Raw genomic sequence first — 144,179 nt, forward strand, 5'->3', positions numbered from 1 at the left:
CCTACCCCGGCGAAGTAGTGACAAGGCTAAGACCAGACACTCACATAAACCTGTGCAGTTTATAGCGTACAAAATAATATGAAGCAAATAATAATAATGGCAACGATGATCAACCAATGATATAAATAGCTGGCAACAAGAACACCAAAATTGCTTCTCAACAAATAACAAATACAAGTGCAATCAATTAATCAAGTCCTTCAAATATAAATCTTTCGCTTATAAATCCTTCAAGTAATAATCTCTAAGATAATATGTTTTTCAATAAATATATTTTGAATATATTTCCTTCAAATAGATATCTTTCATATAAGCATCTTTCGAATATAATTCTTTCGAGTAAAGGTCACCTTGTGGCACCTCATATCATAATCATAAATAATATAGGTCTCAGCCCACATTCGAAATTTGACAGCACCTCGTGCCCACATTTATGTCACAACCGCACGGACAGCTCACATGCCATTAAATAAAACCATAATATTTTCCTCGGCACCTTGTAATGCTGTATTTTGTCCCGGGCCTTAGTGGGCCTAACGGGCCGGGCCTCGCGGTCCCGGGCTTCGTGGTCCCGGGCTCTGGCGGTCCCGGGCCTGGCGGTCCCGGGCTTCGTGGGCCTAATGGGTGGAACCGGCCCGTGACGGGCCTAAGCCCACATGGTCCTGTGCTTAACGGGCCGGGCTCGTGGGCTTCGCGGGCCTAGCGGGCTTTTTTTTTTTTTTTAGACAATTTCTTGTAGTATCATGGCTATATTAAAAATATATATGTAGTATATATGTATATCTAATTATTAAAGTGCTTGATGAAAAAGAAAATAACAAAACAATAGTAAAACACTAAATTGTCATGCATAAATATCACTTCTTGAAGTATATATATTGTATCTTATGTATATATATTCTCTTATATATTTTCTTTTAGTATATATATTGTATCTTATGTATATATGTTCGCATAATATATTTTCTTGTAGTATATATATTGTATATTATGTATATATTGTAGCATAATATATTTTCTTTTAGTATATTATATTTTATCTTATGTATATATATTCTCTTATATATTTTCTTATAGTATATATATTGTATCTTATGTATATATATTCGCATAATATATTTTCTTGTAGTATATATATTGTATATTATGTATATATTGTAGCATAATATATTTTCTTTTAGTATATTATATTGTATCTTATGTATATATATTCTCTTATATATTTTCTTGTAGTATATATATTGTATCTTATGTATATATATTCGCATAATATATTTTCTTGTAGTATATATATTGTATATTATGTATATACGTGCCATTAAATAAAACCATAATATTTTCCCCGGCACCTTGTGCCCACATATTTCTGTCTCACATTGCACAACAATATTCTCATGTTACTCAGCTCATAGGTTCCATAACCCAATACAATTAAAAATGTTCAAGGAGCTTCATTCACTTAACATAAAGTAGAGTACATCTCCCAACGCAATTAGGAAATCAACAAGAAAAGATGACGTTATTATTTATTTATTTCTGAAATCATTTGATAAAGAAAATACCCTTTTCAATTACTGTACAATATCGAATGAATTAGTACCTTTAATACGAGAAATCAATTGAGTTAAAAATGTGACAATTTTTTTTGAAATTTGGAGTTTTGAACACAAACAAATAAATAAGGCGAGGCATCGTAAACACTATGGATTCGAACACAATGGGTCACAACAGTAAAGGGACCTACCTTTGTGCATTAACATTTATATCATGGCACGGAATGACCCTTCGTGCTTTACACTCTTTCCTCACAAACAACAATACACGGCATCACCCTTCGTGCTTTATCACTCTTCCTCACCCAAGCAACAATTACAAACAATGGGGCGAGGGAATAGACAAGGCTAAAATAGGAATCCCGGCAAGGGAACAATAAGTAAACAATTTAGATCCCGCCAAGGGGACAACATTAATAATATAAATTTCCCGGCAATAGAACAATTGAGGCCTCTTTCTCTTTCTTTCACTTTCATTTCATAACTCACTCTAACACTTGAGCCAATGCTCCAAAGTATGCAATTATCTCGTAAACTTTCACAATTCGTATTATAACTTGAGTCATTGCTCCTCGAAGTTCAAGAACCACAATTACTTCATTAACTTTCCCGGCAAGGGAACAATACTATCAAAACAACCATCCCAACAAGGGAACAATACTTATAAAAACAAACATCCCAACAAGGGAACAATACTATCAAAACAAACATTCCAACAAGAGAACAATAATAATAATAACACATGAAGCGCAATAAACTAAAATGGAGTCACAACAATTATAATACAAGACTCACGGACATTTTCGACCCCCAACGTATAGATACTCGTCACCATGTCTATATGTCGGACACATCACATAACAAGTAGCAAATATACTCAACTCCTATTCCCTCCAGCTAGGATAGACCAAACACTTACCTCGAACTTCCACGGCCAACTCAAGCCTTTGCCTCGCGAATTCGTGCCCGAAATTCTCAAATCTAGTCATAAACAATTCGATTCAGTCAATAAAAATTATAAGAATTAATTACATATGAATTTCTACATTTTCCATTAAAATCCGAAATTTAACTCAAAATTGCCCGTGGGGCCCACGTCTCAGAATCCGACGAAAGTAGCAAAATATGAACACCCATTCAACCACGAGTCCAACCATACCAAAGTTATCCAATTCCGATACCATTTGGTCCTTCAAATCATCATTTTACATTTTTGAAAGGTTCCACAATTTTCTTCCCAAATTCCATCTCAAATTACGAATTAAATGATGAATTCAGTGATAGATTCATGTACTCTAACCAAATCTAAGTTAGAATCACTTACCCCGACCAATTTCTTGAAAAACCTTCGAAAAATCGCTAAAATCCGAGCTCTCTAGGTCAAAATATCAAATAAAAACCCAAAACCTCGTATTTATAGAGTACCCCTCGGATTCCGACACCGCTGACCGCACAAAAATGACCGCGGTCTGCGCAAACTCAGCGGGGTCCGCGCAGAAACGTCCGCGGTCGCGCAGGCCTTGCTCTGCAGGGACAAGCTTTAGTATTTTGGCCATAACTTTCTCTAAATACATCCAAATTGCGATATCTTTACCTTTCTGAAAACTAGACACGAAGGGCTACAACTTTCATTTTTGAATCACCTCAAAATTTCTTACGGATCAAACGATATGAGCTTTCGAATAGGACCAGTGACCTGCAGATTCTTCCCCTGCGCGGCCGCGCGCCCAGCGCGAGAAGGAGCGCGGTCCGCGCCGCCACTGCTGCCCTCTCCATTTTTCTAAGTTCCGGGGTGTCCGTACTCGCTCAAAACTCACCCGAAACACCCCCGAGGCCCCCGGGACCTCAACCAAAAGCACTAACAAGTCTGAAAACACATCACAGACTTAGTCGAGGCCTCAAATCACATCACATATCATCAAAATCACAAATTATGCATGGATTCAAGCCTAAGAACTTGTTTAATTTTCAAATTTCACAACCGATGCCGAAACACATGAAAACTAGTCCGAATGACCTCAAGTTTTGTAGACAAGTCCAAAATGACATAACGAAGCTACAGAAACTCTCGGAATTCCATTCCGACCCTCGGATCAAAATCTTACCTATCAACCAGAATTCGCCAAAATACTAATTTCGCCAATTCAAGCCTAATTCTATACCGTACCTCCAAAACCACTTCCGATCACTCTCCTAAGTCACAAATCACCTCTCGAAGCTAATAGAACCATCAAAACTCACATCCAAACCCTCTAACACATAAGTCAACATCCGATTGACTTTTTCCAACTTAAGCCTCAAAATATTCTTTATATTTAACTCCGAATCTTCCGAAAACCAAACTCGACCTCACATGCGAGTCATAATACATATTACGAAGCTGGTCGAGATCTTAAGTCGTTGAACGAGGCGTTAATTCTTAAAACGACAAGTCGGGTCGTTACATTCTCCCCCTCTTCCTGTATTTATTAATATTAAATATTTTCTTTGGTCCATTATTCCTGTTATATAATAATGATGTGGGTTTATTTCTTCTATTTTTTGTTCTATTAATTTTTGTGGAGTTATGTAATCTATTCTTCTTGATGTACTTATTCTTGATGATGTCTCCGGTATCTCATTACTTGTTCGTTTTGACGTGCTCAACCTTTCTTTTACTATTTCTAAGTCTTCTTCTATATCCATTTCTTTATAACTATAATCATTGTTGTCTATAACTGATACTATTCTTTCGAACGGATTTTCTATTTTAATTTTATTTATTTTATTTTTAGCTGTTATCTTATGTTTTGTTGTTAAAACATATAGATTTTTACATCTTGCTGTGAATATCTTACTTCCTGGTGCTAGTTCTATTCCAGACATTTTCCAGTATAGCACTAATGATTTATCTATATTTTTATCATCTATTGCCACTGAATAGTTGGCACTTATTATGAATTTAAATTTTTGGTATATTAAGTTACCTCTTACTGCACTTATTATACTTCTTTTCTATAGGTTGTACAATTCTATCGTCTGCCAAGTATATTTCTATAGGGGTATCTATTCCCTCTCTAAAACATGCTTTTATTAGTATCTCTGTTCCTCCTAAATGTACGTATTTTATTGGGTTTTTTGCTTTTATATCTTGTATTTCTTTATTTAATAGTTTTTTTATTTAAAATTGGTATTCTTGCTTTACCTTTAATGTACTTACAGTCTATTATATGTTCTCTTTGGCTTACTACATAGTATTCTTCTTTTTGTCTTTTAAACCAATTCTTTATTGTTGATACTTCTAGTATTTTGTCTATGCTTAGATCCAATTCTTTTCCTTTTATTTGTTCAAATATGGTGGTGTCAAATATTATTTTTTTGTTTTGAAGATTGTTCATCTTGGTGTTCTTCTTGTTGTATGATTTGTATATTTTTTTCAGTCATAATTATCTTCGTCTGATTCTTCTATTATATTATTATTTTTATCCTTTTCATTTTCTGATATCTCATATATGCTGTCTTCACTTCCTAATTCATAATCTATATACTCTATTTGTGTATATTTATCATTTTCTATCATTATTTCGGTAATTTATTTCTTCTTTGGGTTTTTTGATAATTTGCAATCTTTAGCTAAGTGTCCTAGCTTTCCACAATTGTAACAAGTACGTTCTGTTAGTTTTTCTTTTTTCTATATGGTTTTTTATGTTTGTAATTTTTTACATAATATCTTCCTCTTGGTTTCTTATACTTATTTTTGGATTTATATCTTTTTCTCTTTCCTTCTTTTTTGTAATATTTATCTGTGCAGCCAAATTGGGGTGCTATTCTATTTTTGCAGCATGCCAAATTTTTTACTAATATTTTATCCATTTTGATATTTTCTTTATATTTTTCACATAATTCTATAAACCAGTTTTGTAGAAATTTTATTCGAGCTCCTAGAGTATGTGCTAGTTCTGCTTCATTCCAATTTTTTATTATTTTTGAGCTAAAAGGTTCTGGTAATTTGGTAAAATATAATTTTCTTATTTCCTTACTTTCATCCGGACTATATGTTTGTGACGACCCGAAGGGTCATCACCGTAGTTCTTCCTTGTTCTGCGCTTTCGAGGTCTTGAAAACCTCGCTTTTAGTTACCTCGATTGGCGTGCGCAGTTCGGGCGCTTAGTCGGAAAGTTTTTATGTTAGAATATGTGAATTATGTGAAACATTTGATGAATTTTGGTATAAATATGCATAATGTTGACTTCGATCAACATTTTGGGTAAACGGACCCGGACCTGTGATTCGACGGTCCCATAGGGTCCGTAGAAAAATATGGGACTTGGGCGTGTGCCCGGAATCAAATTCTGAGGTCCCAAGCCCGAGAAATGAATTTTTGAAAGAAATTGTTTTTCTGAAATTTGATATGAAAATTTGAAATGAAAAAGGGGTTAGAAAATATAGGTATCGGGCTCGTATTTTGGTTCCGACGCCCGGTACAAGTCTTAAATATGTGTTAAGCACTATCTGTAAAGTTTGGCTAAAAACGGACGTCATATGACGTGTTTCGGACTAAAAATGGAGAATTTGAGTTATGAAAGTTGAAGAAAGAAAATCATGTGTTTGAGGCTTGATCCTATGTATATGATGTTATTTTGGCGATTTGATCGCACGAGTAAGTCCGTAAGATGTTTTTAAGGTTGTGTGCATGTTTGGTTTGGAGCCCCGAGGGCTCGGGTGAGTTTTGAATGGGGCCCGGGAGGTCTTGGACTTAAGAAAATGCAGGTTCAGGTGTTGCAGACACCAGCGCGGCCGCGGTCATTTCCGCGCGGTCCGTGCTGGAGCCGCGCGGCCGCGATGCCTTTCTGTGCGGTCCGCGTGGCTGAGTCTGAGGGCTAGGGTTTCAGGTCAACCAGCGCGGCCGCACACCAAAACAGTGCGGTCCGCGCTGGAAGGGTTCAGAGAAGCCCCAATTTTTCTCCCACTCGGCGCGACCGCAACACATTTTTGTGCGGTCCGCGCCAGGTCCTCAGAAAGGTATACAAGTTCGGAAAATCTCAGTCATTTTTCACTTTTCAAAAACCCAAAATCTAAGAGGCGATTTTCCAAACAACTTTTTTTCTCCAAAACGATTGGTAAGTGATTTCTAACTTAATTTCTTTATTCCTTAACATCTTTTAACATAATTTCAACTTCAAATCAAAGATTTTCATGGGGAAAATTGGGTGTTTTGGGTAGAACCTAGGTTTTCTACAAATTGAGAAGTTACCTCAATTTGGGGTCCGATTTAAAAACAAATCATATATTTTTGACCACGTGGGTTCGGGGGTATTTTTGACCTTTTTGGGAAAAACCTTGAAAAATCTATTTTCATGCATTGGGGATGATTCATTTAGTAATTATTAATGTGATTAAGTAACTTATGACTAGATTCGAGCGGATTGGTGGTAGAATCAAGAGGTAAAGCTATACTAGAAGCGTGAGTTTAGTTTGGAGCATTCAAGGCAAGTGTTTGTTCTAACTTTGGCTTGAGGGAATAGGATTAGGATGATATTTGCTACTTGCTAATGTGGAGTACGGTGTATAGGCATGGTGACGGTTATCTATGCATCGGAGTCTAGTATGACGGTGAGTCTTGATTGCTTTTAATTTGAATAATGCGACACAAGCTCCTTGTTTATTTGATGAGTTTCATATAATGTGAACGGTTGAAGTAAAATTGTGATTGGTGTACTTTTGGAGCGTTAGCTCGAACATGAATGTGTTAGTTGAGGAAGAATGGATTTAAAAAGGAGAAGGTGTTGTGAATACTTCCTTGCCGGGATATGTAGACTGATATATATATTCTCCCTTGTCGGGATATTTTGGGCTGTTAGCTGTACCCTTGTCGGGTTAAAGGTATTGAGTTTTTATTCTCCCATGAAGGGGTCTACTATATGAAGTCAGATATTATGAACTATATTATGGGATCGTGTGGCACGCCGTCCACTTAAATATGATATTATGGGATCGTGTGGCATGCCGTCATATATGATATTATGGGATCGTGTGGCACGTCGTCCACTTATATATGATATTATGGGATCGTGTGGAACGCCGTCCACTTATATATGATATTATGGGATCGTGTGGCACGCCGTCCACTTATATATGATATTATGGGATCGTGTGGCACGCCGTCCACTTATATATGATATTATGGGATCGTGTGGCATGCCGTCCACTTATATATGATATTATATATATATATATATATATATCATGGGAACCGGAGTCTCTTCTGCTTATTTCCGATATTTCATTTTTATCTGTTACTCCCCGATAGCATGTCCCCTCCCAGTTTTACTTTGTATTATCTTGTTATTGTTTTCTTGCACTTGTTGTATATATATCTGTACAGGTTAATTGTGGTAGGTACTGTCTAGCCTCGTCACTACTTCACCGGGGTTAGGCCAGGCACTTACCAGCACATGGGGTCGGTTGTGCTGATGCTACACTCTGTGCATTTTTGGTGCACAGATCAGGGAGCAGCTTAGGGACCGCAGTAGTAGGACTTCTGGGAGCTATCTTTAGTCCAGGGACTCTCGAGGTAGCCTAGCTGGCGTTCGCAGGCCGAAGTCCCTTTCCATGTTTTTCGTTTGTTCATCTTGTATCAGACAAACATAATGTATTTCCTTTCAGACATTGTTTGTAGTATTCTGTAGTAGTCCGTGAGCTAGTGACACCAGACCTTGGGTAGTGATGTGTATTTAACTTCCGCACTTTTGGTTTACAGTTGCTTTAGATTTAAAGTCTTCCGCTTAAATTTTGTCTCGTTTATTATATTGTTTGAAATAAAGCAGGAAAGGTGTTTTAAATATTTGGCTTGCCTAGCTCCGATAGTAGGCGCCATCAGGACACCCGATGGTGGGAAATCCGGGTCGTGACAAGTTGGTATCAGAGCACTAGGTTACTTAGGTCTCACAACTCACAGACAAGCTCAGTAGAGTCTGAGGGATCGGTACGGAGACGTCTGTATTTATCCCGCAGAGGCTACTGAGTTAGGAAAACTTCACCTTGTTCATTCTTGTCGTGCGATTCTGTTTCTCAAGTACTGATTGTCTTTCCACTCTGTTCTTTTGCAAATGACGAGGACACGTGCTTCCTCTTCTACCGCGCAATAGCCTGAGCCCCCAGCAGCAGCCCCTATTAGGGGCAGAGGGTGAGGCCGAGGCCATGCCAGAGGCCGAGGCCGGGGTAGAGCTCAGCCTCGAGTAGCATTTCCAGTGATGGAGCCTCAGGTCGATTTTGAGGAGGAGGTTCCGGCCCCAGCTGTTTCAGTGGGCCCAGATCAGGTCCCAGAGGGTTTCATAGCCACTCCAGTGCTTCAAGACGCTTTGGTCCGACTGGTAGGCTTTATGGAGGGCATTTATAGAGCGGGTTTGCTTCCCGTAGCTCCAGCCACATCTCAGGCTGGGGGAGGAGTTCAGACTCCCGATACTCGTACTCCAGAGCCGGTAGCTTCTCAGGCTCAGGTTCCAGCAGTTCAGCCAATCGTGGCAGTTCAGCCAGTTGTGGCAGCCCAGCCAGGTATTGCGGCTCAGTCCAGCAATGGTGCGGCTATGCCCGCGGATGCTTGATCGTTTCACCAAGCTCTTGAAAACCATATATAGTGGCACCCCCTCAGAGGATGCTCAGGATTTCATATTCAGCTGTCATGAGGTTCTACGGACTATGGGCATTATAGAGACCAATGGGGTCGACTTCGCCACTTTTCGCCTGGCAGGATCCGCCAAGACTTGGTGGAGGGATTTCTGTTTAGCCAGGCCAACAGGGTCGCCATCATTGACTTGGGATCAGTTTTCAGAGTTATTTCTGGGGAAGTTTCTTCCAGTTACTCAGCGAGATGCTCTTCGCAGGCAGTTTGAGCGTCTCCAGCAGGGTTTTATGACGGTCACCCAGTATGAGACCCGGTTCATTGATCTTGCTCGTCATGCCATTGTGATACTCCCCACCGATAGAGAGAGGGTGCAGAGGTTTATTGATGGGTTGGCCCAGCCGATCCGTGTTCAGATGGTCATGAGTGCCGGTAGTGAGATTTCATTTCAGGAGGCGGCAGATGGTGCCCGCCAGATAGAGATGGCACTTGCTCAGGGAGGTGGTCATGGGTCTGATAAGAGGCCCCGTCATTCTGGTAGATTCAGTGGTACCTCGTCTGGAGGTAGGGATTCTTATGGTAGAGGCCATCCTTCGAGGCCCTTTCAGTCAGCTCTCCAGGCTTCTCATGGTACACCAGGTGGTCGTGGTTCTCAGCCGCAGTACTCTGACTAGCAGCTCTTTAGTTCACCATCAGCACCTATCAGTGCACCACCACTTCGTTTTTCTCAGCAGCCGAGGGCTTGTTCTATTTGCGGCGATGTGAGTCACATTGCCAGATATTGCCCTCGAGCTTCCAGCAGATCGCAGCAGTAGGGTTCTCGCCCGATGATCCAGGCACCAGTTGCCCCACCGCCTGCCTAGCCAGCTAGAGGCGGGGGTAGAGGACATAGAGGTAGAGGTAAAGGTCTTAGAGGTGGAGCTCAGACCGCTAGAGGTAGGGGTCAGCCAGCAACAGATCGTCCCAGGGATATGATTCAGGGAGGTGGGTCCCAGCCCCGTTGTTATGCTTTGCCAGCCAGGCCAGAGGCTAAGTCATCAGATGCTATAATTACAGGTACCATTCTGGTCGGTGATAGGGATGCTTCTGTGCTATTTGATCCTAGATCTACGTACTCATATATGTCGTCCTATTTTGCACCCTATTTGGTTATGCCTAGTGACTCGTTGAGTATTCCTGTTTATGTGTCAACACCAGTGGGTGATTCTATTGTGGTCGACCAAGTTCATTGTTTTTGTATCGTAGTGTTTGGGGGTCTTGAGACCCGTGTTGATTTGTTGCTTTTGGACATGGTCGACTTTGATGTTATATTGGGGATGGATTGGTTATCCCCATACCGTGCTATCTTGGATTGCCATGCCAAGACCGTAACCTTAGCCTTACTGGATTTACCCCGTTTAGAGTGGGGAGGGACTTCTAGTCATTGCACCCGCAGTGTTATCTCGTATGTGAAAGCTCGGCGTATGGTCGAGAAGGGATGTTTGGCCTACTTGGCGTATGTTCGCGATTCTAGTGCGGAGGCCCCTTCTATTGATTTTGTGCCCATTGTTCGGGAGTTTCCTGAGGTTTTCCCTTCAGACTTGCTGGGTATGCCGCCTGACAGGGATATCGACTTTTGTATTGATTTGGCCCCGGGCACTCAACCCATTTCTATCCCGCCATATTGTATGGCCCCGCCGGAGTTGAAAGAGTTAAAGAAACAGCTGCAAGATTTGCTTGAGAAAGGTTCCATTAGACCCAGTGTTTCACCTTGGGGTGCGCCGGTGTTGTTTGTTTAGAAAAAGGATGGTTCGATGAGAATGTGCATCGATTACCGGCAATTGAACAAGGTTACAATTAAGAATAAGTATCCACTACCGAGGATTGATGATTTATTCGACCAGCTTCAGGGTGCGAGGGTGTTCTTGAAAATAGATTTGAGATCTGGTTATCATCAACTGAGCATTAGGGCGTCTGATGTCCCCAAGACAACATTTCGCACTCGGTATGGGCACTATGAGTTTTTGGTCATGTCATTTGGATTGAAATGCCCCAGCAGTGTTCATGGAGTTGATGAACCGAGTGTTCAGACCTTATTTGGACTTGTTCGTGATAGTCTTCATTGACGATATTATTATATACTCCCACAGTCAGGAGGAGCATGAGCAACGCCTCAGAGTGGTCCTTCAGACCCTAAAGGATAGTCAGTGGTATGCTAAGTTCTCAAAGTGCGAGTTTTGGTTGAGTTCGGTCGCATTCCTGGGTCATGTCATATTAGCAACAGGTATTCAGGTAGACCCGAAAAAGATAGAGGCAGTCAAGAACTGGCCTCGACCAGCTTCAGCTACAGATATTCAGAGTTTCCTGGGGTTAGCAGGTTACTACCGTCGGTTCGTGGAGGGGTTTTCATCCAATGCAGCCCCTATGACCAGATTGACCCAGAAGGGTGTCCAGTTCAGGTGGTCGGACGAGTGTGAGGTGAGCTTTCAGCAGCTCAAGACGGCTCTGACTACGACACCAGTATTGGTTTTGCCCACAGGTTCAGGGCCGTATACGGTCTATTGTGATGCGTCTCGTATTGGGCTTGGTGCAGTGTTGATGCAGGTAGGCAAAGTCATTGCTTATGCTTCAAGGCAGTTGAAGATCGACGAGAAGAATTATCCGGTTCATGATCTCGAGTTGGCAGCCATTGTTCATGCCTTGAAGATCTGGAGGCATTACTTATATGGCATGACGTGTGAGGTTTACACTGATCACAAGAGTCTTCGGTATCTGTTCAAGCAGAAAGAGTTGAATTTGAGGCAGAGGAGGTGGTTAGAGTTGCTAAAGGATTATGATGTTACTATCTTATACCACCCGGGGAATGCCAATGTGGTGGCCGATGCATTGAGTAGGAAGTCCGCCAGCATGGGTAGTCTTGCTTATATTCCAGTCAGCCAGAGATCGCTTGCTTTGGATGTTTAGGCCTTGGCCAATCGTCTTGTGAGGTTGGATATTTCTGAGCCTAGCAGAGTGTTAGCTTGCACGGTTGCTCGTTCCTCACTATTAGAGCGTATCCGCGAGCGGTAGTTTGAGGATCCCCATTTGTGTGTCTTGAGAGACACGGTGCAGCGTGGAGGTGCCAAGAAAGTAACCTTAGATGATTATGGTGTATTGAGATAGCAGGGGCGAGTTTGTGTGCCCAATGTTGATGGGATTCGAGAGTTGATCTTAGCGGAGGCCCACAGTTCTTGGTATTCTATTCACCCGGGCACCGCGAAGATGTATCAAGATCTGAGGCAGCACTATTGGTGGCGTAAGATGAATAAAGACATCGTTGCGCACGTGGCTCAGTGTTTGAATTGTCATCAGGTTAAGTACGAGCATCAAAGACCCGGTGGTTTATTTCAGAGGATTGCACTTCCCGAGTGGAAGTGGGAGAGGATTACGATGGATTTCGTTACTGGACTCCCGATGACTCGGAAAAAGTTTGATGCAGTTTGGCTCATTGTTGATAGGCTGACCAAGTCAGCGCATTTTGTTCCTGTTGCAGCCACCTATTCGTCTAAAAGGTTAGCCGAGATTTATATTAGGGAGATTGTTCGCCTTCATGGGGTGACGCTATCTATCATTTTGGATCGGGGTACGCAGTTTACCTCGCATTTCTGGAGAGCGATTCAGCGAGAGTTGGGCACCCAGGTTGAGTTGAGTACAACATTTCATCCCCAGACGGACGGTCAGTCCGAGAGGACTATTCAGATTCTTGAGGACATGCTCCGAGCCTGTGTCATTGATTTTGGAGGCTCGTGGGACCAGTTTTTGCCTTTAGCAGAGTTCGCCTACAACAACAGCTACCAGTCCAGCATTCAGATGGCTCCGTATGAGGCGTTGTATGGTAGGCGATGTCGGTCTCCAGTTGGATGGATTGAGCCGGGAGAGGCTCGATTATTGGGTACGGATCTGGTTCTGGAGGCCGTGGACAAGGTCAGGATTATTCAGGATAGACTTCGTACAGCTCAGTCCAGACAGAAGAGTTATGCAGACCGCAAGGTCAGAGATGTTGCTTTCATGGTCGGTGAGCGGGTATTGCTCCGTGTATCGCCTATGAAGGGCGTGATGAGATTTGGGAAGAAGGGCAAGCTCATCCCTAGGTTCATCAGTCCATTTGAGATTCTTGATCGTGTGGGAGAGGTGGTTTATAGACTTGCATTTCCACCTAGCTTGTCAGCTGTGCATCCCGTGTTTCATGTATCTATGCTCCGGAAGTATCGCGGAGATCCATCGCACGTGTTGAATTTCAGCACTGTCCAATTGGACAAGGATCTATCATATGAGGAGGAGCCGGTGGCTATTCTAGACCGGCAGGTTCGACAGTTGAGGTCGAAGAGTTTTCCTTCGGTGCGTGTTTAGTGGAGAGGTCAGCCTCCTGAGGCATCGACCTGGGAGTCCGAGTCCGATATGTGGAGCCGTTATCCTCATTTATTTCCCGACTCAGGTACTTCTTTCTTTTGTCCGTTCGAGGATGAACAGTTGTTTTTGAGGTGGAGAATGTGACGACCCGAAGGGTCATCACCGTAGTTCTTCCTTGTTCCGCGCTTTCGAGGCCTTGAAAACCTCGCTTTTAGTTGCCTCGATTGGCTTGCGCAGTTTGGGCGCGTAGCCGGAAAGTTTTTATGTTAGAATATGTGAATTATGTGAAACATTTGATGAATTTTGGTATTAATATGCATAATGTTGACTTCGGTCAATATTTTGGGTAAACGGACCCGGACCTGTGATTCGACGGTCCCGGAGGGTCCGTAGAAAAATATGGGACTTGGGCGTGTGCCCGGAATCAAATTCTGAGGTCCCAAGCCCGAGAAATGAATTTTTGAAAGAAATTGTTTTTCTGAAATTTGATATGAAAATTTGAAATGAAAAAGGGGTTAGAAAATATAGGTATCGGGCTCGTATTTTGGTTCCGACGCCCGGTACAAGTCTTAAATATGTGTTAAGCACTATCTGTAAAGTTTGGCTAAAAACGGACGTCATATGACGTGTTTCGGACTAAAAATGGAGAATTTGAGTTATGAAAGTTGAAGAAAGAAAATCATGTGTTTGAGGCTTGATCCTATGTATATGATGTTATTTTGGCGATTTGATCGCACGAGTAAGTCCGTAAGATGTTTTTAAGGTTGTGTGCATGTTTGGTTTGGAGCCCCGAGGGCTCGGGTGAGTTTTGAATGGGGCCCGGGAGGTCTTGGATTTAAGAAAATGCAGGTTCAGGTGTTGCAGACACCAGCGCGGCCGCGGTCATTTCCGCGCGGTCCGCGCTGGAGCCGTGCGGCCGTGATGCCTTTCTGTGCGGTCCGCGTGGCTGAGTCTGAGGGCTAGGGTTTCAGGTCAACCAGCGCGGCCGCGCACCAAAACAGTGCGGTCCGTGCTGGAAGGGTTCAGAGAAGCCCCAATTTTTCTCCCACTCGGCGCGGCCGCAACACATTTTTGTGCGGTCCGCGCCAGGTCCTCAGAAAGGTATACAAGTTCGGAAAATCTCAGTCATTTTTCACTTTTCAAAAACCCAAAACCTAAGAGGCGATTTTCCAAACAACTGTTTTTCTCCAAAACGATTGGTAAGTGATTTCTAACTTAATTTCTTTATTCCTTAACATCTTTTAACATAATTTCAACTTCAAATCAAAGATTTTCATGGGGAAAATTGGGTGTTTTGGGTAGAACCTAGGTTTTCTACAAATTGAGAAGTTGGACCTCAATTTGGGGTCCGATTTAAAAACAAATCATATATTTGGATTCATGGGGGAATGGGTAACCGGGTTTTGGTCCGAACCTCGAGTTTCGACCACGTGGGTCCGGGGGTATTTTTGACCTTTTTGGGAAAAACCTTGAAAAATCTAGCGGATTGGTGGTGGAATCAAGAGGTAAAGCTATACTAGAAGCGTGAGTTTAGTTTGGAGCATTCGAGGTAAGTGTTTATTCTAACTTTGGCTTGAAGGAATAGGATTAGGATGATATTTGCTACTTGCTAATGTGGAGTACGGTGTATAGGCATGATGACTGTTATCTATGCACCGGAGTCTAGCATGACCGTGAGTCTTGATTGCTTTTAATTCGAATAATGTGACACAAGCTCCTTGTTTATTTGATGAGTTTCATATAATGTGAACGGTTGAAGTAAAATTGTGATTGGTGTACTTTTTGAGCGTTAGCTCGAACATGAATGTGTTAGTTGAGGAAGAATGGATTTAAAAAGGAGAAGGTGTTGTGAATACTCCCTTGCCGGGATGTGTAGACTGATATATATATTCTCCCTTGTCGGGATATTTTGGGTTGTTAGCTGTACCCTTGCCGGGTTAAAGGTATTGAGTTGTTATTCTCCCCTGAAGGGGTCTACTATATGAAGTCAGATATTATGAACTATATTATGGGATCGTGTGGCACGCCGTCCACTTAAATATGATATTATGGGATCGTGTGGCATGCCGTCCACTTATATATGATATTATGGGATCGTGTGGCACGTCGTCCACTTATATATGATATTATGGGATCGTGTGGCACGCCGTCCACTTATATATGATATTATGGGATCGTGTGGCACGCCGTCCACTTATATATGATATTATGGGATCGTGTGGCACGCCGTCCACTTATATATGATATTATGGGATCGTGTGGCACGCCGTCCACTTATATATGATATTATGGGATCGTGTGGCACGCCGTCCACTTATATATAATATTATGGGATCGTGTGGCACGCCGTCCACTTATATATATATATATATATATATATATATATATATATATATATATATATATATATATATATATATATATATATATATATATATATATATATATCATGGGAACCGGAGTCTCTTCTGCTTATTTCCGATATTTCATTTTTATCTGTTACTCCCCGATAGCATGTCCCCTCCCAGTTTTACTTTGTATTATCTTGTTATTGTTTTCTTGCACTTGTTGTATATATATCTGTACAGGTTAATTGTGGTAGGTACTGTCTAGCCTCGTCACTACTTCGCCGGGGTTAGGCCAGGCACTTACCAGCACATGGGGTCGGTTGTGCTGATGCTACACTCTGTGCATTTTTGGTGCACAGATCAGGGAGCAGCTTACGGACCGCAGCAGTAGGACTTCTGGGAGCTATCTTCAGTCCAGGGACTCTCGAGGTAGCCTAGCTGGCGTTCGCAGGCCGAAGTCCCTTTCCATGTTTTTCGTTTGTTCATCTTGTATCAGACAAACATGATGTATTTCCTTTCAGACATTGTTTGTAGTATTCTGTAGTAGTCCGTGAGCTAGTGACACCAGACCTTGGGTAGTGATGTGTATTAAACTTCCGCACTTTTGGTTTTCAGTTGCTTTAGATTTAAAGTCTTCCGCTTAAATTTTGTCTCGTTTATTATATTGTTTGAAAGAAAGCAGGAAAGGTGTTTTAAATATTTGGCTTGCCTAGCTCCGATAGTAGGCGCCATCACGACACCCGATGGTGGGAAATCCGGTTCGTGACAATGTTCTTTTATAATAATAGTTTCTAAATGCACAAGTATATTCGTCTATATAACACATATTACATATTGCTAATTTTGTCACTAAATTTCTATTTATAGTCTTTTCTTTATTTTGTTCTTCTACTTCTGTTGTCATACTACTAAATTCATTTCTTATTGCTATTTTATATTTATTCAATATATCTGTAACTGTTGTTGCAGTTGTACCATCAAGTTTTTTATTACTTCTTAATATATCTAAGCTTTCACTTGTTAAATTTTGTAACCATAGTTTTACTGTTCCTATGAGTGTTCTTTCTATATATCCTGGTGTTTCAGCTATTACTATTTTATTATCTATTAGTTGTTTTGAGATATATCCTATCCACAATTAGATTGTTTTATTTTTATCCCATAATGTTTTGTTCCTATCATATGAATCATAACTTACTCTGTAATAGGTTGGGTTTAGTTGTCTTGGATTTTTTACCCCTGATGTGCTTGGTTTATCCTCGGTCATATCTCCTGTATTTCTTTCTGGATTTGTTTTTATCTTTTCTGTTTTTTCTATAAGTTCTGTGTACGTCTCACTTGTTTCTGAATAGTCTTCTCCTAGATCTTTGTCGTTATCACTTTGGTCATTTATTTCGTTTATGCTTATATTTGGTGGATTATTCTGTACCTCTTACAACTGTAATTTAAATTTTTCTATCTCATTTGTCAGTCTTAGCTCTTGTTCTTCTTCTTTACGTTTTTCTTTTTCTTTTAGTTTATTTGTATATAACTGTTTTAGCATTTCTAATTCTTTTTTTAATTCTGTTATTTTAGTGTTCTTTACTTCCTCTATCTATTGTATTTTTTCTTTAGCTTGTTGTTGTATTTCTTTAATTTCTCGTTTTCTATCTATTTCTTCGTTTTCTTTTGTTATTTTAACCATTGCGGTTAAACTATCTTCTAGTTTTACCGTTTCTTTTCCTAACATTATGTTTAGGTTATTTCCTATTTTCTTGTATCTTCTTCCTAAGTTGGAAAATATTATTGTTATTTTTAATCCTTCTAGATTTTAATATGTTTTTTCTTCTAGTGCGAACTCTTCTTTATTCGTCTTTTATTCTTAAGATAGCAAATATATTTATATTCTGTTTTAGATATTGTATCAATTAATCCAGATAGCTTAGTTTTGTCTATTTTTGTAATACTTAGATATTCATATTCTAGGTATAGTTTCTTTAATTTCTTTCTTATTTTCCTTGATTTTTTAGTTATTTTAATCTGCATATTTTCTTCCTCTGATTTACAAACTATATATAGAAAACTTTAAATGACTCTTTACATACTTAAATGACTCTTACTATTCACAATCATCTTTTCATGAACGACCTTTACTGTTCATGAATATGACTCGTACTATATGAATGACTCTTACTATTCACAAATGACTCTTCATGAACGACCTTTACTGTTCATGGATATGACTTGTACTATTTACTTTATGACTTTTTACATTGTCTATTTGCAATAGCTGTCTTCTTCTTTTGTCTTTAGGCTGATATCTTCATTCCAGTTGTACTTCTGGTACATGATTATCTTCTCCGTTGCATTTTGAACATATATGATCGGGGTATTTGTGCCCTACTAATTTGCAGTATCTTGTCAATAATTCATTGGAAATAAATTCTTTCTTTAGTGCTCTTGTAGTTGGTTGTATCTCTGGTTTTAGTAATGATAAAATCCATTTTTGGACTTCATCCATATCTCCTTGTCGTAGTTCTCTTGAATTCGCATATATCATTAGTTGATCTCTTGAGTAGTAGCTCCAGATAGCATTTTCTTGTAAATAATTGTTGGCTAGCTCTTGGATGATAGTTTCTATTCCAATTATTCTTTTGTTGGCGTAAAAACCTGGTATCTCGATTTTTGGTATTTCTGGTTGTTATTCTATTTCTTCTGGTATTATCATATCTCGTGTCAATCCTATTTTTACAACTTGTATAATAGGTTTTATTTCATCGTATAGTATCTCAGCTGGTGCTGTATAGAATTTTATAAAAAATAGGTTTCCTTTTGTAATTCTTTTAAATGTAATAAATGCTTTATATAGCTTTGGTATTCCATTTATCTCTTCCCCATCATAGGTATATACCGTGCTAAGTAATCCGTAATTGTAACATGTTTTTATTAAACTGGCTCTAGTTTTTGGCTGTGCAATAAGCCTATTATATCCTTGGAGTTTTTGGGTTATATAGTCCTGTGTTGGATCTGTCGTAGTAGTTGCTCTGGGGTTAAGGTTAAGAAATATTTGAATTTTGTATAAATTTTCAATATAGGTCTAGGTAATATGGTTGTATATTTTTTTATTTTGGTGTAGGCTGTTGGCATAGGTTGAGGTTTGTGGTGTCGTAACTATTGTTTCTTTTGGCCTTTTCGGAGTAATTGGTTTATCAAATATATTATTTAAATTGACATTGGTATGTGGCTTCTTGTTAACTTGTTTACTTGTACCTGCAACTGTATATAAACAAACTTTGTTATGGATTTTTTGGAGTTTCCCAACGTCTCCTTCTAACTCTGGAAGTTTTGAGTCTTCCGATCGACTTAACTCCGCATCTTTATAGTCATGCTGATGACTTGGCTGGTTTTTCTCTAGCTGTTGTAATATTTTTCCCATACCATCCATCTGTAAAGATAGAGTAGTAAGGATTGCAAATAAAACTTTTGTTTCTTGGCTTTCATCAGTTTGGGTACCTTTGTCTTGATAGGTAGTCTGCAATAACATTTTTGTCAGTCCTTATTACTTCAATTGTAAATGTAAAATTTTGTATATTTAATACAAGCCTTCTTATTTCCTTTGTAGTTACTGAATCTTGTACTTTCCGTGTTATCCACCATTTTACTTGTGTATTATCTGTTCTTACAATAAACTTGTAATAAACGATATATGGCTCAAATGCTAACAAACATTTATATAATCCAAATAATTCTTTCCTATTTATCTCCCATTTTAATTTGTGGTTCCGTGTATGATCCTGAATAATATCTACAATGGTGTTCAATTTTTTAATTATCATATTTATATTTTAGAACTCCTCCATAGCTGTGGTCACTAGAATCAGTTTCTACTATGTATATGAACTGTCTTTTTTCATCTGGAAAATATAGTTTTGGTAATTTTTTACACATATTTTTTATCTTCTTTATATGTATTTTATCTTTTTCATCAAAATGGTATTCTACATCCTTTTTTTAATTTTTTCTGTAGTGGTTTTAAGTTTTCTGCTAATTTAGGGATATATTCCCTTACTTGGTTAACTAATCCTAAAAATGATTGTAACTTCTTTTTCGTATCAAGTGTTTCGTTTAAGTTAATTATTTTTTGTACTATATGAGTTTGCATTTTTATTCCATTTTTATCTATTTGTATACCTAAGAATTCTATTTGATTTTTCATTACTTCTGCTTTCTTTTTACTTAAACTTATTCCTGATATTTCTACAATGTGTATGAATTTTTCTAGTAGTTTTATATGTTCGTTCTCTGTTCTAGAATATAACAGTATATCATCTATATATATTATACAATTTTCTAATTGGTTAAAGTAGTTATCCATAAAATGTTGGTATCTACCTGGTGCATTTTCATATCCAAATGGTAATACGTTCCATTCGTAAAATCCTTGTGGTACTGTGAATATAAAAGTTTAGTTAGACATGATTATGAATAAACTTACCTAATCTTGTAACTCATTTGAATGTTCCATAGTTGTTAAAGAGACTTGTTTATCACTCAGATATTTCTTATATCTGAGTTATAAGAAATTTCTACAATGTGTATGAATTTTTAAAAATATCAAAACGGAGTAAATATGCCGGAGTTATGAAAATAGTAAAATACAGCATGACTGAGTACAAATATGAAGTCAAAACAGTGAGGAATAGTAGTAAAAATCACATAAGGGTCCAAAACAGTTGGCACGAGTCCCAAATATGGCATTCAACCCAAAACATGATAATACTTTCCAAAACACAATGATATCAAACAATTATCAATCAAATACGAGGTTTAACAGTCATACGAGACGGACTAAGTCACAATCCCCAATGGTGCACGACCCCACACTCATCATCTAGCGTGTGCTTCACCTCAAAGTAGCACAACAATGTGAAATTCGGGGTTTCATACCGTCACGACAAATATTTACAATCATTACTTACCTCAAACCGGTCCAAACTCTAGCCCGCGATGCTTTTGCCTCTCGAATCGGCCACCAAATGCCTAAATCTAACCAAAATTAGTATATTATCATCAATATACGCTAAAGGAAGAAAGCCTAGGCAAAAATAATTAAATTACCTCAAGAATCTCGAAATTGCTCAAACCCAACCCCCGTGCCCAGGTCTCGAAATCCTACCAAAGTCTTAAAATCCGATAACCCATTCAATTACGAGAGTATCCATACTAGTTTCACTTAATTCCGACTTCGAATCGGCTTTCAAATCCCAAAAATTCAGTTTATGAAGTTCCACAATTTTTCCCAAATTTACATCCCAAATCTCTACTCAAATGATGAATCCAACGTTATAATCATATCTTTTAGCCAAAGTTGAGTTATAATCACTTACCCCGATGGTTTTCTTGAAAATCCCTCAAACAATCACCAAAGCCCGAGCTCTCTAGGTCAAAATATGAAATAAAACCCTAAATCTCGTACTTATAGTGCACCTTTCGGATCCCCATCCCGCTGACCGCAGTAAATCCACTACTACAGTGGAAAATGTTGACTGCAGTGACATGCTTTGGTATTTTGGCCATAACATTCTCTAAAGATGTCCAAATTGTGATTTCTTTAGCTTTCTGAAAACTAGAAACGAATGGCTGCAACGTTTGTTTTTAAATAATCTCAAAATTCCTTGTAGATCGAAAGATATAGTCTTCCGAAGTCAGACCAGTAAACCTGCGGATTCTTCCTCACTGCGGAACGCGGACCATTTTCTGTCCCAGTGGTAAAACCACCGCCCCACCTATAAATTTAAGCACCAGAACCAATGCCTGAGTCTCGGTAATGCCCAAACTCGCTTAAAACTCACCCGAAACACACCCAAGGCCCTCGAGACCTCAACCAAACATACCAACACCTCCCATAACATCATTAAAACTTAGTCGAGCCTTCGAATCACTCAAAACAACACCAAAAAATCAAATCAACTTCGGATTCAAGCTTAAGAACTTATGAACTTTTAAATTCCACAAACGATGACGAAACTGGCCAATTCAACTCCGAATGACCTGAAATTTTGCACATACATCACAAATGACACTACAGACCTACTCCTATTTCCGGAATTTTTCCGACCCAGATATCAAAATTTTCACTACCAACCGAAAAGCGCCAAAATTCCAATTTCGCCAATTCAAGCCTAAATCTACCTCGTGCCTCCAAATTACATTCCAAACATGCTTCTAAGTCCCAAATCATCCAAAGGAGCTAATCTAATCATAAAAATTCAAATCTGAGATCGAGTACTAAAAGTCAAAGGCTTGGTCAAACCTCTCAAATTTAAGCCTTAAGCTGAAAACCATTCTTCCATATCTGTTCTGTTCCACCTGCAAACCAAAACCGACGATTTACATAAGCCATAATATGTCATACGAGGCTAGTCATGCCTGAGAATTGACGAGCGAAATGCATGCTCAAAACGACCGGTCGGGTTGTTACATCCTCTCCCACTTAAGCATACGTTCGTCCTCGAACGTGTCCAAAGTTGTTCCAAAAATTATCAAATCACTGTGTAACCTTACCATGCACATACCCGGGGGTGATCCCACATCACCCAATATCACATAGGTTTGATAACAAATGCAATTGAAATTTCACAATCCAACCTAGCCCATAAACCTTAGAACCACATTTCCACTTCTGAAATCTTCTACAAGATCAGAATTTCACATCTATACTCTGAATAAGCCCAAACATGCTGTAACAAACCATACCTGCAACCTTAGATGCAATTACATGATATACCGCATAGCTCAAACTCTCGTAGCGATAACTTCTGATCATATCAGTTGCTCAGAACAACCGAATATCGATAATAAACCCCTTATCAAATAAAGCCTCATTCCAACACTTCTGTATACTACCACTGATAAATGAAACACGTAGAAAGTCATGACCATTCCTCAGATCACCATTCGTGAAGTCACTTCTCCTTTGGCAAGGACCATAGAAATATTTTGAGCCGAACATCGATATTATCCTTCCAACACGCTGAAACCGAATCTGTTTGTATTCATTCTAGATCCCAATGATCTCATCTAATCCAACACAACTACTCTGGTGACATGGCACATCAGCACAATCTAAAGTCACAACTCTTGCAATCCGCGCTCCAATAAGCAACAATCCGAATGTACTCAAATCATGAAAAATGACTCAAATGAGAGAGTAGTACCATAATCTCTCCAGTACCACTACACACAGTGTTGAGAACTCGACACACGTGGTAGAACCAGAACACATGAATCTAACCCGCAGGATCATACCTCTGCATAGCTTCTTTCCAATGCGTGACCTCATCCAAACGCTGGTCCACATGAAACACCTCAAGTTACTATGCTCAAATCGACAACCACGCGCAATTTGATATCTAGAACCAAAAGCAAATCATCATAACCACGGCGAAGCAATTGACATAACATTACACAAACCGAGAGGAAACAACCGATACGTCATCTGCCAAGCAATACCCAATACTCTTCCTGCTCGAATTCCACTAAGAGACCCCAACAAAACAACAACACATGTGCCTATAACCAACAAATCTCAATGCCTCACAACACGGGAAGGTAACTCATAGATCTCCCTAGATCACTAATAAGCTCAATAAAAATCGAATCAACACATCCCTCAACAATACAACCTGGAGTCAACCAAGCCGACTCGAGTTAGAATACACATCCAGATTGGCCTACCACTGAACCCATTATTAAGGAGTCCCTAAAACTGTTCCTTCATCTCCTTTAACTCTGCCGGTGCCATACGATACAGTGCCCGGTACCAAATCAATACTGAAATCAATAACCCTGTCCGGTGACATGACCGGCAGTACGAAACACATCAGGAGAATCCCTCACCACCAAAACTGAATCAATGGTGGGAGTCTTTGCACTGACATCCATCACGAAGGCCAAATAAGAAAGGCAACCCTTCCCAGCCATCCACTGGGTCTTCAAAATTGACACCACCCTACTAGGAACATAATCCGTCGAACCTCGCCACTCAATCCGTGTTATTCCCGGCATAGCCAACGTCACCATCCTAGAGCAACAACCCAGAATAGCACGACATGGAGACAACTAGTCTATGCCCAATATCACATCAAAATCTATTATACTAAGCAACAAGGATCCACTCGGGTCTCCAACCTCCAATAGTTACCACACAAGACCGATATACACGGCCCATAACAATGACCTAACCTGTTTATGAGAACTCCCAGCCTCCAAATCCATATAGCACATAAATTACCATATCCGATCCCAACTCCACATTCCGAATATACACACACCTCTAATACCCAATCATCCCATGAAAGGTACTCCTATAATTCTTCTGTGCCACCAAGCAAACTTGAATATTAGCAGTCGATCAAACAAGAGAGTACAACAATACTAATGAAGTATCCTCAACTCAAACACATTGCCCTTTCTAAAACTTATACTCTCATCAAGCCATACCTGTTAGTAATATTATTTACATAGTCATCAAAAACTATCCATGCTACCTAAGAATTTATGCCCCCTTCCTTTCAGAATTGAACCGTGACCTTACACATGCAAATTTCAACCCTACACAACATACCGCATATACCATACCATCCTATGATAAATATGAAAACTTCATAATCCACTCCGAGCCACAATACCTACGTACTCAACTAGCCAAGAACTTTCCATTGATTCCATCTACAAGGAAATCACTATACATTCTATGATCCTCACGCTTGTAGAAAATATAAATCTCTAACTATGGTAGAAACCATCAATAACTATCCGAATTTCATTTACACAAAACTAAACCGTCAGGATTAGATCTTCTCACACCAACCAAGCTACGCAGGCCACTAAAACCCAAGAGCATTGCCGCGAAACACCTGTAGAATCTCATTACCTCGTAAGCACCCAAAAAACTAGTCATATCCTTACCATGCCAATCCGGCCTACTACCAAACCATCCCATCTATCCAAGTTCCTTCTGATTTACCTTCAACTTGATGCTTCTTCTTGCTATAACACCACAATTCCTCAACCCAGACTCACCATAAGAGACCCAAGCATAAAGCCACACCGTCTAAGGCTCATAAGCCGCCGGATACTCTCTTAAATATTACCAAACGCACTACATTCAAAATACCTACCCTGAAGTGACTCCCTGCGAACCCCAAAGCCATTACCTTGACCTTCATAATACTGATATATAGAATCCCATAATGATATAGAAACACCACGAGTCTTGACACCCTCCAATGCAAAGCTCAGTTTCTAGCCAAATATACAACTTGAAGATCTCCAATTATTACTTGTAAGATCTTGAACCCACTAGAACCATTCTTGAGAGTCATCCACTCTACTCAAACTGCCATTAGATTGATCAAACGGACCGAATGACCTGTGCTCCAATAGCATTTCGACACCGCAGAATGTAACCTCACCTTAATGCAACCAAGAAACACCATGTTCTATGCACCGTACATCCTTTACCAATAATGACTCAAGCCATTCCGTGGTTTATATACACCCATAAAGCATAACATAACCTATATTGAAATTTCCTTTACTCGAGCCATCCTCGGTCTCAACCTCCGAAAGCCATAACTAATTCACCAGTATGCCTTCAACTGGAACCAACATAGCACATAACTGTGCAATCAACTAATCAATAGCAGACTCCCCCACTTGGCGCAAAGCCATAGACCAAAACACACAATAACTCATAATGCATATGCTCTAATACTCCCATAATACCATAGTGAGATTAAACTTAATCCTTTATAAAGCTCGTGCAACACAGACCATCTAGTACTTCAAATCTTCTGCAAATCTCGCATTCACCCTCGTAATAGTCAAGTCCACTTTCTTAAGCGACCCCAAATTCAATTTGCATACATATATTTCACTGGTAAAAGAGATCTTCCAGCAAACAACATAAGGCTCATACGAACTTCAGAACACTCAGAAGGAGATAACACACCTGCTTCGCCTCAAACTAATAGCTCTTCAAACCCTTCCACTGTCATAAAAATTACACAATTACTTAATCTTCCTGAGTCTGAACTCATATCATAACATGAAATCTACTCCACTCCCCAACTAGAAAACATGAAAATATTCTTCACACTCCCACAACTCGGGGCTATACATCAAATCAAGATGGAAATCAAGTATCAAATAGTTCTTTCTTCCCCCAAGCAGACCCTTCTCGTCTCATTCAAATCATATGAACATATCTCGCAGTCACATCGACCGTTGACTTCGCGGTATCAGAATTATCGGAGATTACGAAGGTTCGAGGTATCACATAAGCATCATCTTCGAGAGTTTCCTGTTGTTTCGATCCGATCAAGGCCGGCGACTGTGGTTGCAATTTCCTTTGATTTTGGTCCCTTTGTTGATGTTAGTGCCGATACAGGTATCACCTCATCAATTGGAAACATCTCTTTGGCTGCTGGTTGTTTGCCATACACCGTTTTGATTCCTTCTGGTGTTGGGAATTTCAAGACTTGATGAAGCGTCGAAGGTACCACCCTCACATTATGGATCCAAGGTCTCTCGAGCAGCGCGTTGTATCTCATATCACCTTTGATTACAAGGAAATTTGTTTCCTAGATAGTTTCGACCACATTTACTGGCAACATGATTTCCATTTTGGTGGTTTCACTTGCCATGTTGAAACCGTTAAGCACTCGAGTTACATGCACGATTTGATCCTGAAGGCCGAGCTGCTCTACGACCCTCAATCAAATAATGTTTGTCGAGCTACCTGGATCAACCAACACACATTTAACTTGAATTTTATTCATAAGGATAGATATTACTAGTGCGTCGTTGTGAGGCTGTTCGATTCCTTCTGCATCCTCATCGTTGAAAGATAAGGTATCCTCTAGTAAGTAATACCGAGTATGTTTCTCCCTTGTGATTGTCACTTTGACGTGTTTGAATATCGGGCCTTGAGGAACATTGACCCCACCAACGATCATATGAATCACGTGTTGTGGTTCTTCCTGTTCATTTTTCCTATTTGTGTCCCTGTCTGTGAAGTGATTTTTAGCTCGGTCACTCAAGAACTCTCGAAGGTGACCCTCATTGAATAAATGAGCTACCTCCCCCTAACTATTTGCAGTCTTTGGTCCTGTGACCATGGGTTCTATGGTACTTACACATTTGATTTTGATTCCTTTGAGCTGGATCGGTCTATAGGAGTCTGGGCCACCTAGTATTCTTAATTCGTCCAATGGCTGACACAATACCTAAAGCAACGATACTGAAGTTGTATTCCGACAACTGTGGCGCTACTTTAGGTTCAACATGTTTATCGAAGCCACTCTTACTCATGATCCCTCAGAAATTTTGACCTCGATCATTTCTTCGATCATTTCGAACGAGATTACATCCCAGTTCATTGTTTCTATGATCTACGCTATATGGTTGGTACCGATCTCTGTTCGATCGGGACTCTCTATCGATGTCTCATTGAATCCTGCTTTTGCATCTATTTGGGTAAACAGAACCAGAAGGGGCTCCCAACTGATCATCCTCGACTCTAATCTTTGGCTGGTATCGATTATGCATATCGGCCTAGGTCACCGCTGGATATTCAATCAAATGCTACTTTAGTTGACGTGATGCTACCGAACTTCGCTCGTTAAAATCCTGAATAAAGGTTGCGACAACCCAATCATCGGTAAGCGGGGGTAGGTCCATGCGTTCCATCTGAAATCGAGATACGAATTCCCTTAACATTTCATTGTCCTTTTGTCTTACTTTGAAGAGGTCCGACTTTCTAGTCACGACCTTTATTGCTCTGGCGTGTGCCTTTATGACCGAATCGGCAAGCATGGCGAAAGAATCGATGGAATTGGGCGGCAAATTGTGGTACCATATCATTTCCCCCTTCGATAAAGTTTCTTCATATTTTTCCAACAGAACAGATTCAATTTCATCGTCTTCTAAGTCATTTCCTTTTATTGTGCATGTATAAGAAGTGACATGCTCATTAGGATCAGTGGTTCCATTGTACTTGGGAATTTTTGGCATGCAGAATTTCTTCGGAATGGGCTTCAGATCCGCATTTGGTGGGAAAGGCTTCTGTACGAACTTTTTTGAATCCAAACCCTTCAGAATCGGGCGTGCCCTCGGTATTTGATCAACCCGTGAGTTGTACGTTTCTACCTTTTTATCATTAGCCTCAATTTTCTTTTCTCCTGATTCAATCCGTTTAGTGAGCTCCTCGAGTGTCTTCATGATAGCGAGGTCAGTTCCCGATCTATTATCGTTAAATTTCTCTTGTACATGTTCGACCCTACGAACAACTTCCTGTGATGTATCGAGTTTGATTTTTCTTGGTGTAACATGTCAAATATCATTCGAAGGCTAATCCCGCCTTCTTCACCACTCTGTGCGTTCTGATCGACTGCTCGGGCATATCTTCGGATGCTATTTTCAGGGTCGGCGCCTAAATCTCCACGAATGGAGACTCAAGAACTGACATCGACTTGATCTACATCCTTTGGTACATCAGGATTCATTGGAGGTACTCCGTTTACCGGGGAGACCATGTGCTCATTCTCGCCATGAAGACCAAGGCCGATATCTGTGTGAGCGGGTACTGCTTGAGAGTTCGACATCCTAATTCCTGAAATCAAAAGTACTTATGAGAACAAGCGTAAAAGCAGTGTTATGAAGGTTAATATTAAGCAATCACTATTATCCTTTGCCCCACGATGAGCACCAAACTGTTTACCCTAAAAATTGGGTAACATCTAAACTTATAATGTGGTTCTAAGGATACGTGATTTCACTTAATACTAATGAACAAATATAAAGCTGAACAATGGGAATTGACAATAAAATAAAGCAAACCGGCTTTAGAATGTAGTTAAGCTCTCGAGCTCATATTCCCTCGAACAAATTAATGCCGGAATAGTAAAAGATACAATAAGCTGATGAACAAGAATATAAGCTGAGAAATGTTATATTGCTTTGATATTCGTGAATGTAAGGTCTCTACAAATGAAGGGGACTCCTCTTTATATAGTAGATGATTCCTAATTATGGTATAACTCTAATTACAAAACTAAATCCAATGATTAGCCTAAACAACCGCCCTTGATCTGATCTGTTCTGGAATTTTTGCCGTGATCTTCGACCGATTATGGATATCTCGCCTTTCCGTTATTGCGCTTTTCTCGAAGTTTGTCATATACGGTCTCGATCACTGTCGGCTTCGATCTCGACGAGCTCCTCGATTCTGGAGCTTGATACTTTATATTCGTGTTTTGACTTGATCCATCACAAGACTGATCCTCGACGTGATTCCCTGGACTTCGATTAAATGGCAGAATCAGAGCAGTCCTATTTTATCCGTATAAAAATTTAATCTCCTTTGGAGAAGATTTTGTGTTTATTAGACACATTTGCTTCAATATGGTTAAATCTCGATTCATGCGGACCTTACGAGAGTACCATGTACTGCATTAAAAGTCAGAGGAGGAAGACTAGTATTGCATTTAATCCCCTTTGGAAAAGATATTGTGTTTATTAGACACATTTGTTTCAATATAGTGAAATCTCGATTCATGTGGACCTTACGAAAGTACCATGTACTGCATTAAAAGTCAGAGGAGGAAGACTAGTATTGCCCCTTGTCGCAGCCACATTTAACATCGACTCCTCCGCGTGTATTACTTTTCCACATTTACTTGGTAAACTTAATTATCATCATCTGCGTATATCAAAAATCTATTTTTTTTAATCCGCCATAGAGTATAGAAGGATAAATATTCATTCTTAATCAGAGGTTTCAGGTCTAAATCCTAAAATGAAGAAACTTGCGGCTAAGAGTGTTTCCCCTTTTTATGGGCCATATACAATGCGAATCTGGATTAATAGACTTCGCTAATAGCCGCTTCAAGATACTAGCTAGATGGTAATATACAAAAAGGTTGTTTTGTATTTATACCCGCTTTTTGGGTCACGTTTTAACTTATACTCGCTTTGCAAAAAAAAAAATTGCAAGCGTATCCACTTTTCGCGTAACTTCAGGCATATAGGCCTGAAGTAGCAAAATTTTTGGCCTGAAGTGGAGCACAACTTCATATATTTTTGCATGAAGTTTGGCCTGACTTGCAAAGGCAATCACACAAACTTCAGTTTATAGTACAAATGACAAACTTTAGTTCAATAAAACAACAACATGTGTCGGCTGAAGTTTTTGTTTGTAATTGCTGAATTTCAGCATTCTAGTAGCTGGAGCTTTGTTTGTAATTTCTGAAGTTTAGCATTCTAGTAGCTAAAGCTTTGTTTATAATTGCTGAACTTCAGCATTTTAGCTGAAACTTTGTTCTGTATTCGCTAAATTTCAGTATGTTTTAGCTGAAGCTTTGTTCTGTATTTGCTGAACTTCAACATATTTTAGCTGAAGCTTTGTTTTGCTTGTGATGAACTTCGGGGTTGAAGTTTGTTTTGTATTTGCTGAACTTCAACATTCTAGGAGTTGAAGGTTTTGTTTATATTTGCTGAGCTGAAGTTCTAAAACAACAATAAATTTAATAAATCATGATTAACAGCGATTGATGATGTTCATTTCAAAGATTAAAAGAATGAAAAATATTTTCGACATGAAAACAAGTTACTATAGTTAAATTAGAACCAAAAACCAATGTGTCTGTAAAGCTAAAATATCTAAGAGGTTAAATTATTGTGAATAAGACCAAACTGAACATAATGGGACAAGCAGATATATATGAATCATCAGGCCAGAACGCATAACAATATCTAAATCTTCAGCATTCAGAAACAAAGGAGGAGCTGAAGTTGTTTAAGCAGTGGGTACAAGTTAAAACATTTTTGAAAAGTGGGTATAAGTTAAATGGGGTGACCAAATAGAGTGCCCCGTACAATTTTTACAAATATCAATGTATACACTAGTGTTTGCATCTACTGTACATGGTAAGTTTAATTTCAAAGAAGTTCACTTATTTTTTTATGTAGTGTTATATTCATTAATTCAATCTTTTACTAGTTGGATTAGGAATTGGTCCTTTAAATACAACGCTTTGTGAGCATTAATGAGTCTCAGCAACGATTTATTTGAATATAGTTGTTAGGGCCGTTAGACTAGGATAATTCAACAATATTGTTACAAAATGAAAGGTGACCACATGATTTCAAACCAAAAAAATGTTATGCTTAGAAGGGAGGATTATTTAATCATAACTGATCAGTAGAATAGAAAGTAAGCTAGTTATAAAGTAAAAATTACACGGGGCGCCTTATTTGGTCGCCCCCATTTAACCTATAGCCATTTTTAAAAAAACTTTTAACTTGTACCCACTTTTTAAATAACTTCAGCTCCCTTACTCCTCCTCTTTCTCCTCCTTCATTTTCTTCTTCTTCTTCTTCTTCTTAATTCTTCTGCTGCTATTTTCTATCTTGCAACCCCAGTAACACAGAGTTCTTCTTTAGGCTATCAAGTGTGATCATTCATTTGTCACCATCCATTATACTTCGGTACCCTTTAAAAGCCAGACATTGTGCTTATTGTAGATCGAGTTAATGAGTGGATATTTATAGCATGGATGAAATATATTCTTAAGGAAGTTTTCCGGTGAATATTGGAAAGCCATGTTCCAATTAAAGACTAAGTCAGATGGGGAATTTCTCTACTATTTCTTAGAACGTGCGTTCAAAGGATGTTTGCTTGTTTTGAAATTCAATTTCAGACTTAGTCAGTCTTTTCATTCGTCAAAATGAGCTATTAAAGCACTGCCTAGATTGCTCAGAAATGCTTAACAGTAATGGACAAAATGTTATGCATGTTGCTATATTGAACACTCTATAGCTGAAGTTTCCCTGTTACAAAGACAAAAACTTCAGCTCTAGAGCTGAAGTTTTTGTGTTGTAACTGGAAACTTCAGCTCTAGTATGTAATATTAATAGGTGGTAAAAAACTTTATCTCAAGAGCTAGAGCTGAAGTTTTTGTGTTGTAACTGGGAAACTTCAGCTCTAGTATATAATATTAATTAAATGTCCCCTCGCACCCATGATCTAAGGCACCTGGAGCTTGTTCTACCAACTTCAAAGCTTTTAGTTGGCTCGTTAACCTTAACTTTCGGTCTGTGACTACTATATCATTTCAGACCCTCCTTTCAATCCATTAATTACTTGAACGTTTAATTTGTATTTGGAGGAGTGGAAAATTTTACAACTCTGTTGTGCTAAATTTACTAGGTGTCTCTCCACTTGTTGATGGTCTTATCGTAACGTAGTAGTGTGAGCACGTGATTTTTGCCCTTTGTGAAATATCCTATAAATTAAGGAAATAATAGGTGGTAAAAAAACTTCAGCTTTAGAGCTGGAGTTTCTCAGTTACAACACAAAAACTTCAGCTCTAGAGCTGAAATTTTTGTGTTGTAACTGGAAACTTCTGCTCTAGTATGTAATATTAATAGGTGGTAAAAAAACTTCAGCTCTAGAGCTGAAGTTTCCCAGTTACAACACAAAAACTTCAGCTCTAGAGCTGAACTTCAGGCTCCGATACTAGAATGCTAAAGTTTTGCGTGATTGTCTTTGCTACTTCAGCCCCGTATGCTGAAGTTATGCGAAAAAGCGGGTACGCTTGAAATTTTTTTTGCAAAGCGGGCACAAGTTAAAATGTGACACAAAAAGCGGGTATAGATGCAAATGTCCCATTATAAAAAGTTGGATATTCTTAATGTGTGAGGCCATTTGGGGAACACTGTGTGGACTTGGCCCAAAGCGAACAATATCACATCATATTAAAAGTATTTTTGAGTCGTTTTAATTGAAAAGCATAAACGATGTTAAAAGAAGAAATATACTTCAACTTTTATTTTATTGGTTTATTTAAGTTCAAGGTAAATACAATATAGTTGTTTCAATTCTTAATTATCTACTCTTTCAGAGTATTGGACGACTCAGAGGTCGTTTGGTTTGAATACAGGTTATGCTAGGATAAGTTATGTTGGGATTAGTTATCCAGATATTGTTTTTTATCCACTGTTTGGTATGTTGTATTAAAACTAACATGCATGCATAATTTCTAAAAAGAAGGCATAAGTTATCCCGACGCTAATTATCTCATTCCCTATAAGGTATAAGTTATCCCAGTACTAATTTTAATCCCGGAATAACTTATACCAGGTTTGCTAACCAAACAAAGTATTAAGATGATATTAAATTTTATACCATACTTTTTTCTACTTATATCTCATGCCAAACGAACCCTTAAAGTCTTACGAGTCTTACTCTCTTCGCTCTTCGTAGGCCTTTGCTCCAGTCAAGTCTCGATTCATGTGGGCCTTAGAGCACATGAAAGAGTACGATGTATGCATTGACTCAGAATGAAATTTACGATTGCGTTAAATATAATTCTGATTTCTTCGTCCATACTATATGATCTATCGTACCAATATACTATCAAAATTATTAATGTTGACTCGTTAATTGACGTAGCTCTTGTGGTCCTCATCCCTGAGTTGCAAAATAAGCACTATAAATTCATTCGTTTGAACAGCTGATTTTTCATGCACCTTAATAAAATAATACGACTAAACATGAAGGCCAGATATTTTTATTTTACCGTCCATTCTGCTAGTGACCTCCAAGATGTTCGAGAATTCGGTCGAATGAAAGTTTATGCAAAGGTTTCAATAGCAGGAAAGACAAAGTGCACAGAAGTGGATCATTTGAACGAGACGAATCCTAAGTGGAATGCCACACTTTGCTTCATTGTGCCCGAGAAAGATATCATAAAAGGGAGTACTATTCCTTCTAAGATTGAGCTGTTTTGCAAAAGGACTTTCTCACATGATAAATACGTTGGGGAGCTGCTCCTTTCTCTAGCTCCTCGTTATAAAGGAGAATGTACTTTTCCAGTGCGCAGAAATGATTCAAATGAGAGCAAATGTTTTGGAACTTTGACGTTTTCGCATGCTTTAGGAGATACATTCATAGTTGCGAACTCATCATCATCATCATCTGCAAAGGATAACAATCTGTTAATTGATATAATTAAAATTGGAGTGGATCTAGCGAATATTGCAATGGCTACACAAGAAGAAGAAGAAGATGATGATGATTATGATGATGATGGTGATGATGATGTGGAGGAGGTGGAGGAAGATTTGCTTTAATTAAAACTGGAGTTGGTCTACTGAATGCAATGGCTACAACCCTCAATTGACTTCTCATCATCATCAGCTGGTTTTATTATGTAATAATACCTATGTTAAAGTAAGAACTAATTTTGCTTGAAATATTTTTTGGAATCTATGTTAGCATATATATTGCTGTTGAAATTGCACAAGTGTACTTTTCACGAAGCAAAATGTGTTGAGTCTACGAAAATCAAACACAAGAAAAATTAAACAAGTTGTAGTAATTAAATTTTCAAGTACAATGTGTAGTACAATCTCTATAATTTCCCGAATCTTAGAGGAAGTATTTTTGATTCTTCTATTCAACTGTTGGATCAAGGGCTTGATATTTGATTTTTTTTGTTTCCCACTTGATTTTCGATATCTGCATTTGGACATGAAAGTCTCATATTGGTGATTGAAAATATTGGGAGCATACCTATAAGCAACAGGTAAAACCAGCCTCAAGTCCTCCAGACTGGCCCAACATCAACACACAGAGATTACATCTCGCCCCTCGATCAGGGAATCACAAGCCATCAATGCACATCTGATACTGAGCGCTCATGCACGCATACGAACGCGTGGAAGGAATTCAAAGAGTTACATTTCAAGTTGAATCAACGCATGATAAGAGTTCAAGAATGTAAAGTTTTCCTAAAGGTTCTGTAGCCTTCCGAGGATAAGTACAGACGTCTCCGTACCGATCCGCGAGACCCTACTAAACCTGCTCATGACTCGTGAGACCTATGTAACCTAGGCTCTGATACCAACTTGTCACGAACCTAAAACCGATCGGTCGTGATGGCGCCAATCGCGAAATTAGGCCAGCCGACACAATTCCCGAATTTAACCATTTTTCAATAAAAGTCATTTTAATCCTTAATTAATTAAATATCTCATAATGTAAGTCTAAATGAACAGCGCAGAATAAATATATAAGCCCGACATCGAAGTATCATAAGTCACGGGCATCTACTAAGGTTTGAATACAATGAAGAGTATGAAGTTATACTAAAACAATCTAAGGAAGACAAGAGGGAGAAGAGCAGGGCTGCGAACGTCGGGCAGCTACTTTGCTAACTCCGACAACTCTGCCACTGAGCAACCAACACCCTCAACCGGGGTCAGAAATAACTAAATCTGCGCAAAACGGTGCAGGAAGTAATGTGAGTATGCCAACTCAGTAAGTAATAAAAGTAAATGAAAGCTGAGCAATAAGAAAACACGTAAGCCACGTCATAACGCTACAACAAATGCAATACATTTCCAAAACAGTACAGAAATCATTTACTTCGTAAATCAAGTTCAGTTTCAGTAAAACCTTTTAAAACAACTTTCCATAGTTTCAAACGAGTGATAAAACAGTGAGTAAAATTGATAGAAACATAAATAGCCCCTCAAAGCAAAACATGTACCATAAACCGCCCCTCAGGCATAATATCAACAGAACTAGCTCCTCGGGCTGCCTCACAATCACTCGTAATCAGCCTCTCGGGCATAAAATTAATCAAGAACCGCCCTCGGGAAAAACATTGATCAAGAACAGCCTCTCAGGCAACAATATGAAATAACAACATCCCCTCGGGCTACATCATATCACTCACACTGGGTACCCGCGCTCACTGTTGTGTACAAAGTCCGGGAAGGGGCCCCTTACGGCCCAAGCGCAATAATAAGTCATCTCGTGGCATAATCAAACATGCTATCAACCTCATATCAAGCCACCTCGTAGCGCAACAAATCTGGAACTCGACCTCATAATCACAAATCAGTACCATACTGCTGTGGTGCGCAGCCTGATCCCATAATATCCTCAGAATACAGATCCTCAGCCTCACTCAATCAGAAGTTTCTCATGCCACTCGGGCGACAGTAAAACATGATGCTCAACCCAAAATATTATTTAAAATATCAAAACGGAGTAAATATGTCGGAGTTATGAAAATAGTAAAATACAGCATGACTGAGTACAAATATGAAGTCAAAACAGTGAGGAATAGTAGTAAAAATCACATAAGGGTCCAAAACAGTTGGCACGAGGCCCAAATATGGCATTCAACCCAAAACATGATAATACTTTCCAAAACACAATGATATCAAATAGTTATCTATCAAATACGAGGTTTAACAGTCATACGGGACGGACTAAGTCACAATCCCCAATGGTGCACGACCCCACACTCATCATCTAGCGTGTGCTTCACCTCAAAGTAGCACAACAATGTGAAATTCGGGGTTTCATACCCTCACGACAAACATTTACAATCATTACTTACCTCGAACCGGTCCAAACTCTAGCCCGCGATGCCTTTGCCTCTCGAATCGGCCACCAAATGCCTAAATCTAACCAAAATTAGTATATTATCATCAATATACGCTAGAGGAAGAAAGCCCAGGCAAAAATAATTAAATTACCTCAAGAATCCCGAAATTGCTCAAACCCAACCCCCGTGCCCAGGTCTCGAAATCCTACCAAAGTCTTAAAATCCGACAACCCATTTAATTACGAGATTATCCATACTAGTTTCACTTAATTCCGACTTCGAATCGGCTTTCAAATCCTAAAAATTTAGTTTATGAAGTTCCACAATTTTTCCCAAATTTACATCCCAAATCTCTACTCATATGATGAATCCAACGTTATAATCATATATTTTAGCCAAAATTGAGTTATAATCACTTACCCCGATGGTTTTCTTGAAAATCCCTCAAACAATCACCAAATCCCGAGCTCTCTAGGTCAAAATATGAAATAAAACCTTAAATCTCGTACTTATAGTGCACCTTTTGGATCCCCCATCACCGCTGACCGCGGTAAATCCACTGCTACAGTGCAAAATGTTGACTGCAGTGACATGCTTTAGTATTTTGGCCATAACATTCTCTAAAGATGTCCAAATTGTGATTTCTTTAGCTTTCTGAAAACTAGAAACGAATGGCTGCAACGTTCATTTTTAAATCATCTCAAAATTCCTTGTAGATCGAAAGATATAGTCTTCCGAAGTCAGACCAGTAAACCTGCGGATTCTTCCTCACTGCGGAACGCGGACCATTTTCTGCCCCAGTGGTAAAACCACCGCCCCCAGCGGTAAACCCACCGCCCTCAGGGGTAAAACTTCCGCCCCAACTATAAATTTAAGCACCAGAATCAATGCCTGATTCTCGGTAATGCCCAAACCCGCTTAAAACTCACCCGAAACACACCCAAAGCCTTCGAGACCTCAACCAAACATACCAACACCTCCCATAACATCATTAAAACTTAGTCAAGCCTTCGAATCACTCAAAACAACACCAAAATACCAAATCAACTTCGGATTCAAGCTTAAGAACTTAGTAACTTTTAAATTCCACAAACGATGCCTAAACTGACCAATTCAACTCCGAATGACCTGAAATTTTGCACATACATCACAAATGACACTACAGAGCTACTCCAATTTCCGGAATTTTTCCGACCCAGATATCAAAAATTTCACTATCAACCGAAAAGCGCCAAAATTCCAATTTCGCCAATTCAAGCCTAAATCTACCGCGTGCCTCCAAATTACGTTCCAAACATGCTCCTAAGTCCCAAATCATCCAACGGAGCTAATCTAATCATAAAAATTCAAATCTGAGATCGAGTACTAAAAGTCAAAAACTTGGTCAAACCTCTCAAATTTTAAGCCTTAAGCTGAGAACCATTCTTCCATATTAGTTCTGTTCCACCTAGAAACCAAAACCGATGATTTACATAAGCCATAATATATCATACGAGGCTAGTCATGCCTGAGAATTGACGAGCGAAATGCGTGCTCAAAACAACCGGTCGGGTCGTTACATCCTCTCCCACTTAAACATACGTTCGTCCTCGAACGTGTCCAAAGTTGTTTCAAAAATTATCAAATCACTGTGTAACCTTACCATGCAAAAATCGGGGGTGATCCCACGTCACCCAATCTCACATAGGTTCGATAACACAATGCAATTGAAATTTCACAATCCAACCTAGCCCATAAACCTTAGAACCACATTTCCACTTCTGAAATCATCTACAAGATCAGAATTTCACATCTATACTCTGAATAAGCCCAAACAAGCTGTAACAAACCATACCTGCAACCTTAGATGCAATTACATGATATACCGCATAGCTCAAACTCTCGTAGCGATAACTTCTGATCATATCAGTTGCTTAGAACAACCGAATATCGATAATAAACCCTTTATCAAATAAAGCCTCATTCAACACTTCTGTATACTGCCACTGATAAATGAAACACGTAGAAAGTCATGACCATTCCTCAGATCACTATTCGTGAAGTCACTTCTCCTTTGGCAAGGACCATAGAAAATTTTTGAGCCGAACATCGATATTATCCTTCCAACACGCTGAAACCGAATCTCGTTGTATTCATTCTAAATCCCAATGATCTCATCTAATCCAACACAACTACTCTGGTGACATGGAACATCAGCACAATCTAAAATCACAACTCATGCAATCCGCGCACCAATAAGAAACAATCCGAATGTACTCAACTCATGAAAAATGACTCAAATGAGAGAGTTGTACCATAATCTCTCCAGTACCAGTACACACAATGTTGAGAACTCGACACACGTGGTAGAACCAGAACACATGAATCTAACCCGCAGGATCATACCTCCGCATAGCTTCTTTCCAATGCGTGACCTCATCCAAACGCTGGTCCACATGAAACACCTAAAGTTACTATGCTCAAATCGACAACCACGCGCAATTTGATATCTAGAACCAAAAGCAAATCATCATAACCACGGCGAAGCAATTGACATAACATTACACAAATCCGAAAGGACACAACCGATACGTCATCTGCCAAGCAATACCAATAACTCTTCCTGCTCGAATTCCATTGAGAGACCCCAACAAAACAGCAACACATGTGTCTATAACCAACAAATCTCAATGCCTCACAACACGGGAAGGTAACTCATAGATCTCCCTAGATCACTAATAAACTCAATAACAATCGAATCAACACATCCCTCAACAATACAACCTGGAGTCAACCAAGCCGACTCGAGTTAGAATACACATCCATATTGGCCTACCAATGAACCCATTATTAAGGAGTCCCTAAAATTGTTCCTTCAACTCCTTTAACTCTGCCGGTGCCATACGATATAGTTCCCAGTACCAAATCAATAACCCTGTCCGACGACATGCCCGGCAGCAGGAAACACATCCGGTGAATCCCTCACCACCAAAACTGAATCAATGGTAGGAGTATTTCCACTGACATCCATCACGAAGGCCAAGTAAGAAAGGCAACCCTTCCTAGCCATCCGCTGGGTCTTCAAAATGACACCACCCTACTAGGAACATAATTCGTCGAACCTCGCCACTCAATTCGTGTTATTCCCGGCATAGCCAACGCCACCATCCTAGAGCAACAACCCAGAATATCACGACATGGAGACAACTAGTCTATGCCCAATATTACATCAAAATCTAGCATACTAAGCAACAAGGATCCACTCGGGTCTCCAACCTCTAATAGTTACCACACAAGACCGATATACCCGGCCCATAACAATGACCTAACCTGTTTATGAGAACTCCCAGCCTCCAAATCCATATAGCACATGAATTACCATATCTGATCCCAACTCCACCGTCCGAATATACAACACACCTCTAATACCCAATCATCCCATGAAAGGTACTCCTATAATTCTTCTGTGCCACCAAGTAAACTCGAATATTAGCAGTCGATCAAACAAGAGAGTACCGCAATACTAAAAGTATCCTCAACTTAAACACATTGCCCTTTCTAAAACGTATACTCTCATCAAGCCATACATGTTAGTAATATCATTTACATAGTCATCAAAAACTGTCCATGCTACCTAAGAATTTATGCCCCCTTCCTTTCAGAATTTAACCGTGACCTTACACATGCAAATTTCAACCCTACACAACATACCGCATATACCATACCATCCTATGATAAATATGAGAACTTCATAATCCACTCCGAGCCACAACAACTACGTACTCAACTAGCCAAGAACTTTCCATTGATTCCATCTACAAGGAAATCACTATACATTCCATGATCCTCACGCTCGTAGAAAATATAAATCTCTAACCATGGTAGAAACCATCAATAACTCTCCGAATTCCATTTGCACAAAACTAAACCATCAGGATTAGATCCTTCTCACATCAACCAAGCTACGCATGCCACTAAAACCCAAGAGCATTGCCGCGAAACACCTGTAGAATCTCATTACCTCGTAAGCACCCAAAGAACTAGTCATATCCTTACCATGTCGATCCGGCCTACTACCAAACCATCCCATTTATCCAAGTTCCTTCTGATTTACCTTCAACTTGATGCTTCTTCTTGCTATAACACCACAATTCCTTAACCCAAACTCACCATAAGAGACCCAAGCATAAAGCCACACCGTCTAAGGCTCATAAGCCGCCGGATACTCTCTTAAATATTACCAAACTCACCACATTCAAAATACCTACCCTGAAGTGACTCCCTGCGAACCCCAAAGCCATTACCTTTACCTTCATAATACTGATATATGGAATCCCATAATGATACAGAAACACCACGAGTCTTGACACCCTCCAATGCAAAGCTCAGTTTCTAGCCAAATATACAACTTGAAGATCTCCAATTATTACTTGTAAGATCTGGAACCCACTAGAACCATTCTTGAGAGTCATCCACTCTACTCAAACTGCCATTATATCAATCAAACGGACCGAATAACCTGTGCTCCAATAGCATTTCGACACCGCAGAATGTAACCTCACCTTAATGCAACCAAGAAACACCATGTTCTATGCACCGTACATCCTTTACCAATAATGACTCAAGCCATTCCGTGATTTATATACACCCATAAAGCATAACATAACATGTATTGAAATTTCCTTTACTCGAGCCATCCTCGGTCTCAACCTCCGAAAGCCATAACTAATTTACCAGTATGCCTCCATCTGGAACCAACATAGCACATAACTGTGCAATCAACTAATCAATAGCAGACTCCCCCACTTGGCGCAAAGCCATAGACCAAAACACACAATAACTCATAATGCATATCTTCTACTACTCCCATAATACCATAGTGAGATTAAACTTAATCCTTTATAAAGCTCGTGCAACACAGACCATCTAGTACTTCAAATCTTTGGCAAATCTCGCATTCACCCTCGTAACAGTCAAGCCCACTTTCTTAAGTGACCCCAAATTCAAATTGCATACATATATTTCACTGGTAAAAGAGATCTTCTAGCAAACAACATAAGGCTCATACGAACTTCAGAACACTCAGAAGGAGATAACACACCTGCTTCACCTCAAACTAATAGCTCTTCATACCCTTCCACTGTCATAAAAATTACGCAATTACTTAATCTTCCTGAGTCTGAACTCATATCATAACATGAAATCTACTCCACTCCCCAACTAAAAAACATGAAAAGATTCATCACACTCCCATAACTCGGGGCTATACATCAAATCAAGATGGATATCAAGTATCAAATAGTTCTTTCTTCCCCCAAGCAGACCCTTCTCGTCTCATTCAAATCATATGAACACATCTCGCAGTAACATTATACTCATTACATAGTCATCCAGCCATCGTTTCCACTAAAAGGGACACTACCGAACATATAAATTCAAAAAGCACATGCTCATACAATCAACACCTCAGTGCTCAAGCTACAGGTAAAACCTGGCCTCAAGTCGTCCAGACAGGCCCAACATCAACACACAGAGATCACATCTGACCCCTCAATCAGGGAATCACAAGCCATCGATGCACATTTGATACTGAGCGCTCATGCACACATACGAACGTGTGGAAGAAATTCAAAGAGTTATATTTCAAGTTGAATCAAGGACACACAATAAGAATTCAAGAATGTGAAGTTTTTCCTAAAGATTCTACAGCCTCCCGAGGATAAGTACAGACTTCTCTGTACTGATCCGCCAGACTCTACTAAACCTTCTTATGACTCATGAGACCTATGTAACCTAGGCTCTAATACCAACTTGTCATGACCCTAAAACCGACTCGGTCATGATGGCGCCTATCGCAAATCTAGGCCAGCTGACATAATTCTCGAATTTAACCACTTTTCAATAAAAGTCATTTTTAATCCTTTAATTAATCAAATATCTCATAATATAAGTCTAAATGAACAGTGCGAAATAAATACACAAGCCCAATATCGGGGTGTCATAAGTCACGAGCATCTACTAAGGTTTGAATACAATGAAGAGTCTGAAATTATACTAAAACAATCTAAAGAAGACAGGAGGGAGAAGAGTAGGGCTACGAACGTCGGGCAACTACCTTGCTAACTCCGACGACTCTGCCACTAAGCAACCAACACCCGCAACCGGGTTTAGAATAACTAAATCTGCACACACGGTGCAGGGAGTAATGTGAGTTTGCCAACTCAGTAAGTAATAAAAGTAAATGAAAGATGAGCAGTAAGAAAACACGTAAGCCACGTCATAATGCTACAACAAATGCAGTACATTTCCAAAAAAGTATAGAAATCATTTACTTCGTAAATCAAACTCAGTTTTAGTAAAACCTTTAAAAACAACTTTCAATAGTTTCAAACGATGATAAATTAGTGAGTAAAATTGATAGAAATGTAAACAGCCCCTCGGGCAAAACTTGTTCCATAAACCGCCCCTTGGGCATAATATCAATAGAACTAGCCCCTCGGGCTACCTCATAATCACTTGTAATCAGCCCCTAGGGCATAACATGAATAAAGAACTGCCCCTTGGGCAAAGCATGGATCAAGAACAGTCCCTCGGGCAATAATACGAAGCAACAACAACCCCTCGGGCTACATCATATCACTCACATTGGGTACCCACACTCATTAGGGGTGTACAGTCTTTAGGAGGGGCCCTTACGGACAAGGCACAATAACAAGCCATCTCATGGCATAAACAAACAGGCTCTCGACCTCATATCAAGCCACCTCATGTTGTAACAAATCAGGCCATCAACCTCACAATCATAAAGCAGTACCACACTACTGCGGCGCGCATCCCGATCCCATAATATCCTCACAACACAAGCCCTCAGCCTCACTAAGTCAAAAGTTTCTCATGCCACTCGGGCGATAGTAAAACATGATGCTTAGCCCAAAATATCATTTAAAATATCAAAACGGAGTTAATATGGTTGAGTTATGAAAATAGTAGAATACAGCATGACTGAGTATACATATGAAGTTAAAATAGTGAGGAATAGTAGAAAAAATCCCCTAAGGGTCCAAAACAGTTGGCACGGGGCCCAAATATGGCATTCTGTCCAAAATATGATAATACTTTCCAAAACACAATGATATCAAACAGTTTTCAATCAAATACGCGGTTTAACAGTCATGCGGGGCGGACAAAGTCACAATCCCCAATGGTGAACGACCCCATGCTCGTCATCTAGCGTGTGCATCACCTCAAAGTAGCACAACGATGTGAAATCCGGGGTTTCATGCCCTCAGGACAAATATTTACAATCATTACTTACCTCAAACTAGTCCAAACTCTAGCACGCGATGCCTTTGCCTCTCGAATCGGCCTCCAAATGCTCCAAATCTAACCAAAATGAGTATATTATTATCAATATACACTAAAGTAACAAAGCCCAGGCAAAAATAATTAAATTAACTAAAGAATCCCAAAATTTCTCAAACCCAACCCCCGGGCCCACGTCTCAAAATCCGTTTAATGTCTCAAAATCTGATAACCAATTCAATTACTAGACTATCCATACTAATTTCACTCAATTCCAACTTCGAATCGGCTTTCAAATCCCAAAAAATCATTTTATGAAGTTCCATAATTTTCCCCAAATTTACATCTCAAATCTCTACTCAAATGATGAATCCAACGTTATAATCATGTATTTTAGCCAAAATTAAGTTAGAATCACTTACCCCGATTATTTTCTTGAAAATCCCTCAAAAAATCGCCAAAGCCCGAGCCTTTTGGTCAAAATATAAAATAAAACCCCAAATATCATATTTATAGTGCACTTTTCGGATCCCCATCATCGCTGCCCGCGGTAAATCCACTGCTACAGCGGAAAATGTTGACCACAGTGACATACTTTAGTATTTTGGCCATAACTTTCTTTAACGATGTCCAACTTGTAATTTGTTTAGCTTTCTGAAAACTAGAAACAAAGGGCTACAACTTTTATTTTTGAATCATCTCAACATTCTTTTTACATAAAAAGATATAAGCTTCCGAAGTCAGACCAGTGAAGCTGCGAATTCTTCCTCACCGCGGACCATTTTCTGCCCCAGCGGTATAAGCACCGCCCCCAGTGGTAAAATCACCACCCTCAGCGGTAAAACATCCGCCCCAACTATAAATTTAAGCACCAGAATCAATGCCTAAGTCCCGGTAATGCCCGGACTCGCTCAAACCTCACCTGAAACACACTCGAGGCCCTCGAGACCTTAACCCAAACATACCAACACCTCCCATAACATCATTAAAACTTAATCGAGCCTTTGAATCACTCAAAACAATACCAAAATACCAAATCAACTTCAGATTCAAGCTTAATAACTTAGGAACTTTCAAATTCCACAAACGATGCCGAAACCAATCATTTCAACTCCGAATGTCCTAAAATTTTGCAAACACGTCATAAGTGACACTACGGACCTACTCCAATTTCCGTAATTTCATTCCGACCCCGATATCAGTATTTTCACAACCAACCAGGAATCGCCAAAATTCAAATTTCACTAATTTAAGCCTAAATCTACCACGGGCCTCCAAATTACATTTCGAACACGCTCATAAATCCTAAATCACCTAACGGATCTAATCTAATCATAAAAATTCAAATCCGAGATCGAGTACTAAAAGTCAAAGACTTGGTCAAACCTCTCAAATTATAAGCCTTAAGTTGAGAATCATTTTTCCATATCTGTTTTGTTCCACCTGAAACTCAAAACCGACAATTTATATAAATCATAATATATCATATGAGGCTAGTCATGCCCGGGAACCGATGAGCGAAATGCATGCTCAAAATGATCGGTCGGGTCGTTACACAAATAGACCAACAAATACTAATTCCCTCAAGTCAAAGTTAAACACAATACTTACCTCGTTCCGCAATCAAATCAATAATCAACCCCAGCTTTGCCTTTCAAACAAGCCTCCAAACCAATCGAATATAGCCAATTATCTATCAAACAATCCAAAATAAACTTGGGAAACTACCCACGAAAGAAAAAGTTTCAATCTTTCGCTAAATTAAAAAGTCAACCCTGCACTCGCCTGGTCGAAATTCGAGATTCGGACCAAAATTTGATTATCCATTCACCACCGAGTCTGTTATGTAATTTATTTCAAAATTCGACCTTAATTTGAGGTCTAAATCCCAATTTTACAAGTCCCTAGATTTTACCTATAACTCTTAATTTCTATCATGTATTTCATAGATTTGAAGTTAAGAATGCATGAAAAGTACAGGGGAATTGATGAGAAATAAATTAGAGTTGCTTACCAATTAATTTAGGGAGAAAAAAGTGTGATGATTCGATAGGCTATTTTGAATTCTAGCCCTTATTTTCGTGTTTTAATACATGTATTAGTTCCATTTAGTATGTTTCGATTTGCACGTGCAATATGGGAAAATTAAAAGAAAAATATGATTTTTCGCTTTAAAAATGACTTGAGTTGACTACGGTTAATATTTTGAGTGAATGATCCCGGATCGATATTTGGCGATCCCGGTAGGTCCGTATCATGATTTTGATCTTGGGAGTAAGCTTGAAATTGAATTTGAAAGTCTCTAACTTGATTTGACTTGATTCGTCGAAACTTGTAACTTGAAGGTTTAAAGACTTTCTAGGTTTGATCGTAGGTTGACTTTATTGTTACAGGATTCGGATTTTGATTTCGGAACTCGGTATAGGTTCATTTTGCTATTTAAAACATTTCTGTAAAATTGTGTACTAAACGGAGTTTATTTGTTAGGATTTAGACACTCGATTGTGAATTTGGAAGTTCTTGAGTTTCTTTGAAATTTTCATGCATTTTTATGTCCGATTCGTAGTTCTAGTTATTATATTGATATTTTGAAAGTGTGAGTGCATTCGTATTGTTGTCCCAAGAACATGTGAAGTTTTGAAGACTGACAAAAGAACTCAGACATGGACCTATTGATACCCAAGTTTTCCCTATATATTTTAAATATGCATAAATACCTTCAAAACAACATATACTTGCATATATAAGCATTGATAATAGGTTTGATTCATGTAATTTGGAGACTGTTTATGCCCCGGCTTGACTATGTTTCACTGTTATAGGATAGATAAATGATGATGAATTGGCTCTAATTGTGAATTTCATATTTTGCAGGAACGAGTTGCGTGTATGAGGACTTAAACTATAATTGGAGCTAAATTGAAGCAAGGGAAACCCCTCAGAGCTGAGTACGTTAGAAGAAGAGAGAAAGAAGGGCTAAAATGATGACCTAGACTAGCGCGTCCACTAGCATGACCGCGCTAGCCTAGGAGTTCAAGGCATAATGTTATGCCATATGCGCAGTCAGTAGTGCGCCCATTAGCGCGACCGCGCTAGTCTAGTTCCGGAAAAATAAAGTTCAGGGGTAAACTTGGACGTTCGAGGGGTAATTCCACTTAACATATAGAAGGTCCATCTCACCCGAGGGAACATTATCAAGGTTTTCATATCTTAGTTGAAGGAAAGGAGGGGCAAGGGGCAAGGAGGATAATTCAACATCGAGTTCTTCCTTTCTTCCTTTTGTATTTTACCATTTGTGATGAATTTGGCTATTGTTATGATGAACACTAGTATGAGTATCTAAATATTTAGTCTAAGGTTTTGATGGAACCTATTGAAGGATGAACTTCTTGTTATGTTACTATAGTTTGCCCGGTTTAATCACTATTTGTTCAACTACGTTCTTGTTGTAGTTAATTGATAGAATCCTTAATTAGCTGTACCTATTTAGTATGTATTACTTGGAAGAGAGTGAATATTTAGGTAATTGTTGAACAACACCACTCCCAGAGTATATGAGGGATCAATAACCGAGGATTTAAAGGCGGGATTAGGGATAACGAAGCCTTGGGTGCAATCTAAAGTGAGCTTTAATAAACAAAGCCTGCTAGCGTAACTTGGGAGAGTGCGTCTAGTAAATTGTCTTGATTACTCGGGAGAGATTTACAGTAATAAGAGTGCTCATGATTGATAGAGACGGTTAGGCAAATCTATATGAAACATAACTGGAAGGAATTCCATCAATAGGGGAAATCACAACCTTAGATCCTTCTCTTAATTGTTTATAACTAAATCATAGTTAGTCTTTATTTACTTAATTACATTCAGTCGTAGTTGGTAGAAAATATCCTCAATTGTTATTCAAAGCATTTAGGGAAGTTGATTACGTAGAATTTAGTGAGTCTAACAAGAGTAATTGATAGGTTAATTCCTTGTGGGTTCAACTCTGGGCTAAATACTCAGATTATATTTGCAACGTTCGTTTGTCCTTTTTATAAGGCGTAGTTAGGCATTATCAAATTTTGGCGTCATTTCCTGGGAATTAATTGTGTTATCAATTACAATTGAAAGAAATACAAAAATTCTTAGTGTAGTCAGTTTTCTCTATACCTAATCTATACATTTAAATTTTAGCGTTTGTTGACTTAGTTGTGCAGGTGCATGCCTAGAAACTCATCGAGATCTGGTGAAGTATTTGAAGCATTATCATATCCCGAGAAAGTTTTTAAGGCCTTGAATCGGGCCAACAAACAACAACAAACAACTGAACAATTCAAACCAGACATGGGGGACAACATGGTAGATCCAGTTGCACCATTAGCGCCAGTGGCACCTCTTGTGCTAGTGGCTGCTCTATATGATTGGGCACAACCCACAACAAAGAACTTTGCCACAACGATTTTAGTCCTGCAGATACAGGCTGAATCGTTTCAAATCACAAACAACATGATGCACTTGTTGCAAAATAAGAGACTATTTTCGGGGTCACAAGTCGAAGATCCTCAACAGCACTTGAAGAATTTACTGTCAATCTGCAAAACTCAAAGGTAGCCCAACGTAACTTAAGAAGCAATAAAGGTGTTGTTGTTTCCATTCTTAGTGACAGGAGCTGCCTAGACTTGGCTAAACTCGCTCCTCATTAATTCCATAACTACTTGGGAGGAGCTAGTCAAGCAATTTGGGAACAAGTTTCATCCACCCAACAAGACTGCTCATCAAATTGATGAAATCTTGAGTTTCAAATAGAGACCAATGGAAACACTGCAATAAACATGGGAACGATTCAAAGGGATGTTGGTTATATGTCTGCACCACGATATTCTAGATCAGATGTTGGGGCAGCAGTTTTACATGGGTTTGGTAGATGGCGTGAAGGTAAATGTTGATGCTTCAGTTGGTGGAGCATTTTTTAGAAAAACATGGAGAGAAAGCCAGAGTCTGCTTAACAAGATGGCACAAAATTTGGGGTGGACAACCAGGAATGCAACTATCACTCTAGTGGTTCACTCAGTGCCCTTAGATCCATCCAACACTCTTGCTGAAAACATGGCCACATTAATGACACAAATGAGTATACTCACCAAAACGGTGGAAGAGTTAGGGCAAAAGCAACAGGTACACATTGTAGATACTACCAATAGGGGCTTATGCACATCTTGCATTAGTCAGCCAATTGGTAACCAGTGGAATGCATAAAGTGATCATCATCACTACCCTGAGGACATGAATTATGTGTCTAATTATGGAGTCCAGAGATAGGGTGGTCAAAATTGGGGCCAACAAAATCATCCATACAGGCCAGTCGAGCCACAACTCAACAATGGAAACATGGGAGGTATGAGACCTCACAATAATATGGTTTCTTACCAAAGGCCTCATGGATATAATAATCAAAATCAACAGTAGGGTTATCATCCTCCTCAGCAGCAGCATGGTGGAAGACAAGAAGATGGGTTTTCTCGACTTGAGGCAATGATGCAATATGTTATTGGGTCAAATGCAAAGATCAGTGAAAGAGTAGATGCACATGATTTAGCTATTAACAATATTGAAGTAAAGATAGGCCAAATTTTGATGTCCTTGAATAATCGTCCTCTTGGGACATTGCCTATAGACACGCAGGTAAATCCAAAAGATCAAGGCCTGAAGCAACTGATGGAAGTACGTCTACGTTATAGCAGAGACTTAGACTTGGAGAAAGACAGGGCTCGACAAAGCAGACAAGTTGAGACACTTGTACCAGTGCCCATTGAGCTAGATGAGTCAACGAAACTGATAGAGGTGACAGTACAACCTGCCTAGGGAGAGCATAACACCTAGGTTGAGGGTGAGAAAGAAGCTGAGATAGCCCAGGAACCGGTAGTTGAGGTGGTAGCTGACAAAGAAAATACCCACATCATTAGGAAGAAGATACCACCCGCACCATTCCCACAGAGGCTGGCCAAGTACCAAAAAGAAGAGCAATACAAGAATTTCTTTTAGATGCTGAAACAAATCCTGGTAAACATTCCATTGATTGATGCTTTTAAGGAGATGCCTGTTTATGCAAAAAAAAAATGAAGGACTTGATGTCTAGAAAATTTGATTTCCAAGACTTGGTAACAGTGACTCTTACTCAGACCTGCAGTATGGTGGTGACTAGACCAATTGCTGAGAAGCTGTCTGACCCAGGGAGTTTCACAATTTCCTGCACCGTTGGTAACTTTGCTTTCGCCAAAGCACTTTGTGATTTGGGGGCTAGCATAAATCTTATTCCCCTGGCAATCTATAAGAGATTAGGGATTGGAAGAGCTAGACCCACTTCTATGTTGTTGCAGTTGGTTGACAGGACCGCGAAAAGACCCTATGGTATCTTGGATGATGTGTTGATTCAGGTATGGAAATTTGTGTTCCCTGCAAATTTTGTGATTCTAGATTGCAAGGCGGATGAAGAAATTCCCATAATTTTGGGAACGCTATTCTTGTCCACTTGGAGAGCTCTCATTGATTGTGAGACTGGGGAGCTCAAGATGAGGTTGAACGATGAGGAGATAACATTCAATGTGCAGAAATCTATGAGGTGACCAAGTGAATTTTCCAATTATTCTCTGATTAATGCCGTGGATGTAATCGTAGAAGCTTATGATAAGATGCTAACTATTGAGGACCCTCTGGCGGCATGTCTGGTAAATTTGGATGAGGTGAATGGGGAAGAACTGGCAAAATAGGTGTTGGCTTTAGAGGGCATAAAACTCTTGAATTTGAGCCCCTGCATTTAGAAAATAGAGAAACTTCTCCAGCCAAGCCATCCATAGAAGAACAACCAAAGCTGGAATTGAAGCCACTGCCCGCCCATCTTAGGTATGAGTTCCTATGACCTAACTCCATATTAATTGTTATTATCTTATCTAGTTTATTAGATGTGTAGGCACAACAACTTTTGCAATTACTCAAGGAGTGTAAGATTGCCATTGGGTGGACCATGGTAGACATTAAGGGGATCAACCCAGCCTATTGTATGCATAAAATTCTGCTGGAAGAGGGATACAAACCTTCCAGGGAGCACCAAAGAAGGATGAACCCTAACATGAAAGAAGTGGTGAAGAAAGAAGTGATACACTGGTTGGATGTGGGAATCATTTTCCAATCTCTGACAGCAACTGGGTTAGCCCGGTGTAATGTGTTCCTAAGAAGGGTGGCATGACAGTGTTAAAAAATAATAACAATGAGCTGATCTCTACAAGAACCGTCACAGGCTGGAGAATTTGAATATATTATCGAAAATTAAATCTGGCCACCCAAAAGGACCACTTCCCACTTCCCTTCATTGATCAGATTCTTGATAGATTGACAGGAAGGTCGCACTTCTATTTTCTAGAAGGGTACTCAGGGTACAATCAATTCTCCATTGCACCAGAGGACAGAGAGAAGACCTCCTTTGCTTGCCCATATAGCATTTATGCTTTTCGGAGGATGCCCTTTGTCCTATGTAATGCACCCGCCACATTGCAAAGGTGCATGACGGCCATATTCACTGACATGGTCAAAGACATAATGGAGGTGTTCATGGATAATTTCTCAGTGTTGGTGAATTCGTTCGACGAGTGCCTTATAAATCTGACTGAGTGCTGAAACGATGTATTGAGACTAACCTGGTTCTTAATTAGGAGAAGTGCCATTTCATGGTACAAGAAGGCATAGTCTTGGGACACCGGGTATCAAGTAAAGGGATAGAGGTGGATCAGGCTAAAGTTGATGTGATAGCAAAGCTTCCACCTTCCACTTCAGTCAAGGAAATCAGGAGCTTCCTCGGGCATGGCGGTTTCTACCGGAGATTCATAAGAGACTTTTCAAAAATTTCCAACCCTCTCTGTAAGTTGATAGAAAAAGATCACCCGTTCTTGTTTTCTGATGATCGCAGGGTAGCATTCGAGGATATGAAAAAGAGGCTAGTCACAACACCCATCATTGTTGACCCCGACTGGGAGCAACCATTCGAACTCATGTGTGACGCCAGTGACTATGCAGTAGGGGTAGAGCTGGGACAACAGAAAGACAAGATAATGCATCCAATCTACTATGCTAGTAGAACGCTGAGTGGAGCCCAACTAAACTACATTGTAATTGAAAAGGAGATGCTGGTTGTGGTGTTTCCATTCGACAAGTTTAGATCATACCTGATTTGCTCTAAGGTAATTGTATATACTGATCATGCAGCTCTCAGGTACTTTATTGAGAAGAAGGAGTCTAAACCGCACTTGGTTTGTTGGGTGCTGTTACTGTAAGAGTTCAACCTCAAAATTTGTGACCGTAAGGGCACAGAAAACCAAGTCGCTGATCATCTATCACGACTTGAGGGAGCTGAAAACTCAGTTGAGGTCGAGGATATTCTAGAAACCTTTCTAGACGAGCAACTACTCGCAACAAGCCTTCAGGAAGTGCCATGGTATGCAGACTTTGCAAATTACCTGGCAAGCAGTATAGTGCCTTATGACCTTTCCTCTATTCAAAAGAAAAGTTTTATTGTGACTGCCGCATGTATTATTGGGATGAACCTTATCTGTTTTGAATATATTTTGACAATATAATCCGGAGGTATGTCCCCAAGAAAGAAAAATCTTCTGTTTTGCAGGCATGTCATGCATCAGCGTATGGAGGGCATTTTGGAGGAGTCAGGACAGCCGAGAAAGTGCTAGAGGCCGGTTTCTACTGGCCAACATTGTTTAAGGATACACATCAATGGGTGAAGGGCTGTAATGAATGTCAGTGAACCGGGAACATTTCCCGTCGCCATGAGATGCCCATGAACCTAATTCAAGAGGTTGAAGTATTTGATGTTTGGGGGATTGACTTCATGGGCCCCTTCGTCAACTCCTTTAGCAATAAGTACATACTTGTTGTTGTAGACTACGTGTCCAAATAGATGGAAGCGACAACACTTCAACAAATGATGCAAGAGTCGTGGTGGGGTTTATGAAGAAGAACATATTCACCCGTTTTGGGACCCCGAGAGCTATTATCAGTGACGGAGGCACTCACTTCAGTAATCGAGCTTTTGAGAAGTTGTTGGCAATGTATGATGTGCGCCACAATGCGGCAACACCATATCATCCTCAGACCAGTGGGTAGGTCGAAGTGTCTAATAGAAAGATAAAGAGTGTATTGACCAAGACTGTAAACACCTCAAGAACGGATTGGGCGAAAAAGCTAGATGATGCACTCTGGGCCTATAGAACTGCTTTTAAAACAACGATTGGTATGTCACCATATAAGTTGGTGTTTTGGAAGGCCTGCCAATTGCTAGTGGAACTTGAACATAGAGCTTGTTGGGCACTAAAATAGCTGAATCTAGACGTTGAGGCTGCGGGCACAACGAGAATCACAGAATTGCATGAGCTCGACGAGTTTCGATATTTGGCTTTTGAGAGCACAAGGTTGTACAAGGAAAGAATGAAGAGGTTGCACGACCAGAACATTTTTGAGCGACATTTCAACCTAGGGGACATGGTATTGCTCAATAACTCAAGATTAAGGCTATTCCCGGGATAGCTCAAGTCATGATGGTCTAGCCCATTTCGAGTGGTCGAAGTCTTCCCTTCAGTGGCTGTAGAGATTGCCTCAGAGAGAGACTCTCATACATATAGAGTCAATGGGTAGAGATTGAAACTGTACGCAGCATGAGTGAACCAAAGGAAGTGTCAGAGATCCACTTGACTGAACCTCAGAGGTCGAGCGAGCCTTTAATGCATTTGTTTACGTCGTGCCGCTAGGTTAAATCAGGCGCTGCATAGGAGGCAACCCATTAATTTGTTATAATTGTCGTGACACAACATTAACTAAGGCGTTGGTTGGGAGGCAATCCAATGATAGTAGTAGTTGTTAATTTTGAGTTTGGGGAAGTACTAATAATGCAGGTGAGCTTGGGCAGGTGATAAGTCCATCGTAAGCGGAAAGAATAGGTGAAAAATATGAAAAAATGTGCCCAGGAGCGCGCCCGTGCTACCCACCGTGCTACAGGCCGCGCATATGGGCAAGTGTTCTGCCTCAGCTCCAAAACACTAGTGCGACTGCGCTAGAGGCCGCTCTAGTGGCCCCGCATATGGCCTAGTGTTCTGCCTAGACTAGTGCGGTCGGGCTCGTACCGCGCTAGTCCTGCCCAAACTGAAGAGTTTATTTTCTTTAACTTAAAAAATAGTTTTTTATTATTATTTTATTTTATTTTATTTTCCTCTATTCTATTCTTTTCCCCCCTATCTAATTAACCCCCCCTTCAACCCCATTCCCCCAACGTTAAAACAAAACTCAAGAACCCTAACCCCTTTCTTCTCCCAAACTCCTTCTTCAACTCCCCTTTCCTTCAAATTCCCAACCCACCTTCCCCAAGTTTCAAGTCACGTTCTCCCCTACTCTTCTTCACTTCTCCTCATATTCTCTCACTACAGGTATTATTCCTTTGTGCCATTTTTCTCATTTTTTTGAAATTTCGTTTTTTTATTTTTGAATTTATGTAGTTGTGTTTTTTTCTTTTCTTAGTAGAAAGTTGTAGCATATGTTGTAGTGATTGTGGGTGGTAAGATTGGTGGAGTGTAGCTTGACTTCATATGTGATTTTTGGGATATTGTAGTGGTTTTGAGGTGGTAACATGTTTGAAATGGGGTGTGAGTATATAATGCCCACAAGGTGTTTGTGTAAATGCCTCAGTGCATGTAATTGTGTAATTGTGACCAATTATGCGTGTGAAGTCTGAGTAACCACATTGCGTTACAATTTTGTTTTGGGATGTGCTAATGTTATTCTGTTTTTCAAGTACTATGGCTCCATCTCGGAAGCGCCGTACCACGTGTGCCTCTTGTAGCAGTCAAGCTGGATCGTCCAGGGTGCGTGGGTTAGCTCCTGCTCGTCACTTTGATAGTAGCAGGTCTGTATCTACCAAGGCTCAGGACTGCTTTGCGGATAAGGCCCCTAAAAAGCCAATACCGGAGAGGGGCATTGATATAGGATCGGTCTAGCTAGGCTGCCCCCACATGTATATTGAGCTGGTGAGGCGGGGGTTACAAACCTTTATTGACGAGCCGGGCGAGGGGAATGTGATGGTTGTCCGAGAGTTTTATGCCAATGTGAAAGAGCATGTGAATGGCGTAGTAACTGTGCGCAGAAAGGCGGTAGATGCCTCTGTTGAGGCTATACGGACGATGTACCAGCTGCCCCCTCATGTGGATCCTTATGCTGACTATTATGAGGGGTATGGCAGATCACACACGTAGTGGGCAATGTTCTTTGAAACAATCTGTGTACCCGGAAAGGATATTATCTGGATGAAGTATGGTCGGAAGTTTCACTCTTTGGCGCTAACCTTTGAAGGGAAGTGCTGGTTGTATATTAGCAATAACCACCTGATCCTATCTTCCAACACTATAGAGGTGAATGGTCCCCAAGCGGTTTTGATTTGGTGCTTTGTTAATTGTCACGACTTTGACGTGGCCAAATTGATGAATGAGGAGATGTTCACCCGTTGTCCGATGAAAAGGTATGGGTTCTTCTTCCCTTCATTGGTTACTAGAATTTGCCGGGAAACTTGGGTGCCGGAAAAACTAGATGTAGATAGGAGAGTGCCAAGAGACCACAAGTTTCGAGTTGACAAGGTCACCACTGGTAAGGAGCCGGTGGTAGCAGGTGGTGATGATAGTGGTGCATCTGATGACTCTGAGGATGAGGAAGCTGAGCATGAGGATGTGGGGGCCGAGCCACAGGCTCATGAGCACATTACAGCAGCTGCAACATCATCTGAAGCTGATCGGGTTACCCTATTCACAGCTTTGGAGCAGGAGGTGGCTAGATTGCGTACCTCGGTCACTGACTTGGGTACACGTGTTGACGCGGTGGCTGACCGGCAGGTGAAATCGGAGAAAAAGATATTGGGCTAGTTGCGAGCTCTAGGCGGTGCTTGCAATTTGAACCCAGACACAGTCTCTGATCAAGAGTGATCTTTCAGGGACGTTCCTTTACCTTACTGTTCTTTATTTTGTATACCATGGGGACATGACTTCCTTTTAAGTGTGGGGTAGGGGATACTTCAATGTATGTATATGTAACAACTTGACAGTTTGATGTTTCTTTGTTTCTTCTTGATTGTTTTTGGTGTTTTGAGTAATAGTTACATTAGGTAAGCTTAAGGTAGGTAAGTTGATTTGGCCCGACGACGGATCTTTTTCGACGGGATTCTTGAGGGTCTAAGTCGACGTAAAAAAATAGGAATATGGGGACTCTTCCTGATGACGGATCTTCTAGACAGTTTTCTTGAGGGAAGTAAGTCTAAAGAAAATACCAAAAAAAAAAGATTTTGTTTTGTTTTAGGTAGTGTAGTAACTCACCCTTGGTTTTTCTTTTGGCCACGGTTCTTTTCCAAGGGTTTATCTTGAACCGGGTGTAGTTATTTTTTGTTTTTTTAGTTTTTAGTTAGTATTGATGGGCTACGAGCTGAAATAGAAAGAGAAACGCTTGGCGTTGATACACCTGAATACAGTAGACTCTAGAGTGTAATGCTTAGTCTCAGTAGTTGATTCTTGCTAAAGCACCTTAAATTGTATGTTTGTACTAACTTGAATACTCAAACGAGAGTGTCTTGATAAGCCAATCTAGAGTGAGTCATGTGCCATGTGTGTGTGAGTTGTACTGTATTATATGCTTCACATTTGATGCCTAGAACTTGTCCCGTGTGTTTGCAAAGCGAAATAGTAGCTTCATTCAGTCTTAGAAGTGATATAGGCATTTCTTTATAAAGCCAGATATATAAAGTAGACTCACCTAAACGTAATACATCATAGTCAACCCCGTTGAGCCTATAAGTCTGTTTCTTTGGCAACCACATTGCAAACCTTACCCAATTGGTTGAATGACCATCTATTTGAACCCCTTTACCTCCTGTAAGCACTTGAATAGTAGTGAAATATGCAAAAGCTAAAGTGTGGGGTGGTAGTTTGGTTTTTGGGTGGAACCGACGAAATAGAGGAAAGGTGCAGTTGTTTGGAAAAGTAAAAGAATAAGCACCACTTAAAAGAAAAAAAAGTGAAAAAATAGAGTAAATGTAGTAGTTGATAAGTGGTGATTTGATACAATTGAACCTAATGGAGTGGGATGTTATAGAGTGTCTAGTTGACATAAGTATGGTTTTGAAGGTTAATGTGATTGTATTAAAAGTGCTTAGGGAGGTTAGTCACTATATCCAAATATATCCTACCCGTCCCATATCTTATATTACAACCAAGTAAAGTCCTAATTGATCTTAGACTGAATGGTCTTGATTAGTAGAGTAGTACACTACGGGCAAGCCTATGGTGCATTTCTGTGGCATGTGAATGTTCTTTTTGAGAGTGAGTGAATTTATCCATCTAAGTTCCTACTTGTTCTTAATATTATTATTTTTGGAACTACTCTCTTGTGTGATGTGAGGTCATGTGATTCATGAAGGAAAGGTAAGTCTTGACTTCTGTATAGAGTAATTCGAGTAAGTACGAATATTGCACGACACGTGAGAGTCGATTTTTGAGGCAAGGATTGTTGACTACTAGGAGTAACTTTGGTGATTTGTTCTTGGTGTGATACGTTAGGGGAAAAGGCTTAGTGAAGGAACCTTTATACAGTATGGTGGATTGCTCGAGGACTAGCAATGATTTAAGTGTGGGGTATTGATAATAGGCTAGATTCATGTAATTTTGCGATTGTTTATGCCCCAACATGACTATGTTTCACTGTTATAGGATAATTAAATGATGATGAATTCTCTAATTGTGAATTTCATGTTTTACAGGAGTGAGTTGCATGTATGAGGACTTAGAACTGTAATTGGAGCTATATTGAAGCAAGGGAAGCCCCTCGGAGCTGAGTACGTTGGAAGAAGAGAGAAAGAAGCGCTGAAATGATGACCCAGACTAGCGCATCCACTAGCGCGACCGCGCTAGCCCAGGAGTTCGAGGTAGAATGTTATGCCATATGCGCGGTCAGTGGCGCGCCCATTAGCGCGACCGCGCTAGTCCAATTCCGGAAAAATAAAGTTCAGGGGTAAACTTGGACGTTCGGGGCAATTCCACTTATAGAAGGTCCAGCTCACCTGAGGGAACATTATCAAGGTTTTCATAGCTTAGTTGAAGGCAAGGAGAGGCATGAGGCAAGGAGGATGATTCAACATCGAGTTCTTCCTTTCTTTCTTTTGTATTTTACCATTTGTGATGAATTTGGGTATTGTTATGATGAACACTAGTATGAGTAGCTAAATATTTAGTCTAAGGTTTTGATGGAACCTATTGAAGGATGAACTTCTTGTTATGTTAATATAGTTTGCCTGGTTTAATCTCAATTTGTTCAACTATGTTCTTGTTGTAGTTAATTGATAGGATCCTCAATTAGTTGTGCCTATATAGTACGTATTACTTAGGAGAGAGTGCATATTTAGGTAATTATTGAACAACACCACTCCCAGATTATATGAGGGATCAATAACCGAGGGTTTAAAGGCGGGATTAGGGATAACGAAGCCTTGGGTGCAATCTAAAGTGAGCTGTAATAAACAAAGCCAGCTAGCGTAACTCGGGTGAGTGCGTCTAGTAAATTGTCGTGATTACTCGGGAGAGATTTACGTTAATAAGAGTGCTCATGATTGATAGAGACGGTTAGGCAAATCTATATGAAATATAACTGGAAGGAATTCCATCAATAGGGGAAATCACTACCTTTAATCCTTCTCTTAATTATTTACAACTTAATCATAGTTAGTCTTTATTTACTTATTTGCAGTCAGTCGTAGTTGGTAGAAAATATCCTCAATTGTTATTCAAAATGTTTGGGGAAGTTGATTATGTAGAATTTAGTAAGTCTAACAAGAGTAATTGATAGGTTAATTCCTTGTGGGTTCGACTCTGGGCGAAATACTCAAATTATATTTGCTACGTGCGTTTGTCCTTTTTATAAGGCATAGTTGGGAGTGATCAAGCATGCACACGATTTTTACAATTTTTCCCATAATTTTATGAATTTAAATTGAGTTATTTCCTTCTCATTTATGTATAAAATTCCCAAAAATTATTTCCTAAATTATTGTTATAATTATTTATTCATTTAATCTCTATATTTATGCCAAAATATGGTTAATATATTTTTTGTGCATTTTTATAATTGCATTTGGTATTTTTAAGCTAAATTGCATATAATTGCAATATTAGCCCATTTAACGTATAATTTCATTTTATATGCGTACAATTGGTCCCTATATCTTTAAAATGATAAATATATATTTTAAATCATTTTTGTACATAAAATTATTTTTTAGAGTTTGTTTATTACTTATTATAAATTAAATAGGAAAAATCAGTTATTTAAATTATAGCCAGATTTGACTTTCAATTGTAGTCTAAATTGAACTTAACCCCCAGCCCAATTTCCTACCCAATTGCCCGACCCAGACCCTATATACACATACCCAAACCCAGAACCTATCTACCCGATCAAATCCTAGCCGTTGATCTCCCAGATCAACGGTCAATATCAATCCTTTCCTTTTTTAATTCCAAGAACCCCTAACCCTATCTCATTTCCAAAATTTCGATGCCCTCAAATCCTCTCATCCCCTCTCTTCTCTCAACCTGACCCTAGCCTCTTTCAACTGCCTCCCTTCTCCGGTTTTCTCCAGTGACCACCCTTCAACCCTAAGCATCCAATGGCTCCTTTGTTGCCTTTCTCAACTTCTCTGAGGCCTTCAAGGGCCTTGGGCTATGCTGACTTATATCTAGAGTTTGCTGCTTTGGTGGTTCATGGCTACTTCAGTGTGATTTCGATCAAAATCGCACTGTATTTGTTACGATATTTGAAGTTCCAAACAAGTTCTTCATCTCTATTTGGGTTTCCTTTGAAACCCTAATTTTTGGTTGTATATATTAGATATGTGCTATTTTTAAACGATTCAAGTCTGTTCCTTCTATGTTTTGCACTGTTCTCGAACCTTTTTTGCAAAAATCATCGATTTCAAGTGGTTTTACTTTCTTTTAAAGTTAGGGTTTTTTGGAACTTCTTCTATACTTTGTTTAAATCGATTCTTCATGTTCTAACCTCTATCCTTTGTATATCTTGACTGATTCTATGTTTTTACACTCTTTTCAACTCGCCTATATGGAAAACCCTAATTTCTTAGTTCCAATCTTGGGTTTCTGGGTTCTGTTTGATAACTTGTTCAGTAAATCCGTATGTTTCTATGATTCTATGATTTTTTGCCCTATGTTGGCGGTCACACCTCCTTTTTGCGCGCCCCGCCCCGAAGGGTAAGATGCGCGAGGGAGTTTTTCCAATTTAAGTGACAATATTCGAAATGAGATTATTTATTTAATTCAGAGTCGCCACTTGGGAAAGGTTTGGCTTTTGGTGTTCCAAGTCACCGGTTTATCTTGAATCCCAAATCGAGGAAATTTTCGACTTTTCCAAATGAAGTCTGCAAACAGAAATTCTAAGTAAGGAATTCTGTTGACCCGAGGGAAGGTGTTAGGCACCCTCGGATCCCGTGGTTCTAGCACGGTCGCTTAAATTGTTATAATGGCTAAATATATGATTCGAATACATGTTGTGACTTATATGCTTTTATTAAGTTTAAACCACTTTTATTATTATCATTTGTTTTTATAGACTTGCATCGCCGTGAAAATGCATCCAGAATCATGTCACAATCAATGCACCCGTAATTGTTAATACATTTCGACTCCGTTGAGATTTGAAGTTGGGTCACATAAATGCGCACCCGAATTTAAGAAAGTAACATTATTGAAATACGCCTAAAGAGACTATCACGTTATTTTTGGGGAGGGTCATGAAATTCGCTAAATGACTCATCCCGGATTCTAAGTATTTAACATGTACATTTATGAAGGGCTCAGCGGTTTGTGCATTTTTATTTAGCGAGGCTCATCTCATTTATTTTAAAGGTATCCTAAAGTGACTACATTTCCATTAATTTTTATTTTTAAAAATAAGAGGGAGCAAAAGGAAGATCTTATTTAGTTACATGCTACAAGCACATCATTTTACATACTAGGTTAAGACGAATGTTAACAGAAAAGAACATTACTTAAAATTTGAAATTATAAGTGAATACAAAATCGACAAAATAATATATTCAAAGAAGATTAGTTATCCTATAACTAGGTTGACTCCGCATAATTATGTGAATAGACCAACAATTATTTTCGACTACTCAAAATAACATTAACCTTAATTCTTAGAGCTTATCCGAAAGTTTATTAGATCTAAACGTTAAACCGTCTTGCTAGATTCATGCCTTTTAGATTAAAGCTCTCAACCTTATAGCGTTGATTCGTACTCCCAAACCTGTAAAGCCTACCGATTCCCCAAAATTGCTAGCCTCTTCATTTAAGTGGTGAGTCGATGCTATTAATCATTAATCTACACTATTAGACCTACATTGAAACATGGAATTCGAACAAGAGAGTTGACATATATTGCTAAACAATTGGTATTAACTAACACAATACGAAACTTTATGCGAGGTGCATGTTTCTTAAAAGCGAACTGAACCGGGCCATAGAAACTTAAACAATCCAAAGGTCTGATAGGGTACTCATGACACCTATTAGATTATGCGTTATACCGCCTGTGTCAGCTAGGTTAAACCAAATTGCTAAATACATGGTATACGTCTATCAATATAACAACATACTACTTAACAGTCCATATTGGTTCGAATATGCCCCAATTTAACACAAAATGAATACGATTAGCATGAGCCCAAACAAATATGAACTAATTGAATCATTTTTATCCTATTGCTACATCTTAAACACAGATATTGTAAAAAACAGGTGGATGTTTCGCTTCTTTGTTTATTTCAACTCAACTTCCAGTTCAAGCTTACATCAAACCATAGTTTCAGAAGTGTGTACCTGGAAATGTTTACAATTGAATAGAAAAGAAGTCAGTAAAGCAGCAATGCAGCAGGACTAGAAAACCAATAACCAATACAACAGCAGTGGCAGCAGCAAAGCAATGGTACAAGAATGGTAGAATCAAACCCCGATGGACAAACCAGAAATAACCCAATGAAACAATACCCAGTAACCAAACAAATCACACTCAGCAGACTCGGTTAGGACTGGGGGATACCAATATCATTCAGACAGACAGAAATAGGTGAATCCGGACACAATAAAGGAAGCAGTTTTCTGAATTTTCAAACACTCAAGGAAGGACCCTAAGCTTGACAGAACAAATGGCAGCTTAATGCTGATTTCCAAACAGAAAATGGTGAGGAAAGGCAAGGTTTTTAGTTTCAATCAAACGGCAGAAATTCCTTTTCCTATCTCCCTCCCTGATTTCTGAATCCTCTCCTTTCGAATCCAGGACTGTTTTCTGTCCAACTTTTAGCTTTTGTCTCTATCTCTGTCTTCTCTTTAACTAATGGAACCCTCCTCTATTTATTCTAGCATCAAACCCTTCAAAACAGCCTGTTAAACAGACTCAAATCCCTCTCATGTTCTCCTGCTGTTTTTCCACTCAAAGATAAAATAAAACCCTTCCCATGAGATTCTCCTGACAGCCTCTTTCTCATTATTATAAGGACTTATCTCTTATTATTTTAAACAGGTATGGGCAGCAGGAGTATGTCTTGGCAGCACATGTTGTCCATTACACTGCAATGCACATGCTGCCCAAGGTTGAGAATGAGTAAACAATGCCATCAATTAAACTAAAATATGAGACTTATCCTAGACTGCAGCTATAAATCAATCCTTAAATGTTTTCTGATTTAGCTAACAGACTAATACACAGTGACAATAAACAAACTAAGCTGATTCACAATGCTTCAGTAAATCAAAATAGCATGAGTCGAATTGCTATCATTCCAACTGAAACTAATGGACGACATATATCGACTCGACTATACTAATTATAACACAGGACGAACAGTCGACCAAACAAACAACACAAAATAAGGCATAAAACTGTTCTTGACAATTTTGCACGATACAGGGGAAAACCAGGCATTATTGATTCGACGATGTTAATCACATTGAAATATGTATACTACTATACGGATTCAACATAATAGAATAAACAATCGACCAAATAAAAGGTCTTATGGAGATGGAGAACAACTGACAACAGAAATCCCAAAATAAACAAACAAACTAAATAAACATGCCGATAAACTAATCTAAACTAAATAGATAACAAAAGGGAACAGTGAACAAACCAGAAAAGCTTAAACACAGATGACCCAGGCCCGAGCTTGATTTGCCCATTTGAGGTCGGACAAATCCTAACCGAGGTGTTCTCGACCGAGAACACTTCGATTAGGGTCTACTAGACACCAAACTTCCGTTTAAATCTAAACATACTCCACAAATTCTTGTGTTCTAGGGTTCGAATCTTCAGATTTGGGGTTTTGGGATTTGTGGGTAGATTCGGACCAAACCAAACTTGGTTTGGTCACGAGGAAGGTCAAGAGGATACCTGGTATGAATTTGGGGGGATTTGAGGTGGTTTGGTGTAGGTCGAGGTCCGGTTCGAATCTTCAAATGAAGATTCGAGATGGTGGGGGAAGATTCGAGACCCACGGCTGGTGGATCTGTGTTCAGGGGGTCGAGGTGGTCCTAGGGTGTTAAGATGGTGGTCACCGGCGTCCTTGCCTCCGGGTTTACGGTGAGGGGAAAGGGGGGCGGCGCTAGGGTTTCGTGGGGTTTGGGTCTGGTGAAGACGACCTAAGGGCGAGGGGGGGTGTTTGGATAGGGGCGTGGGGTAAGATTTTAAGTTTATATAGTTAGTGAGTGATCAGATCCTGGCCGTTGGATGAAGCGAGATGAAGGACCAGGATCTTTCAGCTGGTGAGGAATGGTGTCGTTTCAAATGCCAGGGGTTGGGTTGGTCCGGGGTTGAACGGGTCGGGTTTAAATGTGGGTATGGAGATGTGACGAGGGCCGTCAGATCAATCTGGTTTGAACGGCTGAGATGGGTTGTCCTTGAAACGACGTAGTTTTGGTGTCAAAGTACGTCGTTTGGTGGCCTGGGAGATGGGTCTCTTGGAGCGGTTGCCTTGGGATGCTTTTGGGCCTCGAATTTAAAGAAAACCTGGCCCAATCCGATATTTGAACCAATTTGCACTCTTTTCTTTTATTTTCTAATTTAAAACACAACACCTAATTAAAGTGAAATTAAACACCCATTAATTAACACTTAACACAATTATAACACACCTATTAAAATAGGTAGAATCATACCATGGCAACAAATAGAATAAAAGATGCATTTTTTGTGATTTTCCTTTTAATAACCGAATCATGGTTTAGTTACACACGACATATATTTTTTGTATTTTTGTTTAACAAAAATAAAAATGGACAGGACCATAAATAACTACCAAAAATGCCACGTAAATTCTAAAAATTGTACAACAAGACCATTTGTTATTATTTTTGATTTCTTTTGGAGTGATTGTTGCGAAACAAAAATCACGTGCTCACAGTTGGCTTGTTATGGTTCTTAATTGTGGTTATCCCTACCTATTGTGTGAATTCATTTTCTGATATCTCATATATGCTGTCTTCACTTCCTAATTCATAATCTATATACTCTATTTGTGTATATTTATCATTTTCAATCATTATTTCGGTAATTTATTTCTTCTTTGGGTTTTTTGGTAATTTTCAATCTTTAGCTAAGTGTCCTAGCTTTCCAGAATTGTAACAAGTACATTCTGATAGTAACAATAGAACAGCAAAATTCAGAATTACCAAAAGCATTAAGAAAAAATGAAGAAACAACTGAAAAGGAATTAATTATTGGAGGAATACCAATATTAATAAATTTTAAAATATATCAAGGAGATAAAAACATTACACTAGGAATAAAATGGTTAGAAAAAGTCAAACCATATAAATTAGAAGATAGGCAATTAACAATAAGTTATGAAAAATAAAAAGATAATAATCAAAAGAACCTTAATATAATGCCAAAAATATATATACTTGCCAAAATAATAGTAGAAGGATATTATAATAGATATTATACACCTATGATGGATACAGGAGCAGAAGCTAACATGTGTAAACATAATTGTCTACCAGAAAATAAATGGGAAAAGCTAAAAAAACCCATAGTAGTAACAGGATTTAACAATGAGGGAAGTATGATAACATACAAAGCAAGGAATCTAAAAATACAAATATGGGATAAAATATTAACCATAGAAGAAATATATAGTTATGAATTCACAAATAAAGATATATTATTAGGAATGCCATTTTTAGATAAGTTATTCCCACATACTTTAACAAAAACACATTGGTGGTTTACTACTCCGTGTAAGCAAAGATTAGGAGCAAAAAGAGTAAATAATAAATTGAGAAAAACAACACCCTGGATTAAGGGAAGTGAAAAAATTACCCAGAAATTAGAAAATATGACACAAAGCAACCATAATATAGAAATAATCATTTTCTCAATAAACAAGATAAAACTACTCCAAGATAAATTAGAACTACTATATAATGATAATCCACTACAAGGTTGGGAAAAACATAAAACAAAAATAAAAATTGAACTAATAGATGAAAATAGTATAATAACACAAAAACCTTTGAAATACAATTTTAATGATCTAACAGAATTTAAAATACACATACAGGAATTATTAGACAATAAGTACATACAAGAAAGTAATAGTAACCACACTAGCCCAACATTTATAGTAAATAAGCATAGCGAACAAAAACGAGGAAAAAGTCGTATGGTTGTAGATTATAGAAATTTAAATGCAAAAACGAAAACATATAATTATCCGATACCAAATAAAATACTAAAAATCAGACAAATACAAGGATATAACTATTTTAGTAAATTTGACTGTAAATCAGGATTTTACCATTTAAAACTAGAAGACGAATCTAAAAAGTTAACAGCATTCACAGTACCACAAGGATTTTACGAATGGAACGTATTACCATTTGGATATAAAAATGCACCAGGTAGATACCAACATTTTATGGATAACTACTTTAACCAATTAGAAAATTGTATAATATATATAGATGATATACTGTTATATTCTAGAACAGAGAACGAACATATAAAACTACTAGAAAAATTCATACACATTGTAGAAATATCAGGAATAAGTTTAAGTAAAAAGAAAGCAGAAGTAATAAAAAATCAAATAGAATTCTTAGGTATACAAATAGATAAAAATGGAATAAAAATGCAAACTCATATAGTACAAAAAATAATTAACTTAAACGAAACACTTGATACGAAAAAGAAGTTACAATCATTTTTAGGATTAGTTAACCAAGTAAGGGAATATATCCCTAAATTAGCAGAAAACTTAAAACCACTACAGAAAAAATTTAAAAAGGATGTAGAATACCATTTTGACGAAAAAGATAAAATACATATAAAGAAGATAAAAAATATGTGTAAAAAATTACCAAAACTATATTTTCCAGATGAAAAAAGACAGTTCACATATATAGTAGAAACTGATTCTAGTGACCACAGCTATGGAGGAGTTCTAAAATATAAATATGATAATGAAAAAATTGAACACCATTGTAGATATTATTTAGGATCATACACGGAACCACAATTAAAATGGGAGATAAATAGGAAAGAATTATTTGAATTATATAAATGTTTGTTAGCATTTGAGCCATATATCGTTTATAACAAGTTTATTGTAAGAACAGATAATACACAAGTAAAATGGTGGATAACACGGAAAGTACAAGATTCAGTAACTACAAAGGAAATAAGAAGGCTTGTATTAAATATACAAAATTTTACATTTACAATTGAAGTAATAAAGACTGACAAAAATGTTATTGCAGACTACCTATCAAGACAAAGGTACCCAAACTGATGAAAGCCAAGAAACAAAAGATTTATTTGCAATCCTTACTACTCTATCTTTACAGATGGATGGTATGGGAAAAAGATAACAACAGCTAGAGAAAAGCCAGTCAAGTCAGCAACATGACTATAAAGATGCGGAGCTAAGTCGATCGGAAGACTCAAAACTTCCAGAGTTAGAAGGAGACGTTGGGAAACTCCAAAAAACCCATAACAAAGTTTGTTTATATACAGCTGCAGGTACAAGTAAATAAGTTAACAAGAAGCCACATACCAATGTCAATTTAAATAACATATTTGATAAACCAATTACTCCGAAAAGGCCAAAAGAAACAATAGTTACGACACCACAAACCTCAACCTATGCCAACAGCCTACACCAAAATAAAAAAATATACAACCATATTACCCAGACCAATATTGAAAATATATACAAAATTCAAACATTTCTAAACCTTAACCCCAGAGCAACTACTACAACAGATCCAACACAGGACTATATAACCCAAAAACTCCAAGGATATAATAGGCTTATTGCACAGCCAAAAACTAGAGCCAATTTAGTAAAAACATGTTACAATTACGGATTACTTAGCACGGTATATACCTATGATGGGGAAGAGATAAATGGAATACCAGAGCTATATAAAACATTTATTACATTTAAAAGAATTACAAAAGACCCATGAAACATGACATAAACAAACAGATTCACACAAAGACAGAAGAAAAAAATAAGAAACGGAAATCATTTTTAAGGTTTTGAAAAACCGTAAAATTGAACAGACTAATTTCGAAAAGAGAAATTTCGGAAAAGCTTTGAAACTTCGAGTATAACATCAGATCTATCACAGATCTAAGAAAAATAAAGAAAGAAAGAACCTCGAACAACTTTTTTAGGGGTTTTCAGAAACCCTAGAAACGAGAAGGCTTGGAAAGGATCTGGCCTGGAGTAGATCTGAGCCTTATCTAGGCTCTTGAGGTTCGAACACATCGGAACGGAGCCGGAGAAGCCACAGGAATACAAATCGGCGGAGGATCTGAACAGGCCTCATTGAGGTTGAACCTCAAAAGCCTTGAATAGCCATGATTTGGGGTGAAGGGAAGTGAGTACAGGCTGTCCATTGCCTGAGAAGCCATGGACTCCGGTGAGAACTGGTCGGAGAAGATCAGGGAGGCGATTAGGATTTCTAGTGCTTGAGAGTGTTTTGAGAGAGAAGAGGTCTCAGAGGCGGTTGTCTAAGAGAAATGAGGGTTAGGTGAGTTTAAAAAAGGCAAGGGGAATTGTGGTCGTTGATCAAAATGATCAGCAGCCTGGATTAAAAGGATTTTCGGGCGGGTTGGATTAAATGGGCCAAGGGGATGGGTTTGAATGGACTGATTTCAGGCTGAAATTGAAATGGAATTTGGGTTGTAATTGAAATAAATTGAGGCTACAATTGAAATAGCCAATTTTCCTATTATTATTTTATAAAAAATAGTAAAATGGTTTAAATAACCGAATTAAAGGAACTGAGTCAACTAATAATATATAAATATTAATTCAAAAATATTGGGATCAATTTTGTAATTATAAAATGCTATTAAATCTTAAAGAGGCTAGTATTGCAATTATATACAATTTAGTTTTAAAAATACCAAACGAATTTATAAAAATATGCAAAAATTATGCCAACTATATTTTGATGTAAATATTAGAATGAAATAAATTATTCTCCGAAATGGCAAGCTTTGGGAATAATTATGGGATTAATGGTGTAAAAATAGGCCATAAATTAGTTTAAAAATCATTAAAAATGCCACAACCCTTTGGGGTGCTTATATATGCACATATATGTCATTTTGAAAATATATAAGAAAAAATTAGGTATCAACAGCTGCCCCTCTTTACCCGAGGAGGATGAAAGAGTTGTCGGGTAAAGACAAGATGGCCAATTTTGACCGGATCGGTGATTGAAAAGAGTTTGGACCGAGCCCTGGCTTCTGAGCTGCCTGCATATCCCTGGTTTTATAGGAATCAGGCCATATGTAGTTCAGGAACCATTGACGGAGTGTGTCGATGGTGATTCGAAAAGACGGATGAAATGATTAGGTTTGAAAAGGTGTTTGGAGTCGAATAGGCCACGGGGGACCGGAGCAGGACCGCTCCTGCTGAGATGGCCGTTGCTAGTCGGCGTACCTGCAAATGAGCAAAGCGGCGTATATTGTGCATAATTAAAACATGATGCAAGTTCCCGTTGGACCATGAATGTTGTCTTCGGACGGTTAGGATGACGTCCTTGGACTATGATGTCCTGGGCCATGAAGAGCATAAAAATAAAGATTCACAGGCCATGAGATGGTGTTCTCGAGCTATGCCGATGGTGCCTCCGAACTATGACGCCTTTGAATGAGTTGCCGATCTTTCAGCCCATGAGAAGGTGGCAATCTTTCAGCCAAATGAATGTAGAGGGTGGCGATCTTTCAGCCAAAGCAAGAATTTAAATGCAGGTGGCGATATTTCAGCCGTTCGAAAATAAAGTGGCGATGTTTCAGCCATGCAAGATGGAGACAGAACTTAGTCTCGAAAGGCAGATACGTAGCCTTATGCAAAAAATGCAGATGGAGACAGAGCTTAGTCTCGAAAGACAGATAAGTAGCCTTATGCAGGATGGAGGTAGGGTTTAACCTCGGAAGGCAGACAAGTAGCCTTATGCAAAATGTAGATGGAGACAGAGCTTAGTATCGGAAGGCAGATAAGTAGCCTTATGCAAATGATGACGGAGGTAGAGCTTAACCTCGGAAGGCAGAAAAGTAGCCTTATGCAATGCAAAGAAATGCAGGATGGAGACAATGCTTAGTCTCGGAAGGCAGAAAGGTAGCCTTATGCAGGATGGAGGTAGAGCTTAACCTCGAAAGGCAGATAAGTAGACATATGGAAAAAAATGCAGATGGAGACAGAGCTTAGCCTTATGCAAATGATAACGGAGGTAGAGCTTAACCTCGGAAGGCAGAAAAGTAGCCTTATGCAATGCAGAGAAATGCAGGATTGTCACGACCCAAAATCCCAACCCGGTCGTGATGGCACCTCTCGTGGGGACAATGCCAGCCAACAACAAAACAATACATCTCTTTATAATTACTTAGCAGGAATAAGTCTAATTCGTAGATAATATAATCACAAGTGCGAACTAAACATGATAGAATAATGGAAACCATCCTGACTCAGCCCGAAATCGGGGTGACACAAGCCACGAGCATCTAAAGATCTAAATACTAATACAAGACCAACAATATACAAAATGGAATTTAGAATCAATGAAGAAATACGGTGTCGTGAACGCTGACGGTCACCTTGCTCAGCTACAATAGTATACCTTCAGTCCGCTAATAACCCGCTACCGGGTGAACAATACCTGCAACTGCACGCGAGGTGCAGGGAGTAAAGTGAGTACTTCCAACTCAGTGGTAATAAGAATAAATAATAACTGAGCGATAAGAAATCACGTAATAACACTTCATCATGCTATCTAAGACGGTACAACACTTTTTGAAAGCAGTAATTCCATGAAAATCCTTTATAAAATATCTGACTCGGTTTTAAACCTCTTTTGAAAATAATCTTTTTAACAGTTGCAAAATAATTCTAGCCATCGGTGTCACTATGCACAGAAACCCGCCCCTCGGGAAATATCTTCGTTCCTGGTCAGCCACTCTGGCCCTAACACTCAAGGATCAGATAGCACCAGCAAAAGCAGATAAATATCTCCAGAAATATCACAACGACAAATAATGAACAAATGCATGAATGCAATGCAATGCATATGATGGTACATTCCAGTACCCACTGCGGCGTGCAGCCCGAGCCATCCATATTTATTTATCGTCGACGGCGCTCACTGGGGGTGTGTACAGACTCCGGAGGGGCTCATACAGCACAAGCGCAATATACTGGTCAGTCAATGTTACCTGACCGGTCAGCCAATGTTACCTGACCAATTTATATCCTACAGTGCCATTGTTACCACTGTTCCAAGTATATATTTCGGGGTGTGTACAGACTCCGGAGGGGCTCATACAGCCCAAGCGCAATATACTGGTCAGTCAATGTTACCTGACCGGTCAGCCAATGTTACCTGACCAATTTATATCCTACAGTGCCATTGTTACCACTGTTCCAAGTATATATTTCAGTGTCATTGTTACCACTGTTTCAAGTATAACATACAGTGTCATTGTTACCACTGTTTCAGGTATATATATTACAGTGTCATTGTTACCACTGTTTCAAGTATATATATTACAGTGTCATTGTTACCACTGTTTCAAGTCACTTTATTATCAGTCCAGAAAATAATATAGTAAGCCCCTTGGGCATTTACAAAATCGAAATTTCCAGCCCGAAATGCATTTAAAATGTCATTTAAGTTTAATACGGCTGGGTTTGCAAAAACAGCATTTAAAACCTTGGACTGAAGTTAGATGACATGCAAATCATGCTAAGCAGTAATATCAATCCTTGAAGGATTTTAAAAGTCGGCACAAGGCCACAAACATGGCAATCAACCCAAATTATGATGATAACAAGAAATTGCAGTCAAATACGCAGTAAAATCAACAACCGGGACGGACCAAGTCACAATCCCCAATGGTGCTCTACCCCACGCTCATATCTGGCGTGCAAGTCACCTCAATACAACAGTATGATGTGCAAATCCGTGGTTTCAAACCCTCAGGATATCATTTACAAGTATTACTCACCTCTAACCGGCGTAGACTAGTCCGCAATGCCCTTTCCTCTTGAATCGACCTCTTCGCGCGTCGAATATAGTCAAAACCACAACAAATACATTACAATAGGCTAAGGGAATATAACCCAATCGAAAAGACTCGAAAAATGTCGAAAATCCCGAAATTAGCAAAACCCGAGCCCCGGGCCCACGTCTCAAAATTCAGAAATTTTTACATCAATACGACCCTTATCTAGCCACGAGTCTAGCCACGAGTCTATACAAAATTTCACAAGAATCTGCCCGTGCTTCATCATTTAATATGATGTACAACTTGTATCATATTCCGATACAAGTTGTACATCATATTAAAAAACTTTCCTTGTCGGACATCTTCTGTTTAAACACCCATAACGTCTTGTATAAGTATCCAAATGACAAACGGATTGAAGATTTAGAAACTATACTCGAAGATCTTTAATTTGATAGGTTGTACACCATATAACTCTTTATATATCCCGAGATATGAGCTTCTAAAGTAGGCTCCCCGAATCAGAAAATTGCAGCAGAAATTTCTGCAGCTTTTTCTTTTCTTTTTGGTCCGAATTTCATTCCGTTAACCTTCCGAAATCCACCCGAGGCCCTCGGGACCTTAACCAATTATATCAACATGTCCCACAATATCATTCAAACTTGTCCCAACCTTCGAAACACCCAAAATAACATCAAAACATCAAATCATCATCGAATTCAAGCCTAAGTTTCCAAAAACTTTCGAAAATACACTTTCGATCAAAGACCCGACCAAACGATGTCCGAATGACCTCAAATTTTGCACACACATCACAAATTACATAACAAAGCTACAGTAACTATCGGAATTCCATTCCGACTCCTGGATCAAGATCTCACCTATCAACCGAAATTCGCCAAAATACTAACTTCGCCAATTCAAGCTAAATTCTACACCGGTCATCACAAAAATATTTCGGACACACTCCTAAGTCCCAAATCACCTAACGAAGCTATCCGAACCATAAAATTCACATTTCGAGCCCTCTAACACATAAGTTAATATCCGGTTGACTTTTCCAACTTAAGGTTCCTTAAAAGAGACTAAGTGTCTCAAACCTTACCAAAACTAGTCCGAATGACTTCAAATTTTGCACACAAGTCATATTCGATATTACGGACTTGCACCAACTTTCGGAATCGCATTCCGAACCCGATATCAAAGTTTCCACTTCCGGTCGAATTTTCTCTAAAACCTTCAAATTTCTATATTTAGCCAAATGACTTCAAAATGACCTCCGGACATCCGAATTCACTTCCGATCGCGCTCCCAACTCCAGAATCACCATACGGAGCTATTCCCAGACTCGGAATCCCAAAAACACATCTATAACTCTGAAATGCCTTCCAACCCAAATTTATGAAATTCTTCTAAAATACTAACTTCCACAATATACGCTGAAATGCTCACGGCTTATCCAAAACCAAATCCGGACACACGCCCAAGTCCGAAATCATCATATGAACATGCTGGAACTTTCAGATCTCAATTCCGAGGTCGTTTACTCAAAATTCTAATCCTAGTTCATTTCTTCAATTTTAAGCTTTCAAAATGAGAATTTCCATTTAGATTTGACTCCAAACTTCTTGAATTTTAATTCTGACCGTACACACAAGTCAATATACCTGAGATGAAGCCGCTCATGGCCTCAAACTGCTGAATGACGCGTCGGAGCTCAAAACGACCGGTCGGGTCGTCACAAGGATGGAGACAATGCTTAGTCTCGGAAGGCAGAAAGGTAGTCTTATGCAGGATGGAGGTAGAGCATAACCTCGAAAGGCATATAAGTAGCCTTATGCAGGATGGAGGTAGAGCTTAACCTCGAAAGGCAGACAAGTAGCCTTATGCAGTGCAAGAATGTTAAAGGAAGATTAGTAGTAAGATCTCTTAGATGATAACCGATTACGACGATATGACTGTTGGGGAGATTGTGTACAGATAGCAATTGCGGGCAAGTGATGATTCTGAGAAGTTGCATTCTTGAGAAAGTATGAGTGCATAAATACATCTAATGATATTGCGAATTGATGTGCCTGCATCCAAAGAAATATCGTGAGTTCTGTAAGGGGAAAAGGTTAGTTCGTCTCCCCGGGCTCTTGACGTTGCGTGTCATTGGGGTAGTGTCGCTAAACAATAGCAATTTGGATAATAGTTATGCATGATTTAGTAAATATAACGCAAGTATATAATCGAAAAATAGTTTTCTTTAGATGAACCAAGGACTGTGACTTGGTTCAAGACATTGCAACTACTTTTGCTCCGGAATTTTGAGGGTCCTCCTCAAAATTCAGCCCCAGTTTGCTGAGCGGACATATCTGACGGTTGTACTGTAAGACTAAAAAACCCTTGGAATTTTGAGGGTCCTCCTCAAAATTCTGCCCCAGTTTACTGGGCTGGCGCTTCTGGCGATGCATGGACTAAAATCAACTTCGGAATTTTGAGGGTCCTCCTCAAAATTCTCCTCCAGTTCCAGTAGCGGGGAGAAATGGAATTTTTTATTAAATTGTGACCGAACCCACAGGGTTGCCTACGTTTCCTCTCTTAAAAGGGAATCAGGTCAGGCGTAGTTCAAATTACATCCTATTAGGAAAGTGTGAAGATTACACATAGTAACATTTTACTGCGTCTGAATTAATTGGCTTCGGCCAAACTTCTCCATCCATTTCTGCAAGAATAAAGGCTCCTCCAGTCAGAACCCGGTGAACCATGTACGGACCCTTCCAATTGGGAGAGAATTTCCCCTTGGCTTCATCTTGGTATGGGAATGTTTTTTTCTTCAACACCAGCTGCCCCGGTGTAAACTTCCTTGGCTTAACTCTTTTGTTGAAGGCTCTGGACATTCTGTTCTAATACAACTGACCGTGGCAGATTGCATTCATCTTTTTCCCGTCTATAAGGGCTAATTGCTCGTAGCGACCTTTTACCCATTCTGCATCATCCAACTCTGCCTCGTGTATGATCCTTAAGGAGGGAATTTCTACCTCGACGGGGATGACCGCCTCTGTACCATAAACCAGCAGGTAGGGAGTTGCTCCGGTCGATGTACGGACTGTGGTACGGTATCCTAATAAGGTGAATGATAATTTCTCATGCCACTATTTGTGATTTTCGACCATCTTCCTTAGTATCTTCTTGATATTCTTGTTTGCTGCCTCCACGGCTCCATTCATCTGAGGCCTGTAAGCTGTAGAGTTCTTGTGTTTGATCTTGAATGTTTCACACATTGCTTTAATCAAGTCGCTATCGAGATTGGAACCATTATCAGTGATGATTGATTCCGGAATTCCGAAACGATAAACAATGCGGTCGCGGATGAAATCTGCCACAACCTTCTTAGTTACTGCTTTATGTGATGCTGCTTCGAACCATTTCGTGAAGTAATCAATTGCCACTATAATGAATCTGTGCCCGTTTGATGCGGCAGGCTCGATAGGACCAATAACATCCATTCCCCAAGCGGCGAATGGCCATGGTGAACTTGTTGCAGTAAGCTCGTTTGGAGGCATTTTTATCATATTTGCATGTATCTGATAGCGATTGCATTTTCGAACATATTTGATACAGTTTGTTTCCATAGTCATCCAAAAATATCCTGCCCAGAGTATCTTTTTTGCTAAGACAAAACCGTTTATGTGCGGCCCGCATGTCCCTGCATGCACATCATCCAATAGCTTGGATGGTTCCTTAGCCTCGACACATCTTAGTAGACCCAAATCGGGAGTCCTCCTGTACAGGATTCCTCTACTGTGAAAGAAGTTGTTGGATAACCTGCGAAGTGTCCGCTTTTGAGTTGCATTGGCAAGTTCTGGATATTCCCCTGTCGTCAAGTAATCCTTGATGTCATGGAACCATGGTTTTCCATCCACTTCTTCCTCAACGTAGGCGCAATAAGCTAGCTGATCATGAATCTTTACTGGGATAGAATCAATGAAATTTGTATCTGGATGCTGGATCATGGACGATAAAGTAGCTAATGTGTCAGCAAACTCGTTCTGGATTCTGGGGACGTGATGGAACTCTGTCCTTATGAACCTTTTCCTTAACTCCTGTATGTGATGCAAGTAGGGGAGTATTTTAGAGTTTTTGGTTGCCCACTCTCCTCAAACCTGATGTATGAGCAAGTCTGAATCCCCGATCACTAGCAACTCCTGAACATTCATGTCAATGGCCATTTTGAGCCCCAAGACATAGGCTTCGTACTCGGCCATATTGTTGGTGCATGGGAACCTGAGCTTGGCGGATACCGAGTAATGCTGACCGGTTTCTGACACTCGGACTGCTCCTATGACAATTCCCTTGAATTTGTTGCTCCGTCGAAAAATAACCTCCAACCATCATAGGACTCCGCAATATCTTCTCCTATGAAAGATACCTCTTCATCGGGGAAATAAGTTTTTAGGGGATCGTATTCTCCGTCCACGAGATTCTTGGCGAGATGGTCCGCCAATGCTTGCCCTTTTATTGCTTTCTGGGCAACGTAGACAATGTCAAACTTGCTTAGTAGGATCTGCCACTTGGCGAGCTTTCCAGTAGGCATGGGCTTCTGGAAGATATACTTCAGAGGGTCCATTCTGGATATGAGATAAGTAGTGTAAGCATAGAAGCAATGCCTTAACTTTTGCGCGACCCAAGTCAGAGCACAACAAGTGCGTTCCAAAAGGGAATACCGGGCCTCCTATAGTGTGAACTTCTTACTGAGATAGTAGATGGCTTGATCCTTTCATCTTGTTTCATTATGTTGTCCCAGAACATAACCGAATGCTCCATCCGATACCGCAAGGTAAAGCAATAGGGGTCTTCCTGGCTCAAATGGAACCAAGACCGGTGGTGTTGACAGGTATTCCTTAATTCTGTCAAAAGATTTCTGACAGTCATCAGTCTATTTGGTAGCAGTGTCCTTTTTCAACATTTTGAAGATAGGTTCATAAATGACCGTGGACTGAGCTATGAAACGGCTGATATAGTTTAGTCTCCCCAGGAAACTCATCACGTCCTTCTTGTTCTTTGGTGGTGGAAATTCTTGGATAGCTTTGACGTTTGATGGATCTAGTTCTATTCCTCTACGACATACGATGAATCCCAATAATTTTCCAGCAGAAACCTCGAATGCACACTTGGCGGGATTCAGTTTCAGATTGTACCTCCTCAGTCTGTTGAAGAACTTTCTTAGGTCTTCCATGTGATCCTTGGCTTTCTTGGATTTGATGATGATGTCATCCACATATACCTCGATCTCCTTGTGTATCATGTCATGAAAGATGGTAGTCATGGCTCTCATATAGGTGGCACCAGCGTTCTTCAAACCGAATGGCATCATTTTGTAATAGTACATTCCCCATGGCGTGATGAAAGCCATTTTCTCTGCATCTCCCTCATCCATCCATATATGATGGTACCCAGTGAAACAATCAACAAAAAACTGCAACTCATGCTTGGCGCAGTTGTCAATTAGAATGTGTATGTTTGGTAAGGAGAAATCGTCTTTGGGGCTGGGCCGGTTAAGATCCCGGTAGTCGACACAGACTCTAACCTTTCCATCCTTTTTTAGCACTGGCGCAATGTTGGCTAACCATGTCGGGTACTCTACTACCCTGAGAACCTTGGTTTTGACTTGCTTGGTAACCTCTTCTTTGATTTTCAAACTCATGTCGGGTTTGAATTTCCTGAGCTTCTGTTTTACCAGTGGACATGTTGGATCTATTGGCAGTTTGTGAGCTACAATGGACGTACTGAGGCCAGTCATATCATCATATGACCAAGCGAATATGTCCTCATATTCCTTTAGGAACTCCATGTAATCTTTCTTTTCTGATGGTGACAGGTGAACACTGATGCGCGTTTCTTTGACGCTCTTTGTATCTCCCAAATTAATGACCTCAGTTTCGTCCAAGTTGGACTTAGGCCTATTCTCAAAATTCTCAACCTCTCTGACAACCTCTTCTGGTATATCATCCTCTTATGAATCCATATCCATTTGTTGCGTTGTCTCGTCGCAAGTCACAATCGTTGGTTCAGCGTCAAGGTAAGTAATAGTAATGTTGTTTAAAGTAAAGTGAATGATAGAGGAGAAAATAATAAGAGCGAGATATATAATAAACTAAAATGCTTTGATTGAATTCATAATTGTTTTGGAAGATAGAGCTCTTTTTTCAAAATTAAAGACAATGCAGAAATAAAATCAGCTAGTAAAAGTAAGAATGTGATGCATGGTGCTTTTGTTTAGCCTTGCTATCCCGAAGCTTTCCGGGCCGTGGTGGTTCTGATTGACCAATTGTTGAGGCACTCTCCTCGTTTCACAACTTGTATAGAAGGGCCTTCCTCCCCTTCCTCATCGAAAATAACACAGCAGTCCATATTATCGTCCTTCAGGAATAGATTATTCATGGATGCTAATGCTTCATCTTCCTCTGATCCATATATGATATCTGCCGGCTGGAAAGTCTGCTCCAAGCGAGGTATCGGATGCTCCAGTGGATAGTAGGGGCCGCACCATGGTGGCGACCAGTGATTGAACTCCTCCCAAGTGTACTCATACCCCAAACCAAATGTAGTACCATGTTTTTCAGTTTGATGGGTTTGGGGATTCCCTGGAGATTTTTGCCGAGTCCCTTTCCAGGTTCGTACCCACACCAATTCAGGATACTTTCAATATTGTTATCCCACCATTTATCCTTGTCTAGAGCGTTGACTCGCTCGATGTGGTGGTATGTTTCTCCGCCTATTCTTCTCCTGCCTCCGATGACCGAGATGGTTTGGCGACTGTATATAGGGTTGCTACCGTCGCCATGAATGATCACTTCCTGATGATTCCATTCAAATTTTACAGCTTGGTGCAACGTTGATGCCACGACCCCAGCGGCGTGGATCCAGGGTCATCCTAGCAATATATTGTAGGACGTCGTGACGTCTATAACTTGAAAGTCTACATCAAACCAGGTAGGTCCCATCTGCAAGCACAAGCTAATTTCCCCAATGGTGGATATTTGGAACCCATCGAAAGCTTTAACATTGATTGCTCCGTCTTTGATCTCGTGCAAACCTTTCCCCAATGTCCTGAGAGTTATTAGTGGACAAATGTTAAGGCTGGATCCTCCGTCAACCAAGATTCTGGTGATGAAATAATCTTTGCATTGCACGGCGATATGAAACGCCTTGTTGTGACTCAGTCCTTCTGGTGGTAACGCATCTTTGTGGAAGGTGATCTTGTGGCTTTCCAGCACTTGTCCTACCATATTTGCCATTTCGCCTCCCGTTACGTTACTGGGAACATAAGCTTCACTCAATACTTTCATCAAGGCATTTTTATGTGCCTCAGAGTTTTGCAAAAGAGCCAGGATGGAAATCTGCGCTGGTGTTTTGTTCAGTTGCTCAACGATCGAGTATTCTTTGGCTTGTATTTTTCTCCAAAGATAATCGGGTCCAGTTTCGACAGACCGTCCGGAGGCTTGCTTGCTGGACTCAGCTAAATGTTCCGGAGTGTAATGCTTTTATTAGTATCTCTGTTCCTCCTAAATGTACATATTTTATTGGGTTTTTTGCTTTTATATCTTGTATTTCTTTATTTAATAGTTTTTTATTTAAAATTGGTATTCTTGCTTTACCTTTAATGTATTTACAGTCTATTATATGTTCTCTTTGGCTTACTACATTGTATTCTTTTTTTGTCTTTTAACCCAATTCTTTATTGTTGGTACTTCTAGTATTTTTTCTATGCTTAGATCCAATTCTTTTCCTTTTATTTGTTCAAATATGGTGGTGTCAAATATTATTTTTTCTTCTGAAGATTGTTCATCTTGGTGTTCTTCTTGTTGTATGATTTGTATATCTTTTTCAGTCATAATTATCTTCGTCTGATTCTTCTATTATATTATTATTTATATCCTTTTCATTTTCTGAGAATTCATTTTCTGATATCTCATATATGCTGTTTTCACTTCCTAATTCATAATCTATATACTCTATTTGTGTATATTTATCATTTTCTATCATTATTTCGGTAATTTATTTCTTCTTTGGGTTTTTTGGTAATTTGTAATCTTTAGCTAAGTGTCCTAGCTTTCCACAATTGTAACAAGTACATTCTGTTAGTTTTTTCTTTTTTCTATATGGTTTTTTATGTTTGTAATTTTTTACATAATATCTTCCTCTTGGTTTCTTATACTTATATTTGGATTTATATCTTTTTCTCTTTCCTTCTCTTTTGTAATATTTATCTGTGCAGCCAAATTGGGGTGCTATTCTATTTTTGCAGCATGGCAAATTTTTTACTAATATTTTATCCATTTTGATATTTTCTTTATATTTTTCACATAATTCTATAAATCAGTTTTGTAGAAATTTTATTCGAGCTCCTAGAGTATCTGCTAGTTCTGCTTCATTCCAATTTTTTATTATTTTTGAGCTAAAAGGTTCTAGTAATTTGGTAAAATATAATTTTCTTATTTCCTTACTTTCATCCGGACTATATGTTCCTTTATAATAATAGTTTCTAAATGCACAAGTATATTCGTCTATATAACACATATTACATATTGCTAATTTTGTCATTAAATTTCTATTTGTAGTCTTTTCTTTATTTTGTTCTTCTACTTCTGTTGTCATACTACTTAAATTCATTTCTTATTGCTATTTCATATTTATTCAATATATCTGTAACTGTTGTTGCAGCTGTACCATCAAGTTTTTTATTACTTCTTAATGTATCTAAGCTTTCACTTGTTAAATTTTGTAACCATAGTTTTACTGTTTCTATGAGTGTTCTTTCTATATATCCTGGTGTTTCAGCTATTACTATTTTATTATCTATTAGTTGTTTTGAGATATATCCTATCCACAATTGGATTGTTTTATTTATATCTGCTTCACAATCTAGATCTAAAAAATTACATTGTTCAGTTATCTGTCTTGGTGTCCATTTCCTATTTACCCTTTTATCCCATAATGTTTTGTTCCTATCATATGAATCATAACTTACTCTGTAATAGGTTGGGTTTAGTTGTCTTGGATTTTTTACCCCTGATGTGCTTGGTTTATCCTCGGTCATATCTCCTGTATTTATTTCTGGATTTGTTTTTATATTTTCTGTTTTTTCTATAAGTTCTGTGTACGTCTCACTTGTTTCTGAATATTCTTCTCCTAGATCTTTGTCGTTATCACTTTGGTCATTTATTTCGTTTATGCTTATATTTGGTGTAACGACCCGAACCGTCGTTTCCTGTATTTACGTCCCGTATTCCCCGTTAAATGCTTATTCATGTTTCAATATGTGTACTTGGTGAATTTGAGTCAATTCGGATCGAGTTTGGTAAGAAATGGGACAATTAGTCTCTTTAAGGAAGAATTAGTTTGGAAAAGTCAACCGGACGTTGACTTGTGAGTTAGAGGGCTCGGAATTGAATTCGGATGATTCGGTTAGTTTCGGGGGGATGATTTAAGGCCTAGGAGCGCAATCGGAATAAATTTTGGAGGTCCGGTGAAGAAATTAGCTCATTTTGGCGAAGTTAGTATTTTGGCGATTTTCGGTTGATAGGTGAAATTTTGATCCGACAGTCGGAATGGAGTTCCGAGAATTTCTGTAGCTTCGTTATACCATTTTGGATATGTGTGCAAAATTTCAAGTCATTCGGACATATTTTGGTCGAGTTTTGATTGAAAGCGTGTTTTGGAAGTTTTAAAGGAACTTAGACTTGAATTCGGTGTAATTCGATAATTTTGGTATTAGTCGAGGTGTTTTGATAATTGGAACAAGTTTGAATAATATTATAAGATGTATTAGTATTTTTGGTTGAGGTCCCGAGGACCTCGGGATGATTTCGGATGGCTAACGGGAACTTTTCAAGTTGGAAATTTCATAATAGACGAAAGTTGTAAATAAGTGCGCACAAGGCCTCACTTGGAACGATAATATATCTCGTTATATAAGGAGGTGTGTGAGCTAGAACCTATCAAATTAAAGCCCTTTGAGTCTAGTTTCCAATTCAATAAACCGTTCATCATTTGGAAGTGTATACAGGAAGTTATGACCATTTCACTGGTCAGGTGTCAGAGAGCGCGAAGTATCGCGCGAAGTCGCGCATTTCGCGCGTCTGAGGCAGAATGCTCAGCAAAACGCGCGAACAACGCGCAAACTACGCGAATGAAGGTTTTTAAGTACCTAAAGACCGGAAATGAGAGGAATTGAGTCATTCTCAAGCCTAGGGCTTCCCCAACACCCCCAATTCGACCAAGGCACCCAATTGCACTCCTAAGGTAAGATTTTTGGAGTATTTTGAGTTGATTACTACTCCCAAACACTTATATTAACATGGATTGATCTTAAAAATCCTTAGATTTTCAAGAAATTCCTTCAAGAACTCAAAGGAGGGTTTTGCAAGATTTCTTCCAAAAGGTAATCCTACACCCTTAGACTCACATATATGGATATATTATGGAAATATGAGTATGAATCAAGTATTACAACTTATTGTATGGTGGTTGGAAGCCATAAATTCCCAATTTAAATACATGAACATGGTAGGGATTTAAAGGTGTTTATTTGATGGAATTTTTGTTGGTTTGGGTGTGAATGGTTGATCACACATATGATGTTAGGAGTATAAATTGTTAAAGAATAATAGTGTGATGAATTGTTGGTTAATGGTGATAGTTGGAGGAACCAATGCTATAGTTAAGAGGTGTAAATATTTATGCCTACAAGATGTTTGATAATATGCCTAAATGGCATAATTTATGGGATCTAGTACTAAGGGGCGAAATTCAGATATGTATGGTTAAAACCCCGTCTTTTAGAAATCGAACTTCATCGAGGTTTGTGTGATTTTTGGCAGATTCGTCACACGAGGAGGCCAATTAGAGAGGCAAGGGCATAGCGAGCTAGAGGTGAGTAATAGATGTAAATGATGTTCTGAGGGTTTGAAACCCCGGACTTTCACATCGTAACGCTATATTGAGGCGTGACACGCACTCCATGGCGAGTGCAGGGTCGGATACTATTGGGGATTGTGACTTGGTCCATCTCGTGTGATGTTTATACTATACTGGTGATTGATACACATACTTCATTGATATTACTGGGCTTGATGCCATGTTTGGGGCCTTGTGCCGATTTGTAAAATCCTTCGAGGATTGATATTACTGCTTAGCATGATTTGCATATCATTTAATTTCAGTCCAAGGTTTTAAATGCTGTTTTGCAAACTCAGCCATAATTCTAAGTGTTGAAAACTTAAATGATATTTTTAAATGTATTCCGGGCTGGGAACTTCTGTTTTGTAAATGCCCAAGGGGCTTATTATATTATTTTCTGGACTGATTATAAAGTGACTTGAAACAGTGGTAACAATGACACTGTGTGATATACTTGAAACAGTGGTAACAATGACACTGTGTGATATACTTGAAATAGTGGTAACAATGACACTGGATGATGTGAGTTGGGAGTGAGCCCGAGGGGCTGATGTTGTGTGCTGGTGAGTTGGGAGTGAGCCCGAGGGGCTGATACTATACTGAGATTTACATATTGAGCCCGAGGGGCAAGCTTTTGATTTATCCTTACTGTGGAAATTATTTGTCTTTACTGTTTTAAAAGAAGAATTATCTGATACTCACTATTTTACTGTATAACTGATTTTACTGCTTGGGATAGCGCTATATTGTGCCGTTATGAGATTTCATGTTTTCAGTCGTTATTTATTTTTATTACTCACTGGGTCGGAGTACTCACATTACTCCCTGCACCATGTGTGCAGATACAGGCAGAGCTGAGTTCGCTCCTGAGCGCTGATTCTTTCCAGACCAGGCGGTGACTAGGAGTAACGAGGTAGCTGTTGACGTCCGCAGCCCCGTTTTCTCCCTTATCTTTGTTATTTATGATAAGTCCAGACTTTGTAAAATATTAGTAAACTCTGTAGTAGCTCATGACTTGTGACACCCCGATTTCGGGCTGAGTTGGGATGGTTTTCTTTGTTCTATCACGTTTATTTCGCATTTAAGATTATATTGCCCATGATTTAGACTTATTCCTGCTAAGTAATTATAAAGAGATGTACTGTTTTGTTGATTGGCTGGCCTTGTCCTCACGAGAGGCGCCATCACGACCGGGTTGGGATTTTGGGTCGTGACATTTGGTGGATTATCCTGTACCTCTTCTAACTGTAATTTAAATTTTTCTATCTCATTTGTCAGTCTTAGCTCTTGTTCTTCTTCTTTACGTTTTTCTTTTTCTTTTAGTTTATTTGTATATAACTGTTTTAGCATTTCTAATTCTTTTTCTAATTCTGTTATTTTAGTGTTCTTTACTACCTCTATCTGTTGTATTTTTTCTTTAGCTTGCTGTTGTATTTCTTTAATTTCTCGTTTTCTATCTATTTCTTCGTTTTCTTTTGTTATTCTAACCATTGCGGTTAAACTATCTTCTAGTTTTACCGTTTCTTTTCCTAACATTAAGTTTAGGTTATTTCCTATTTTCTTGTATCTTCTTCCTAAGTTGGAAAATATTATTGTTATTTTTAATCCTTCTGGATTTTCATATGTTTTTTCTTTTAGTGCGAACTCTTCTTTATTCATCTTTTATTCTTAAGATAGAAAATATATTTATATTCTATTTTAGATATTGTATCAATTAATCCAGATAGCTTAGTTTTGTCTATTTTTGTAATACTTAGATATTCATATTCTAGGTATAGTTTCTTTCTTATTTTCCTTGATTTTTTAGTTATTTTAATCTGCATATTTTCTGTAATTGACTCACTGTTTATGGATATTTTTTGCGGATTTGACCTATCAATTTCAGTGTTATTTTCCATGATTTTACTTTTTAGAGTAAATGTTTATTTATCAGTTTCATAGCTCTGATACCAATTTTGTAAGTAGTTTGTGGTGAGCGGAATTAACCTTGAAAGTTCTTTTATATTTTCTCCTATATACTCTAAGTATTGGATATCTTGGGTCTTTTGATATTCTTCTATATTTTCATTTAATAATTTAGACAATAAATTTATATTTTCTAAAGTTTGTAACCAGTGCTTGATATATTCGTAGTTGATCATTAATCTGAATATAAGTCTAGTTCATATAAATCTAAGATATCTATTTCTTCTGATAGAATTAGTTCTGTATATCCTTGTTCCATTATGTTAATTATTTCAAAAGAAACTAAAATATCGTAAATTTTTCTCCTAATGTCGTTATTAAGTTGGTTCAAGGTATATAATATGAGTATTTTGTAATCATTATTATTATCTAGTAAATAAGTGTGGTTGCTCATAAGATTATTATTTTTCCTCCATAGCTGTGGTCACTAGAATCAGTTTCTACTATGTATGTGAACTGTCTTTTTTCATCTGGAAAATATAGTTTTGGTAATTTTTTACACATATTTTTTATCTTCTTTATATGTATTTTATCTTTTTCATCAAAATGGTATTCTACATCCTTTTTTAATTTTTTCTGTAGTGGTTTTAAGTTTTCTGCTAATTTAGGGATATATTCCCTTACTTGGTTAACTAATCCTAAAAATGGTTGTAACTTCTTTTTCGTATCAAGTGTTTTGTTTAAGTTAATTATTTTTTGTACTATATGAGTTTGCATTTTTATTACATTTTTATCTGTTTGTATACCTAAGAATTCTATTTGATTTTTTATTACTTTTGCTTTCTTTTTACTTAAACTAATTCCTGATATTTCTACAATGTGTATGAATTTTTCTAGTAGCTGTGGTCACTAGAATTTCTTTTTATTTTTCTATTTGTAGTCTTTTCTTTATTTTGTTCTTCTACTTCTGTTGTCATACTACTAAATTCATTTCTTATTGCTATTTCATATTTATTCAATATATCTGTAACTGTTGTTGCAGCTGTACCATCAAGTTTTTTATTACTTCTTAATGTATCTAAGCTTTCACTTGTTAAATTTTGTAACCATAGTTTTACTGTTCCTACGAGTGTTCTTTCTATATATCCTGGTGTTTCAGCTATTACTATTTTATTATCTATTAGTTGTTTTGAGATATATCCTATCCACAATTGGATTGTTTTATTTATATCTTCTTTACAATCTAGATCTAAAAAATTACATTGTTCAGTTATCTGTCTTGGTGTCCATTTCCTATTTAGCCTTTTATCCCATAATGTTTTGTTCCTATCATATGAATCATAACTTACTCTGTAATAGGTTAGGTTTAGTTGTCTTGGATTTTTTACCCCTGATGTGCTTGGTTTATCCTCGGTCATATCTCCTGTATTTATTTCTGGATAAAAACTGGCGTTTGAATTGAATGGCGTTACTTCTGTCATGTAAACTGGAATAGGCATCCTTGGGGGTAACACAACAACTTCAAACGGTGCAGGTGCTTTTGGGGTCCCAAACTCAACCTCAATTGGCCTTTGCGCCTTTACATGGGGCGTTTCAAACTCGAGTAGTACAGACACCTTTATCTCATCGCCCTTAGAAGGCTGGATCTAAACAACAATGGGATTGAGGGTGATCGTCGACTTCTTGTGCTCATCTTCTTCAGCAATCAACCCGATTGACCTTTTGGGGTCCCAATCATCCTCAATCTCGATCATATGAATGTCTCCACCCTTGTGGTCAGGCAGAGGGTTGTTTCGGACATTGGGAATGGGCTCTTTTGCTATAATGACCTTATTGTCAATCAAGGTCTGAATCTTGTATTTCAATGAGCGACACTCGTCGATGGTATGGCCTTTCATCCCGGAATGGTATGCCCAGGTTTTGTTCTGGTTGACCTATTGGGAGAGATTTTCTGGAGTTATGGCTGGGATAGAGGCAACATAATCGTCTGCTTTAAGTTTTTCATATAGTTGGTCAATTGGTTCAGCAATGGCGGTATATTGTCTGGGAGGTCTGCGGTCGAAATTTGGTCTGGGTTGAGGAAAGCTTTGGCAAGTAGGTGGTGATGGGTAATTAGAAGTTTGGGAGTTATATGCTTGGTACACAGGTGCGGGATGAGAACATCTCGGTGAAGTGGGTTGATATGTGGGTGGTGGAGGTGATTGGTAGGCGGGTGGTAGAATTTGGTATGTGGGTGAAAGTGCTTGGTAATTTGGGGAAGGTTGATATGTGAGTGGAGTTGAAGGATATGTTTGGTATTTCATAGGGGATTTGGTTCTTTGCGCAGCCATTATGAAATTCACGTCCATTTTCTTTGACGTGCCACCAGACTGTAAGGCCTTGTTGGTGGCCTGTAATGCTTCAAGATTAGTGACCATACCATTCTTGATACCTTCTTCGATCCTCTCTCCCAACTTAATGATGTCGGAGAACACAAAGATCTTCATAGTTCAACCCCTCAACGTTTTTGCTACCTTTGACGCCTTGGACCCGGCTGGCTAACTTCTTAAATTCAGCGGCCAAATTCCTGATAAGGGATTCTTTATCGTCTGATTCAGATGCACCTGAGATTGGCTGGGGGTAGTAGGGTATAGTGTCAACAAAGATAAGAGTGTTGGGTAGGTGGTTGTTTGTGGTGTTTTGCGGTTCAGGAATGAGCAGTGGAGTGTTATTGCATGTGTTGTAGGCTTGGGTGTGAGCGGGTTGTACTGGTGGTTGTGGGATGTTCTGTGAAGGTGCGGGGTTCTGGGCATTTACATCAGGAGCAGCAAGAGTGATTGATAGGCTTTCCAAGTTCCGGACTTGATCCAATTCCTCCCGGAATTTCAGCAATGTCTGCTCAAGATGAGCGGCAGTTACCTTGGTAATTGGAGTATTCTGAGAAGCCTCCTCAATTTCCTTTCTAGCATTTGCATCTCTTATTTTGCTTTTGTTCCTGTTTCTGATAGGACTTGGAGGAGGAGGAGGTGGAGGACCCTTAGATCTCGTACTGTATGATGATGGTGCCAGAATGCACGAACTAACCTTTGGGGAGGGGGATAAAAATAAAAGAAAAATAAAAAGGTAAAAAGTTAGTGCGGATTCTGAGAAAGAAAATACTGCAATATTTAAACACGTCGTGCAGGAATATATGTCGTTTCCTAATTTGGATGCCTCGTTTGTCCGAGGTAGGCCTAGCGACAAATTAAATTTGGAGAACTCATAATGCTAAATGCCTCATTTTATTGATAAAAACAATTCGAGTCTTAAAACAACTGAATGTTAAAAATATCACCAATGGCCAGTGGCCTTATTACATTATGAAAGCAGAAAATAAAAGTCCTACTACTTGGTCCCAGAAGGACCTTCCCCAGATCCGATATTCTTGTCTCACTCGTACAGCTGTACCAGCTCGCGCAATCCTAGCAATAAGTAGGCTCGGGCCAAATGCCCGCCCATATTTCCCTCGGCATTTTGGCAGTCTTCGATCCTCTTCAAGAACTTTCCTTCCAATTCTACTAGACCCCGGTCCAGATACCCTAATCGCTTGTTGGCGTTAACAGCCATATCCTTCCATCCGTCGATCAGCTTATGGTGGGCTTCTTGTATTTCCCGGTGCTCATTTTCGCACTCTCGAATTCTCTTGCGTAGTTGATTATACTTAACCCGTGCTTTAGTTTTCTCGTCGAAGATTCTGTGTCCGTGAATGAACCTAGGTTGACCCATACCAATGTGATTATCTTCCAGCCAACCCGAATAGTGCGGCACACAACCGGCGTGATACCTATCTGGCTCAATAGATTCTTTCCCCAAAACGATCTTGCAATGCCACAAGTGCTGAGCTTGGCATTTGTGACGGCTATCATTGTCATGGAAATCAGACTTAAAGTGACTCATCTTGTCGACCCTTGGTATGACTTGCTTTCTCCCAGCCTGCCTCATGGCCCGGAGGGGAACGTAGGGATAAGTTCCCCTTAGTCCAATGAGTATGAGAAATGGCGCGTCTTGAGATCGAACAATGAACTCTTCCGTAGGGAACCACTCAACCATCCATTGTACCTGGTCCTCCTTCAGATTCTCAAATAGCTCTACCCATCCTCCGGCATCCTCTGGCTGAGCGAACATGTTAGGCATATAGTTCATACGCCTTGGCTGGTGGAAGGCAATGTGATCATCCCAGTCTCTGCGCAGAATCTCCTGCCGGTATTCTCCCTTCTTGAGGTGCTCCATGAGCCAGAGTTGAAGTAGTAAATTGCATCCCTCAAAATGACTAGCCCTTCGCTGACAGTTATCCAGGGCTCGGCATATCTCCGCGATAATCATAGGCACTATGCTGAAAGGCTGCCCGCCAATCCCTTCCATCAGAGTCTTAGTTACCATGGCCAGTCTGGTGTGGATCCTAGCCTTCTTCATAGGGAACACTATCATCCCCAGGAAGCAAAACATGAATACGAAGACCCTCCTGTGAATATGCCCCAGTGAGGTGAGGGCAAATTCGTCCGAATAAGTGTGGTATGACCTACTATGGCCATATATCTTATACAAATAGTTGAATGGGATGTACGAGTCTTTCAAACATGTCAAGTCTGGGTTTTTCTTCAGTCCCATCATCTTAAGGAAACCCCTACCTTTGCGATTTTCTGGCATAAGCAGACCCGGAGTCTCCTAAGGGATACCAGCTAAACCTCCTATTTCTTCCAGCAAAGGAGTAATTTCAAGGTCCCCGAAGCGGAACACGGACCTGTCACTATCCCGGAATAGAGTTGCAGCCTCTATGATTTTGTTGTCAGGCTGGACTTCTAGAAGAGATGGCAGATTCCCTAGGTATTTGCGGACGAGTGTCTGATCACTGGAGTAGAGGTCCTCCCACCAATTTAGCAGCCTTGGATGAATGTTGGTTACCCTGCCAAATCTGGGGACTTCGTGCCTCATTTTCTGCAAAACAGAGTGTTAGACCCCTACCCCACCAGACTCGACTATTTAAACCAATAATTAGCATAGCAAGCATTTAGTTCTATAAATAAATGCACAGAATATGGTGGTGTCCGTTTGGGTTTCAAGGAAACCCAGTGGACTTTGGACAAGGTTATCTTAATGAGTCATTATGTGGACATCATAACTGACTCGACTAGGTTTGACCATGATACATGCACAATTTAAACAGAGTAAGGTTCCTATTGGGGTATTAGACAGGTACCCTTGAGCGGACAACTCAAGAGGGAAAGGCACGGAACCGTCGACTGCACCACTGATCGACTGGTTTTACCGCAAATAAGCCTTTGCCGAATTTAAAGGGTGATAATATTGGAAGAGCGCAACCACTCATTATAAGCGTTGCTATGGTATTTGTTTGGCACGAGTGAAGTATGATGTTGAAGATGCAGTTTACAAGAATGAAACAAATTGACATGTATTTCCACGTTCATAAGATAAACGATTACAATAATTGCAGTAATTATAACAATATTGAAATAGAGTGGTAAAGGGAAATAGTTAAAGAAAAAGAAAAACACATGAAGAGCCAAGTCAGTTTCATAGAGAAAGAATAAAAGACACTAAATAAAGCAATTAATGAGATAGTAAAGTCACGAGCAACATGCAATGGTAAAAGCCTAAAGAAATCCCCAGTAGAGTCGCCATGCTGTCGACGCCCCTTTTTTCTTTCCCTGCACCCGGGGTCGAAATCGGGTATACGACATTCACGAAGGACAACTCTATTCCCTTTCGAGAATTGGGTTTTGGAGTTTGAAGAGTCGCCACCTAATGATTATAGTGCATTAGGACACTTTTAGAAGAGTTGAGTTGAAGAGACCAGAGATTAGGGTAAGGGCTAGAAATTATCTCGAGGGGAAGGTGTTAGGCACCCCTCAAGATCCACTAGTGTGGTTCCCGGCCATGCTACAATTGTGACTTTAAGAAAACAAGTAAGAGAACAAGTAAAGGGCTTCACATAGCTTTGTAAACAAGTTGAAGAGTTAAGGAAGTAGAAAGTTTAGAAAATTAGTCTCAAAAGAAAACTTAAAAAATAAACAAGAAAAGGGAAAGGGGGTCCTAGGTTTATTGATAATATGGATTACATCAATGCAATATCTAGCAATCACTCCTCAGAAGAGGGGTCGCACGTGATATTAACGCACCGATCATCATATCCATATTCTACCCTTCCCACCCCGTTAAAGTATTTAAGCACGATTAGTCTCGTTTACTTATTGCATGCTAGTACCCATCCCAACCTATCAGTCCCGGGGCATTAGGACTTCTAATCCTAAGAGGGAAGAAAGGGATGGGGCCTTTATGGGGTTTCAAAGGATAAAAATTCTAATTCTACAATCAAAACAAATATCAGATAAAGAGATGAGTAAATAAGCAAATAAGGCTCAAATAAACCCCTTAAATTGTACAACACTTAGTTTAGCATGTCTTATCATATACTGATTTGGTCTTAAGTTAAAAATTAAGAGGCGAGCGGACTGGTTCAACACATATATTTAGACAGAAAGTCTGCACTAGGAAACTCTGATACAATTGTCAGAGATTAAGGCACTTGATTAATGCGAATTGGGTAAGATTACTGACTTTAGAAAATACACTAGAATAAAAGGGTTTTGAAGAAAAAGTATGCTACAGACTTAGAAAAAATGGTTTAGAAATGAATTCAAAAGAGAAACAGACTACCGAGTTGTAGTTAAACACAGAAAGAGTAATTTAAAAGTTTCAGAAAAGACAGATTATTTGAAGAAAATAAGTGAATTGCAGAACTGTTTTAAAGACGACAAGTTCAAAAAGAATGGAACTGAGTTGGAAAACATTTGTCAGATTATTAGAAAGGCAGACATTGATTCGAGAAGGTTTATCAAAAGGAATAAATTTTTAGAAAAATATATACTTATCTAAGCGTGAAGAAAACGGTTGTTCCAATCAATTGTTAATGCTTTTAGACGAGGCGAGTTTGATTTTAGTAAACTCCTATAGACATGGTCTCTACGAGTCATTTGTTTTAAACTCTCTTGTAAATAGATGTTGATTTGATTAATCCTAAAAGTTTGCCTCATATCGTGAATATGCACATTCCTATAGGCATGATTTCTATATGCAAGATTGCAGAAAGTTAAACGTTGTCTCCTATAGGCATGATTTCTATAGGATTGTATCAAAAACATTGAACAAAAAATTAAAATCCTAAAGCATGGTCTCTACCCTTACTGATGCAAGAAAGTAAATCCCCTCCCACACCCTTTTACTATACTCCATGAGTTCGTACAACTTATTACAGCCCAGAAAAAAGATAAAGAGTACATCAAAGACCAACAGCTAGATCCAAGCAGCCTAATTCAATCCTAATGTCTAATAATATGTGATTAACCAATTCCGAATCGAGATTTCCAAAGCCTTCTCTTTATCGAAGGTATTTCAAAGTTCCAAGGAATCTCAAGGATTCCCGGCATTGCTTACACCCAGGACACCATTAAAAGAATAGTGCAGTGTGGAAGAGCCAACCCTCAGGCATCCAAATTCAGTGGGAACTCAAGGGTCCAAAAGCATGGCTAGCAAGAAGGGGCAGAACTTATAGCTAGGAGTAAGAGCAAAGTGGAAAGGGAATTGGGGAACCATAATAAATGGTGGTCGTGCCTAGCCACAAGTGCAAACTGGCACACCCCTGGCCACTTGTATGGGTTAAACAAGTTAAGAGCAGACCTTAGAGGTCAGACCTGAGTCTAGATGGTGATTATGACACCACCAGACTCAAATCAGGCTCAGCATATAAAAGGGAAAAGGGAAGTGGGAATTGATTCGAGTAAAGGGTTCAAAAGAACCCAGTTCAAAGTCATGGGCAGCAATAACATAGTGCTGTCATGGCTAGAACTGTACTCTCATACAAAGGGGAAAAAGGGAAGGGGTTCGCATAGAGAGGCATTTACATAAACACAAAGAAAGAAATAAAACATGGCAGACTAGGAGTAAAATAAACACATCGTGGAGGGTCATTATTTAAATTAAGAGGAACATACCAGTTTCCTCAGCTTCTGCTTGACAGGGAGAGAGAGTTTTGAGTGAAGTATGTGTTCTGAACTCAGATGGTTCGTTTGTGTTTTGAAAGAAGAGGGGTGCAGGGTATTTATAGTTTTTGAAAATGAGTGAACGAGAAATAATAAGATACAAACATGGAAACAATCACAATTCAGAATCAATTACACAAGTGATTCCCTTTAATTAAGGAATCAATGTTTAACGGGTAGTAACAAATTCAAATAAGGAAAGAAAATCAATTTGGAAGCAAAATGATTATTGTCATATAAGGGATAGTAAAAGCATGCAGTGAACAATCGAGTTTGAGTACAAAAAATATATGGTAATTTTGGAAAATAAATCAGCAAGGTAAAACATTACTATAAAAGGAAAAGAATCAATCAATTTTAAACAGGTGAGTGAAATTAGGGCTCATACAATAAAAGCTCTTGAATCAGTCACAAAATCAATATCAATCAAGGAAGAAACTTCAGCATATAAATAGAGTGAACAGAAACACCAGACATGCGGGGCCACGCACATTGGCAAAAGAAATAGCATACAGTAGTAGTAGAAATAAGCATAGGATTCAGTAGTGAACAAAGTTAGATAGTCAGGGCTCACACGTATAGCCCAAGTGAAGAAGAGAGTCAAACAAGCATAGGTCTCACAGTAACAGGTGAGGAATCCACAGTCGAGTTGAAAGATAGTAAAAGTCAGATAAGTCACATAAAGAAAAGAGAGTTTTGAAACAAGAAACTTTCAATCGAATCAAGTGCATAACCAAACAAACAGTTTCACACCAAGAAGACCTAGGGTTTTTCAACAAAAATCAAGTTTAAAAGATGATAAAAGAAATAAGTCATATAAGAACGAGGAACTTAACCAAACACGTACACATCTAACAAATAGTTTCAGAACTCGAATGAAACCACAAAAGGAACTAAGGTTTTAACATGCTGAAACAGACAGAAGAACGACATGAGCAAAACTTAGCAAAACCATAAACACGTTAAAATTAGAGATCTTTGAAATTCAAAACTTAAAGGAAACCCCTAATCGGAGAAGATGAAGGGTCTTTTTGAAAGAAAGTTGAAAAACGTTGGAGAAAATACTTAAAACACTCATAGCATGTATAGATATAAAGTAGATCTGAAAGAAAAATCAAAAAATCTTAAAGATTAGGGTTTTGGAAAACCCAGAAAAAGTGAGAAAGACCTTGAAAGTTTCCGATTTAACCAGGAAAGTCAAGGATCTGCCTTGAAAGGCCACGATTGGCCGGAGAAAGGTCGTGGATTGCCGGAGAAAAGCCATGAACAAAAGTCGAGCAAGGACTAGACCAGATCCTTTGAGGACTGACCATGAAATCACAAATACCAATACCCAAGAGCCATGGGAGGCTGCTACATGTCTCAAATGACCGTGAGGGGCCATGGATTAGGAAGGTATTAGGATGGGGTGAGAGGGTGGCAGCTAGGGTTCATGAGAGTTTCATAGATAGTTTAGAGAGAAGAGGGATTCAAGGGCGGCGGTTGGTGAGAAATGAGATAGGTTTAGGGGTCGTTTGGTATTAAAAAAGGAAAGGTGGAACGGCGGCTGTTGATCTAAATGATTAACGGCTAGGATTTAAATGGTTAGATGGGGATCCAGGTTTGCGTAGGTTTAGTTGGGTTAGGAGTCAGGTTTAAGTTGCAATTTGGTCTGGAAATTGGGTCTGATTTGGGCTCAAATTTAGGCTACAAATGAAACGAAATTGGGCTATTATCTAAATAGCCAATTTTCCTCTTTTTATTTTATAAAAAATAGTAAATTCATTTCTGGAAATAAATTGAGAGAAATAAAATGTTACAACCCATATCCACATGTGTTAGTTCATGCCATATATTAGTTAACATAAATCCAAGAAGGAATTATCTTTGAGATGATAAGAAGTCAATCCTTTTGGTCTTAAGTGATACAAGAGTGTATAAGGGTGATTAACAAGTATTAGAAGTTAAATGAATCAAGGATGTTGTAACTCGTATTTTCAAGTAATCTAGCGGTGCTTAATACACTCAAGAGTTCATTTATTAAGGTATTTTAATCATATAATATCTGTATCATAAGTCTTGAAGTCAAACGAGTTATGAAACAAAAGTCGACAAAAGTTGTCGCAACTTAGGTTCATAATTTTACTTAAATATTAGGTCAAATGTTTCTAATCTTTTCTACTAATTTACAAGGAATTACGGGGTAATCTACCAACCAAATTAAATATCTATGAGTCTAGTTTCCAACTCATTAAACCATTCATCGATACGATCTCAGAGTAGAGAGATATTCGCGTTTTCGCGAGACCGCACTAAGCACCTCTCTATGGGGCACACTAAGGCGGTTTAAGATATTTGGACCTATATAGGATGACTCAAACCCATTTTAAGTCATTTATACTCACTATTTTCAGACCTTATAACCCTAGGAACATCCTCTCAAGGTTCTCTCAAGATTCAAGACCCAAAAAGGGGCAAACAACACAAATCAAGTGTCGGGAATTCCGTGGCGCTAGTAAGTCTCTTGTTCTTCTTGTTGTTGCTCATTTTTGTTTCGTTCCAGCTCGGGTGGGAGGTTGTTTTTTAAAGGGTTTATGTTCTGTAAATACTACCTCATGTTCTTAATATCAATCCTAGGTAATTTCAAGCCTTCTAAAGTGATTCTAGTGCCGAAAAACACTAATTGATCGCTAGTTTCGCTTTTTTGTTGTTGTGGCAGCATTGGAGGGATATTTCATGGAAATTTAAGGTCAAATTGGAGTTGTTCTTTCTGTATAAAGGTAAGGAACCTCTTACTCTATATGTATTTAAGATTATCCAAGTTGCGGCTAAGCCATTGAAGCTAGAACTTGTGAGATATATATCGAAAGGCTTGGTAGTAATGTTATTGTTTTGTGGACTGTTTTGCGTTGTTGTTGGGCTGCGTATTTTACTACTATCTTGTGGAGTTTTGGAGGAGGAAGGGTGTGGAGAAACACCATATATATGTAGGGTTATGGGCTGATAGTTATTCGTAACATTTCCAGGTTGTTTGACACGACTACGGTGGTCGTCGTATGTATGGAGTGATTAGGCTGTGTGTGGACTATTTTGGGAGGCTCAATATGTTTATTATTGATGTTGTTTGGGCTGTTTGGTGACTGTTTTGAATGGTGTGAGGTCATATATATAGGGGAGGTGCTGTCCGTTTCATCGTAAAATAGGTTGTGGTCGATACATAATAGTTATGACGCTTAAATGATAACGATAGTATCGTTTCTCTTATTGTAGACTAAGGAGTTTTGACAATTGCATAGCTTGAGATTGGGGCAGTATATACAAGGTATGTGAGGCTATCCCTTTCCTTCTTTTGCACGACTCCGATTGTACATAATGTAATGAACGAGCTTCCAAGATACTCTACTCTTAGAAGCTAGCAGTACTTACATTGTTTTCCCTCTTATGGAACGATTGATGTTAATGTTGCTTCTCTTATTCTTATGTTATCAATGTTGTTGGTACTTCCTGATTCTTATAAGGTTCATAGTGAAGAGTTAGTCCTAATAACGTGTACAGAGGATACCGACCTTACGTCACTCCGAAAGGTTTAGAATGTGATTCCATGAGTCGAGCATGCATTATATATATGTATCTATTTTACTCTACCGAGCCACGCTATAGTTGGCCGGGTACGACACCTATTGTGCAACCACTGATCAGTTGGGTTTTACCGAGCTCCACGTGGCCGGGTACGATTCTACCGAGCCTATTATGGCCGGGTACGATATGTTTTACCGAGCCTATTATGGCCGGGTACGATATGATGATGATGATGCCCACAGAGGCGAATGTTTTAAGGGTTTATGTATTTATACATATGTATCATGCATTTCATGTAAGTAGCCCTCAGAGGTACTAAGATGTTACAGGTTGTATATTCTCTATCCTTGCTTACATTACTGATCGTATTTATGGTTCCCTGCCTTACATACTCAGTACTTTATTCGTACTGACGTCCTTTTATTTGTGGACGCTGCATGTCGTGCTGCAGGTCCTGATAGACAGGCAGGTGCAGCTCCCCCACCACAGTAGGCTGTCCAGTTCAGCGGTGATTGGCGAGATCCCTTCTCCGGACTTGCCTTGGTCTTGGTATGCATTTTTGTTATAGACATTATGGGTATGTCGGGGCCCTGTTCCGGCTATGTTGCAGCACTTATGTTCCTTTAGAGGCTCATAGACAGGTGTCGACTCATGTATAGTTTGGTATGCCTTGTCGGCTAGTTTTTGTTGTATAGTCTTTCATAGTAGCGTGGTAGCTCATACCTTATATGTAGTTTCTTGATTGTCTGGTCATCCCCTGCTATGTATGTTCATGCCGTCATATTTTATTGCTAGTTGTCCATGATCCAGGTCTACCATTTAAATTGATCTCGTCAGCCCTAAAAGATAATAATGAAGGTTAGATGAAATGTACGTTGGTGCTCGGCAAGTGTGGTCGGGTGCTAGTCATGGCCCTCCAGTTTGGGTCGTGACATAAAATGATTTATAGCATATAATTGTCAATTTAAAAATACTGGACTTAATTTCCATGAATATAAACACAATTAAATCTTAAAAGAGGCTAATATTGCAATTATATGCAATTTAGCTTTGAAAATACTAAATAAATTTGTAAAAATATGAAAAAAATCATCTTAGATATATTTTAGCATAAATGTGAATGTTCAATAAATGAATCACCAAGAATGATATTTTTGGAAGTAATTATTGGGTTTTCATGGATAAAATAGGGAAATAAATTGATTTCAAAAAACCTTTAAAAATTAAGGAAAAATAATAAAATATTTGGATATGCTTACATATGCATATATATGTCATTTTGAAGGGTATTTTACATATTTAAAATATATAGGGAAAATATTGGGTATCAACAACTGCCCCTCTTTACCCGGAAAGGATGAAAGAGTTGGCGGGTAAAGATATGATGACCAATTTTGACCAAACGAAACGGTTCAAAGAAGTTAGGCCATGCCCTGGCTTCTGATCTGCCTACATATCCCTGGTTTTATAGGAATCAAGTCATATGTAGTTCAGAATCCGTCAGCGGAGTATGCCGATGGAGACTTTCAAAGAATGGACGCAATATCCAGGACGGGGTGAGTGGACAGCTTATGAGAATGTTTAAGGTTTGATATGACTGTGGGAACAGGAGCGGGCTTTCTCCTACCGGGATGGACATTGCTAATCGGTGTACCTGTAATTAGAAGCAATACAAGCGTATACCGTGCATAAATTTAAACAAGATGCAGATTCTCGTCCACCATGAATGTTGTCTTCGGACGGTTAGGATGATGTCCTTAGACCATGACGTCCTAGGCCATGAAGCGTACAATAAAGGATTCGCATGCCATGAAATGATGCTCTCGGGCTATGGGTATGGTGCCTCCGAACCATGATGCCTTTGAATAATGCTATGTAGAAGATTAAAAGGGATCCTCAGGCCATGACATGGTGTTCTCGGGCTATGAAGATGGTGCCTCTGAATGATGATGCCTTTGGATAATTTGGCGATCTTTCAGCCCATAAGATGCAGTATGTGGCCATCTTTCAGCTCATGAGATGCAATATGTGGCCATCTTTCAGCCATGCAGATGTAGTATGTGGCCATCTTTCCGCCATGCAGATGTAGTATTGAGGCGATCCTTCAGCCAATGATAGGGTATCAGAGATGCAATATGTGGCCTGTATCATAGATGACAGGGTAGCCAATGCGTCAGCGAGCTAGGCAGGACACCCAACCTCCAAACCCCTCTGGAAACATGAACCCTGAAATCCTTGTGTCACACTCTTCAATGAAACTTTTCTTTGTGGATCTGTAACTCATATACTGAGGGCGATGACACAGGTGCTCAATCATCCACATCTGTAATAGAAAATTGGATCCCTCAAAGAAATCTGCCCCAGCTTTACAAGATGTGAGAGCTCGATATATCTCAGACACTATTATAGGGGCAAGAATGCTCTTGGCATTGGTAATTAGGACCTTGAAGACTCCAGCCAACCGTAAATCGATATTCCCATCTTTTCAAGGAAACACCACAAGGCATAAAAAAGCTACCATGTAGGCGAAACGCCTATGCTCATCCCATTTTGTTCGGTTTCCTTTGCTACAAACCCCGCATTCCGGATCGTTGAACCCTCCTACATGCCCGTACCTATGATATATAAAACGTAGAGTGGAAAAACCACCCTCCAACTCGGAGTACGGGACTCCCTTGCTTATCTTTAACAAATCCATGAATTTGTGAGAGTTAACGGCTCTTGGAGCGATCAGATACTTGTGTCTCAGCCCTTCTGTACTTCCCATGTAACCTACTATCTCTTCCAAGGCTGGGGTGAGTTCAAAATTTGAGAAGTGAAATACATTATGGGTCGGGTCCCAAAACATAACTAAAGCCTTTATGATATCTCCTCTAGGTCTGATTTTTAACAACCCGGTGAGACCTCCCAAATGTCAATTGACCTTATCTTGCTCCGATTTTCCCAGGTCCTCCCACCACATATGCAACTTCAAAGGGATCTTGTTCATGACTGTTATCAGCAAACTTGGACTCGTGCTCATTCTGCACATTTATTAGGGTGATTAAGCAAAAATCAAGACTCATTTGACTCGATGACAAAATTGACACTTTTTTCTCTTTTTTTCAATTAAAAAAAATCCGGTTTTGCAAGTACGGCCTTTCAACACCTCGGAGACGAAGATTTTAAGGCTGTGTTGGCTAACTGGTGAAAACCTTAAAAAATGACCACAAAAGGCTATTCTTGTAAAAGCAGCCTTCCGGCGCCCTTTTAGGGACATTCGGCTATTTCTGACAAGAATGGAACCACCCTAATTATTTTCCAATAAAAGTAAAATTTTTGTTCTTTTGGGCTATTTTTGCAAAAGAAAGTTGGACCCAATGGAGGTTGCTTATGTATCCCACATGCGGTGAGAATCAAACTGGCATAGTTCGGGCAAATAAAGTGTACTATTTTTTAAAACAAAACTCTTTTGTCATTTTTCATTTCATTTTCTTTTTTTTTTCAAAAATTTGGCAGAGTTTCAGCGCTATTTGGACACTGGTTTTTCTTAAAACAGGTGATTCACTCCCTTAACCCTCTACAATGCTATTTCTTTTCCAAATTCTCTTCTTTTATTCAAAAGTCGGTCATCATGCAAATCCGAAGCAAATAAATGCGCAACTAACAAGTAAGATGCATCAGGATGGTCTTTTTTATTTCGGGTGCACCTGTCCTAGACAGACCCAACCCCTATGTTGAGTCTCCAAAGTCAAAATGCACATGATGCAAACAAATGTTCCTACTAGGGATACGACATGAGGTATTGTTATACTAGGTTTAAAAACCTGGGTTTATTTGTTCTAGACCTGGCTTACACGAGCAGACAACTCGAGCCGAGGGGGGGGGCTACGTACCGGTAACTAAAAGATCATCCGGCTTTGCAACTTGTCCGAACCTCGTTCTATTTGGGATTTGACACTAACAAAAAGAAGTCACGACCATCGTGCACTCCTCAGGAGGGAGAAGAGAAGGGTTTCGTAGCAGTTTATATACAGTTCAGATAATATCAAAGCGGTAAAAACATCACTTAGCACATTAAGCCCAAACATGTAGCAAAATCAGATAAAGCCAAATATAACAATTTATCTAAGCTCAAATTCTGAACTCTGAACCAGAGATTCTGGGTTCGATCCCCAGCAGAGTCGCTAGAGTTGTCACACCTCCTTTTTTACCTACACCCCGGAAGGGTATAAAGGAGTTTTTCCAATTAAAGGACAATTGAAATGGGATCATATTATTAAAAGATTCAGAGTCGCCACTTGGGAGATTTATGGTGTCCCAGGTCACCGGTTCAAATCCCGAATCGAGGAAAAGTTTGACTCTGTTTAACAATCCGCGAACCAAAAATCCGGGTAAGGAATTCTGTTAACCCGGAAGAAGGTGTTAGGCATTCCCGAGTTCCGTGGTTCTAGCACGGTCACTCAACTGTTATATTCGGCTTAATTATCTGATTTTAAACTATAATGAACCTATGCACAAATTTTACCTTTTAACCGCTTTTATTTAATTAATTAAATATGATTGTAACGTCATTAAAACACGTCTCGAACCACGTCACATAAATGCGTCCGTGACTTTTGACATATTTTAACATCGTTGAGATTTGGATTTGGGTCACATAAATGCGCACCCGAATTTAAGAAGGTAGTATTATTAAACTAACGCACCTAAAGTAATTTCGCGTTGCAACTTTGCGAGGGCCATGGAATCGAACTAAACGGCACACCTCGAATTCTAAGGGTTAAATCAAACTTAGTTAAAGTGAGTGCGATGCAATTGTTGTTTTTCGTTTGGCATAGCGCACCTCAATCTATTCTAATTTTTAAAGAGAATATTAATTACATTTGGAGGGCCATAAATTATTTGCATTATCTAGTGTGGCTCACCCTCAACCTAATTAATGGGCTTGATCAGTTAGAACTAAATGTGATTGAAGGTTCTATTGAAGCTAGCTAGGGTGGCTTATAAAGGGAAATTAATGCATTGTATAAGAAAAACTTGAGTCACCACAAAGGTTTGGAGGCCCAATCAAAGAAAATATCCGTCTCAAAAGAGGCCCTCTGAACTGGGCCTCAAAATGGGCCCAAACGCGGAGCCTTGGGGACCTAGCATCGAATCCTCACCACAACACTTTAGGATAGTCAAAGAATTCTAAATAAGACACGCACGAGACTAAAGCCTATGCGACCAAATTGAGGAGTCGTTCTTAACTCACCATTAGCCAACCAAAAAAAACACTAAACAACGACTTGAGAAGTTGTGAATTCATTTAAAAAAACTAACAGAGGCAATCGAATTTAACAGCTTCAACCCCACAACAACATGACTGATCACCATACTCTGCCCAGAGGTTACCCTATATATTGACTTCGATCATTCAACACTTATTTAAGCAAATTGCTACCTGGAATTATAGAGCTTTATTACTGACTAAGTGGACATATTGTTCCAATTTCATGCAGGAAAAGGAAAACATATGGACCAAGTTTGTTTACACAGTGGGGGTTTTTCAATATATATAACATTCAAACAAAATTACACCTCATGTCCATTTCCTTACAGCAATTCATTTACACAAGTAGGATCCAAACACTGTTATAATGTTAACACTTAAATATTTCAACCAAATCACTTTGGTCTACTAGCCTTAACCAATAGTCCAACATAACAGAACTTTGAATTAATATAAAATGAACAATTCGAGCACACATAAATATTAAAATTGGCAAAAATACACCAGGAATCAACACTTAAACTTCAATTTGAATCCAGATTTTCATATAGCTTATTCAGAACTCCATTCCACTACAGTTGAGCATATACCTTGAATTCGAAAACAAAGAACAGAATAGGAAGGATCAACAATAGAGTAGTAGGGAATCAGCAGCAGAAACCAAATAGATTCAACAATTAAACCCAGGAAGTCAGCTCAAATCCAATGAAAGGTTAACCCTCAAACAACTTGAATCAGAACTATCAGCAACCAAACATCAATTCATTTTTGAGTATCAAAATAAGAACTTTTGTTTTTCAACAAAAATCACTGAAGTTTCAATGGAACAATAGAAATATCTGGCTATTTGTTTTTGTATTTTTCTGGAATTTTATCTCTTCAGCTATCTATTGTTTCCAGAAATTGAAGGAATCAAAATAAACACTCGAACTCTATGAAACAGTAATTCTTTTGATATTTTTAGCCGTCTAAATATTTTCTATATTTCTAGCTCTTTCCCTATATTTTCAGCAAAGTCATGTTTTTATACAAGATGCTAGGGCAGCAGATATAAGTTTCACCTTTTGCTCTTTTACCCTTCTCCAATTTTCAGTTTTGCATCCCTGAATTTCTGGCTTGCTTGCAAAGTAAGCCTGCTTTTCAGATTCCAAGAAGCTTCCTAAGTCTGTTACTGAGATTCCATTACCCCTAGAATTCCCAAATTACCCCCTAAACAGCAACCAATTACCTTCAGAAATCAAACACAGATATGGGTCAAACCCCAAGGTCGAATTAACCCAAGACCCAGCCCAATACATGAATCTGTATACTATCAGCCCAAACGCACAACTTAAAAGGAACGAGGGAGAAGGAAGGTTGGTTCATCAAGCCTTTAATAAAATTAAAGATTGAACTTAAATAATTTCGGCCAAAATAAAACTCAAATAAAAACAAACTCAAATAGATATTAATCCCACACACGCGAATGAACATCTAGAACTACTGAAATTGATCCAAACACACAAAAGTACAAACGTCAAAGAAAGAGAAAACAAGAAACATATGCGAAGAATGAAAGAGAGAAAGGAGTGGTACTGGTCCTAGTTGGAACAAACTGACGAAGGCGATGAGCTTGTCCAGGCGTCCTTGGTCTGGTCAGGAACTAGAAAATTTTGAAATGAGCCCAAAACTATCATTACTCGATTATTCTGAGTAAGAACAATCGCTTAACGGAAGTCCTGAGTCAAATCGAGCCTTGAAAGCGTAGGAATCAGAACATTGTTTTTCTTCTGATTTTCAGATTCAAAATTGAGGTGGAGACGTAGGGATTTCAGGGAGATTGACAACGGCTTAATGCTTGAGGGATTATAAGGAGTGGCTGGTGAAGATTTTGTGTTATTCGAAGCTCCCCTGCCGGTAAAAATGGCAGAAATTCCTTAGGGCTGCGCTAGGGTTGTGTATGAGAGGGATGAGAGAGGTGAACAAAAGGGGGGTGGGGGTCTGTTTGGACTCAATTGGTCTATACAACTTTAGGACCAATTTAAATCGAATGAAGGACATGTTCTGGGCCGTCGGATGAGACGAGATGAAGGGTCATGATTTGATTATTTAGATAACTCAAAACAGCGTAGTATTGGCCTTATACTACGTCGTTTGGATGATCTGGGAGACTAGCTGATTTGGACCGGGTGGTGATCAATTTTGGGCTTGGGTCAGCCGAGTTTCAAAGGGGAAAATTAATTCGGGCTTGGGAAATTTTGAATTAATTTGGCCCGAAAAATTTGATCCACTCAATTCTTTCTCTTTCTTTTACAATTTTTTTTAATTCCTTTTCTTCTTTTTTGTCATAATTAAAAATAAAAACCTAAATTAAATCTTATAACTAAATTAGCCTAGCAAAAATACTAATTAATTCTAAATAATAATTAACACAACTAATTAAAATCAAATTAAAGAAAAAATTACCAACATTCAAAACTAACATTAAATAAATGTAAAAATAAGCTATTCTTTTTTGTGATTTTCTACCCTTTCTTTATAAAACAACTAATTTGCTAATTAATCTAAATGTAAAATTAAATTCTAAATGCAAATGCAAAATTTTTGTATTTTTTCATTAATTAAATAAAATAAACATGCCCACGCAATATGCAAACAATTAACAGAAAATGCCTCAAAAATCCATAAAATTGCCAACAATGGAAAAATTGTTTTATTTTGAATTTATGGGAGTAATTCATATATAGGGAAAAAATCACGTGTTCACAACTTCCCCTCTTTGCCAGGAAACATGAAAAATTTTCGTGCAAAGATAAAGTGAGGGGATACGAGTGATTTTTGCCCGTTTGAATACTCTGTGGGAAGAATTTTTGAAAAATTTGACCACACCCTGCTTCCAGGTTGCCTACATATCCTTGGCTAAAAAGGAATCAGGTCAGTGTAGTTCAGGAATGTTTGGTCGTTGAGACTACCATGAAGCTATGATTTCACTGCTAGTGCTGCTGCTTACTGCCTCCCCTTATTACACCATGATAAAATAAAAATAAGCTAGACTATGCTATGATCTATGCATTACAAAATCCTATTTATATCTTCAAACTTGATCTTGTGGTTCTTACTGCCTTGTTGACTTGTATTCTCCCGGTGGAATCCCTTTGTTGCAGCCTTGAACTGTAATCTGAGATGTTTTCCATTTCTCTAAGTGGATGCCTAATTGCCAACTACACTTTGAGATGTTTTTTCTTTTCTTCGGGTGGACGCTTGACTGCTGAACTTGAATGTATTCCCTGTTCTTCAGGCGGGCTCCTGATTGCTGAACTTAAAATGTATTCCCTGCTCTCCAGGTGGGCTCCTGACTTCAACAAAATAGACAAAACAAAGAAAATTTTCTGCCCCGTTTGTGTATCTGGGCACACATGTAAGTGTAAAACGGATCACATTACTAAATATCAATAAGAGCTTGAAAGCTAAAACTTGAATTGCACCCCCTTGTTCTCCAGGCGGGCTCTTGATTGCTGGCTTGAAATATATTCCCTGCTCTCCAGGCGGGCTCCTGACTGCTAAACTTGAATGTATTCCCTGCTCTCCAGGCGAGCTCCTAACTGCTGACTTGAAATGTATTCCCTGCTCTCCAGGCAGGCTCCTGACTGCTTCAATTTCGTTTTTGGGTGATTGTAACTTGAAATGTATTCCCTGCTCTCCAGGCGGTCTCCTGGCTGCTGACTTGAAATGTATTCCCTGCTCTCCAGGCAGGCTCCTGACTGCTAACTTGAAATGTATTCCCTGCTCTTCATGCGGGCTCCTGACTTCAACAAAATAGACAAAACAAAAAAAAAATTCCTGCCCCAGTTTGGGTATCTGGGCACTTATGTAAGTGTGAAACGAACCATATTACCAACTATCAATAAGAATTTGAAAGCTAAAACTTGAGTTATACTCCCTTTTTCTCCAGGTGCTCTTGATTGCTGACTTGAAACGTATTCCCTGCTCTTCAGGCGGGCTCTTGACCGCTCACTTGAAATGTATTCCCTGCTTTCCAGGCGGGCTCCTGACTACTAAACTTGAATGTATTCCCTACTCTCCAGGCGGTCTCCTGACTGCTAAACTTGAAATGCATTCCCTGCTCTTCAGGCGGGCTCCTGACTACTAAACTTGAAATGTATTCCCTGCTCTCCAGGAGGGCTCCTGACTTCAACAAAATAGACAAAAAACAAAGAAAATTTTCCTACCCCAGTTTGGTGGTTGGGCACAGATGTGAGTGTAAAACTGCATCATGTTATCAAGTATTGCTGAAAATTTAAAAGTTGGGTCCCATTATCCAGGAGGGTCCTGAAAACTCCTAGTTAAATGATGGCTTTAAAAATCTAAATTATATCTTCTAAAGGTGTGAATCCTACTAAATCTTGTTATCTAAGAAAGTCTTAAACTACATCCCATTATCCAGGAGGGTCCTGAAAATCTAAGGTCAAATTTATCTTAAGAGTGGCAACTTTTATGGCTGAATTATACTACCCTATAGTAGAACTTACGCTAAATGTTGTTATGTAATTGAAATCTTAAAACTAAGTCCTATTATTCATGAGGGTCTTGGAAACTCCTAATTGCATCTTATCTCGAACATGCAAACTTCTAAACCAGCTTATCCTTTGGGATACATTTATGCTAGATTACACTATTTATGAACTTTACGCTAGGTCCCATTTTCTAGGAGGATCCTGAAAATCAAAAATCAAACCTGTTTGGTGACTGCCTTTCTCCACAGAGGGTTTTTCTAAAACAACCGAAATTTCCTGCCCCTGTTTAATCAAAGAAAAATTCGTCAGTTTAAAATGTGGTGGTTAGTTGATGACATTTTTTGCTGAAAGTCTCTCCGCTGCATTGTTTTGTTTTGACTGGCTTCCCCGAACTGGCCCTGGACCTTTTGACTTTCCGACCGACTTTCAAACCCCATGACTTGGACGACCTGAGTGTTCTATACCCGAACTGTTGTTTCACACCTCTGACCTCTTTAACTGATGGAACTTTTGTTGGCACTTTATTCCACTTTACATCATGCTATCTTTGGTATGGACTGGCCGTACTGTGCTCTGCAATCTTGAAGCTAGTAGTGAGCTTTGAAATCCCTTCTTATTTGCTTAAACAGAACGGACATCGGGAACATCATAGAGAAATAAACCCAAAAGAAATGAAATGCAATGACTCTGAGAGTTAAAGGTAAGAAAATCCAAAACTGGAGGACTGTCTGAATGGAGCAGCTGGAACCAATGATCATGACATGCATTTTGGATTAATCGGGCCATTCTGTCCAACCAATCAACTTTTAGTTGCCATACTTTGTTGCCCCGAGATTTCCATAACCTGATTTCTTCACCCAAATCCTGACCTTGTTCATCCTGCGGTGCCTTGAAAGGTTTTCACCAGCAGACCTCTCTCATTCGTTCATCCGTCAACTCACTTTTGCCTTAAGGTGCCCGTGAGGGTTTTCACCAATAAGACTCTCTCATTTTTATTTTTCTCTGCTCCCGTCGCCTTACAGTACCCGTGAGGGTTTTCACCAATAAGACTCTCTCATTTTTATTTCTCTCTGCTCTCGTTGCCTTATGGTGCCCGTGAGGGGTTTCACCAATAAGACTCTCATTTTTTATTTTATTTTCCTATTTGGACCAGAGTGTTGCCCCTGATATGAATCACCTCTACCTGCTCGACTTGGCATTTCACAAAGACTAATCAGAAGGTCTTTCTTTGGACCGTAATGTGAGCTTTTGGATGGGATTAGAAAGAAAAGGTATAAAAGGCTCAAAACAATTCGAATGGGTTCAAAATTACAATTTTCGGAATCTGATTTCTTACAACAACCACAACTTCTGCCCCAGTTTCTTGTTTGGCGTCTTTTGGATTTTATTTTGATGGGACTGAACCGTGAGGATGCCTACATATCCTTAAAAGGAATCAGGTCGAACGTAGTTCATGTCATAGGAATTCCTCTATTGTTGTGATTTTTCTTTTCTCTTTCTTTTCTTTCTTTTTTCTTTCTTCCTTTTTCTCTTTTTGTTTATTTGTTGTTTTTTTTCTCTTTTTTTTCATTCTTTTCTTCCTCTTTCATTCCTTTCTTTCTCTTTTTCTCTTCTTCCTTTACTTATCTTTCCGCATGTGTTTCTGATATTTGCTACTGATCCTAAAAGGGGGTATGAAAGAAAATAAATAAGGCTCAAAGGGTGTGACAAGGGATAAAGTGTTTAGATAGCAGAACAAAATGTTTTCGTCATTTCAATATTCAAAACATGCCAAATAAAAAAAAGTACAATCAAATAGAGAAATCATACATAGTATCTCTTGACCGCATCGGAATTGATGGCCATTTCTACACACTTTCCTTCTATATCTGTTAAATATAAAGTGCCATTTGACAACACTCTAGTTTCGATGTATGGTCCCTGCCAGTTCAGGGCGAACTTGCCTTTGGCTTCAGCCTGATGAGGAAGAATGTTTTTCAATACTAACTGACCCACCTCAAACTTCCGTGGACGCACCTTCTTATTATATGCTCTTGCCATTCTTTGTTGATACAATTGGCAATGACACACTGCTGCCAATCTTTTCTCGTCGATCAGACTCAATTGTTTCAAGCGATTTTTGACCCACTCATCATCATCGATCTCAGCTTCCACGACAATATGAAGGGATGGAATTTCCACTTCTGTGGGTATCACTGCTTCGGTGCCATACACCAACAAATAAGGAGTCGCCCCTACTGAAGTATGAACGGTAGTGCGATAACCCAGCAATGCGAATGGCAGCTTTTCATGCCATTGCCTTGAACCCTCCACCATTTTTCGAAGTATCTTCTTTATGTTCTTGTTGGCTGCCTCGACTGCTCCATTCTCCTTGGGGCGATATGGGGTGGAATTGCGATGTGTAATCTTGAACTGCTGACATACCTCTTTCATCAGATGACTATTGAGATTAGCCCCATTGTCTGTAATGATCACCTTTGTTATCCTAAACCGGCAAATAATGTTTGAGTGAACACAATAAACCACCGCCTTTTTGGTTACAGACATGAATGTTTTAGCCTCTACCCACTTGGTGAAATAGTCTATGGCCACTAGAATAAACCTGTGCCCATTCGACGCTGATGGCTCGATTAGCCCAATGACATTCATGCCCCACGCAACAAAAAGGCCATGGTGCAGATATCGTGTGTAATTCAGATGGTGGAGAATGAATCAAATCTCCATGCACTTGGCACTGATGACATTTACGCACGAAACTGATACAATCTCGCTCCATAGTGAGCTAATAACAACCTGCTCGGAGAATCTTCTTTGCTAACACGTACCCACTCATATGCGGTCCACAGACTCTAGAATGTACTTCGGTCATAATAGTTGTAGCCTGCCTAGCATCTATGCATCTCAGCAGCCCAAGGTCTGGAGTCTTTTTGTACAGAATCCCTCCGCTGAAGAAAAAACCGCTTGCCAACCGCCTAATTGTCCTCTTTTGATCACCTGTGGCTTGTACTAGATACACCCTCGTCCTGATATATTCCTTGATATCGTGAAACCAGGGTTCCCCATCGAGCTCTTCTTCCTCCATATTGCAATAAGCATGCTGATCGTGGACCTAAATATGCAAAAGGTCCACATAAGCCTTATCTTGATGATGTAACATTGATTCCAGAGTAGCCAAGGCATCAACAACCTCATTATGAATCCTCAGAATATGCCTGAACTCTATTGATTGGAACCGCTAACAAAGATCATGTAAACATTGTCGATACGGTATAAGTTTTAAATAACGTGTTTCCAACTTTCCTTGTATCTGGTGCACCAGAAGGTCTGAGTCACCCAAGACCAAGACTTCCTGGACACCCATATCCATAGCCATCCTCAAACCTAAAATGCATGCCTCATACTCAGCCATGTTATTTGTACAGTAGAACCGAAGCTGAGCCGTAACAGGGTAATGATGCCTTATTTCAGAAACAAGTATCGCTCCTATCCCAACGCCTTTCATGTTAGCAGCCCCATCAAAGAAAAGTTTCCATCCTGGCTTTTCAATCTGTTCCAACTCATCTATGTGCATTGCCTCTTCATCAGGGAAGTAAGTCTTCACAGGTTCATATCCTTCATCCACAGGATTCTCAGCCGAATGATCGGCCAATGTTTGTGCTTTCATCGCAGTCCGAGTCACGTAGACAATGTCAAATTCTGTGAGCAAGATTTGCCACTTTGCGAGCCTTCCCGTGGGCATAGGCTTCTAGAATATATACTTCAATGGATCCAAACGAGAGATTACATAAGTAGTATAAGATGACAAATAATGTTTGAGCTTCTGGGCTACCCAAGTTAAGGCGCAACACGTCCTTTCAAGATGAGTGTACTTAACCTCGTATGATGTGAACTTCTTGCTGAGATAATATATGGTCTGCTCCTTTCTGCCAGTGATGACATGCTGTCCCAACACATATCCAAATGAATTGTACAAGACTATCAAATACAGAATCAAAGGTCTCCCTGATTCTGGCGGGACCAACACAGGTGGGTTTGACAAGTACCCCTTTACCTTATCAAATTCTTCTTGACACTCATCTGTCCATTTGACTGCAACATCCTTCTTTAACAGTTTGAAGATAGGCTCACAAGTTGTTGTGAGCTGAGCGATGAACCGGCTGATGTAATTCAATCTCCCCAATAGACTCATCACCTCAGTCTTATTCTTTGGGGGTGGCAATTCTTGGATAGCTTTGATCTTTCATGGGTCTAATTCAATACCTCGGTGGCTGACTATGAATCACAACAACTTTCCAGACGAAACACCGAATGCGCATTTTGCAGGATTGAGCTTGAGGTTGTACCTGCGAAGCCTTTGGAAGAACTTTCTCAGAACTCTGACATGGTCAGACTGCTTTCTAGACTTTACAATCACGTCATCCACATAAACCTCAATCTCCCTATGTATCATGTCGTGGAATATGGTCGTCATTACCCTCATGTAGGTTGCCCCAGCATTTTTCAAACCAAATGGCATAACCCGATAGCAGTACGTTCCCCATGACGTGATGCATGCCTTCTTTTCTGTGTCTTCTTCATCAATTAAGATCTGGTGGTAGCCCGTATAACAATCCACAAAAGAACCAATCTCATGTTTGGCACAATTATCGATCAATATATGGATGTTCGACAATGGGAAGTTATCTTTGGGACTTTCCTTGTTCAGATTTCGATAATCAACACACACCCTGGTCTTGCCATCCTTCTTTGGCACAACCACAATGTTGGCTAACCAGGTGGGATACCGGGTGATTCGAATGACTTTGGCTTTAAATTGTTTGGTGACCTCTTCCTTAATCTTCACACTCATATCAGTTTTAAATTTCCTCAGCTTCTGCTTGACCGGGAGAGAGAGTTTTGAGTGAAGTGTGTGTTCTAAACTCAGATGGTTCGTTTGTGTTTTGAAAGAAGAGGGGTGCAGGGTATTTATAGTTTTTGAAAATGAGTGAACGAGAAATAATAAGATACAAACATGGAAACAATCACAAGTTAGAATCAATTACACAAGTGATTCCCTTTAATTAAGGAATCAATGTTTAACAGGTAGTAACAAATTCAAATAAGGAAAGAAAATCAATTTGGAAGCAAAATGATTATTGTCATATAAGGGGTAGTAAAAGCATGCAGTGAACAATCGAGTCTGAGTACAAAAAATATATGCTAATTTTGGAAAATAAATCAGCAAGGTAAAACATTACTGTAAAGGGAAAAAAATCAATCAATTTTAAACAGGCGAGTGAAATTAGGGCTCATACAAGAAAAGCTCTTGAATCAGTCACAAAATCAAGATCAATCAAGGAAGAAACTTCAGCATATAAATAGAGTGAACAGAAACATTAGACATGCGGGTCCAAGCACATTGGTAAAAGAAACAACATACAATAGTAGTAGAAATAGGCATAAGATTCAGTAGTGAAGAAAGTTAGATAGTCAGGGCTCACACGTATAGCCCAAGTGAAGAAAAGAGTCAAACAAGCATAGGTCTCACAGTAACAGGTGAGGAATCCACAATCGAGTTGAAAGATAGTAAAAGTCAGATAAGTCACATAAAGAAAAGAGAGTTTTGAAACAAGAAACTTTCAATCGAATCAAGTGCATAACCAAACAAATAGTTTCAGACCAAGACGACCTAGGGTTTTTCAACAAAAATCAAGTTTAAAAGATGATAAAAGAAATAAGTCAAATAAGAACGAGGAACTTAACCAAACACGTACACATCTAACAAATATTTTCAGAACTCGAATGAAACCACAAAAGGAACTAGAGTTTTAACATACTGAAACAGACAGAAGAACGACATGAGCAAAACTTAGCAAAACCATAAACATGTTAAAATCAGAGATCTTTGAAATGCAAAACTTAAAGGAAACCCCTAATCGGAGAAGATGAAGGGTCATTTTGAAAGAAAGTTGAAAAACGTTGGAGAAAATACTTAAAACACTCATAGCAAGTAAAGATATAAAGTAGATCTGAAAGAAAAATCACAAAATCTTAAAGATTAGGGTTTTGGAAAACCCAGAAAAAGTGAGAAAGACCTTGAAAGTTTCTGATCTAACCTGGAAAGTCAAGGATCTGCCTTGAAAGGCCACGATTGGCCGGAGAAAGGTCGTGGATTACCGGAGAAAAGCCATGAACAAAAGTCGAGCAAGGACTAGACCATATTCCTTTGAGGACTGACCATGAAATCACAAATACCAATACCCAAGAGCCATGGGAGGCTGCTACATGTCTCAAATGACCGCGAGGGGCCATAGATTAGAAAGGTATTAGGATGGGGTGAGAGGGCGGCAGCTAGGGTTCATGAGAGTGTCAGAGATAGTTGAGAGAGAAGAGTAATTCAAGGGCGGCGGTTGGTGAGAAATGAGATAGGTTTAGGGGTCGTTTGGTATTAAAAAAGGAAAGGTGGAACGGTGGTTGTTGATCTAAATGATTAACGACTAGGATGTCAATGGTTAGATGGGGATCCAGGTTTGGGTAGGTTTAGTTGGGTTAGGAGTCGGGTTTAAGTTGCAATTTGGTCGGGAAATTGGGTCTGATTTGGGCTCAAATTTAGGCTACAATTGAAACAAAATTGGGCTATTATCTAAATAGCCAATTTTCATCTTTTTATTTTATAAAAAATAGTAAATTAATTTATACAAATAAATTGAGAGAACTAATATGATTTATAATATATAATTATCAATTTAAAAATACTGGACTTAATTTCCATGAATATAAATGCAATTAAATCCTAAAAGAGGCTAATATTGCAATTATATGCAATTTAGCTATGAAAATACTAAATAAATTTGTAAAAATATGCAAAAAATCATATTAGATATATTTTAGCATAAATGTGAAATTTCAATAAATGAATCACCAAGAATGATAATTTTGGAAGTAATTATTAGGTTTTCATGGATAAAATAGGGAAATAAATTGATTTCAAAAAACCTTTAAAAATTAAGGAAAAATAATAAAATATTTGGATATGCTTACATATGCATATATATGTCATTTTGAAGGGTGTTTTACATATTTAAAATATATAGAGAAAATATTGGGTATCAACAACTGCCCCTCTTTACCCGGGAAGGATGAAAGAGTTGCCGGGTAATGATATGATGACCAATTTTGACCAAACGAAACGGTTCAAAGAAGTTAGGTCATGCCCTGGCTTCTGCGCTGCCTACATATCCCTGGTTTTATAGGAATCAAGTCATATGTAGTTCAAAATCCGTCGGCGGAGTATGCCGATGGAGACTTTCCAAGAATGGACGCAATATCCAGGACGAGGTGAGTGGACAGCTTATGAGAATGTTTAAGGTTTGATATGACTGTGGGAACTGGAGCGGGTTTTCTCCTACCGGGATGATTATTGCTAATTGGTGTACCTGTAATTAGAAGCAATACAAGCGTATACCGTGCATAAATTTATACATGATGCAGATTCCCGTCGAACCATGAATGTTGTCTTCGGACGGTTAGGATGACGTCCTTAGACCATGATGTCCTAGGCCATGAAGCGTACAATAAAGGATTCGTAGGCCATGAAATGATGCTCTCGGGCTATGGGTATGGTGCCTCCGAACCATGATGCCTTTGAATAATGCTATGTAGAAAATTAAAAGGGATCCTCAGGACATGACATGGTATTCTCGGGCTATGAAGATGGTGCCTCCGAATGATGATGCCTTTGGATAATTTGGCAATCATTCAGCCCATAAGATGCAGTATGTGGCGATCTTATAGCTCATAAGATGCAATATGTGGCCATCTTTCAGCCATGCAGATGTAGTATGTGGCCATCTTTCAGCCATGCAAATGTAGTATTGAGGCGATCCTTCAGCCGTGAGACACAATATGAGGCAATCTTTCAGCCATGCAGATGTAGTATGAGGCGATCTTTCAGCCGTACAGATGTAGTATGAGGCGATATTTCAGCCGTGCAGATATAGTATGAGGCGATCTTTCAGCCATACAGATGTAGTATGAGGCGATCTTTTAGCCATGCATATGTAGTATGAGGCGATCTTTCAGCCATGCAGATGTAGTATGAGGCGATCTTTCAGCCATGCAGATGCAGTATGAGGCGATTTTTCAGCCATGCAGATGCAGTATGAGGCGATCTTTCAGCCGTAAGATGAAGTATGAGGTGATCTTTCAGCCATGCAGATATAGTATGTGGCGATCTTTCAACCGTATGATGCAGTAAGGTAGTGTTTCTCCTTATGCAGGGATGAAGGCAGTGTTTAGCCTTATGCAATGCAAATGCAGGTGGAGGTAGAGCTTAATCTCGGAAGATAGTGTGGTAGCCTTATGCAATGCAAAAATGCAGATAGAGACAGCGTTTAGTCTCGAAAGGCAGAATGATAGCCTTATGCAATGCAAAAATGCAGATGGAGACAGCGTTTAGTCTCAGAAGGCAGAATGGTAGCCTTTATGTAAGAAATAAAATGGCAAATGGTAGTAGAGCTTTCTTAGCTGATAGCAAATCACGACATTGTGATTGCTGGGGACATTGTGACATGCGGAATATCACTGGTGTGTGTGGATAGCAAATATTGGTAGGTGCAACGGTTCTGAGAGTTGTATTCCTGAATAATGTTTGTTCCATGGGTGTATAGTATGTTTGATGATTTCTCAATCCAAGTGCCTGCATCCAAAGAAAAATCGTGAGTTTTGTAAAGGGGAGGTTAGTTTGTATCCCCGCTGGCTTTGCTTGACATGCTCGGCTCTGATCTGGTAATATTGTATGTATCATTGGGATAGCGTTGCTAAATAAAGCAATTTCCGTATTATGCATGATTTTGTATGACATAATAATTTTTTAGATGAACCGATGACTGTGACGTGGTTCGGGACATTGCAGCCTCTCTTGCTATAGAATTTTGAGGGCCCCCTATTCTGCCCCAGTTGAATGGGTTGATGCTCCTAACTGTTGCTTGCGACGATCGGCTGAAATTACTTCGAAATTTTAAGGGTTCTCCTCAAAATTCTGCCCCAGTTTCTAATTGCGTGGGGAAATGAAATTTTATTGAATTGTGACCGAACCCATAGGGCTGCCTACGTATCCCCTCTTAAACAGGAATCAGGTCAGGAGTAGTTCAAATTACATCATATAAGGGAAGCAATAAAATTACACATAGTAACGCTTGACTGCATCTGAATTGATCGGTTTTGGCCAGACTTCCCCGTCCATTTCTGCAAGTATGAGGGCTCCTCCTGTCAGAACCCGGTGAACCATGTATGGACCCTGCCAGTTAGGAGAGAATTTCCCTTTGGCTTTGTCTTGATGCGAAAAAAATTTCTTTAACACCAGTTGCCCCGGTGTGAGCTGTCTCGGCTTGACTCTTTTGAGGAAAGCTCTGGATATTCTATTCTGATAGAGTTGACCATGGCATATTACATTCATTATTTTTCCGTATATAAGGGCTAGTTGCTCATAGCGAGTTTTTACCCATTCTACTTCGTCGAGCTCAGCTTCTTGTATGATCCTTAGGGAAGGAATTTCTACCTCAGCGAGAATGACAACCTCTGTACCGTAAACCAACATATAGGGGGTTGCCCCGGTTGATGTGCGGACTGTGGTGCGACACCCTAATAGAGCAAATGATAACTTCTTGTGCCACTGTTTATGCTTCTCTATCATTTTCCTCAATATCTTCTTGATATTCTTATTGGCGGCTTCTACAGCTCCATTCATTTGAGGCCTCTAGGCTGTGGAATTCTTGTGTTTGATCTTAAAGGTTTCATACATAGCTTTCATCAAGTCACTGTTGAGGTTGGAGCCATTATCAGTAATGATCGATTTTGGAATCCCGAATCGACAAACAATGCGGTCGTGGATAAGTCTGCAACGAGTTTCTTAGTTACCGCTCTATAAGATGCTGATTTGACCCATTTGGTGAAATAATTGATTGCTACTAGGATAAACCTGTGTCCGTTGGAAGCGGCAGGCTTGATTGGTCCAATAATTTCCATTCCCAAGCGGCGAATGGCCATGGTAAGCTTGTCGCATTAAGCTCATTTGGAGGTACCTTTATCATGTATGTATGTATCTGATAGCGAGGGAATTTTTGGACATACTGAATGTAGTCTATTTCCATAGTCATCCAAAATTAACCGATCCAGAGTATTTTCTTTTCTAAGACAACTATTCATATGTGGACCGCAGGTCCCAGCATGAATTTCCTCTAGTAGCCTGGATGCTTCCTCTGCGTCGACATACCTTAATAGTACACAATTAGGAGTCCTCCTTTACAGGATTTCTCTGTTGTGAAAGAAATTGTTGGACAACCTCCGAACGGTGCATTTCTGAGTATGATTTGCAAGCTCTGGATATTCTCCTTTTGCCAAATATTTCTTGATATCATGAAACCAGGGCTTTCCATCTACTTCCTCTTCGACATGGGCACAATAAGCGGGCTGATCATGGATGACAGGGTAGCCAATGCGTCAGCAAACTCATTCTGAATTCTGGGAACATGTTGGAATTCCTTCTTTGTGAAGCTTTTCCTCAGTTCCTGTACATGATGCAAATACGAGAGTATCTTGGAGTTCTTGGTTGCCCATTCTTCTCATACCTGATGTACAAGTAGGTCTGAATCTCCAATTATAGCAACTCTTGAACATTCATGTCAACGGCCATTTTGAGACCTAAGATGTAGGCTTCATACTTGGCCATGTTGTTGGTGCACGGGAACCTGAGTTTGGCGGACACCAGATAATGCTGACCGGTTTCTGATACTATGACTGCTCCTATGCCAAATCCTTTAAAGTTTGGTGCTTCATCGAAAAACATTCTCTAACCATCATAGGATTCTGCAATGTCTTCTCCTAGGAATGATACCTCTTTGTCAGGAAAATACATTTTCAGAGGTTCATATTCTCCATCCACGGGATTTTCAGCAAGGTGATCTGTGAGTTCCTGTCCCTTGATTGCTTTCTAAGTCACGTAGACAATGCCAAACTCACTCAACAGGATTTGCCATTTGGCTAGCTTGCCAGTGGGCATGGGCTTCTGAAAGATGTACTTCAAAGGATCCATTCTTGATATGAGATATGTAGTATAGACACAAAAGTAATGTCTCAGCTTCTGAGCTACCGAAGTTAAAGCACAATAGGTGTGCTCCAATAGAGAATATCGGGCCTCGTACGTGGTGAACTTCTTATTGAGATAATAAATGGCCTGCTCCTTCCTCCCCGTTTCATCATGCTGCCCTAGAACGTAACCGAAAGCTCCATCCAATACTGAAAGGTAGATTAATAGGGGTCTAGCTGGCTCGGGCAGACCAATACTTGTGGCGTTGACAAGTACTCCTTGATTCTGTCGAAGGCCTTTTGGGGGTCATCAGTCCATTTGGTAGCGGCATCCCTCTTCAACATCTTAAAGATTGGCTCACAAATAACTGTAGACTATGCTATGAACCGGCTGATGTAGTTGAGTCTTCCCAAGAAACTCATCACGTCCTTCTTATTCCTTGGCGGTGGAAATTATTGAATAGCTTTGACTTTTGATGGATCCAGTTCTATTCCTCGGCGAATCACAATAAACCCAAGAAATTTCCCAGCAGGAACCCCAAATGCGCATTTTGCGGGGTTTAGTTTCAGGTTGTACCTTCGCAATCTATTGAAGAACATCCTCAAATCTTCTGTGTGATCCGTGGCCTTCTTGGACTTCATGATAACATCATCTACATATACCTAAATCTCCTTGTGTATCATATCATGGAAAATGGTGTTCATGGCCCGCATGTAGGTGGCCCCTGAATTCTTCAGACCGAACAACATCATCTTGTAATATTATATTCCCCATGGCGTAATGAAAGCCATTTTCTCGGATGTAATGATAACCCACGAAATAATCTACAAATGACTGTAGCTTGTGCTTGGCGCAGATGTCAATTAGGATGTGTAAATTTGGTAAAGGGAAGTTGTCTTTCGTACTAGCCCGGTTGAGATCCTGGTAGTCGACATAGACTCTGATCTTCCTATCCTTCTTTGGTATTGGCACGATGTTGGCTAGCCATGTTGGGTATTCTACTACCTTGAGAACCTTAGCTTTGACCTGCTTCTTCCTTGATTTTCATACTCATGTCAGGCTTGAACTTTCTGAGCTTTTGCTTTACCGGAGGACATGTCGGATCGATTGGCAGTTTGTGAGCCACAATAGACGTACTAAGACCAGTCATGTCATCATACGACCAAGCAAATATATCCTCATATCCCTTTAGAAATTTTGTGTATTCCTTCTTTCATGTCGGTGATAAGTGGACGTTGATTCGTGTTTCCTTGACGTTTTCTGCATCTCCTAAGTTAACAATTTTTGTCTCGTCCAGGTTGACTTAGGTCTATTCTCAAAGTTCTCAATTTCTTTGACAATCTCATCTGGTATGTCATCTTTCTCTGGATCAATGTCCATATGTTGTGTTGTCTCATTGCGTGTCACGGTCATTGGTTCATTAAGATAAGTAATAGTAATTCTTGAGGCTCGTCGGGCTCTGGTTGTCTTGATAGTCCAGTTATTGAGGCATGCCCCTATGCTCACAGCCTATATGGAAGGTCCTTCCTCCCCCTCCTCCTTGAGAACAACACAACAGTCCATGTCATTGTCTTCCAGGAACAAGTTCTTTACCGCGGCCAGGGCTTCTCCTTCCTCTAACCCATAAACAATGTCCACCTGCTGGAAAGTCTGCTCCATACGTGGTATTGGCAGCTCCAGTGGGTAGTAAGGACCGTGCCGTAGTGTCTACCAGTTGTTGAATTTTTCCCAAGTGTACTCATATCCCAGACTGAAAGTGGTGCCATATTTCTTGAGCTTTATGGGCTTAGCGATTCCTTGGAGGTTCTTTCCAAGCCTCTTGTCAGGTTCGTACCCATTCCAGTTCAGTATACTCTCAATTTTGTTATCCTACCATTTATCTTTGTCAACTGCATTTGCCCTTTCAATGTAGTGGTAAGTCTCTCCACCTAACTTCCTTCTTCCTTCGATTGCCGGAATGGTCTGACGACTGTATATAAGGTTGTTACCGTCGTTTTGGATGATCACCTCTTGATGATTCCATTCAAATTTTACTGCCTGATACAGTGTTGATGCTACAGCCCCAGCAACAGGTTGTAAGATGGTGGCACATCTATCACCTGGAAATCGACATCGAACCATGTTGGTCCCATATGCAAGCATAGGACAATCTCACCAATGGTGGACCTTTGAGAACAATCTAAAGCTTTCACATTGATTACTCCATCCTTTATCTCGTGCAGTCCCTTACCCAACTTCTTGAGTGTTACCAGTGGACAAATGTTGAGACTGGAACCTCCATCGATCAGGATCTTGGTGATAAAATAGTCTTCGAATTGCACGGTGATGTGCAGTGCCTTGTTGTGCCAAAAACCTTCAGGCGGCAGCTCGTTCTCATGAAAGATGATCTTATGGCTCTCCAACACTTGTCCTACCATGTTAGCCATTTCCCCGCATGTGATGTTGCTTGGTACGTATGCTTCACTCAGCACCTTTAGCAGAGCGTTCTTGTGTGCCTCAGAATTTTGTAGCAAAGCAAGAATGGAGATTTGCGCTGGTGTTTTGTTCAATTGGTCGATGACCGAGTATTCCTTAGCCTATATCTTTCTCCAAAGTTCGTTTGGACCTGTCTCAATGATGGGCGGCCGGTTGGAGGCATGCTTGCTTAACTCAACTAGATGTTCAGGGGTATAGACTCTACCAGTTCTTGTCATACCCCGTGTTGAAACAAGTCTCTTAAAACCTGACCTTACCTTTCCTCCTTGCCTCGGCTGTATAGTCCCAGGGTACAACCTTTGTGTGGAATTGTGTCATGGTCGACATCACCACTAGGATTGGCATGGCTACCCTTACTCCGAACAGAGCATGTGCCTTGGGTGGTAAAACTGCAACTTCAAACGGTGTGGGTGAATTTGTCAGTGACACGAATTCAACCTCAATTGGTGTTGGTGTCTTTGTAAATGATGTCACTTCAAGCTCGAGTGGTACACACATATTAACTTCAGTGTCTGCGGATGGCTGAATCTGGACTATGATTGGATTAAGAGTAACTATTGGCTTTTTTGGGTCATCGCCCTCTACGATCAACCCGATTGATCCTTCGGGATCCCAATCATCCTCTATTTCAATCATGTGAATGCCTCCACCCTTATGGTCTGGCAAAGGGTTATTGCGGACATTTTGGGCGGGTTCCTTTGCCACAATAATCTTGTTATCAATTAAAGTTTGGATCTTGTCCTTCAAGGAATGACATTCATTGATTGTGTGCCCTTTCATGCCGAAGTGGTATGCACAGGATTTGTTTGGGTTAACCCACTGAGAGATAGGGGTGACATAACTAGCAGCTTTGAGTCTCTCGTACAACTGGCTAATAGGTTCAGCAATGGCTGTATATTGTTTTGGAGGTCTGTAATCAAAATTAGGTCGGGGTCTAGGGAAGTTTTGGCGTGCAGGAGGTGATTGATAGTGGGATGGTTGAGAATTATTGGCTTAGTAGACATGAGCGGGTTGGGAGTATCTGGGTGAAGTAGGCTGATATTTAGGAGGTGGAGCTTGGTATGAGGGTGAAGGTGTTTGGTAATTTGGGGTTGGTTGGTATATGAGTGGAGGTATTGGGTAAGTTTGGTATTTGAGGGGGGATTTGGTTCTCTGTGCATCCATTACGGCCCATACGTCCCTTTTCTTAGACACACCACCAAACAACAAGGCCTTATTTGTAGCTTGTAAGACTTCGAAGTTCGTGTAACCATTCCACTTTTGATACCCTCTTCAATTCTTTCACCCAATTTGATAATGTCGGAAAATTTGTGGCTCTCGATCATCATTAGTCCTTCATAATACTGTGGGTCATAATCCCGGACAAAAAATTTGTTCATCTGTTCTTCCTCTAAGGCAGGTCTGACCTTCGCAGTTTCGGACCTCCAACGAGTAGCATACTCGTGAAACATTTCTGTAGGCTTCTTCTTTAGATTCTGAATATAGAACACATCTGGTGCATTCTTTGTGTTAAACCAGAACCTATCCATAAAGTCGGACGCCATGCTTACCCAGCTTGACCACCTATTTGGATCTTGGCTGATGTACCGGGACAACACATCTCCTTTCAGACTCCTCCTGAACAGCTTCATGTAGATTCTCTCATCTTTCCCTACTCCAACCAGCTTGTCGCAGTATGTCCTCAAATGGACCCTTGGATCGCCTGTACCATCGAACATTTCGAACTTTGGAGGTTTGTACCTCTCGGGAAGTTCGACATCGGGATGTATGCAAAGATCTTCATAGTTCAGCCCCTTGATTCCTTTGCTTCCCTCAACACACTGGATCTGGCTAGTCAATTTCTTAAGTTTCTCGGCCAGGTTTCTGATAAGCAGATCCTTTCGTCAGACTCGGGTATGTTTGAGACAGAGTTTGGTGGAGTGTGGCATGGTTTCCACATAGATAGGGGTGTTATGGTGGGTGTGAAAGTGGTCATTTGTGGAGTTTTGGAGTTTTGGGATGAGTAGTGGAGTGTTGTTTAGAGTATGGCAGGTGTTGCATTGAGTCTTTGGTGGAATATTGTAAGGAGCGGGATGATTTTATTGCTCTCGAATATTTTGAGGCGGTGTAGGGTTTTGAGTATTGTGAAAGGTGATATTTAGGGTGCTGAGGGAAAATGACAGGCTTGCCAGATTCCGAACCTGATCGAGCTCTTCTTAGAATTTCAGCAATTTCTGTTCAAGTTGGGATACATTTTCCTTAGGAACCTGAGTACCATGGTCATTGGTGTCCTCTACCCGTTTAGTTGAATTCTCCTTTCTGACGTTGTTCAAATCTTCCATTTTGCCTTTGTTCTTGTTTTTGATAGGACTAAGAGGAGGAGTGGGTGGAGGGCCCCTAGATCTCGTGAAATAGGATGATGTTGCTAGAGTGCACGAACTAACCTTCGGGAAAGGGAATAATAAAACAAAAAGTAAAAACAAAAAGGTAACAAAGTTAGTGAGGATCATAAAAAATATTGCAATATTTAAACACATAGTGCTGGAATTTAGACCATGTCCTAATTTGGGGACCTCTTTATGCCTGAGGTGGCCAAGCGACAAATTGATTTGGAGAACTTAGAATGCTAAATGCCTCATTTTATTGATAAAAAGTAGACGAATCCCAAATTGACACTAAACAAAAAATGAAAAATCACTAATGGTCATTAGCCTTATTACATTTCATAAAGCAAAAATATAATACTCCTATCTAATTTGTCCCAGCAGGACCTTCCCCAGATTCGGCATCCTTGGCTCTATCGAACAACTTTTCCAACTCGCGAAGTCCCAGCAATAGGTAGGCCCTGGCTAGATGTCCGCCTTCGGTCCCTTCTGCATTTTGGCAGTCTTCGACCCTTCAGAGAAACTTTCTCTCCAACTCCACTATGCCTCGCTCCAAGTATCCTAGTCGCTTGTTGGCATTGACAGCCATGTGTCGATGCCCCCTTTTTCTTTCCCCACACCCAGGGTTGGAATCCGGTATACGACATTCGGGAAGGACAACTCTATTTCCTTTCGAGAATTGGGTTTTGGAGTTTGAAGAGTCACCACCTAATGATTATAGTGCATTAGGACACTTTTAGAAGAGTTGTGTTGAAGAGACCAGAGATTAGGGTAAGGGCTATAAATTATCTCGAGGGGAAGGTGTTAGGCACCCCTCAAGATCCACTAGTCTGGTTCCCGGCCATGCTATAATTGTGAGTTTAAGAAAACAAGTAAGAGAACAAGTAAAGGGCTTCACATAGCTTTGCAAACAAGTTTAAGAGTTAAGGAAGTATAAAGTTTAGAAAATTAGTCTCAAAAGAAAACTTAAAAAATTAACAAGAAAAGGGAAAGGGGGTACTAGGTTTATTGATAATATGGATCACATCAATGCAATATCCAGCAATCACTCCTCAGAAGAGGGGTCGCACGTGATATTAACGCACCGGTCATCATATCCATATTCTACCCTTCCCACCCCGTTAAGGTATTTAAGCGCGATTAGTCTCGTTTACTTATTGCATGCTAGTACTCGTCCCAACCTATCAGTCCCGGGGCATTAGGACTTCTAAACCTAAGAGGGAAGAAAGGGATGGGGCCTTTATGGGGTTTCAAAGGATAAAAATTATAATTCAACAATCAAAACAAATATCAGATAAAGAGATGAGTAAACAGGCAAATAAGGCTCAAATAAACCCCTTAAATCAGACAACACTTAGTTTAGCATGTCTTAGCATATACTGATTTGGTCTTAAGTTAAAATTAAGCGACGAACGGACTGGTTCAACATATATATTTAGACAAAAAGTCTGTATTAGGAAACTCTGATACAATTGTCAGAGATTAAGGCACTTGATTAATGCGAATTGAGTAAGATTACTGGCATTAGAAAATACACTAGTATAAAAGAGTTTTGAAGAAAAGGTATGCTACAGACTTAGAAAAAAATGGTTTAGAAATGAATTCAAAAGAGAAACAGACTACCGAGTTGTAGTTAAACACAAAAAGAGTAATTTAAAAGTTTCAGAAAAGACAGATTATTTGAAGAAAATAAGTGAATTGCAGAACTGTTTTAAAGACGACAAGTTCAAAAAGAATGGAACTGAGTTGGAAAACATTTGTCAGATTATTAAAAAGGCAGTAGATTTCAGAAAGTGTGTACATTGATTCTAGAAGGTTTATCAAAAGGAATAAATTTTCAGAAAAAGATATAATTATATAAGCGTGAAGAAAACGGTTGTTCCAATCAATTGTTACTACTTTTAGACGAGGCGAGTTTGATTTTAAAAAACTCCTATAGACATGGTCTCTACGAGTCATTTGTTTTAAAACCTCTTGTAAATAGATGCTGATTTGATTAATCCTAAAAGTTTGACTAATATCGTGAATATGCACATTCCTATAGGTATGATTTCTATATGCAAGATTGCAGAAAGTTAAATGTTGTCTCCTATAGGAATGATTTCTATAGGATTGTATCAGAAACATTGAACAAAAAATTAAAATCCTAAAGCATGGTCTCTACCCTTACTGATGCAAGAAAGTAAAGCCCCTCCCACACCCTTTTACTATACTCCCCGAGTTCGTACATGTTATCACACTCCAGAAAATAGATAAAGAGTACATCAAAGACCAACAGCTAGATCCGAGCAGCCTAATTCAATCTTAATGTATAATAATATGTGATTAACAAATTACGAATCCAGATTTCCAAAGCCTTCTCTTTATCCAAGGTATTTCAAAGTTCCAAGGAATCTCAAGGATTCTCGGCATTGCTTACACCCAGGATACCATTAAAAGAATAGTGCAGTGTGGAAGAGCCAGCCCTCAGGCATCCAAGTTCAGTGGGAACTAAAGGGTCCCAAAACATGGCTTGCAAGAGGGGGGCATAACTTATAGCTAGGAGTAAGTGCAAAGTGGAAAGGGAATTGGGGAACCATAACAAATGGTGGTCGTGCCTAGCCACAAGTGCAGGCTGGCACACCCCTGGCCACTTGTATGGGTTAAACAAGTTAAGAGCAGACCTTAGAGGTCAGACCTGAGTCTAGATGGTGATTAAGACACCACCAGACTCAAATCAGGCTCGGCATATAAAGGGGAAAAGGGAAGTGGGAATTGATTCGAGTAAAGGGTTCAAAAGAACCCAGTTCAAAGTCATGGGCAGCAATAACAGAGTGTTGTCATGGCTAGAACTGTTCTCTCATACAAAAGGGAAAAAGGGAAGGGGTTCGCATAGAGAGGCATTTACAGAAACACAAAGAAAGAAAGAAAGCATAGCAGACTAGGAGTAAAATAAACACATAGTGGAGGGGCATTATTTAAATTAAGAGGAACATACCAGTAGCAAATACTAGAATAACAGGACAATAAGAGCAAGTAAACAACCAGAAGTCAGCAGGAACAAACTCAAGTTCTTCATCAAATATTTGAGAGTTCAAAAGGAACTCAAGAATGTTTCAGGCAGTAAAAGAGAAGAAGAGCAGAGTGCTCAGTATTAGAAGTAGAGAAAACAGCAGTGGAGAAAGTATTGAACTTGTGTAGTGTTCAATTGGAGTCTGAAGTGTGTCTGAAAGTTGTGTGTAGTGTCTTGTTTTTATAGTGCAGAAAACGAGTAAGCAAAAGGCAAGAAAATAGTTTGCAATCAATCATAGAAGGTCTCCCTAATGTTAAGGGATTTGAATTCAAACGGGCATGCGATAATTAAGGAAAGAAGAATAATTAAAAACCTTTCCAAAGTAACATAACACAGGTAAATATATAGGGATTATTTAAGGCAAAAATCCTATGGTACATGATTTGTGAGAAATAAGGCAAGTAGATCAATCAAACAGCCAACAATTTGTTCGAATGAACTTAGTCAGAAAAAGGGTGAGGAAAAGTTCAATTGGGAAAATTAGTAACAAATCAATCGAGCCTTATTAAAAGGAGATGGGAATTAATTACAAGTTGGCGGGATCATTTTGAAAGAAGAACTTTCATATATAAAGCACACAAGTGTCAAGAAAGAAAAGATTGGCATAGAAAGTTTCAAATCATAAGCAGAAAGATTCCAGTTCGGTTTATAGACTCAACATGAGTTTGAGAGAGCCCAGGGTCCCAAATAGAACCCAAAACTCGCAAAAATCCCAAACCCTAGGAGAAGGCAAATCATTGAAACAGACTCAAGGTCTCTTTCAGAGCACATAGATACAACAGCAAATTTGAAGCATCAGAGTGAAAAAATCATAAGGAACAGGTTTAAGAAAAGCTCAGAACTCAAGGAAGTTCAGCGGAGAAAAGAGGTGACATAGAACTTAGAAGCGGTAGATGAAATAAGTTTAGAACTCAAACAGAGGTCCAGTAAAAGCAAACAAGAGCTTAGTAAAAAAAATAGTAAAGGAACACATAGGATAGACATGTAAAAGTATGTTGTAGGAACTAGTAGAAGAGATAACAGAGCACAAGTAGAAGAACATGCATAATAATGGCAAAATCATAAGAATATAAGAGAAGACATGCGAGGAAGGGATACAAAACATAAGCGAGAACTCATGAAACATGACATAAACAAACAGATTCACACAAAGACAGAAGAAAATATAAGAAACGAAAATCGTTTTTAAGATTTTGAAAAACCCTAAATTGAATAGACTAATTTTGAAAAGAGAAATTTGGGGAAAAGCTTTGAAACTTCGAGTATAACATCAGATCTATCACAGATCTAAGAAAAATAAAGAAAGAGAGAACCTCGAAAAGCTTTTAGGGTTTCTCAAAAACCCTAGAAACGAGAAGGCTTGGAAAGGATCTGGCCTGGAGTAGATCTGAGCCTTATCTAGGCTCTTGAGGCTCGAACACGTCGGAACGGAGCCGGAGAAGCCATAGGAACACAAATCGGCAGAGGATCTGAACAGGCCTCGTTGAGGTTAAACCTCAAAAGCCTTGAGTAGCCATGATTTGGGGTGAAGGGAAGTGAGCACAGACCGTCCATTGCCTGAGAAGCCATTGACTCCAGCGAGAACTGGTCGGAGAAGACGGGGGAGGCGATTAGGGTTTCGAGTGCTTGATAGTGTTTTGAGAGAGAAGAGGTTTCAGAGGCGGCTGTCTAAGAGAAATGAGGGTTAGGTGAGTTTAAAAAAAGGCAAGGGGAATTGTGGCCGTTGATCAAAATGATCAACGGCTTGGATTAAAAGGATTTCTGGGCGGGTTGGATTAAATGGGTCAAGGGGCTGGGTTTGAATGAACTGATTTCAGGCTTAAATTGAAATGGAATTTGGGTTGTAATTTAAATGAATTGAGGCTAAAATTGAAATAGCCAATTTTCCTTTTATTATTTTATGAAAAATAGTAAAATGGTTTAAAAAACCAAATTAAAGGCACTGAGTCAACTAATAATATATAAATATTAATTCAAACATATTGGGATCAATTTTGTAATTATAAAATGCTATTAAATCTTAAAGAGGCTAGTATTGCAATTATATGCAATTTAGTTTTAAAAATACCAAACGAATTTGTAAAAATATGCAAAAATCATGCCAACTATATTTTGATGTAAATATGAGAACGAAATAAATTATTCTGCGAAATGGCAAGCTTTGGGAATAATTATGGGATTAATGGTGTAAAAATAGGCCATAAATTAGTTTTAAAATCATTAAAAATGCCACAACCCTTTGGGGTGCTTATATATGCACATATATGTCATTTTGAAAATATATAAGGAAAAATTGGGTATCAACAGCTGCCTCACTTTACCCAAGGAGGATGAAAGAGTTGTCGGGTAAAGACAAGATGGCCAATTTTGACCGAATCGGTGATTGAAAAGAGTTTAGACCGAGCTCTGGCTTCTGAGCTGCCTGCATATCCCTGGTTTTATAGGAATCAGGCCATATGTAGTTCAGGAACCATTGACAGTGTGTGTCGATGGTGATTCGAAAAGACGGATGAAATGATTAGGTTTGAAAAGGAGTTTGGAGTCGAATAGGCCGCGGGGGACCGGAGCGGGACCGCTCCTACTGATATGGTCGTTGCTAGTCGGCGTACCTGCAAATGAGCAAAGCGGCGTATATTGTGCATAATTAAAATATGATGCAAGTTCCCGTTGGATCATGAATGTTGTCTTCGGACGGTTAGGATTACGTCGTTGGACTATGATGTCCTGGGCCATGAAGAGCATAAAAATAAAGATTCGCAGGCCATGAGATGGTTTCTCGAGCTATGCCGATGGTGCCTCCGAACTATGACGCCTTTGAATGAGTTGCCGATCTTTCAGCCCGTGAGAAGGTGGCAATCTTTCTGCCAAATGAATGCAGAGGGTGGCGATCTTTCAGCCAAAGAAAGAATTTAAATGCAGGTGGCGATATTTCAGCCGTTCGAAAATAAAGTGGCGATGTTTCAGCCATGCAAGATGGAAACAAAACTTAGTCTCGAAAGGCAGATAAGAAGCCTTATGCAAAAAATGCAGATGGAGACAGAGCTTAGTCTCGAAAGGCAGATAAGTAGCCTTATGCAGGATGGAGGTAGAGTTTAACCTTGGAAGGCAGACAAGTAGCCTTATGCAAAATGTAGATGGAGACAGAGCTTAGTCTCGGAAGACAGATAAGTAGCCTTATGCAAATGATAACGGAGGTAGAGCTTAACCTCGGAAGGCAGAAAAGTAGCCTTATGCAATGCAGAGAAATGCAGGATGGAGACAATGCTTAGTCTCAGAAGGCAGAAAGGTAGCCTTATGCAGGATGGAGGTAGAGCTTAACCTCGAAAGGCAGATAAGTAGCCATATGCAAAAAATGCAGATGGAGACAGAGCTTAGTCTCAAAAGGCAGATAAGTAGCCTTATGCAAATGATGACGGAGGTAGAGCTTAACCTCGGAAGGCAGAAAAGTAGCCTTATGCAATGCAGGATGGAGACAATGCTTAGTCTCGGAAGGCAGAAAGGTAGTCTTATGCAGGATGGAGGTAGAGCATAACCTCGAAAGGCAGATAAGTAGCCTTATGTAGGATGGAGGTAGAGCTTAACCTCGAAAAGCAGACAAGTAGCCTTATGCAGTGCAAGAATGTAAAAGGAAGATTAGTAGTAAGATCTCTTAGCTGATAGCCGATTACGACGATATGACTGTTGGGGAGATTGTGTACATATAGCCATTGCGGGGAAGTGATGATTCTGAGAAGTTGCATTCTTGAGAAAGTATGAGTGCATAAATACATCTAATGATATTGCGAATTGATGTGCCTGCATCCAAAGAAAAATCGTGAGTTCTATAAGGGGAAAAGGTTAGTTCGTCTTCCCGGGCTCTTGACGTTGCGTGTCATTAGGGTAGTGTCGCTAAACAATAGCAATTCGGATAATAGTTATGCATGATTTAGTAAATATAACGCAAGTATATAATCGAAAAATAGTTTTCATTAGATGAACCAACGACTGTGACTTGGTTCAAGACATTGCAACTTCTTTCTCTCCAGAATTTTGAGGGTCCTTCTCAAAATTCAGCCCCAGTTTGCTGAGCGGACATATCTGACGGTTTTGCTGTATGACTAAAAAACCCTTGGAATTTTGAGGGTCCTCCTCAAAATTTTGCCCCAGTTTACTGGGCTGGCGCTTCTAGCGATGCATGGACTAAAATCAACTTCGGAATTTTGAGGGTCCTCCTCAAAATTCTCCCCCAGTTCCAGTAGCGGGGAGAAATGGTATTTTTTATTAAATTGTGACCGAACCCACAGGGTTGCCTACGTATCCCCTCTTAAACGGGAATCAGGTCAGGCGTAGTTCAAATTACATCCTATTAGGAAAGTGTGAAGATTACACATAGTAACGTTTTACTGTGTCTGAATTGATTAGCTTCGACCAAACTTCTCCATCCATTTCTGGAAGAATAAGGGCTCCTCTAGTCAGAACCCGGTGAACCATGTACGGACACTGCTAATTGGGAGAGAATTTCCCCTTGGCTTCATCTTGGTGTGGGAATATTTTCTTCAACACCAGCTGCCCCGGTGTAAACTTCCTTGGCTTAACTCTTTTGTTGAAGGCTCTGGACATTCTGTTCTGATACAACTGGCCGTGACTGTGTTTTAGATAGGTAATAGATACCCCTATAGAAATATACTTGGCAGGCGATAGAATTGTACAACCTATAGAAAAGAGTATAATAAGTACAGTAAGAGGTAACTTAATATACCAAAAATTTAAATTCATAATAAGTGCCGACTATTCAGTGGCAATAGATGATAAAAATATAGATAAATCATTATTACTATACTGGAAAATGTCTGGAATAGAACTAGCACCAGGAAGTAAGATATTCACAGCAAGATGTAAAAATCTATATGTTTTAACAACAAAACATAAGATAACAGCTAAAAATAAAATAAATAAAATTAAAATAGAAAATCCGTTCGAAAGAATAGTATCAGTTATAGACAACAATGATTATAGTTATAAAGAAATGGATATAGAAGAAGACTTAGAAATAGTAAAAGAAAGGTTGAGCACGTCAAAACGAACAAGTAATGAGATACCGGAGACATCATCAAGAATAAGTACATCAAGAAGAATAGATTACATAACTCCACAAAAATTAATAGAACAAAAAATAGAAGAAATAAACCCACATCATTATTATATAACAGGAATAATGGACCAAAGAAAATATTTAATATTAATAAATACAGGACAAGAATAGAATTATGTTATAAGAGAATTAATACCAGAACAAGAGATAGTAACAATAGAACAGCAAAATTCAGAATTACCAAAAGCATTAAGAAAAAATGAAGAAACAACTGAAAAGGAATTAATTATTGGAGGAATACCAATATTAATAAATTTTAAAATATATCAAGGAGATATAAACATTACACTAGGAATAAAATGGTTAGAAAAAGTCAAACCATATAAATTAGAAGTTAGGCAATTAACAATAAGTTATGAAAATAAAAAGATAATAATCAAAAGAACCTTAATATAATGCCAAAAATATATATACTTGCCAAAATAATAGTAGAAGGATATTATAATAGATATTATACACCTATGATGGATACAGGAGCAGAAGCTAACATGTGTAAACATAATTGTCTCCCAGAAAATAAATGGGAAAAGCTAAAAAAACCATAGTAGTAATAGGATTTAACAATGAGGGAAGTATGATAACATACAAAGCAAGGAATCTAAAAATTTTGTAAGTAGTTTGTGGTAATACTTTCCAAAACATGATAATACTCCTGTATCCTCTTTACTTGTATGTTCTAGTTTCAATTCAAGTTCCAACAACTATATGGTTCTCTTATTGTTTCATTTCATCTTGTTTCTAGGTTGCTTCTATTTGTGGTTTTGTTGTGAAACATGTAATTGATGTTTACCTTATTATGTACTCCCCTTCCTTTAGATCAGCATGTTACCCCTCTGTTTGTTTCTGAGCATGTCTACACCAATCATCTCTTACTTGTATTGTATTTACCACTATGGATCCCCAAATCCTTATCACCTCTACATGTGAGTTTGTCTTTATGTCTGATTTTGTGACTATGTCTGGTCAGCTGCCTCTGAGCATGTCTATACTGATTCCTGGATCTTTGCTTAATTGCTTATTCTATGTATCCCAAACCCCTTGACCTATGTGTGTGATGACTGAATTTACTTGGTTCTGTCAACTGGCTATGTATAAACCTGTCCTAAGGTGTTTGGACTTCTGTTCTTCTCTTCAATCTCTTTCCAAACAATCTTTGCTGCTTTACTAAATTACTTTCAAACAGACTTTTGTTTTAATACATTTTTTCACTAAAACCTTTCAACTTGTGTCAATCACATTTTACTCTACTCTTAGTCAATAAGTTCTGCCCCCTCTAATATGTGTACTGCCTTGGGATCCTCTTGAGAACCCTCTGAACTCTAGCATACTGAGGATGGCCCTTCCAGACTGCACTTGTTCATTTTTTGGTTAACAAGTCTAGGTGTAAGCACTACCTGTGGTCCTTGAGATCCTTAGGGAACTTTGATGCACCTAGACTTTGACATTGTCTATGGAATTGAGGCATTTGAGGCTTTGGGAACCTGGGCCTAATCGAAGACTCCCTATAGAATAGCTTCTTATTTTTTATTTACTTATGTAATTCCTTCATTTGTCTATAATAACTTATAAACAAATATTGGGGTATTTAGTGAAAAGGGACGGGTAGATACATGTCTATGGGGAACACATGTAGAAATCATGTTCATAGGACTATCTGATTGCTTTATCAAGTAGAAATCATGCTCCTAAGGCCTTATGTTTCAGTCTAATTGTTTTCCAGTAGAAATCATGCTCCTAGGACTTTATATTTAAATTCGACTGCCTTACCAAGTAGAAATCATGTTTGTAAGGCTTCACATTTTGTCATGTTTGTAAACCATGCATATAGGTTCCAAATAATCATGTATGTTTTCATTGTCGTAAAATTAGAATAACTAATAGATGTCATGCCTATAGGACTTCACCCAGATTCAGTTATGTATGTTTCCATACCTATAAACCATTAAAATCAGTATCAAACGTAGATATCATGCCTATAGGGAACCATTCTTGAAATTCTGCTCGTCAATCTAAACTAGTCTGGTAATTCAACTTAGTCCACGCTTAGTTCACTTTCTGAATTGGTTTAGCTAAGTATTTCATTTCCTGAAACAAGTTCTTTAAAACTGCCTCAATCTTATTAGATATCAAGCCTATAGGTGTTACTGAAAATCCGTTTGAAAACCTATTTTGTTTCCCTATACAAATGTGCTAATCAGTACTCCGTGTATAAGCAAGCCTTTAGGGCATTTTCAAAAATGCAGTTCTGAAAACTGTTTCTATTGCTTAACATTTTTCTGATCCTAACAGGCTTTAGAAAATCAATAAGCAACTGCTAGGGTTACTACTCCTGAGTTTCTAAAATAATAAGTTGTTTGTTTCTGCATATTCACCTAGATATCCTGCCTTAGGACACTATCTGATAAAAGCCCTTAATTCTGTTTGAGTCGTGATGTTTATGTGCTTGTTTGAGGAGTAACTTTGAGCCTCTAGTTGCTCCTCTTTATGTGCTAAAAGTTCTAAATTTTTTCATCGTCGCCTTAGAATTTTCACCTTTAAAAACCCTTAGGGGGTCTGTCTAGAACCACCTATAGGTAGAGGTCTTAAATCCCTCCAGGACCATTAAGAAGGGACGGGTAACAGCACGCAATAGAAATCGTTGACCAAACACTCGCTTTGCATGACTACAAAGGGGATGGGAAGGGTAGATATGGGATATGATGACTATGTGCTAATGTCACGTGTAGCCCTCATCGAGGAATGTTTACCGGACATTGTGTGGGGTGATCATATAAGATAACCACCCTAGGACCCCTCATTTACCAAAATTCCCTTTTTCTTTAAACCTTCGTTTTACAACTTGTCCAAGCTTTTATCTTATTACTTGAGTTATCCAACGTGTTTTACTTGCAACCTATTTGATTCAATTATTTACTTGTAATGGACTAATTTATGAATATAAGTTCGGCCGGAACCCACAGTTGTGGACCAAGAGTGGTGCCTAACACCTTCCCCTCGAGGTCATTTCGAGCCCTTACCCTAATCTCTGGTAATGCAAACCAATTCAAGAGTTAATCGCTCTAGGTACCCTAACGCACCATAATCCGTTAGGTGGAGACTCTTCAAATATCCAATTCCAAAAAGGAAATGAGTCATTACACCCCGTGAATGTCGAAACCCGGACTTCCTCGTCAAAAAGGGAAAAAAGGGGCACGCCAACATGGCGACTATACTGGGGATATTTTTAGGCTCTTACCATAACGAATTTGCCTTTTACAAATTAGTCCAAGCATGCTTATCCCGTACCCTTCTCCCTTATTTGAATTTAACTGTATATTTGTTAAGCATTTATGATCTCTTTATTGTCCTGAAACTGACTTGTCTCTTTGTTTCTTTTCCTTTAACTGTCTTTCAATTATTTAAATGTTGTATTTATTTTTCCTACGTGAAAATACTTGACTACATGTTATTAATTGCTGCATAAATCATGTTCCGCATCATATTCCACTCGTGCGTATCAAATCCTATAGCAACACTTTAATGAGTGGTTGCACTCTTCCTATTTACTACCCTTAAATTAGGAAAGGCTTATTTGCAGTAAAACCAGTCGATCAGCGGTGCAGTCGACGGTTCCGTGCCTTCCCCCTCAATTTGGCCACTTGAGGGTACCAGTCTAAAACCCCATAAAAACCTTACTCTATTTAAAATTGCGTATGCATCATGGTTAAACCTAGTCGGATCAGTTATGTTGTCCACATAATGATCCTTTAAGATAAGCCTTATCCAAAGTACATCGGAATTTCCATAATCCTAATAGATGCAACCACGTTTTGTAGATTAATTTGGAGAACTAAATGCCGATATGTTAATCATAAATATATAAATAGTCGAGTCTGGGGTTGTTCGCACTTGGTGCTGGTCGGGTTGAGAAGGATATATCCATATGTTCCTATGCGAGTTATGAGGCAAGCAGGCATGAAACAAGTTGTACCAAGGGTTGTCAAGATGATTCATTTCAGGGCGGATTTCCAAGATGACGACGTCCCTTACAAGTGCCAAGCTCAGCACATGTGGCACTGCAAAATCATTGTGGAGAAAAGCGATATTGAGCCAGACAGATATCATGCAGGGTGTGAGCCTCTATACCCAGAATGGTTGGAGGACAATCTGAAAGAAATGGTGACATCGGGAACTGGTCGAGGGAACAGAATCATAGATGAAGAAGCTGAAGCTCAATTCAAATACAACAGGTTGCGCAAGAGGGTCCAAGACTCTGAGAATGAGCATCGGGAAATACATGAGAGGAACGTGAGGTTGATCGAGGAGTGGAAAGAAATGGCAATCAATTCCAACAGAAAACTGGAATATTTAGAGGGGGAATAGTGGAGTTGGAGGGCAAAGTCATAAAGAGGATTGAAAACTGCCAAAATGCTGAGAGAGCTGAGGGAGGACATCTAGCCAGAGCCTACTTGCTGCTGGGACTGTGCGAGCTGGGATATCTGTATGATGGAGTCCGGAAGATTGAATATGAGGAAGGTCCTTCTGGGACAAAATATATTAGATTTACTTATTTTTCCAAAAATGTAATAAGGCCAACTGCCAGTAGTGACTTATTTTATCATTATATTAGTGTCGTTTTGGGATTCGTCTATTTTTATATTATGAAATGAAGCATTTATTGGCATTTGGAGTTCTCCAAATTTATTTGTCGCTAAGCCTACCTGGGGCACAACGAGGCTCCCAAATTAGGATACGAGTTTACATTTCGCAATATATGTTTAAATACTGCAAATATTTCAGAATCATCACTAACTTGATACTTTTTTGTTTTTACTTATTTTTATTATCATTCTCATCCCATTAGGTTGGTTCACTCATACTGGTCTCATCAGCGTATCACACCGGATCTTGAGGCCCTCCTCCTCCTCCTTCAAGCAACACAAAGAGCATAGGAAATACAAAGATGGATGACTTAAGTGGAATCCGAAAGGAAAATGTTGAGAATGCAGAGACTTCCGATGGCCGTAGTACTCCGGCCCCAAATGATCTGGTTTTGAGACTAGAAGAAAAGATACTAGAACTAGAAGGAGAATTTGAGCAGATCCGCAACTTGGAAAACCTATCACTTACCCTCAATGTCCCTGACATCCACCAATAAAACACAAGAAACCCGACACCTCCTCAGAACACATAAAACTAACAGCCACAAAATTCTCCCGCACCAAATCAATACGTAACTCCACCCCAAAATATCAACACTACTTACCACACTCCCCAAAACACATAACCCATTCCCGATCCCCAAAACTCCACCAATGACCATCACTATACCCAAGTTCCCTGCACTCATCAAAGCAACCCTATATATGTGGAAACTATACCTCATTCTACCCAGCCAATCTCATATACACTGGAATCCTCCGAGAAGGCCCTGCTTATTAAAAATATGGCTGAAGAACTCAAAAAGCTAACAAGCCGAGTTTAGGGTGTTGAAGGTGATAGAGGTAAGGTTTGAACTATGAAGATCTGTGAATACAGCCAGATGTCGAACTGCCAGAGGGGTACAAACCTCCTAAGTTCGAAATGTTCGATGGTACAGGTGATCCCAGGGTTCATCTAAGGACCTATTGTGACAAGCTTGTCAGGGTCGGGAAAGATGAAAATATTCGGATGAAGCTCTTTATGAGGAGCCTTATTGGGAACACTTTGTCTTGGTATATCAGCCAGAATCCCAAGATATGGTCTAATTAGGTAAGCATGGCATCGGTGTTCATGGACCAGTTCAGGTTTAGGTTTAACACAGAAAATACACCGGATGTCTTCTACATTCAGAATCTTAAGAAGAAACCTACTGAGACTTTCCGTGAGTACGCTACTCATTAGAGGTCGAAAGCCGCTAAGGTCAGGCCCTCTTTAGACAAAGAACAGATAAATAAATTCTTCATCAGGGCATAAGATCCACAATATTATGAGAGACTGATGGTCATCGAAAATCACAAATTCTCTAATATCTTCAAGCTCGGGGAAAGGATCGAGGAAGGAATCAACCGCGGGATGGTAACGAATTTTGAGGCACTACAAGCCATGAATAAGGAACTACAATCAGGTGGCATATCAAAAAAGAGAGATATTGGGGCAGTAATGGTGGCACGGGGCCCAAAATCTCCACTAACCTATCAAACACCTCCACTAACCTATCAAACACCTCCACCCGCATATCAAACACCTCCACCCACATATCAAACACCTTCACCCACGTACCAAACATCACCACCTACATATCAGCCTTCATCTCCCAGTATTCCTAACCAACCTCTGTCCATCACACCTACAACTCCTAACCATCCCACTTCCAAACACCACCAGCTCGCCAAAATTACCCAAGACCAAGACCCAACTACCGGAAGCCACCCAGCAATACACCGCCATTGCTGAGCCCATCGACCAACTATATGAAAGATTGAAAGTCGCGGGTTACGTCACTCCTGTTCCCGCTATGGCACTAGAAAATCCATCCCAATGGGTCAATCCGAACAAAACTTGTGCATACAATTCCGGTGTGAAAGGGCATACCACTTCTGAGTACCGATCATTGAAGGATAAGATCCAGACACTAATTGACAACAAGGTCATACAAGCAAAATAAGCCGCACCTAATGTTCGTAACAACCCACTCCCTGATCACAGAGGGGATGGTGTACATGTTATAGAAACAAATAAAGAATGGGACCCTGAGGGGTCAATCGGGCTTATTCGAGAAGGCGATGACTTCAAGGTTGCAGTCACACTTACTCCTATTATGGTTCAGACTCAGGCACCAATGGATGTTGAGGTAACTGCATCAGTTCTATTTGAGGTAGAAGTGGCTCTACCCTCAGCTACCTACACTCCATTTGAAGTAAAAGTAGTCACACATTTTATTGTGACGGTATCAACCACACCCCCATTCAACTTAAAAGAAATACCCTGGGGATTATATTGCTGAGGCTCGACGAAAAGGGAAGACCAAGATAGAGAAATCTGATGTTGCACCAGGGATGGCTAGAACTGGAAGAGTCTATACACCTGAATACCTGGGAGGTTCAAGTAAGGATGCTACTACTAGGCAGCCTATCATTGAGACCTGGACAAATGACCTGTGGAGGAAAGTACAGGCAAAAAAGTATTCTGTTGTTGATCATCTGAACAAAGTCCCTGCTCAGATATCTATCCTGTCACTATTGCAGAATTCAGAGGCATGTAAGAATGCCTTGATGAAAGTACTGAGCGAGGCTTATGTACCCAATAATATAGGGTGGAGAAATGGCCAACATGGTCAATCAAGTGTTGGAGAGTCACAAGATTATCTTCCACGAAGATGAGCTACCGCACGAGGGTTTGAATCACAATCGAGCATTGCATATCATAGTGTAGTTTGAAGATAAGTTCATTGCCAGGGTCCTGATTGATGGAGGTTTGAGCCTAAATATTTGTCCACTGATACTCTGAAGAGGTTAGACAAAGGTTTCCATGAGATAAAAGTAGGAAGCATGAATGTGAAGGCTTTCGATGGGTCCTAGAGGGCCACGATCGGGGAAATCAACCTTTGCTTACAGATGGGGCCAACTTGGTTCGACGTTGAATTCCAAGTGCTTGACATACCGGCCTCATACAATCTTTTGTTGGGCCGACCATGGATCCATGCCACTAGAGACATGCCTTCCACACTACATCAACCCGTGAAATTTTAATGGAACCATCAAGAGGTAATCATTCCCGGAGATGGAGTAACCCCATCTACACTAGCCAAACCATCCTGGCCATTAGACATAGAAGAAGTCTAGGAGGGGAAACCTATCATCATATTGAACGGGTCAATGCCATTGAGAAGGATAAGTGGTGGAGTAACAAGATAGAAAGCATACTAGAATGGTCTGGATAAGACCCCGTCAAAGGGTTGGGAAAGAACCTCCAAGGCATCACCAAGCCAATACAACTGAAAAATCAAGGCACCACTTTTAGGCTCGGATACCAGTACGCATGGCAAGAGTACATGGAGTGGTCACCTCTATAGCGTGGACTGTATTACCCTCTTGAGCAACCGGTACCATGTTTGGAACAAGCTTTCCATTATCTGTTCTTGGAAGACGAGGACATGAGTTGTTGTACCATAATTGAGGATGAGGATGAGGATGAAGAAGGCCCTACTATTCAGACCATGGCAAAGGGAGTTGTTCTCAGAAACTAGGCTACCACACCATCCCGAGCCCGCAGAGTCCCTAGGTAGCTTGGCAGGATTTACTTCTATATCCCTTTTAGGCATTTAAAATTTCCTGAAGTTTCGTTTTAATCCTTACTTGTTTAAAAATAAATTCTCTATTCATCGAGCCCTGTTTTGTTATAATAATTTCTCAATATTTAATCAAATGCATTTTCTCTTTATTATTCCCTACTATCTTTACACTTTTTTTTCCACAACGCTATTATTACTTTTCCTGATGAACAAGTGACTGTGACATGTAATGAGGCAACGCAACATGAGAATAGTGACTCAAATGAGGAATATGAGATACCCGAGGAAACTGTTAGGGAGGTGGAGAATTTTGAGAACAAGCCTAAGTCCAATCTAGACGAAACCGAAGCAGTAAATTTGGGAGACGACGAGACCATCAAGGAGACCCGCATCAGCTGTCATTTGTCACCAACAGAGAAGGAACAATAAATCCATTTTCTAAAAGAATATGAGGACATCTTCGCATAGTCGTATGATGATATGACCGGTTTGAGCACATCTATAGTGGCTCACAAGTTGCCCACTAATCTCATGTGTCCGCCAGTCAAGCAGAAACTCAGAAAATTCAAACAAGACATGAGCCTGAAAATCAAGGAGGAAGTTACCAAGCAGATCAAAGCCAAAGTTCTCAGGGTGGTTTAGTACCCAGCCTGGTTAGCTAACATTGTGCCAGTTCCAAAGAAATACGGGAAGGTCAGGGTATGTGTTGATTATCGGGATTTAAACAGAGCAAGTCCCAAGTATGATTTTTTATTGCCGAATATACACATCATGATTGATAACTGTGCCAAGCATGAACTCCAATCCTTTGTAGATTGCTTTGTGGGTTATCACCAGATTAGGATGGATGACGAAGATGCAGAGAAGATAGCTTTTATTACACCAAGAGGTGTATATTGTTACAAAATGATGCCATTCAGTCTGAAGAATGCTGGGGCCACTTACATGTGAGCCATGACAACCATCTTCCATGATATGATACACAAAGAAATAGAGGTGTATGTGGATGATGTCATTATCAAATCCAAGAGGGCCACATATCACATAGCAGACTTGATGAAGTTCTTCGACATGCTCAGGAGGTACAATTTGAAACTGAATCCAGCAAAGTGTGCATTCAGGGTTCCTGCAGCAAAATTATTAGGATTCATTGTCAGTCGCCGAGGGATCGAGCTAGATCCGACTAAAGTCAAAGCTATTCAGGAGTTACCACCACCTAAGAGAAAAAGGATGTGATGAGCTTCCTACGACGACTCAACTACATCAGTTGACTCATAGCACAAACCACAGTCATATGTGAACCCATCTTCAAGATGCTGAGGAAAGATGCCAAGACAAGTTGGACCGAGGATTGTCAAAAAGCTTTTGACAAGATCAAGGAGTACTTGTCCACACCACCAGTTCTGGTCCCACTAGAACCAGGACGACCTTTGCTACTCTATCTATCCGTATTAGATGGAGCCTTCGGATGTGTTTTGAGGCATTACTTATGTGCATACACTACATACCTCATATCCAGGATGAATCCTTTAAAGTACATATTTCAGAAACCCATGCCGACTGGAAAGTTGGCCAAATAGCAGATACTGCTAAGTGAGTTCGATATTGTCTATGTAACTCAAAAGGCGGTCAAATGACAAGCATTAGCAGATCACCTCATTGGAAATCCGGTGGGAGGAGAATACAAACCCTTGAAAAAATACTTTCCTGATGAAGAAGTATCATTTGTAGGAGAAGACGTTACCAAAGTATACGACGAGTGGTGGATGTTCTTCAATGGAGCTGCAAATTTCAGAGAATTGGGCATTGGAGTAGTTTTGGTATCAAAAGCGGGTCAACATTATCCAGTATCTGCTAAACTCAGATTTCCCTACACCAACAACATGGAAGAGTATGAAGAATGTATACTAGGGCTCAACATGGCAATCGACATGAACATTCAAGAGTTATTGTTGATCGGTGACTCAGATTTAGTTGTGCAGCAGGTACAAGGAGAGTGGGCCACCAAGAATTCCAAGATATTGCCATATCTGCACCATGTGCAGGAATTGAGAAAGAGGTTCACAAAGATAGAATTCTGACATGTGCCTAGAATTCAGAATGAGTTTGCCGATGCATTAGCCACTTTGTCATTAATAATACAACATCAAGATAAGAACTACATTGATCCCATTCCGGTGAGGATCCATAATCAGCCAGCTTACTATGCTCGTGTCGAGGAAGAAGTCGATGGAAAGCCTTGGTTCCATGACATCAAAGAATACTTATGAAAAGGAGAATACCCGGAGCATGCAAATCACACTAAAAAACACACACTCCAGAGATTGTAAAATTACATCATCCACAGCGGAGGGAACTTGTATAGAAGAACTCCTAATTTGGGGCTACTAAGGTGTGTCGAAGCGAAGGAAGCTTCTAAGCTACTTGAGGATGTGCATGCTGGGACCTGCGGTCCGCACATGAATGGTTTTGTTCTGGCTAAGTAGATACTCAGGGCAGGTTACTTTTGGATGACCATGGAGACGAATTGCATTCAGTATGTCCGCAAATGATTTCAATGTCAAGTGCATGCCGGCATGATAAAAGTGCCGCCAAATGAGCTCAATGCAACAAGCTCACCTTGGCCATTCGCCGCCTGGGGAATGGATGTTATTGGTCCAATCATGCCCACTACTTCAAACGGGCACATGTATATTCTGGTAGCCATTGATTACTTCACAAAATAGGTAGAAGCTGCATCTTACAAAGCTGTGACCAAGAAAGGCGTCGCGAAATTTGTCAAGGATCGAATTGTTTGCCGATTCGGTGTTCCTTAATCCATTGTCACTAATAATGCTGCCAATCTCAACGGTGATCTGATGAAAGCTATGTGTGAAACTTTAAAATCAAGCACAAGAATTCCACAACCTACAGACCTCAAATGAATGGAGTCGTAGAAGCCACCAACAAAAACATTAAGAAAATACTAAGGAAGATGGTAGAGAATCACATGTAGTGGCACGAAAAGCTACTCTTTGCTCTATTAGGGTACTGCACTACAGTTCGTACATCTACTGGGGCAACTCCCTACATGTTGGTTTATGGTACCGAGGCTGTCATTCTAGATGAGGTAGAGATTCCTTCGTTAAGAATCATACAGGAAGCTGAACTCAGCGATGCAGAGTGGAAAAGGAACCGCTATGAATAATTGGCCCTTATCGATGGAAAGAGAATGAACGCAATATGTCACGGACAACTTTTATCAGAACAGAATGTCCAGATACTTCAACAAAAGGGTCAAACCAAGACAGTTCACACCAGGGCAGCTGATATTGAAAAAAATCTTCCCACATCAAAATGACGCCAAAAGGAAATTGTCTCCCAACTGGGAAGGTCCGTACATGGTTCACAGAGTACTAACAGGAGGAGCACTCATACTTGCAGAAATGGACGGGGAAGTCTGGCCAATACCGTTCAATTCAGATGCAGTCAAGAGATACTATGCTTAGATACTTTACATTTTCTCTTCTAATGTAATTGAACTACGCTTGACCTGATTCCCGTTTAAGAGGGGATACGTAGGGAGCTTTATGGGTTCGGTCATATCATAATAAAATTTCTATTTCCCCCCAAAATCAGAAATTGGGGTAGAATTTTGAGGAGGGCCCTCAAAATTCTGGAGCAAGTCCAGCCAACTCCATCACATGCCAGGAAGTCAATAATCAGTCAAGAGGGAAAAATTTTGAGAAGGATTCTCAAAATTCCGAAGAAGATTCAGCAGGGTCTGTCATCTGCAAACAATTAAAGATCATCTACCAAACTAGGGCAGAATTTTGAGGAGGACCCTCAAAATTCCAACAAGAGATAGCTGCAGTGCCTTTGAAATGTGTCATAGTCACTAGTTTATCAAAATTACTTGATACATCAATATGATTCCAAAAAAATTCTATTTTTTTATCAATAATTGCATATTTTACAAAAATTCTATTTCCACGACAGTCAGGTGCTACCTAGGAAGGACTTGAAGGGGCTTTTAGGATGGAGCGGGGCAAAGCCAGCCAACAGAAGCAAGAACCAACCTACCCCACAAAACTTACAACTTTTCTTTGGATGCAGGTACATTTGACGTAACGATAGCACCCGCAAATATATATACGCAAAACAAATCCACTATCAATCAAGCCATCACGCACCGAGTATACATCTCCAACTAAGATACACTCTACCTTTACTTTCTACTTGCTCTCTGCATGAGTCTAATCCTTGACTACTTATTTGCATGAGGCTAATAATTGTCTCCCTACTTGCATGAGGCTAATCCTTGCCTCCATATTTGCACGAGGCTAATCCTTGCCTCCATATTTGCATGATTCTAATCCTTGCCTCCATATTTGCACGAGGCTAATTCTTGCCTCCATATTTGCATGAGTCTAATCCATGACTTCATATTTGCATGAGGTTAATCCTTGCCTCCATATTTACATGAGTCTAATATCTGACTCCACGTTCGCATAAGTCTAATCCTGGACTCCATGAGACTAATCCTTGCCTCCATATTTGCATGAGGCTAATCCTTGCCTCCCTATTTGCATGAGTCTAATCTCTGACTCCATACTTACATGAGGCTAATCCTTGCCTACATATTTGCATGAGGCTAATCCTTGCCTCCATATTTGCATGAGTCTAATCTCTGACTCCACGTTCGCATGAGTCTAATCCTTAACTCCATAATGCTAATCCTTGCCTCCATATTTGCATGAGTCTAATCCCTAACTCCATACTTGCATAAGGCTAATCTTTGCCTCCATATTTGCATGAGTCTAATCCTTGACTCCATATTTGCATGAGTCTAATCCTTGACTCCATGTTTGCATGAGGCTAATCCCTGCCCCCCTATTTACGTGAGTCTAATCTCTGACTCCACGTTCGCTTGAGTCTAATCCTTGCCTCCATATTTGCATGAGTCTAATCCTTGACTCTATAAGGCTAATCCTTGACTCCCCATATTTGCATGAGGCTAATCCTTGCCTCCCTGTTGTCACAAGGCAAATCCTTGCCTCTCTATCTGCATGAGGCTAATCCCTTCCTCTACATTTGCATGGGATTAAACACTGGCCCACTCTGCATAGATATTGATCTATTATTATCTATTTGCTTTCCAATCGGGCTAAGCTCTGCCCTCCACTTCACAAGACTAAGCATTACCTTGATAACATTATATTATTGCATATCATGGGCTGAAATATCACCAATCTATCCGAAGGCATCATAGTCTAAAGGCCCAATCCTCATAGCCAGAAGACACCATGCCATGGCCTGAGGATACCTCAATCTTGCATATCATTATTCAAAGGCGTCATGGTTTAGAGGCACCATTTTCATGGCCCGAGAACACCATTTCATGGCCTGCGAATCCCTCACTAAACAATTCATGGCCTAGGACATCATGGTCCAAGGACGTCATCTTTAACCATCCGAAGACAACCTTCATGGTCCAAAGGGAATATGCATCATGTTTAAATTTTTGCAAACATGTTTGTAGCGTCTTTTATCTGCAGGTAACCAGTAAGCAACCACTATCCTAGCAGGAGCAATCTTGCTCTAGTTCCTTCCAACTATCCCGAGCCTCAACCGCTCACCGTAGCCGCTTTTGCATCTCATGTCCGTTCTTGCAATAATTTCATCGGCATACTCCGCGGGTGAATCCAGAACTACACATGGCCTGATTCTTGTAAAACTAGGGATATGTAGGCAACTAGAAAACCATAGTCCGGCCTCTGTCTTTCAAAACATCCCGTCCGGTCAAAATTAGCCATCATTTCTTTACCCGAAAACTTTTTCATCCTTCCCAGGTAAAGAGGGGCAGCTGTTGATACCCAATTTTTCTCTATATATTTTAAATATGCATAAATACCTTCAAAACAACATATACATGCATATATAAGCATGCACAAGGTTTTTACAATTTTTCCCATAATTTTAGGAATTTAAATTGAGTTATTTCCTTCTCATTTATGCCTAAAATCCCCAAAAATTATTTTCCAAATTATTGTTATGATGATTTATTCATTTAATCTCTATATTTATGCCAAAATGTGGTTAATATATTTTTTTATGCTTTTTTATAATTGCATTTGGTATTTTTGAAGCTACATTGCATATAATTGCAATATTAGCCCATTTAACGTATAATTACATTTTATATGCGTAAAATTGGTCCCTATATTTTTAAAATGATAAATATAAATTTTAAATCATTTTTGTACATAAAATTATTTTTTAGAGATTGTTTATTACTTATTATAAATTAAATAGGGAAAATTGGCTATTTAAATTATAGCCAGATTTGGCTTTCAATAGTAACCTAAATCGAACCTAAC

The 144,179-nt window shown here is 39.4% G+C and overlaps 2 protein-coding genes and 1 pseudogene across 2 annotated transcripts; 2 read left to right on the plus strand and 1 right to left on the minus strand.

Annotated features, from left to right (window-relative positions):
- Positions 1-18,171: 18,171 nt before the first annotated feature.
- On the minus strand, positions 18,172-19,392 carry LOC138882032 (uncharacterized; annotated as a pseudogene).
- Positions 19,393-33,467: 14,075 nt separating this feature from the next.
- LOC104247757 (uncharacterized) lies at positions 33,468-34,046 on the plus strand. The gene has a single exon (XM_009803852.2). It carries the CDS (start codon positions 33,468-33,470, stop codon positions 34,044-34,046), a length of 579 nt encoding a protein of 192 aa, XP_009802154.2.
- A 15,646-nt stretch (positions 34,047-49,692) lies between these two features.
- LOC138881268 (uncharacterized) lies at positions 49,693-50,199 on the plus strand. The gene has a single exon (XM_070161484.1). It carries the CDS (start codon positions 49,693-49,695, stop codon positions 50,197-50,199), a length of 507 nt encoding a protein of 168 aa, XP_070017585.1.
- Positions 50,200-144,179: the final 93,980 nt, after the last annotated feature.

This window comes from Nicotiana sylvestris, chromosome 11, assembly GCF_000393655.2.
Source record: "Nicotiana sylvestris chromosome 11, ASM39365v2, whole genome shotgun sequence".
NCBI lineage: Eukaryota > Viridiplantae > Streptophyta > Magnoliopsida > Solanales > Solanaceae > Nicotiana > Nicotiana sylvestris.

Coding starts and splice junctions, on each gene's coding strand:
- LOC104247757 (XM_009803852.2), top strand. CDS start 33,468: ATGAAGGCCAGATATTTTTATTTTACCGTCCATTCTGCTAGTGACCTC.
- LOC138881268 (XM_070161484.1), top strand. CDS start 49,693: ATGAAGGACTTGATGTCTAGAAAATTTGATTTCCAAGACTTGGTAACA.